This window comes from Perca flavescens, chromosome 20 (genome assembly GCF_004354835.1).
Source record: "Perca flavescens isolate YP-PL-M2 chromosome 20, PFLA_1.0, whole genome shotgun sequence".
Classification (NCBI taxonomy): Eukaryota; Metazoa; Chordata; class Actinopteri; order Perciformes; family Percidae; genus Perca; species Perca flavescens.
This window is the reverse complement of record NC_041350.1, coordinates 16,242,906-16,365,292: the sequence shown is the minus strand read 5'-3', so window position 1 is coordinate 16,365,292 and position 122,387 is coordinate 16,242,906. Positions and strand designations below refer to the sequence as shown.

General features: G+C 40.0%; 3 protein-coding genes across 4 annotated transcripts; 2 read left to right on the top strand and 1 right to left on the bottom strand.

Moving 5' to 3' along the window:
* Positions 1-32,939: 32,939 nt before the first annotated feature.
* On the top strand, positions 32,940-98,309 carry ltk (leukocyte receptor tyrosine kinase). Of its 2 annotated transcripts, none has more exons than XM_028565153.1 (29): positions 32,940-33,125; positions 49,773-49,859; positions 52,307-52,456; positions 52,779-53,007; positions 59,624-59,763; positions 61,486-61,623; positions 66,614-66,763; positions 67,470-67,570; positions 67,690-67,850; positions 68,272-68,366; positions 70,566-70,637; positions 71,025-71,199; positions 72,469-72,619; positions 72,795-72,923; positions 73,326-73,482; positions 76,137-76,322; positions 77,431-77,529; positions 79,998-80,159; positions 80,347-80,457; positions 88,720-88,906; positions 89,036-89,126; positions 89,694-89,758; positions 90,926-91,055; positions 91,136-91,233; positions 92,084-92,176; positions 92,440-92,541; positions 94,520-94,654; positions 94,984-95,074; positions 95,191-98,309. In XM_028565153.1, the coding sequence occupies exons 1-29, from the start codon at positions 33,074-33,076 to the stop codon at positions 96,229-96,231; spliced, it is 4,578 nt and encodes a 1,525-aa protein (XP_028420954.1). In that variant the 5' UTR covers positions 32,940-33,073; the 3' UTR covers positions 96,232-98,309. The 2 variants fall into 2 exon arrangements, with proteins under 2 accessions (XP_028420954.1, XP_028420955.1); XM_028565154.1 differs by lacking the exon at positions 32,940-33,125 and adding an exon at positions 33,773-33,851.
* Positions 98,310-98,398: 89 nt separating this feature from the next.
* On the bottom strand, positions 98,399-108,576 carry itpka (inositol-trisphosphate 3-kinase A). Its single transcript, XM_028565155.1, has 7 exons — positions 107,896-108,576; positions 103,180-103,276; positions 102,619-102,832; positions 101,276-101,480; positions 100,677-100,778; positions 99,756-99,827; positions 98,399-99,386 (listed from the first exon to the last, which is right to left on the bottom strand). Exons 1-7 carry the CDS (start codon positions 108,310-108,312, stop codon positions 99,132-99,134), a joined length of 1,362 nt encoding a protein of 453 aa, XP_028420956.1. The 5' UTR covers positions 108,313-108,576; the 3' UTR covers positions 98,399-99,131.
* A 4,351-nt stretch (positions 108,577-112,927) lies between these two features.
* Positions 112,928-120,362, top strand: ivd (isovaleryl-CoA dehydrogenase). Its single transcript, XM_028565742.1, has 12 exons — positions 112,928-113,260; positions 114,114-114,203; positions 114,414-114,465; positions 114,586-114,755; positions 114,864-114,957; positions 116,061-116,191; positions 116,381-116,477; positions 116,764-116,857; positions 117,575-117,656; positions 117,804-117,908; positions 118,811-118,883; positions 119,796-120,362. The coding sequence occupies exons 1-12, from the start codon at positions 113,129-113,131 to the stop codon at positions 119,927-119,929; spliced, it is 1,254 nt and encodes a 417-aa protein (XP_028421543.1). The 5' UTR covers positions 112,928-113,128; the 3' UTR covers positions 119,930-120,362.
* Positions 120,363-122,387: the final 2,025 nt, after the last annotated feature.

The following is a 122,387-nucleotide window of genomic DNA, read 5'->3' as shown; positions in this document are numbered from 1 at the left end:
TGGGATCTTATATCCCCTCTGTTTTGATTGCATTGGACAATTTATGAATGTGAACCTCGAACATAACAGGCCTTGTCCCACATTAAAGGAGAGGAAATTAAGTGGTTTGTGTGTTGACGTGTAAAAACAAGTTACTTAAACTGCAAAAACCCAAACATTTAATGAATAATTCCACATTCTGGAAACTAGTTTGTCTGTCCTGCTCATCAATCATGTCACTTCTTTTTTTCCTTGCAGTTTAAATTCCTTTCTCTTTCCTTTCCACCTCCATCTTTGCCCTTGAGGATCTTTCAGCCTGCCGATCTGTCCTGCGATTCTGCGATATATTGTAATTCATTACCTTTTTTCCAACCTCAAATTTTTCCCAATTTCAAATGATGTCCCCAAAAGGAAACTTTGTCAACATCTGTTCTAACATCTAAAAAGATACATTTCTGTTTGTTCATCTCACTTCAATTGTATTCCTGCAAAGTCAGACTGTCAAGCAGACAAACTGACCAACACATATATCATAAAAGATCGATACTTGACGTCTGTGTATCGATACAGTATTGCCACAGAAAATATTGCGATACTATGCTGTATCAATCTTTTCCCCCACCCCTACTGGAGATCAGTATTTCAAAAGTCTTAACATCCCACTGTGGATTCACTGTTTTACTCAGCCGTTTAAACGCAGAAAATTAAGAATCAATAGCCAATTATACCTCTGAGATTAAACCTTTAAATAAATATGGTGAATAATTGTGGTTGCTTCGTTTTTATTTTTGTTCATTTGCTGTAGATGTTTCGACAGCCTGTGTAATTACTTCTGTAATAAAAGCTTTTAAATTCTTCAAAATGCAGAGCCAATAAATGGACGGTAAAGTGAAAATCTAATTTAAAACTGTTCATCAATGGTTTTCCCACTAATTGACACACTATTGTAAAAACAAGACTTCTGAAAGCATGTTGGTGGATATCTGCCAAAATTAAGTATAAATATCAAATTAATACAAAAAATGATACAATCTTATTTTCAAAATGACAGGTACAAAATACGACAATAGAAAACTGTTAATCAAAGATGGTCATTTGGTGTCGGTCTGTATTTGGTCAGGATTTGTCTCTGCTTTGTGTCTCTAAAGTTAGTTTTGAGTTTTGGTTTGATTCGTCAAATGTTCCAGATAGCCATCTTTTGTTAATTTAATTTGGTTTACTAATTAGTGGTGGGAAAGCAGTGCGGGTCTGAAGTTGAACAGTAGTGGCTGTAATTTGATCAGTAAGTCTCAGGACCAGCTGATAGAAGACACTCTTTTGGGGATTCAGTTTCTGGGTTTGTAGTGCCTGAAATCTCAGACATGAGATAAGTCAAATCATAAAAAATGAATACACCAGGCCTGCTCCCAGAGGAGTTTGACCATGAACATAAAACAGATTAAAGGCTTCATCAAATATTCCACCAAGATTTAACAGTGTCATGGTTTGAAGTGACTGCAATGCAAAGAACGGCAGATGTTCATTCCTGCGGGAAAAATAAAGCACCATGACCAAGGGAGCGGCTAACAAGGTCTCTGATAATAATAAAAACACACATTTGAGCTGTTGAGCCCCAGGAGGTTATTAACAACAAATACTTCTGACGTAAGAGACTGAGACAGTGTGCCTTTTATTTATAATTTAATAAATGACAGCTGCACAAGTAATATTTTGTGTGTGTGTGTGTGTGTGTGTGTGTGTGTGTGTGTGTGAGAGAGAGAGAGAATTATAACACCCTTAACTGTATTCTTTTAGCTTTTGACGTCAAAAGAAGTGAGCTTTGAAGATGATATAGAATCACATGCAGAGCATCTTCAAAGGTACTAACAAAGCTAAGAGAGAAGGGGATTTTGTTAGACGGTCTCTTTTTGGCTCCTTTTATTTCTTGGTTCAGAGTTTTAACAAACATTCCTCTATCTCCAAGGTTTGTGATTTGCATTTTGGACAAATAGGTTACATTTTTATAATGGAAAAGTCCAAATAACAGATCCTCTTTGAAGACTTCGACAGCTTTGGAGTGAGATTATGCTCCTTCAGCATTGTAATTCTCTGGTTTCACCAGGAAGAGATGCTGTTTAGACAGCTGTCACTCTCTCTACTCCAACTTTCCAAAGTTGGAGACGTGCAGGGACTTAAGTGGACTGAATGAGTGTCACCAGGTCCTAATGCCATTAGGCGCTGTTGTAATTCACTGAAATTGATTATATTAGAGGGGAGACATGATGCTCTCACGATGTCCCACTAACAAAGCCTGCCTTCAGGCCACAGCTACTCTGATGTCAAAAACAAGAAGAAAGAAAAAGAGGCTAGAAATGCAAATGTGACTTTACAAAGCAGCTGGTGTGAAACCTTTTTTTTTTAAAGGGGTATGTGTGTTGCTAAAAATCCTAGCATACATGCATTTGACTGTGCTAATGCATGTTTATTTGTACGTGTAAATTAACTGCATTTATTTAAAGACATTACACAGAAGATTTAGTAATGGTATAGATTAATGCTTCCCACCAAGCCTCTCTGATTTCAGTGCTTGAAAAAGAACACACTGAATACATTAATCTTAATGTTGAGGGGCTGGTGCTGGTGCGTGTGAGTTACAAACTTCAATGCCTGTTGCCATTCATTAAAAAGTATTAAACTAGACAGAAAATGTTCATCAGTGTCTGCCTTCACGCGTATAATGCTTTATGTTCCAAATAAAGCTGATGTAGTGTGCGCTAACGCTAACACACCACAGACTCGCCGCCACTGTGTGTTTGAGTCAGGTTTGCTGCTTGCATCTCTTTTTTTCTTGTCCACTGCCTCCTTTCTTTGTAGTTCGGTGAGTATTAAATATTTAACGTCCAGCTAACGAGGGACTGTGCCTCTCGAGCCTGGCCGACCAGATTACTCTTTCAAAGGGCCGTCAAGCGATGAGAAGTGTGTGTGTGTGTGTGTGTGTGTGTGTGTGTGTGTGTGTGTGTGTGTGTGTGTGTGTGTGTGTGAGAGAGAGAGAGTGTGTGAGTGAGTGAGTGAGTGAGTGAGCAGAAGCGGAGGGAAAACAAAACAAAGCAGAGCATTTTACCGGAGCAATCTGGATATAAGTCTGGGGTTATGTACGTACCTTCAGTTTTCATTTTTTTTTTACTGTAGGCTATGAACCCAGATGTATTGTCAGTGTGTGGGCTGGAAATAATGCAACTTTATATGTTGCACATGTGCACCTGCAACCACAAATGACCACCTGACTCAGTTAGGCTCAGCTCTATGGAGCGTTTTAGCACCGTTCAGCTCATTTCAATGGACAGCTGTTTTCAGCACACTGTGTTACCTTCCCAGCACCAAACTGAACTTACATCCAGGTGGATAAAAACACAACTGCAAATGAATCCTAATATTGATTGATTCATAATTGCCGGATGTGTAAATAAACAATCGTTTGCTAACTTGCTTTATAACTTTATAAAGATGTTCATACGTCAGTGTTGTGTTTACAGCTTATTGTGCTTCTCCCAAGTGGCCAAAACAATCCTGCTTGTCAGCTTGTCTGCTTTGCCAATGCATGCTTATATAATTTCTGAGATCTCAACAAACAAAACAAAAACTTCTACAAAAAAATACCCTTGTAAAAGTTGTACTTTGTAGTCTGAACTGTGATGGATGTTTACAATGGACTGTTTGGGTTAAATTCCAGTCTGGGCGCCCAGATAGCTCAGTTAGTAGTGCAGGCGTCCATATATAGAGGGTTACTCCTCAACGCAGCGGGCCCGGGTTCAACTCCGTTCATGTCTACATCTGTTCTGTCAAAATAAAGGCCTAAAATGCCCAAAACATAATCTTTAAAGGGGTGATAGAATGCAAAAGATTTTACCCTGTCATAGTTGAATAACGACAGCTCGGTGGGTAAATAGGACATACATAGAAGCTCAAAATCCTATTGACACCCTTTTACTATGAAAATCTCATTTTTAAACTGCCGCTGAAAACGGGCGAATCTACAAATCAACAAAGCTAGTTGCTTACGTAAGCATCCCAAGATCTGTACCTTTGTCACGCCCATGGGTGTATTAAGAGAATGGTCACGCCCCAACATTTACATAGGCTACACAACTGACCTGAGATCAGGTAGTCTTCTCAATCTAGGTCAGGCAGATCTCTGCTATTCCATTACAAAATTCACTTCTGAAACTTTTTTATGCGAGAAATCAACTATGTTAAGCTCAAATATGTGCCGCTTTACGAAAATGGATGGCTAATTGCAAATTTTGTCCGACTGTGTGTCGGAGTTCAGCGGCCGGTGCTGCCTGTGTTGTTGCCTCGCCACCTGGCCTGCCTTCCTTCACAGACCCCAGCCTGCTGTGAGCTCGATTGAGCTCCGTTACGGCTGGCAGCCCACAGCACTCCATACCCGCGCAAAGTCACTCTTTTTTGGGCTAATGGACTACCAAACGCTGCTGCTCTGACAGAGCTCCATGGCCTGCAACTCCCCTCTTCCTGCTAGCTAAATGCCCGGTGTGTGTGAGTGACAGCACGGTCAGCGAGCTTGTTACGCCAGCAATCTCTTACCACAGGTTCCAGTTAATCTTTTAATGTGTGTAATTATAATGTGTTGAGTTATTTAAACGAACGATTGGGGAAATAAACGCCGCTTGTCCGCAAGTCTCATTGATAGAGCCTGCGGCTGGATGTAGCTAGCTTTATCAATGAGAGCTAGCGAGCCTCCTCTTAGAATTCCTCTGAAATTCACAAATATTCATTAACTTGAAATCGGACACCGTTGTTAGCTTTACAAAACATTTAGGTAGATGTTGTATAAGTGGCGTGACGAAATTCAAACTGTAAATATACTCGAATTGCGCCGAAAATGAAGCTAACTATTCGTGATTTGTAGCTACACATAGCTAGGATTGAAGGGACAGTCGCAGCTAACGAAACCCCTAATTTTCACAAATATTCATTAACTTGAAATCGGACACCGTTGTTAGCTTTATAAGACATTTAGGTAGATGTTGTATAAGTGGGGTGACGTGTGTAACATGTGGTAAAAGATTGCTGGTGTAACAAGCTCACTGACCGCACTCTCACACACGGGCCATTTAGCTAGCTAGCTGCAGGCCCTGGAGCTCTGTCAGGACAGCGGCGTTTGGTAGGCCATTAGCCCAAAAAACGATGACTTTGCGCGGGTATGGAGTGCTGTGGGCTGCCAACTGTGACGGAGCTCAATCGAGATCACAGAAGGCCGGGGTCTATGAAGGAAGGCAGGCCAGGCGGCGAGGCAACAACACAGGCAGCACCGGCACACACTCTTACCAAATTTGCAATCAGCCATCACTTTTTCGTAAAACGGCCCATATTTGAGCTTTATATAGTTGATTTCTCGCTTAAAAAGTCTCAGAAGTAAATTTAATAACGAAATAGCCCGACAAACAATGTATAACTTTGCAGTGTCTGAAATATGAGACCTGCTGTCGAGTCTCCCATGTGTTTCTATGTAGTTTGCTCAAACCAATCAGCGCGCAGCTCATTCTAAATATTCATGAGCATACCATATTTGGAAGAAAAGCTCTTGTTCCAAATAGAGCCATATTCAGAGGGTAGTTAAGAGCCTAATAAAATAGCATTCGGGCAATTTTCAGCCCAACCAATGTTACATACCCTATTAGGAGACCTTAAGGAACAGTGTAAAATACCCTATATAATCATTCTATCCCCCCTTTAAATTCCACAGTCCCTCCCCATGAATACGTTTAGTTAACCTGGAGGCAAATCTTCCTCCCACATTGGACTTCTTTCAAGCAGCATTTGTTGTTGTTGACAACAAATGCTGTTGTTGTCACATTTTGAGTCTCTCAAAATGTGACGAAAATCTTTTAAATTGACCTTTGTCGATCTGAAATGAAGACCGATTCAGCAACTGCATGGCCTATTTCTCGCTTAAAATGTTTTCAGAAACATGTTTCGGTGAACTATTTTCATAAAATACGAGATTGTATTCTGAACGAGCCGCCATGATGGTCTGGCTTTGAAATTCCAGAGAAGCCAGACCCACGTGACGCGTTCGTCCAATCAGCTGCCGGTTTTAATTGTTTGGCCGACAATACAGATTAGCGCCCCCCTGCTGTTATGGAGACGTATTACGTCTTGCGCACATGCAGAACGTACGCTCAAGTCGGCATCGCTTCGGTGTGTTCCGAGCCACTTTTTTGATCAACTTTGGGAGGCAGTCAGTCCGACTGCCTTTTCTGCCGAAGGTTGGCTGTCGGGTTGGTGTGTCAGAGCCTTAACCCTGAACTCTGAGATGGGAAACTCTGAGTTTTTGGTTCCAGAACAGCTGATTTGAGTTGGTTCAAACAACTCAGAGTAGGTTCACTCAGAGTTAAGCGTGTGCACCACCACTATAAAAAGGCAGCATGAATGGAGCCATGATACTATGTTTCACCATGGTAACAACCACAAACAAACTGGTCGGCGGAAATACTCACGCACACATACAGCGAGTTTGAGCATATATTTCGTTAAAAAAGCAACACAGTGGCTACTGCAAAAGAGAGAGAATTTGCATGGGAGAAAATTGCTGCTAGAGTTAATGAATAAGTACCAATATAGTGTATTAATATATTTAATCATAAGTATAATATCACTGGTGAAATGGTATTGAATCTATAAAAGTCCTAGTCCTACTAATCCCATTCTGAGGCTGCAGCACCATCATTAACAGAATTATGAATTATTATTATTTTTTTATTTCAAAGGGTTTACGTCATTCACCTGCAATACTGTGGAACTCCCTTTTAATGGCTCTTAATGGTTTGCATCCAGGGAACGCTACAAAAAAATTAGTCACACTCTTCTGACGGCTCTGCATACAGTGGTTTTTACTTATATCATCTTCCGACGTATGTTTAACTCTCTGCAAAGTAATAAAGCTTCTTCATCAACGGGATCCTCGACAAAAGGAAATGTCATGTTTTGAGAAACTACTGTAGAGAAGATCCTTTCTAAGGCTCATTTTCATCATGGTAAAAAGGCTGCTTTTAGTCACATGAAAGTGATGTGCCAAACATCCTGACCCCCAAAATCAAAAATGATGGCACCACAGACAACTCATCCCTATTTACACAAGAGCATTAAAAACACATTAACATGCATGTAACTGGAAAGGTGGAAATGTAAATTAAGCTTTTGCATTTCAGCCATTAACCTACAAACAGCAGTGCTGTAATTAAACAGGAGCTCAGAGTGAGTGATTGAGTCAGTCAGTAGGCTAATTAATTAGAGCACTTTGTGTGTGTGCGTGTGGATGTGCTTATAAACCCATTAAAACCATCAATACTGAAGCGATCACTTTGAACAACAGCTTTGAGTTAATCATTATGATGTGATCTCACATAAACACACACACACACACACATGCACTTTTGAACAGAGAGAGATATCGATTGTGTGAGTGTGTGCAGGATGTGCGGGGTGATCATACTTTAGGATTTAGTTGCCCCAGTTAATGGAGTCATGGAGGCAGACTTTTGGGAACATCCAATAGACACAGTTGACTAAGTGAGGGTTTTGTTCTTTCTCGTTAATTTTAACAACGTATGCAACCAACCTACTACATTTAATGGGAAGCTTCAACCAAAAAAAAAACAACCAAAACACACAATGGAAGGGAATGTTTTGTGGTAGTAGTGGAAAATTACATTTAAAAATCTTCTAGAACAATCATAGGCTACATAGGCTATACATAACTTAATTTTTACTGAAGAAAAATCCTTATTAACACTGTTAACAGCATGTTCTGTGGATTGTCCAGATCTTTCTTTCTCACAGCATGCACTTTCACTTGCCAAACCCAAGGGTAACTAATGACAAAATTAGCTGTTGCACTGCATTACAATAATTGCTGTAACAGAGCTGTTATTAATGTAATTAATTCCATCTGTGTGTTTCCTGCAGCAGAGGCCTACATTTTTATAGTATGGGTTGAACTCCCAAAACCCTGAATCCTACAATGTCAGTGATGCAAACAATAATACACAGCCATAGGGGGTAGGGTGGGGGTTGGATCCCCGATATTGTAAGCAATATCTACTGATTAGAAATAAATTGTCCACCAGCTAGTCGCTATTACGTTGTCTGCTGTTAGGTGCTTGGCAGGTATTGTACAGTTGGGTTTTAGAGCTTTTTATGCTGAAAACAGCTGCCTGTTGCAGCGGAAAGCAATGTGAGGTGAGAGTGAACTAAAACAGTAAAGTTGCGGGCCAGAAAACCTAAAAGATGCTACAAGAAGCTTTAAAACTCTGTAGCGCTAAGGGAAACTTCAGTCTCTGTGGGTTCATTGCTACAAGTGATCCCATTCACATGCAAGTAGATCTGATCTGTAGTTAATGTAAAAATATTCATTGTACTCATACTCTTAAATAATCCTTTTTTGAACGTTGACCCTCAACGTCCTTATCTTAAACTGGCCCCTTAAAGACACATAGCCTATACCAACCAAAACCTACTCACTCTGAGAGGTTTTCCTAATTTATCTGCCTTTTTGAGCACATTTGGTTCACATTTGCATTATGTCCCTGTTTAGCTGACAAACACTCGGCTGCTGCAGACAGCGTATGCTGCGGAGAAATCTGGAATTGAACTTCCTTCCCCCCCTGATCCAGCTGTCTAACTCGCACATGCTTTGATGTGATCCGTATGAGAATTTCATTTGGTGTTAATTTTGTAAAGCTCTCAAACCATTCAGGCTCAGATTGATAAGCTGTATTTTCTCCACTGTAATTTCTCCACCGCAGCTTTGTCTTTCTCTCCATTACATGTTAACATCCAGCTGGCAGCTCTGGTGACTGCATGTGCGTGTGCGTGTGTGCTGCTGCTGTGTTGACATTCCATATGTGCAGACCTCCATGACATTCCTGGCTGTGTAAGGACCGTATTATTTCCATCCTGTACAAAATCTTCACAGGTTTTCTCAGTGAAATGCTCATCACATCAGTCAGAATAAACAATTCTCAGAACAGATTCAAGTGTAATTTGGAGCTGCATGTTTTTTTCTGAACTGTGTATGTTGTGGATGGAAAATAGTGAATAGGATGGACATGTTAACAGACTGTCTGGGATTATCAGGGAAATCTGCTGCTTCTCTTTTTCCTCTCACACTCACATATGAGCATTTATAGTGTAGTGTTATAGTCTCTCATTGCCAGACCTATCTCCACAGAGCTGTGTCACAGCGATGGAGTATGGTCTGGGATAGGGGGAAAAACGTTCTGGCTTGTTTGTACTTTGTATTTCATTAAACAAGTCACAACCGTCCTCGGTGGCGCAAAGCCCGATAATGGAGAAAGCGCGAAGGAGGGACATTTCACGCGGAATGTTAGGCTTTATCCAAGCAATATACATCCATTGAGCCAGACAAGATCTGTTATAATCTTTTTGTTGTATTTTGAATTTCCTCAAACTCGGTTGTTCTGTCTACTGCTTTGGAAATATCTCAATAACGCATGAAAATGTATGTAGACATTTATGTTCCCGGATGATATATCCAACTGACTTTGATGATCCCCTGACCTTTCCTTTAAGCGCCACCATGAGGTTCATATTTGTGTTATTAAATGAAATATCTTTAAATGAAATATCTCTATAAGTCTTGGCATATATGTATCTATATACTGTATATTGACATTAGTGTTCTTCTCAAGATGAATTGAAATAACTTGATCCTCCGACTTTTCATGTAGCACCATCATCAGGTCAAAATGTTTAAGTATTTGCAGAACCATAGACTGTAAAAAAAATTGTGCAGAACTAATGACATTCCCATCACCCTCAGACGTGCTTTGTGTTTAGTGCTAATAAGGAAATGCTCACTGGCCAACATACTAAACTAAGATGGTGAACACTGTCAACATTAGAGCTGCTGAGCATTAGCTTATTAGCTTTGACATTCTTAGCATGTTTGCAGACTGACGTTAGCATTTAGCTCAAACAAACGTACAGCCTCAACAAGCCACAAGCATAGTCTTGTTTGATATCAGAGTATTTTCCCCTTATGTCCTAAATTTTTTTTATCTTGCCTTTTTTTTTTTTTAAACCTGGGTTCCTTGTTATCAGCCTTCAAAGTCTATAGGGATTTAATAACAGGCTATAGCTATATCCCAAGACTATAATCTAACCTGGATTGTGGTTATATTTGCGCTGTAACTACTCTGCTACCAAGGCGCTCCTATAGAACTATATTTGACTTGACCTAAAGCAGATTAGAATACCTGGTCATGTAAGGATAAGAGAACATAGTGATAAATGCATGTCCAAAAATGTTTGGCTTGAGTTCTTCTCAACAGGAATATCGAGGTATCGCTTTCACATTCTTCATTGGAGATTTTGCCAGATACAAAGGGATCATAAATCATCTCTGAGCAAGTGATCTCCAGACACTGAGTGGAGTGATGGACCTGCAAAAGAACTACACTGTGCTTATTTATTACTGTAAATGTGAAGTCCATGGGAGGAGACATCTGTAAGGAAATGGCGTTCAGGCTGTTCAAAACGTGCTGAACTTATTCCTAAAATCTGCTGCCTGTGGCTTCAGCTCAGAGAGTGAATTTGCTGTGGAATTTTACCAAGTGTCCCACTTCTTTTAATCTAGCCGTGAGAACTGAGTTTGTGGCTGTGACCTGATATATGATGCAGTGTCTAGTGTGTGTGTGTGTGTGTGTGTGTGTGTGTGTGTGTGTGTGTGTGTTGTGGTATATGTATGACCCACAAGTGTGTTTCTAGTCTTTCATTGCAGTTATTTCCCAACCTTAGAAAAGATTGGCGAATATAGCTGATTTAAAAAACAACAACAACATAGACGGAGCTGGCCAGTAGGCCTAACTAAAAAAATTACTTACAATTTGAAATCCAGTGATTACGTTACCGTTATTAAGCCCTGTAACAGGCCATTACTTTGATATTTGTGGGTTGGCTTGGTCTCCGTCATACTTGGAGTTAGATGCAGGGTTGATATCAGTTTCGTCTCTCTTTGTGGACAGACTGCTCTGGGACAATACCCATTGATGATCTCAGAACTCTGTATGTTACTTTATGAGTCAATAGTTTCCCCCCATGCAAATAACAGAAGAAAAGTCAAAACATATTTTTTCCCCCTAAGATTTTTACAGGAAACACTATGTGATCAACAGAGTGCTGAGGTCACAAATGTAGCTAGTCCAGGACGTGTTAGCAGAGGGCAGGAGGCGCATGGAAGCTGTTAGCTTCTACCAAAAGACGAGAAATGTGACTCCCTATAATTTAGAAGTTGTCTTAATTGTTTTTTGTATGTATGCTAACATTGGCAACTGGTATACCTACATTTAGGAATCCTCTGGTGTCACTTCCAAAGCTTCACTATTAAGAAAGGACTTGTAGTACAGTGGCTAACGTTAACCTAGCTGTTGATAGTCAGGAAATACCTCCTTTTCTTTTTTTGGAAATACCTCCAAAATGTCTGCTTAAACCATGATGTGTCGTTTTCTATGTATATGTGTTAAATACATAAAATGTGATGTGTGGAGACTTTGGAGTTGTTTAAAGGCACCTCTGAGCAAAGCTGAGTTGTTGAAGTAACGTGTAATGAATCATAAAAACCTTTGCTTTTGAGTAAATTGTTTTTTCAATGGATGATAGATTAAATATATATCCATATATATTAAGTTAAATGTAACACCGAAAATAAAACAAACATAGGAAAACAAATTGGTGTGATGCTAATCTGGTAGCATCTATTGTAACATTTGTTGTCAAAATAACTAATAAATTACTACAAAGATAACTGCACTGGACACATATTCCAGTGACCTGGTGTAACAATAGTTGTAACACCAGCTTCATTTGAGACTTTGTGAAAACTATCAAAACTCTAAAAAACCTTGTTTAATGTACTGAATAAAGGTGACTGAATCTGAACATAAACAATTCCATGATCATATTTTTGGTATGAAAAATAATTGTAGCAATATTGATCTTATATAATTAATAGTGTTAAATTACACCCAGTTTAAAATCAGTTCAAATGAACGTGTGGAACATGATGAAGCCATGGGGTACACAAAAAAATCTGGGAACTCCTGTTCCAATGCATTCCTCAACAAATGCTTCTAATGAACAAGTTTATTCTTGCTGTTAATGTTTCAGTTTTGCCAATTTCTAGACTAGATAGATAAGAAAGATGCACCAAAGGAAGATATAACTTTAGAAAAGAAGACAGTGTAACAGTTTATGATACAAATGTATGGTACAAATCAAAACAGATGAGAGAAGCTTTGTTCAGAATTTTCATGGAATGTAACATATTCACAAAAATAATAATGTAGGCTTATATGAGGAGTGAACGTGTGAACTTGTTTTGGCACGTTTTCTGAGCAAAATAAATCAATGTCTGGTGCGCTGTACTTTGGATTCTGCGGTCCATTTATTCACAGTTCTGTATACAGGCTTACTGTAATGTTCCACTCTGAGACAATAGTAAGGTTATGGCATTAACCTGTTTTTAAACCACTCATAACACGTACAGATGTGTTGTAAGTCTCAGAAAACTGAGCTCTCACTCAACAACAACAAGTCACCAGCAGGCCACACCTGCCCCCATTCACCTCTACTCCACCAACCACCAGCACTCACACTGACCAGAGAATGCATGTACTCTGCATTCTTGTGATTGGCAGAGAGATGGGAGGTGATAGACTGGCTCCGCTAATCCAGAACTCCCAACTGTACTAAATCAATTTGAAAAACATTGGGTACTGTACATATAGGATTATTGCTGAAGGCTGACTGTTTCATGTCTGCAAGTCATCTGTGTAAGCTTGAACACAAAAATTTGAACAAAATGTGAAAAGCAATATTCAAACCAGTTTAAACTCAGATTCCCAGCATCTGGGTTTAGTAAAAGCATAAATAGACCACATCAAATACAAACCGCAGCTGGCAGCTCAAAACAAAACAAACTCTTAAAACACATCTGTACTGTATGAAATGGTTTATAGGTCATAGAATATGTCACTAGTGTGGTTTTGGAGGGATTAATTGATATAGTATAAATTAAGGGAGATTAGATCTAGGGGAACAACTATAACACTGAATTTGCTTGGACAAATTATTGCTTGGCCTGCGGTATTGCTGCCCACAACGCACTTAATATGCTACTCAACTGTTTACTACTGACTTACGGGGTACTTGTAATTTAATTTGCAGCCAGGGTCAGTCTAGCAACTCTCCAATGGCTTGCAAACTGGAAAAACCAAATTCTGGTCAGGCCAATCACATTGTGTATAGAGTCGGTGGGCGGGCTTAACATAAGGATGGCAGAGTTGCGACGGTTCCACGTGAATTCCCTGCTACCTGAAAACAAAGAAGATGACTGCTGCTGCTGGTAAACAGCGGTCTTTCCAATCGGCTTTGGCCGCGACTCTGGAAGACTTGGAGTTAAGCGGTGAAGTTATTCTTAAAAAAGGAAGATGTGTTCGGAGTTTTGCCGACCGGATACAGCAAAAGTTTAATCTATCAACTAGCGTTGCTCTGGTTGGCTATGAGTGCAGAGGGAATTTGAAAGACAACCGTTAATCCATGGGACCTTGATTCGGAAAAAATATGAACAGGTTGAATGATTAAGAATGCAGCTTTGCAGTTACTCTGAGTTCTCTCAGTGATGCGTGGTTCAGTTGCACCCACCCAGCACGTTATGAGAGCCAATCTGCATAAGTGTGTGTGTGTGTGTGTGTGTGTGTGTGTGTGTGTGTGTGTGTGTGTGTGTGTGTGTGTGTGTGTGTGTGATTAAGTAAAACGTAACATTAAAGCACGTGTTGATTCACTCTTTCAGCCTTTATTCAGAGCTGTCATTATCATTTCCATTACCTCATCGCTACCTTTAATGGATAGAAAACAGTCAGCATTTCTGTAGTAGCTACACTGCACTCTTTTGGCTCCGCTGTTACAATACAAACTGTTGCATGCAAACACAAACATGTGTCAGTGTTGTATAGCCTAGACATATTTAGTTCTGTTTTTTTATAATGCAATGTATCTGAGGTTGTAACATTTAGACAACAGCATCAAAATTAGATTTGAAAAAGCATGCAATTTTATGTAAAAGTTGTTATGATTGATGCAAAGCATGTGCTGTGATCACCGACCCCATCACATGTAATTCCATCATTTCTGCTAGCGATGGTGTGTCTTTGCTTATCTGTCCGACCAGAGCTGGAGGAGAGCGGACAGGATTAGCAGGAGCGGTTTGTCCGAAAATACTGTTGCACACAGTATTGCAAGTTTACTCGCCCAACACCACTCCGGTTTTTGTTGTGGTCTTCAACTTTTGTTCAATTTGTGACCCGTTTCTGTGTTTGGTGGATTCTAGCTTCTTGCTCATTAGCAACCATTGTTTAAATAAGCAACTTGCACTTTCTGCCACAATTTACTTGACATTGTGCCCAGCAGCACTTTGCAGCCCAAAGATCATCTCCTCCACAGACATTCATCCACTGTAGGTAAGCACTCTTTCTTCTTTGTCATTTTTTTTTTTTTTTTGGCTATTAGGTTTCCATGGGAATTTCTCCCTCATACTGAAGTAAGTTTTGTGTCGCTAGTCAATCCCGTGCTATCTGGAATCCAACAATGCCTTGCGAAGTGATTCGCTCATCCTGTCGCACTGCTTTTAGTGGGCCTTTACTGCAACTCTCTGCAGGAAACAAAATGTCCAACTATCCTAACCGCCTTGTATGAATGAATAAACATGTAAATTGTACAGAAGAGGGCAAACACAAATTAAAGTCACACGTCATATTCAATATAATTTTACATCTTTCATTTCAGGAATACAGCTTACATATACAATACGTGTTCTTCACATCTGGACTCTGCTGCTCTTAACATGTTTATAATCTCTGTGTTAGTTTCAACAACAGTGGCCTAACCTGGAGTGCCTGGACATGACTTTCTTGGTCATAATTCTTCTTCCTTTTTGTGAACAGTGGCCTAATTGTTAACATTGTTTTCCAACTTGTTGTCATTAAAACACATTGCATGACTACAGTTTTAGGACTGCTAATAAATCCTCAGCGTCCCTTGTGAGGAAACATTGCAGCAGAGTTTTTTTCTTCTGGATATTGATGGTGTACATATTTTCTGTGGAAAGTGTTTTTATTTTGACTCTGTCTTGCATCACACTGCTGCACTGATACTAAACACAGTGGCTTGTCCCTAACCATATTTATATTGTATTTGTATTCACTGTCCCTGAGTTTTCAGGCATTTTGGCCCTTCCATATATCATAAAAAAAGATTTCCTTGTGTGGTCCCCTTTCAGAAATGGTTACTTGTTCTGAAACAAAATCACACACACTGTACTTTGGCACAGTGGGGCTTTGAGCTAAATGCTAATAATAGCATGCTAACATGCTCATACTGTAATTATAATGCTAACATGCTGATGCTTAGTATGTTACAGTAAAGTGGTAATTCGTTTGGTAATTAACAATAAACACAAATTTCACACAATTGCACTGTTGATGTAACTATAATGCTTACATCAAAAAGTACAATTACGTTATAATGGGAAACATTTGTTTCTCTAATTTGTTGTTGTTTTCAGCTGCCGGCATTGTGTGTGTGTGTATTCCTTGACCATGTGAAATAATAAAAAAAAAAGAACAATGTTTTTTATGCATTATAAATCCTGTCTGTGGTAGAAAAATATTTATGGCTTGTATGGCGCAGCTAAATTCACATTGGTGTGGTTAGAAGAACCTTAAATGAAGCAGTGAAGCGCCTGTGTGGCTTACCATTGATTTTTTTTTTTTAATGGAGCTGTTTGTTGCAAATTGCAGAGGCTCTAACAGGTCAGTGAGTTTATTTGACCTGTTTTTAATTATGCCAATTATGTCGAAGGCTGGCTGTGAACATCAGTGAGTTTCCTATTGACCATGAAGCACTTTGGAAATCCCTTCCTACAGGAAACAACAACATTCGAGTTAGCAACCTACACGCTGAAAATGGCAAGTTTTAACGAATATTTGGATCTTGCAATAAAGCAGGCCTGCTTGGTTCTTTCCATAGACAGTATATAATGGACCAATAGACCCCGTTGCTCTGGACGGAGACCAGTGAAGGCTATTAGAAGCACTTTTCTGGTGATGGCCAGCTTTACTGCGCAGCCTCCAACTGAGAGAATGTGACGTGAGCAACGTGTCTGAAAGTTGTAAGTCTTATGGTAGCTGTGCCAAGAGAAATCTCAATCATTCCCAATCTTACAGATACGGAGACTGTAGGTGTATGTAATGAGATAACATGGGCACAGGCTAATTATTGATCACTAACATGCTAGTTAACATTAGTAATTAAACCTAAACATCTCATGTAAGTCGAAACTGCCTGCGAGCTTCTCCTGTACTATACGGTAATTCCTCTACTATGCGACAGTAAGTCTCGTGGTTATGACATAATCGTTAGCTTATTTTTACAAAAACGTCTGCTACGGAGCCATAACGTGAGGTACAAGGTAATGTAGCCTTTTATACATTGTCGTGTTTCTTTGGCACTAAACAACGGACAAATAGAGTCTTTAAACGCTTCAGATGTAAAGTTATTCGCAGTCAAGTGACGTAAAAAAAAAATGGCGGTCAGCGGAATGCTAACAGGAGGTGATGGCCAGTTAGCAACAAAATGGCGCCATGATGGCTCGAGTTCTGAAACGAAGCTTAGCCCCTTGGTTCTTTCGGTGAATGATTGTAAAGATTTACAAATATGTTTATGGCATTTACTAACAGGGACGTGCTAGCATGTTTACCCACTAGCCCCTTTTTTTTTGACACAGCCATCGTCTGTCGGAGTTGGTTTGCCACATCTTTTAATTATTTTTTAAGATCAATTTTTTTAAGTTTATATTTTTTGAACAGACAAACACAACTGAACAAGAACAACCCTCTCCCACCCCCCACCCTCTGCGGTCTCGAGGAAAACAAACACAAAAAAATAAAGGGGTGAGCCAGCGCTGAGCTATCATTTTCTTGGTCGCGGTTGATCCAGCTAGCCAAATTTTCTTCTGTCTCCCAAGTAGGTGTAATTTAGAGTCACCATTAAGTAACAAAACAATTGGGTCAGTAGGAAGTCAACATCCTATCACATCAGATATTATTGATGTTGTTTTATTCCAAAACACATCTTTTAATTCTGAGAGCAGCATGCACCAGTGACACTGACTTGCCCAATGCACTGATCCGTTCCGCTACACCATGAGCATCTGTGATATTGGTTTAATACATTTCTGCAAGAACCACATATAGTTTGCAAATGGTCTGTGGTTAAAACGCGTCGAGTGTTCTCCTCCAGAGCTAAAGTATAGACAGGCTTCACCTCTAGGGCACCATCGATACAATTGTTTGTCTCGTTTTTTTAGTAAAAGTCTCATTACACAGTCGACAGACTAGAAGATATCTAGATGTCAAGGTTAAAACTGGGCTCAGGTTGTTTGATAACCTCAAATATGTAGACATCTAGTTTGCATATTAACAACAGAGAATTTTACAGAAGCTGTACAAGATCAGGGTAAGGATGAACACTTTTCAACCATAGTTAGTCTGTCTAGACATCTTGAGCTGCAAATAATCAAAATGTAATGCTCAGTGGGGGAGAGATGTTTTTTATTGACAAATAGGTGACTGTGAGGCTGTAAGCACAGCAGAAAATCACTGTCTCACACTCATATTTTTTCCTATTTTGATGTTTTTTACATGTTTTAAAAAATATCACCTGAGACGGGGGTAACAGCTGCGAAAATATCTTTCGGTTATAGTAGGAAATAATTGGATCATGATAATCTGGGCCGTGTAAACCTAGCTTCTGTTTTAATTCGTAAAGTTATGATCCATTACCACCTTTAACAAATGATGCTAAAACAAAAAAAGTTAAAAGTGTTGGAACCTAACAGTTATGATCAAGACTATTCTGTGAGGCCTGAAGCTTCCCCTGAGGCCAAAGAGCAGCCTGTAGGGAAGTCACCAGCCTGTGACCCCTCACTCCTAACAAAGGAGTCTCCAAAATGGAGATTGTACCTCCAAGACACATGTGTCAAACTCAAAGCCCGCGGGCCAAATCCGGCCCGTTGTAGATTTAGATCCGGCCCATATATCAATTTAAGTTCACAATAAATTTTGGCCCATCTAGTTGTGCACCAAACCAAAAACACAGGACAGTGTTTTGAATTTGGGCAGATTTGCCGACTCTGAGACTAAGAAATTCCCCCAGAAGAAGAAGAGAGAGAGTTTTCATATTCAGGCTGAGAAATAGGTTGTTGTTAAAAAAAAAATCATTGTTTTGCTTAATTTGCTAAATTCAATGATGGCTAAAGGAACTCTTTTGATGACTTTTGTAGGGCTTTATGTCAACAAAAATGCGACAAAAAGCGTAGAAATTTACAAAAAAGTTTGAACAAAAACAAATGAACTCTCCATGTCTGGCCCTTGGTGGGATTCTCTTTTTCCAGTGTGGCCCTCTGGGAAAATGAGTTTGACACCCCTGCTCCAAGACATGAGGAAAATGGCAGACTGGTGGAGGGCTTGAGAACTGCAACGACGAATTCTCACACCTTCGTTGAGTTCGGGATTTCTGATTGGCCGCGGCTCCTTGAACGCACCACTCGCCGCCAGCAGGTGGCGGAGGGGAGATAAAAGTAGCCGGAGGTCACAGCCCGGGGCTCTTCGTGGTTTCATTGCCGTAAGAAGACACATCGTTCAGCGCTGTTCGAGAATCAACATCGTATTATTCGCTGGTCGAGTGAGACGTTTGTATCGTTCGTGATACAAAAGGTTCCTGGTGAAGACGAAGCCCGTGTTACACCAAATCTGCAGAGGGGTAAATCAGCCCCGTCTCAAGGAAAAGAGAGTTTTCTTGCAAGTCAACTGGACCGTGTTTCCGCGCCACTGCCCTGGACGGTACGGGTCGTTAATCTCTGGCGAGAGTTAACTCAGTTTTGTTCACCGGAAAATCCGCCGGATAAGCAACGGACTGTACACCGAAAAGTAAGAGGCTTTTATAGTTCTGGGCAGATTTGAGAACTAGGGTGTTTATTAATGAGTAAAAGGTATTGCTATTTTGTTTACCATTAATGTGTGATCGGACCGCTGCGTCCTATGTGCTGTTGTGAAGAATATCACTGATCAAGATATTGTTGAAAGTTGTGTTGAACTGTAGCTGATAACTCCCGCCGAGGAGGAATAACTGTACAAGCTGAGTCAGCTGCACGCTCGTAGAGTGTGCCGGGGAATAAACGCTCTTTACCGTTAAACAAACCTCAGATTCTGCTATAACGCCACGTTAAGTAAGAATCTCGAGTAAAACGAAGAGAGCGGTTAGTCCCATTACCCCAGAGATCAAGGTTTTAAGTGTTTGTTTCCATAAATCGTGTTTTCCCTCCTTTCTCTCTCTCTCTCTCTTTCCCTCTTTTCACTCTCACACACACACACATACAAGCTAGCCACGTAGCTCCCGAGCTAACGCTGCTAGCTTAACCCAAGGGGGTAAGCTTCGCTTCAGAACGCGAACCTCCGATGGCGCCATTTTGTTGCTACGAAGAAATCACCTCTTGTTAGCATTACACTGACCGCCATTTTTTTTTTTACGTCACTTGACTGCGAATAACTTTACTGCGTTTAAAGACTAAGAAACACGACAATGTATAAAAGGCTCCATTACCTTGTATCTCACGTTATGGCTCCGTAGCAGACGCTTTTGTAAAAATAAGCTAACGATTGTGTCATAACCAAGTGACTTACTGTCGCATAGTAGAGGAATTACCGTATAGTACAGGAGAAGCTCGCAGGCAGTTTTGACTTACATTAGCTGTTTAGGTTTAATTACTAATGTTAACTAGCATGTTAGTTAGCAATAATTAGCCTGCTGCTAACGCTTGACTTAGCATAAACGTGCGCGTTGCCTAGCAACCCCCCCTTCGGCTTCTTCAGCCCCTCCTCGTGAACCCAGCACCACTATCGCCCTCTTGAGGCTAAATAGTTATGTGCAGCTCACCGGAGTAGCCATTTTAGTAGTTTTGTGTTAGACTACATTTCGACACCGCCCCCTCCACTTTCACTCACTCTCACACACACACACACACACACACACACACACACACACACACGCCACACAGACACAGAGGTGTCCATGCTACATGCTGTTTTGTTTTTGCTTTGTTTTTGATATTGTAAAAGGGTATAAAAATGTATTATTGAAGGATTGCTGATTGGCTACTGATAAATGTGACGTTAATAAATCTTATTATACTTAAATAGCAGTTGCTTGTGATTATTTGTGTACTTATTGTAATAATTGCTGGCTGGACGGGTCTGTGCTTGAAATCACCCCTTCCTTTGAATCCTTTTAAAGGAGTTTAACAGAAATGAGACTGTCCCACAGTTTGATTATTGGTCCCTGACTTACAGGGTGGTGCCCCGTTTTGATTGTTTGTCAATTTGATAAAGTTATTAATAACCATATTCATAACTTTATTAATATTGATAAAACATATTTGATAATTTGCTAATGATCAAATCTGTACCCTACGAGAGTATCCTACAAAAGGATCAAAATCTTATTGTCATAATTGTCAATACAGTGGTGGTTGAACCCCTATCCCCTACTGGGAGATTTATGACTGTTCTTCTATTAAACGGTTTAGGGCCAAAATACATTTCTGATCTGTTACTACATTATGACCCACCCAGACCTCTCAGGTCGTCTGGGACAGGTCTACTTGTTGTCCCCAGAGTCAGAACTAAACAGGGGGAAGCAGCATTCAGTTTTTATGCTCCACATATCTGGAACAAACTCCCAGAAACCTGTAGGTTTGCTGCAACTCTCAGTTCTTTTAAATCTAAGCTAAAGACCTATCTTTTTGATGTTGCTTTTCTTTAAATAATCTATTTTATTAACTTTAATTTCTTATACTGTACTGTAACTTTTATTCTTATACTGCACTATCAATTTTATTCTTGTCTTTTAATGTTTTTAATTTGTTTATTATTGTTTTTTAATTGTTTTCTAACTGCTCTTTAATGTTTTATGTAAAGCACTTTGAATTGCCCTGTTGCTGAAATGTGCTATATAAATAAAGCTGCCTTGCCTTGCCTTGCCTATTACTGAAGAGACTCACAGATGGGTTACACAGCACTCTGTCTGCGGCACCTCTGTTTCTCTCTTATTATTTGTCAGCTCCTTCATTATCCTACTTTATCTGAAGCATTCTGTCTTAAAGTGGGCCACTTGGAGCTTGAAGTGAAACCTGGTCTGAGATCAATAAAGCAGTTTTTTTGCACACTGGCTGCAGTCTATACATGCCCCTGCCCGAGCCCCTCAGATCAGTTAAACCCAGTAACTCTGTCTTAGGCAATTCAATGCCGACTCTGAGCCCTTTTCTGTTGTTGATGAGTGTCAGAAATTGAGAGGTTTCTTTATTTGTCTTTTATGACAACTGAATCTGAAGAGTGTGAGGCCACCACTTCACACCTGGTTTTGGCAGTGATCAAGGTGTTGGGAAGAATCCTGTAGTTACACTCTAGAAGCAGGCATGTGTGGAAGAAGGAATAATGTGTGTTACCAGCATTAAGTCATCCCCTCTTATTAAATCCTGTCTATACCCGTTTTCCCATCTCTCCTTATCCGGGTGACTGGGGCCTGTAATTGGCTCGGGTAACTCTACTCCAGAGACGGATTTGGCCTAAACAGACGACCTATACTCCTCATTTCATTAAACCATTTAAAATCACACTGTTGTGGCGAGGTCCTTGCTAGTGAAGAGGGTATAATGTTACTGTCAGCTGATTAGATTACATGTCTTTGATATAGGCATGCTTTATTTGTGAAAATTAGATTCAGCAAAGTTTGGCAAGATTCTGTTACTCTCACTTTTTATCATTTGGGTCAACTGAAACCTATTAGTGACATCTTTTCATTTTTGTTCTACATGTTTTACAGAGTTTTTCTACGGATCCCCTAAAGGGACATGCGGAATCTTTTTTTTCTGGTGCCCACAAGAAACTTTCTTGTGAGCCCGAGATACTTTCTGATGTGCAAAAGATGCGAAAGTATCTTGTGCTCAGGATAAACCAATCTGAATACCAGTCAGAATGGCTGCCAAGGAGGAGATATAATCATCTTCCTGAAAACGCAACGAAATGTATCTGATAGTGTCATGAACAAGCTTAAAGATGGTAAGGTTACTGTTAACATTAGGATGAGAAGTTATAAATTAAGTTTTAATTCCCCTTTGGGGGCTCTGTATCATTCAGATTAAAGTACACAATCTTATGTGCATGTTTCATTCAGTCTAAAGATTACCTCTTAGCAATGTAACTTTTTATCATGTTTTACTTTTTATGATTTGTTTTTAAATTGATGTTAAGTGTACTTTTATTAACATTGTTTTGTTAATCTCACAGGACAACAAAGTTCCCAGCTGAGACAATAACTATTTATATGAATTGGATTGATTTTGAATTTCATTAGAGAATTTTTTTTATCTCTACAGTGGCAGTGCTGCTCTATCTGGAATGTTATTATTGGAATATCAAAAGACACAATACCCAGGCCAATATGTAAAATATTTATATTGGATGTGGACGTACAGTAGATGTAAAGCACAGAGATGTAGGGTCAGCGCCAACGTGTGTACATTTTCTGTTATTATGTGGATTTCTGTAGAGGATTTTATTCTGGGAAAGACAATTTAATCTGCTGAGAACTGTGGTCTACTGAAAGTACAGGTAATAGCAAACCCACTCATGAACATGCTGCACTCCTTCATGATCCGTGCTAAATTAATTTACATCTGTGCCAAGACCTCTTCCTGTAATATTTAACAGAAATGGAAGTATGAGCTGAGCTTAACATTTGGCAGGATGGCAGACAGGAATATGTCTTTAACCTCCAGGACAGCATCTGTCTCGCAAATACACAGACAGTGAAGATATATCTTTTAGCTGATCCAAAAAGAAGCCCAGAGTAGTGTGTTTCTGACTGAACTTATTGTCTGGTTTCCTTCTGGAAATTGTATTATTTTTCAGTTTTGTCTTTTTTACATTTATAACTCTGGAGGGACTTGAGATAATATTCCCCACTGAGCTCAGATCACGAATAATTGTCAAAATATTGCAAAGATGCACAGACTGTGCACGTCTTTTTTAAAAATATTCCGTTATCCCCTAAAAGATTTCCCAGTTACACATGCTTACCACCCCACCACCATCCCAAATGACAAATCTGATAAATGTTTTACTCGTCAGCACTAGAAGTGGGGGCTGGGTACACCTATACAATAGTGTTTTCGAGCCCAGTAAGCTTATGTAGCTGGTTGAAGGCTTGTTACTGTGATGATGACGTCTGCTGATAGAGTGAAGAAATAGACTCAATGAGGAGCACTAACTTTGTTCTACAGCCGCCACACTGACAAGGCTGCCTGTCGATGTGTCTGCATACATTTCTGTTAATCAGCCTGGTGAGCGCAGACATCGGCTGATGCCAAAAATCTCAAACTGGCATTAATCGGACCGATTAATCGGTCTATTTCTATTCCAGACAGTCTTTTTTTTCTCTCTGTATTCTTATATCGTCTCTTGATTTGTTTCCACATTTCACTTGCTACATGTCTCCGGTCTGTTTTCTTTGGATTTCCCATCTGCTCTCCTTCATGTCAATTCAGGTAATGTTAATAAACGAATTACAGTATAACCCTCCTTTTAATATTTCAATTCATAACGCTGACTTCTATATTTTTTTTTATTAAATTCAGGACACTTTGTTTTTTTCTGTTCTTTTGATCATTTCATCATTTCCTCTAACATTGTCTACTCTGTTCCTTTCCAATGTTTATAGGCTACTTAATGCAGCCCTCCTTGACTTTCAGGCATTTTTTATTTGTTGGAGGGCATCACCTCATTGTTTGCTCTGCATCAAGGTCCTTGACAGTGCTTCCAACTGTTATAAAGTCTGCCTCAGGATTTGATCTTTTGCCAAAAGGAAGGAATTTATATTCAGTCAGAGATTTTACTATCATGCCAAGATCAGCAAAACAAACAGATTTTATTGAGAATTGTTGAAAAATATGTGTATTTACAAAATCTTTCTTCTTCTTCTCTCTCTTACACAGACATACAGTAAACACCTACTGTCCCAACTAATATCCCCATAAAAAAAATCACATATATATATATATATATATATATATATATATATATATATATATATATATATATATATATATATATATATACGCTGATCTCATTTGTCATTTTGGTCCATAAACCAACTCTGTTAGGTACTGTACAGGGAGACTACTTTACAGTAACTGCGACACACTTTCTGATTGACCCTGATAAGACTGTCTTACACACAGACAAACACACTGAAGATAGAGGAAACACCACCTGACAGACCCAGACAGCTTCGTATTTCACATTTATTAGATTAGACATCAAGAGCAAGTTATGTCCTGCCAACTGTGGTTAATACTGTATGTTTGCTGCTGCATGACAACATCTGTTAATAAATCTGTCTAATGAAGTCATTAAGAGAGGCTTAGCATATTGTAAACTTCTAAAGGGAGTAAATGAGATAAGTAAATATAAACAAAGAATCAAATGCAGCTTTAAAAGTCATTCTTATTAGATTGAGCGCCTTCATTTTGCCCCTCCATTACTTTTTATCCCATTTTTAGATACATAGCAAAACAGAAGTAACACAAATACAGTATCTGGATCACATCTAACAGAAAAAATGTCAAATGTTCTAAATATGCACACAGAGAGTACATTTATCATCCTACAGTTATCATCCTACAGTTAGTAGTAACATTTAGGCCGACTGTGTTCACCTCATGCCGTCAGCTGCACAAATGTTGTAGAGGATGTAAATAACTTCATGAATATTAGATGTTCAAGCAATCTGCATGATCAGCAACACAAGTGAAAAATATCTCTCAATGGTTCAAGTCAGATTTAATGTCTGGCACTTAAAGTGATGGTTTGGAGTAATTTCACCCTAGGTTCCTTTGCACCACAACCTCGAGCCAAACAACCCTTTTCAACTGGGTCGAACATTGGGAGAGTTAGCGTTATCAGCAGAATAGCTTAGTGCAGGCGCTAATGGATCCAAGAGTGTATCTTGTACATTACCCCACTAATAATGCCCGAAATGATACAAAACTTCTACACTAGTACAAATAGGTGCCTGCTGTCTTCTGCTCTCTGCTGCTACTGCTACTGGCAGTAAGACGAGTGCTTAAGCTTAAGGCTCTACAAATTACAACACTGAAAAGAGATACAACAAAAGTATTATTAACTTATTTTTTAAAAGTGCTGTAGTACAACTAGCAGGAGACAAGTTCTAATTGAGGTAAGTTTGGAGACACTACCTTATTTAATCATTAAATTAATAAATATTTCCAATCCATCGTTTTATGAGTACCCATAACATTTGTACTAGTGTAGAAGTTTTGTATCATTTTGGGCGTTATTAGTGGGGTAATGTAGAAGATACACTCTTGGATCCATTAGCGCCTGCACTAAGTATTCAGCTGATAACGCTAACTCTCCAAATGTTCGACCCAGGTGAAAAAAGTTTCTGGGGGCTTGTTTGGCTCAAGGTCATGGTGCAAAGGACCCTAGGGTGAAATTACTCCGAACCATCACTTTAAGTTCCATTTTAAGACAAGTCAAATTAACCAGCTATAGAGCCTACTGGAGCACACATTTATTCGGCTGCATCCCTGCAATCAAAGGATCAAGAGGTTCAAGTTGTTGCATTTGCAGGCATGTCTAAAGTAATCTTGAGCAAGACATCAAACCCTCAGCAGCTCCACAAAAGGTGTAAATGACCCAGAACTCTGACCTCCTTGCAGGAGAGGAAAAATTAAATGACGTTTGCTGAACGATAAACTGCCAAAATGGATACTCATGGTGAGTTTATACCTGTAACCATGCTTAAACAAAAGCAGACAATGTGATCAACAAAAAAAGCTTGTTTCAATCAGCGTGTTTGTTTCTTGGCAAGCAATAATTTCTTTCAAACCCATAAATGGTTGGAATCTTTCCAAAATGACAAGCCATGTTTTTAGACGTTTTGTCCAAGCAATGATCAATGGGGTAACAAGAAAAACATTGTTCTTCAGGCTAATTAAATGTGACTCACAGAAATGTTTGAAACCACATGCTTAGCGGTGGAAATGCAATTTTTGTCTCAAACAAACACATACTGACACAAAGTAACAGCAACACTTGAATCAACCCTTCACTGACAGAAATTGAACATTAAAAGAGCCTTTCAAAATTCTGTATTTGAAGTTATGAAACACATGACAGCTGTCAGATGGATGCATAATCCTCCTCTGATAAGAAAAAGACATATTTGTGGGCTTAATTTTTTTTTATTGAAGACACCTCTCTTTTGCACTTCTTTCACCATCTCGTCCTCCATCAACCCAACAAACCAGACTCTGTTCACGGAAGAAGAAATGTCATGTAATGAGACCTGAGACAAAGCCTTACTTCTGCAGGCGATTCAAAGTAATGAGGTTCTTCTAATTGAATTGCATGATTAGATTTGAGATCATCCTGAGAGATGGTATACATAGTCAAACAAAGGTCAGGGGAACGTGGTGAGAGAAAGACAACATCTAGCTGCCTTAACTCCAGCTCGGTCACTAGGTATAGTCAGAAACCCTGGACAGCCTGCATGAAGTTCGAGGAATATCATTAAATGCCCACATGAAATGAGTAATTTCAGGGACCTGAGCGAAAGACCTGCAGATTGGCCTCACAGTGTAACAAAATCTAGGATCTAGGATGTTGGATGAAGACCCTACAAAGCACAGTCATACAAAAAAAGTTCCAGACACTCTAAAAACACTTTAGCCTGTAGGGCAGCACAGTATAGGAGACCTCAAAAAAACACTCCAGGATGTTAAGCTCCAAAAACAACACATTTCCTGGCCACTAGAAGGGCAGCGGAAACAAGCTGTTGAAAACATTGACATATCACCACATTTTAAAGGTTTGTAGTGAGTATCGCTTAATGTTTGGAGACACACACCGTTCAAACTTGGCCCCTCCTCCACAGCCAGAGACAGAGAGAGCAGCGGTGGTCGAGCAAGCTAGACAGTGAAGCGCTGTAGTAGTCTGTTGTTTTTAGTAAAATAATGCATATTTTACTTTTAAGTTGATATGGCAAAAAAGTTATAGCTCTGTTTTGGTCTCCACCAACTACTTAAGGAAATATTTGTGGGGGGTTTTTGTGCTAAATGCTCCATTCTGTTCACCAGCTCTGTTAGTGTTGGGGTTTGGTTTTTGAAGCTTTTTTGATAAAAACATTTTCCTGCTGTTCCTGAAAATGGTGGCCCAATGGTTAGCACTATGGCCTCACAGCAAGAATGTTCTGGGTTCAAATCCAGGTTGTTCCAGGCCTTTCTGTGTGGAGTTTGTATGTTCTCCCCATGTTTGTGTGGGTTTCCTCCAGGTGCTCTGGTTCCCCACCATCAAAAAAACATCTACTAGCTTCTCCAATCAGTGCCCTTGATCAAGGCACTGGCTCAGATCTGGAGTTGGTCTCCGGGCGCTATAAATGGCTGCCCACTGCTCCCTTGAGGGATGGGTTAAATGCAGAGAATGAATTCCACTACATGTATGTGTATTTGACAATAAAGTCCTTTAACTTTTTCAAAAATAAACATAGATTAAAGATTTGGGACTTTCTCTTAATTTGTTGTCTCTCAAGTTGTGCTTTGGGTTTTTTGTCTGCTTCATGCCAGCAACCGTCATAGATCCATCATTATTATAAAAATATAGATTGTATAGCTGCTATAACTTTTTGATACACTGTTAGTGTTTGGCCTGTTAGTAACCCCAATGAATTTAGAGGCTGTGTTACTTTTGGTTTCCATGATACTGTCAGCATTACTTATTAGCTCTCCCACCCCTGCATAATCTTACATAATTGTGATCTGTTTGTTCATGTGCATTCCAGCTGATATTCACCTCCTCCTTGCCTCCCTGCTTTACTTCTGTTTAGCTTGTGAGTTCCTGTGTTTCCAACTTATGAAGTGCATATAGGTGTAAAGAACACCTGCAATAACCTGCAAGTTGCATTCTGGTCTATAGGCTATAGCTAGGAAAAACGTGTTGAATGGTAAATCAAGAAAGATGCTCCTGCTCTGTGGTTTTGTGGTGCTGAAACTGAAAAAGATAATACAGCTGATACAGTTAGTGAGTTAGAAATGGCGGAAACCCATTCTACTGTTGAAGCTATGCTGGAGTATAGTGATCTGTTTTCTCTGTTTCCCAATTCACCACAGCAAGAAGACAAACCTTAAAGGTCCCATTCACTTTATGAGGTTTATTAACATTAATATGTGTTCCCCCAACCTGCCTATGCTCCCCCAGTGGCTAGAAATGGCGATAGGTGTAAACCGAGCCCTGGGTATCCTGCTCTGCCTTTGAGAAAATGAAAGCTCAGATGGGCCAATCTGGAATCTTGCTCCTTATGAAGTCATAAGGAGCAAGGTTACCTCCCCTTTCTCTGCTTTGCCCACCCAGAGAATTTGGCCCACCCATGAGAGAGAGCCATCATGGCTTTCAAACGAGCAAAGTGGCAGTTGGTCAAGGCCACACCCCCACCCTCCACCTTGTCCCCTCCCTCTCTCCTCCTCAATAGCTACAGACACAGAAATGGCACATACTAAGGAAAGCTCATTGTGGGACTGGCTCTAGTGGCTGTAATTCTGCACGAAGTCTTAATTTCAGGAAAGAGACTTCAGATACAGTATTAAGGGACCACTAAGGCCTATATAAAATCATCCAAAGAGCACCATGTCATGGGACCTTTAACTCTAACAACAAGGTGGTACATTTTCAACAGCGTCAAAGTGATTGAGGTAATGATGAGACCAGGAAACAGGGCCACCTACAAGAAAAATAACAGGATGACATTTTAAATCTATTCCAGCTTTTCTTGAACTTGAATATGAACATCAGTATAATTGTAACTTGCATGCTTTACACAGCAGGGTTGGAACTTCACTGGCTTCCATTCACCAAAAATAGCTGTAAAATTATAATTGTTTTGCATAAGTGAAGAAAAGAAAGCCACAGGTAAAAACATAATTGTGTTCTCTGATTTGATTTGCTGCATGTGTTTCAGTTTCTAGTATGTTATTTTTTTTAGATGCAGCCCACTTATGTTATGTCTTCTTGGATTTCTGCAAAAACCCAAAATCTGACAACATTGTCTTGTATTCCACGTAGAAATCTATACTGGTTGTGATTCTGACAAAAGCACACGCCACACTGTTAAGCAGAGGTGGCAGTTTGTATATTTTCTTTGTACAGCTTTCAAAGTCTTGATAAAATGATACACTGGATGCTGAAAGGCAGCCACGTCTGTAATTCAAACATGGGGAATTCTCCTTCACAACATCAGATTAAGCAGAGGTGCAATTTGAAGTAATTCATTGGTCTTTTTATGCAAGAAATCAACTATGTAGAGAATTGAAAAAAAATGTATGGCTAATTGCAAATTTGGTACAACTGTGTCGGACTTGAGAAGTTCCACAGTCTGACGTGACAGCAGCCTGCCGACCCGCGGACAAGAGGCGTTTATTTCCCCAATTGTTTTTTAAATAACTCAAGTGAAGTTAAAATGCTCCACAAGAGATTGCGGGCGTAAGCTCGCTGACCGCGCTCCCTCTCACACACACCGGCCATTTAGCAGAAAGAGGGGAGGGAGAGCAGCGAGCTGCCGGGCGTGGAGCTCCGTCAGGGCAGCAGCATTTGGTAGTCAAGTAACGGGCTGCCGGCTGTGACAGAGCTCCAGCCCGCTCACAGCGGGGTCTGTGAAGAACAACAGGCCGGGTTCCACGTCAGACTGTGGAGCTCCTGAACTCTGACATAGTCTGACCAAATTTGCAATTAGCCATACATTTTCGTAAAACGACACATATTTGAGCTCTACATAGTTGATTTCTCGCATAAAAATGTCTCAGAAGTGAATGTAGTAATGAAATAGCAGATGAACAATGTATAACATTTCTGTACAGTGTGTGTGACTTGGTGTGCACCAGCATGGAGGGAAGGGGCTCTGTGTGTGTGTGTGTGTGTGTGTGTGTGTGTGTGTGTGTGTGTGTGTGTGTGTGTGTCCAACCAATCAATGTGCAGCTCATCTAAATATTCATGAGCATACCATATAAGGCAGAAAAGCTCTTGTTTCATCCAGGGCTTTTTGACAGGGTTGCATTAGGGCCCATAGAACAGTAGCTGGGCCATTTTCAGCCCAACCAATGTTACATACCCCATTAGGAGACCTTAAGGAACAGTGTGAAATACCCTATATAATAATTATATCACCCCTTTAATGTTCATGTACTTGTTCATTAAGGGATTCTTTGTAAGCTCCCATAAAGATCAAAGCGCTTTCCACCAAACGTGTAACTGTAGAACCTTTTGCCATAAATGGTTCATTCAATTCATTTAATTTTTTTGTATTTATAGTGTAAAATTATAACATCATAATCATAATAAATAAGTTATATCGAAAACACTTTACAGGTAGAGTAGGTCTAGTCCATATCCTAAAATTACCAACAATTCAAGAGCAAGCATTTGGCGCGACAGTGGCGAGGAAAAACGTCCTTTTAACAGGCAGAAACCTTGGAGAGAACCTGACTCTTTGTGGGTGGCCATCTGCCGCTGCTGGTTGGAACACAGAGACAGATATACAGAAATATTATTCATAATAATTATAGCAGTGGGCATGATGAACAATGACAATTATAGTAACAATAACAATAATAGAACTATGACTCGTAATAATAGTAGGAGCAGTGCGGGGCACATTATTATGGATCCTGCATAACTTCTAGGCAAGTCCCACCCTACGAAGCAGCTCGATTGGTTGGGGTTAGGCATTGAGCTTGAGTGGTTAAGGTTAGGATAGCCGATTTGTCAGGGGATAGGACCTGAACAAATCGGGTTACGTTACCTTGCGTAAGCATGGACGCCTGGCCAATAGTAGTGTGTGAATGCTATTGAAGGGTGGGTCTTGCCTAGAAGTTGCGTGGATTCCATAATAACGCGTGCAGGGTGTAGCAGGGTGTCGAGCAGGACCACAGCAGCAGCTGCAAACACGATTCAGGTGCCACCACAATCCAAGAAATGAATTCATTTGTTGAGGTAAATGTCTCTGACTGAAATAGGAAGGTATATCAAGTAAATCCCATATGGCTTTACTGGTGTAGATGTATAATGCTGTAGGATCAGATGTACATGAAGGTAAAGATGACTATAAGGGTCAAGAACTTGTCCATCAGAAAGTGGCTGCCAAAGCCTGATAAGAAGAAACATATATGGATTTTGAGCTCATACCTGACTCTGCAGGGAATACTGAATTATTAAAAGATGGTTTCACCTATTATTATTTTTTGCTGAATTGAACAGTTTACAGAGAAGAAAGACAGACAAGGTGGGAGTTTGAAAAACAAACAACAAAGCCAGTTTGAAAACCAGTCTTAAAAGCCTTTTAATGGGCGGAACACATGGAGTCATTATAGGTGCTCTACTTTCTGTTCATTTGAGGAGGTGTATTTGAATGAGCCTATAGCATCTGTTGTCTCTTCTTCTCCATTGCTCAACAAAATTAAACCTACCCGCCTGGATGAATTATATAGGCTCTTAAAGTCTTTGAGAAGATGACCTTTCAAAATCAAGTGCATTTCCTGGTGCTTTCATAGCCACAAAGACACATTACACCTTTGAAAGAAGAAGTTACTATTGTCCACAGTCACCTCTGCTGTCGTTCTGCAAATCTGCAGAGTGAAGCGCTTTGAAGAGTGACAAACACAAAGGTCCTCTTCAGTGGGCGGATGAAGTCTTGAATGATTGAAATACCACAAAGGCACGCATTTCATCAATAAACTTCACAAAAAGATTATTATATAGTTAAAAAGAATTAAGACGGCATAGTATAATTTAGTAAAATGTTTTTTGCATCACCATCTGCATTGTTCAAACATAAATATAGATCTCAGAAATCCACAGTTTTGCACGTTCACCGTAAGCGGAGGACTGCTTAGTTTACTCTGATCTTCGATCATCAAAGGTGGAAAACCTCTTCAACACAAAGGCAAAGTGGGTTTACGTGTCTGAGCAGTTTATTAGTTTATTATTTATATTACAAAATCTGAACATTATGGTCTTCATAGGATTTATTGCAGGACTGTTGTATTAGACTGCATTAGGTGTAGCTGGGTGTACCCTATAAACCTATATACTTGCAACTGATATATATGATGTATATCAAATAATTTAACACTCAAAAAGGGCCTGTCTAAATATTCTTTTACTTTTAAGTATACCTTTTACATATTTTGTTTATTTGGCAGGGTAATACTATTTGATCTGTAGAAAAAAACTCAGAATGAGCCCCAAAGCCTAGTTCATCTGTTGGCCCTGGCAACATGTTAAATGCACTATACAAAAATAGAATATTAAGTAGGGCCTCTGTTATTTTTACCTGAATAAAGAATCTGAATAGGTTCTTCCACCAAAGTATAATAACTATCTATGGTATCTGCTGTTTCTAGTAAGGATTTAAATGTTTTAACTTTATTCTTTATGGACAAGCTGCCACCTGCAGCTGGAGCACACAGATAAAACTCAGAAACTGAAGATAAAAGTGAAGAGTGAAGCCTGAGAAAATGAATGTCTTTAGGACCAAGAGCCTTTATGACTAACACAGAGATAGAGAGAGAGAGAGAGAGAGAGAGAGAGAGAGAGAGAGAGAGAGAGAGAGAGAGAGAGGGGGTGTCGTCACTAGGAGCTGCAGCAGCATCAGCATCACTGGAATGAGTAACTGCGCAACTTGGAGAAACAACTACAATACACTGTGCGAAGAGCGAGCGCGTGTGTGTCTCCGTTTTTGTGCTTCACGAGCCTCTTGGTTAATGTATTCATGAGGACATAAAGGTGCCAAAAACTACACGGACTCTCTGTGGACCTGCCGGAAAACGGGAGCCATGGATTATATAAAAAACTACAATACTTATCTCTCCATCGTCATTTTGATAAGTAAGTACCGTAATTAACTTTTAGCCTACCTCAATTAGTGTTTTTATGAAGCAAAACCAAATGTTTAACCAAACAACAACCTCTCCCTCTTCATTCCTTTATTAGGCTACTTTAAATGTTTTCTTTAAATGATTAAATTAAAAATTAAAACAATAGACAGGTCTAGGCTATATTCAAACGTAGCGCATATTTTTAACCAAATTTTCAGAAATGTAGTCTATGTGCATTTCCATCCACTAACATTAGGAGTTGGTTCATCGAGACAAGCACTAGACGGCGCTAATTCTCCTGACAGGGGCCATTAAATAGTTGCAGAAGAAGACGCAACGCGATGAAAACACAGCGCCAGTCAAACAAACCTAGGAAAAATAGAATATTGGCATTTATTTCGTGTATTAATTTGAAGTTTACAGTCTCCACTTATCTGATGTCTGCCGCCATTTTTCATATCTTCAATTAATCGGAAGTAGCCTAGGCTAGATCATGATTAATTGGCTAACTTTTTCGCATTTGGCTTTATCGATCCATTAACTTTTTCCAGAATTTTCGGCATTTTCTTTATGAGCAAATTTGAAAATGAGCATTAAAAACATTGTTTGGTTGATGCAAACCCACCTAGCATGTGTCAAATCAATTAGCTGCTCGTGTGGAAAAGGGATCACCAGTTGAGCATTCCAGTAATTAGCCAGAGTCTGTTGCAGTTTGATTTCATCTCTCGGAGTGCCTGTGAGTATAACCAGTATAACGTTACAGCAACTCCCTCTCTCTCTTTCTCATTTCCACGCACACATCCAGAGGTGTTTTCACATCCACTTTGAAAAACGGCATCAGTCCAGGTGTCATATTCTCTTGTGGCACACTTTAGTGAATGTGATTTACATTCATTTACACTGCAGCACTGCGCGACTACAAGACGGTTTGCAGGAACACGATATTGTAGTGTTAGTTTTAATGTTTATAGAAGCAAAAATAATAGAGAAAACTATAACATTTCTCTTCACAAGTTAATGTAGCAGTGAAGCAGCTAAATGGTCAGATGTAATTTTGTAATTATGTTTAAGCTTGTAGGCTAGACTAACTGAAAAAAAACTTACAAACTGTTGAAAAAGATATAATTATAAACAATTTCTTTTCAATTTGAAATCCCCCATCAGTCTTTCTTTTTTTGGTATAGAATCCAAATTACAGGCTTAACACCATATGACTGGAGTGAGTGTTTACGACCTGCAGAGGCTTGTCATGTGGGCATAGAAATTATGATGAGCTCACTTGGATTCACCAGAACTGACTTATTGGCATCACTGTGACTTCAGCTGGCTTTAAATGAAGAACATTTGTTCACCTTTTACATATTAGGGCCTGATGTGGATCATGCCTCATGCCAGGGCTTGTTTTTCAGGATACTGGTAAATGCACATGTAGTTTGTGCTGTTTCACACAGGGTTCTTTCCTCTAATTTGGCCCCAAATGCTTTGCACCCACGGTCTTGTATCTGCTGAATTTGTACTTCATGCCAGAGGCTTTCCTATTAAGATGGCAGTGAATTCATTATTTCACATATCTTCAAACAACACCACCTTTTCTTAAACTAAAGACAGGATAAGTGTGTCTCTCTTGGCTTGTGCCCTCTTTGGCTTCAACAGCCACAGATGCTGCACCAGTGTAAGTGGCTCTCACTGCAGTCAATGCCAGTGAAAGGAGAACACCCAGGGCAAGCTTTGCCAAAACTCACAGTCTTATGTCAGACCCCCCCCCCACTCCCCCACCCCCCCCCCCCCTCTGTTCCAGCATACAGCCTAGTTTAGCAGCAAGTGAGGTACGATTTTCTCATACATCTCCTTGAAATTATGTTTATAGGCTACTATTAATTTGCTTTACAGTAAGTGAAAAGTTTTTCTTATTAGCTGAATGAGGCAGTGCTTTTAATGAATTTCTTTAAAAGGTGCAAAATGTTCACACTGATTCTATCAGCAAAATTATGATATATCCACTGTAGCCATACCTATCTGCTGGTAGCAACTAAAGCATGATTAAGTGATTCTATAGTTAGGTTTAGGCTTGGTTAAGTTTGGGCAAAGAGTGTGGTCTAGGCTAAATATTGAAAAAGTTGACTGATTTGATGCACAAGAATTACTTTTCTGAAATATAGAACAAATGTGGCTAGAGTGAATAGAATGTGGCTCCTTTGTAGTTAATTTCAGCCTCTTGGAAATACGATAAAAACAAAAGTGGCAGAATTCTATCACTTTTCCATGCAGTCAGTGCTTGCTTGCTGTTGGTACTACAGTAAAAAAATTACATAAAGGCAATGCAATCACTTTGGCCTATTGTATACATTATGCAGCCTGATGTTGTACTGCAGAAACACTGGAGGTATTCATCACTGGTTCAGACTGTTAACTGTTCCCTTCGCCCCTCCTCTAACAGCTTTTGCAAATGCCAAGTAACATCTTTCAAAATGGCACAAAGGGGAGCACAGCCAAAATGCAGCTATGCCATTAGTAATTAAGAGAGAAAGAGAAGCCAATGCTGATTTTCCCCAAAAACAAGGATTGTAAATTATGCTTTTGTTATCTTGATAACATTTGAAATATGCAAAAAGATGGGGTACAAAAAGTCACATCCCAGCCTGTAATTCTGTCTATGTACCTTTTCAGTTTGCTACCCAGTTTCAAGTCAGACGAAATACATCCTTATATTTCAGTAGAGGCCCCAGTTTTGATTTGACTTTAGCTTTTAGTCTTATGGAAGATATTGGCTGACTGCAACAGAGATGGATTTAGGGGTACGTCAGACAGTACTTCATTACTAATTCATACTGAAACCAGCAGGCTCTTAGTTAATTACTGTGGACGTTTGACTGCAATGAAAATGTGCGCTTAAGAAGTCACACTGGCTCAGGTCATAACTGTAAATGATGTTGTTTTGATTGGTAATTTAAGAGCAGTGATGCTCAAACTTTGCATGTGTTGTGTTAAAAAAAACTAATCATTTGTGTTTATTTTGCACCTCTCCGTCACCATGTGTCTATGAATGTTAAAAAAAAAGACGAGTCTGATCAGCACTTAATTAGCAGAGTTTGAATCTCAGTGCAGGCAGTCGCTCAGCCCATCCCTTGGGTGATTCTATTTAAACCAGTGTAGACCTTCAGAGTTCATGCTTTGATATATTTCTAGACAAACTCACCTCTTAGATTTACGTTCTGCTTAATTCCATTTAAGTCTGATTTAATCCTGTTGGTAGAATTTAGTTATGACATTTTACGTATTAAGAGGCATAAACGGTAAAGTGCACAACTTCTTCTTGTTTTTTTAAAAAAAAAATTTTAGATTAAAAGAAATGATGATGTCAGATGTCTGGCTGGATCCCTCAGTTCAGCCTTTCCTCAGCGGTGCAAACTTTATCCCTTTTGCATCCATGAATTTTTCTTTTCCCTGCAAACGTGTCATATTCGTGGTGTACCTCCTCTCAGAATTTCTCTGGCAGGCTTTGGGGACAGACTTCATCTTGTGATACTCTTTATTTTTGCTTGAGCTCTTTGTGTTGATTGTTTCCCACCTTCTGAACCAGCAACAGTCGGTTACACAAAGAGTGTTTCCTCCATCCTTGTAATAATGTTGTTGGATTAGAGTCTCATATCTGTTGCTCAGGTGTAGTTGGAGTATAATTGTTTATCAACAGTCTGCAAAAAGAGAGAGATAGCAGATCAAAGCTGTGCCTCAAGGGTGTCACTCTGCTGCCTGGATAACAGACAAGTGAGCAGCCAGCTCTGCGTCTCTCACGTTCAAGGGCAACCATGCGACCCCATGGGTCGAGGAAAGGCCAGTCAGATGTTGTTTAAAGTTTTTTTTTTTTTTTTTCCTCATCAAAAACAGTAGCGAAAGAAAGCGATAGATGGATATAAATAGACAAGGGAGACACAGTCAGGGAGCAACATTTAGAGATAAAACATGACATCAAGCTGATTGTTGGCAAGAGTGAAATGTTAGACTTAGCATGAAACGTTGAAGCTGCAGTTTAGATAATCAACAGCCGAGACAGCGACTAACCGACTCCTATAATAATCTGCGTCTGTCTATCAGGGAAATAAGAAACAGAGGGAGTCTTCTGGTGCTCTTATAGCAAATCTTCGCACAAACAGACAAACAACATTTTGTTACCAGGAAGTATTTTGATATATTTGACCTTGTGCTTTAAATTTTCTCCATTTTGCTGGAAACATTGCTTTAGCACACTATCAAAAGAGAATTGGTCTTAAATCGCTGGGCAGCAAATATTCGTTTTGGTCCACCAGAGCACAGCGAGTGAGTCATACAGGAGATTTCGGTGGCTTTGGTTGGCCACAGACATAGCTTATGAGTGAAGTATGTCTGCACATATTTCATAGACACTGCTGTTTGATCTGTGTGAAGGAAGGTCCGCACAGTGTCACACCAGCGCATTCAGACTGAGTGGGAATTGGACTTTGTGGTTAGAGATGAGAAGGACGGCTTCAGTCCCTTCAGTTCCCCTCGTCCTCAGAATGTTAATCAGACACGTGTCAGTACAGACACTGCTAGTTGGTACTGTAGAAGGCTGATTTTAACCATATCCTGTAAACGTTGAGCTACATTTACAGTGTCTGGAGAATTTGAGGCCTTGGAAAACCTTTAATGTTACAAAGATCGTGCATATGACCTTTTTCTGATCTTCCATCACCATAGTTAATAGATTTTTAATCCCTAAGGGGCAGCACAACAAGCTGTAAACATACTGGCTTATTAGCAGCTTTTAAGTTGATACTGTGATTGAGTTAGCCAACAGTGAGCTCTATTTGGGTGTCTGTTAACTCCTGAGGGAAATCGCGGAATCTACACATGAAAATGGAATTCTGTTATAAACGCGGAATTGCACAGAATTTGCATATATTTTGTTGACTTATTAAACGATTATTTAAAATTTTTATTTATTAATTATTTTAAAAGCTCATCTCAAGAACAAAGCTAAATCTACAGGGAGGGAAAATCCCTTCAGTTTACCACTGAGGCAACAACAAAATCAATAGATGCAAGGAGGGAGTTTGTGGAAGATTTTGTTGCAATGTGTGCTGAAGCTGACATACCGCTAGAGAAAATGAAGAGGATACATCCGTTTCTTGTTAAACGTTGCAAGCAGGGAGGCGCGCTTCCAGAAAACGCCAGCAGGCAGACCCACCTGCCGCGGGTCTTTGACCAGCACATGCAAAAAGTGCTGCAAGAGATCCGTGGAGAGAAAATCTTCGTTGTCGACGAAACCTCTGACAACCAAGATCGCAGTGTCCTCAACATTGTTATAGGTAAGCATCCAATTAGCTTTTATTTAGGTTATTTAGGTTAGCTTTTATATTTTGCTTTGCTGAATATATTAACAGTTTAAATAAAAAAGCTGAATTGTGAGTTTGTGTCACTGAGTTTTTAAAGGTCAATACTGCTTAGAAGTGAAAAGAAAACAAGCAAATCCGAAAACCCCAAAATGGCTAAAAATAAAATAACACGGAATTTGAAAAAAAATAGGCCCCTACTAATGTAAGTCAAAACTGCCTGCGAGCTTCTCCTGTACCGTACGGTAATTCTTCTACTATGCAACAGTAAGTCGCGTGGTTATGACACAATGTTAGTCTATTTTTTGCAAAAACGTCATAACGTTAGATAGAAGGTAATGGAGCCTTTTATACATTGTCGTGTTTCTTTAGAAATAAACAATGGACTAATAAAGTCTTTAAACGCTTCAGATGTGAAGTTATTTGCTGTCAAAGTGACGTCAAAATGAATGGCAGTCAATGGAATGCTAACGGGGGGTGATGGCTTGTTAGCATCAAAATGGCGCCATAGGAGCTACGTGTTGTGAGTAGAGGCTTGGCTTTATCTGACTTTCGTGGGTGCTAGTCAGGTAGTGTACAGTGTGATTTAAGAGCTCTTTCGCTGAAAACAGCTGTCTGCTGCGCTTATGAGAGCAGTAAGAGTGAACCAAAACAAAAAGTGAGGACTGATAACAGAGCCAGGCTAGCTGTTTCCCTCAGTTTCCAGTCTTTGTGCTAAGCTAAGTTAGCTGGCTGCTGGCTGTAGCTACATATTTAGCATAGAGACATGAGAGGGCTATTCATTTTCTCATGTAATTCATGGCAAGAAAGTGAATAAGCATATTTCCCAAAATGTCAACCTTTTTTTTAAGGCTTGGTTTTGTTTCTCTTCTGCTTCTTGGAACTATCATAAGGTAATGCTACTTCTCCAGCCAGACAGCATTCAATGTCATTATTTGTACAAGAGGATCCATGTCAGGAAAACATTTTTAAGCGGTTCAACAAACCACCCTGTGGCTGTTCTAAAAACGTGATTTACTGAGTTATCTGGACAGATTTACTGTGTCAAACTTAGAACGGGTCTTTGTTGTTGTAGTTTCAGGTTACTCCAGATAACTCGGTAAACCCACATCTTGCAACAGACCACTGATTTACTCCAATATAAGCATTAAATTGTATCGTTGCTAATGTAAAAAGCATTACATAGCATCAGAACGTACAGTATTATTATGTAACCTGTCAATCAATATGAAAGTGATACTAGTCTTGAATTTGTTCATTTTTATGTGGATTGTGGATTTTACTATTAGCTTGAGCAAAATGCAAATTGCTACAGGTATGAACAGCGGCAGTTTATTTAGACTCTAGTTGTAGCAGTAAAGGTTTGACCCTCCAGAGCTTGACATTTACAAACACACTCTTTCATGACTTCATACAAGAATGTATACTACACGTGAAAAATTCAGTGCATAAACACATCACATTAATGTAATGAAAGCTTTTCACCATCAAGCTTTTAGTCTCCTCAAAATCGCATGTTCTGTTTCTACCTTGTTCCAGGTCACCTTGAATTAAAATGCTTATTGGCTTATGTGTATGATGCATTTTATCTTCATATCCTTAAATGGCTGTCACAGAAAACAGACATGGTGTGTCTGAAAGTCTGGGTATCGTTCATCTGAGAACAAACTGCATACCGGTACGATATACCAGCTAACTGAAGCCATGCTGCAACCAATTAAATCATAAATTGAGTTATCAGACTTAATTCTTTTGGAAATACCGAAAGCCTGATTCACTGCTCATGAATGGGTCTTCAGAAGTGTGTCTAGATGCAGACCGACATTCAAGGGTCTCAGCGAAGATATGCACATTTTGACATGGACGTGCACAGTCGTCGTCTAGTTACAACACACGATGTTTGATTACATAAATGTGAAATTTTACTGGCTGTTTTTTATTTTTGGATGTCACATTAGGAAAGCCCCTTACCAATAAAAGTGCAAAATTACTCCCATCTGAAAGTCTATTTCTAAGAACAAGGGAGTGTTTTGCGAACAAACCATGTTTTGAAATGTTTGACGTATATTTATTATCCCTATATAGTAACTTGCTTTTCTACTGCGTTTCTTGGGCTACTCCATTTATCACCAATTTACTTTATATTGTTTTTCTGTATTTTGTAGTTGAGTTAGATCCAGTGAACTGATTCATGTTTTGTTAGTTCAAAGCTGGGGCTCTGAAGTGCTTTAAGTTTTAAAGTTGTTGCATTTCTTCACTTGAAGAATTATTACATACTTTTATATAAAGTTCTGCACTTTTCTTAACCAGCCTGTCTTTGTGTGGGTTGTAAATGTAGGAGTTCAAAAACAGCATTTGTTCTTTTGTTCAAGGCCTAAAATGACCTAGCCTGGGAACCAGACAAATCTGTGATTGTATTTGCTCTGGCCTACAGTGGCTACAGACGTATTGATGCTACACCTTCACAGCTCATCTCTGCACGCTGCTGTCTGTTTACATTTGTCCGTCGCTCAGCGCTATGCACGTTTCATTGCTCTGATTGGTTGATATCTATCCAATCGCATCTAAAGGCCTTTTTGTATACGTATATTGATAACGCCCCTTTGAAAATTGAAAATGAACTTGTAGGTTCCAGACTAACTTGCATTGGTGATTTGGTCTCAGTATGGTTATGTTTACCTGACAGGGACCCAGTGGTGGAATGTAACTTAAGTACATTTACTCAAGTAGCCTACTCTACTAAAATCCAATTTTGAGGTACTTGTTCTTTACTTGAGTACATTCTGTTACTTTTCAGAGGTAAAGGATTTATCCTACTACATTTATCTAAAAGCTGTAGTTACTTACTTTCCATGTTCAGATTTCAGCTTCAAAATATGATTCATTATTAATTAAACTACATAACAGTATATCACTATGAGTGGGGTCATTTTGCCTACTTACTTTACTTTAAGATACTTTGAGTAAGATTTTGAATGCAGGACTTTACCTTGTAGTTGAGTAATTTTATACTGTGGTATTACTACTTTTACGTGAGCAGAAGATCTTAATACTTCCTCTACCTAGCGGCTGTGAAACTTTGTGTGTTTTGGATGGATGGGACACAAAGCATGTGACTCGGCCAAAGAAGACACACAGTTTGTTTCCAGTTTTTACTCTGTACGGTCTATTTTTTGTAATGGTAATATATAACAGATTGGAAGGCACTGATAAAAAGAGGATAGTGGCATCCCATCAGAAAATGGTAATGTGTTTTGAAAAGCAATGACCCATGATGACATGTTTTGCTGCTAGTGTCAAACTAGAGAGCTATTCTGTTTGAATGTTTACGGCTGTGTGAGTTGTTCATTACACCATGCTAGCCGTGGGGTTGGCAATGTTGTTTTGTGAGTTAAAAAAAAAAAAAAAAAGTCACAATGGACATTTTTTCAGTAGGAATTGAAACATTTTGTTGTCTTTAACTAGAGTGTGTGAGCTGCTCTTTGGTATTATCTGATGAGTGTAATGAAGGGTATGATATACATAGGAGTTTGGCTTGCTAAGTCTGTTTCTATAATAATCAGTTTTTTCACTCATTCATTAAGGATAGTTGTAGTATGGGCTTACCTCGCAGGTCGTAGTAGGGCTGCACGATTATGGCCAAAATGATAATCACGATTATTTTGATCAATATTGAGATCACGATTAAGTATCACGATTATTTGTTGATTTGAACCAAAACTAATTTTGACACATAGGCTAATTATAACTGCTTTTACATCCATATTGTGCTACATTCCTGCTAATACATTCCTGCTAATACATCCATATTGTGCTACATTCCTCTTCCTTTATTGAAGGATACTGTGAAGGAGTATGCCATTTCAGCTGTTGTGCGACCGCTTTACACACGTGCACGTTTGCCGTTAAAGATACAGGCAATGCAATTTTCTGTTCACGTTAACGGCGCATGTGGTGCCCGGTATCTACCGGACGAAATAGCAACGTGCTACAGTAAAGTTTTAGTAGAAACACACAGGTTGTCTAAAGGTTCAATAAAAGCCAAGTGATTTAATAACTGAACAGGGCTGTAGTAAGTCTGGTCTCAAGACGTTTTTCTGTTGTCCCGGAATCGTCTTGGACTCGTTTGGTATTTGGACAGACTTGTCTCGGACTAGGCCATTGGACTCGCCAAATATTATAGTTGGTCTCGACCAAGTCCAGCACTATATGCTTTGGTTCTAAAGTAACTTCCTCCTTCAAAACAAAACCATTGATGAAGCGCGCTCGTTCAGAAAACAGATATTAGTTTAATTCAAAATCTATCTAAACAGGCATCGAGATTAGTCACCTGGCAGCATCATATACCTCAATCATCAGGCATCCATTATTTTCATTTTGGTCGCAGACACAATGTCAGTGTCGGTCTTCACTTGGACTTCAACCTCTTTGGACTCAGTCTTGACTCAGTCTCGACTAGTCCTAGTCTTGGACTTGTCTTAGACTCGACAAAGGTGGACTTGACTACAGTCATGACTGTGAACATAAGTCATAACCCTGAGCAAAGGCCAATTATTTGCTTCAATTTCCAGTGCTAATGAAAGCTTACAGTAATTGTTTTCAAGTTGCCTAAATGTAGAAAGTTCATAGTCATACTGGTATAAATGGTTTCCAAATATTTGTGTTTGAGTCTGGAGCTTAAAAGATGAGGATTTGGGAGGTTATAGCAGTGTTTGCTTCTTTTGGACGGGCCTCTGAGCGCAGACGAGCATAAATGTCTTTTGCAGTTTGTGACGGGCAGTTGAGGGATGGAATATAAAATGCAACAAGAATGTGTTTAAAGCTAAGGTTTAAGGTTAAGTTAAGCTTTAAATGGCTACACATTGCATTTGAAAAAATAAACCCTGAACTGAAATGATGACTCTAATGTTTTTACAGTTAAAGCTCCCTCATATGTTGTTTCTGACTGATAATGTATCAAACACCAGTAAAACAAGCTGTTCGCCTCTGGAAGAATGATTATTTTATGTCTGACCTTACCAAAAAAAAATCTGAATTGATTGTCTAAGGCACAGTTTCTCAACTGTGGCCCTATTCGATCCTCAAAGCATCATGACTATCGTTGACATTACTATTTTATGTTTAAGACATAAAGGGAGATCTGTGCTACACATGTTATACATGAAATGGCAATAAATAAATTTCCCTCTTTTTTTATTTTTCTCAAACATCCGTATATTACAAATCTTCCAGGACCCTCTCTGCTTATGTGACCTTGAGTGACCCCACATGAGATCCCCACCCCAAGATTGAGAAACTCAAGGGTGCACAATCACTGCTGTCCTGCGCTTTGTATGCCCATCATCCACCCCAACAACCTCCATGGATAAATGTAGCGCTTTATTAATACTAAAAAAACGTTTCCTATGAACATAATCCAGGCAGCGATTATGTTTGTCACCACAGGGTACTTGGTAAAATTAGTATAATCTAATTGAAGCTACCTAGCGAGTTTCAGGAGCAGGACCACACCTCAACCGCGCCGCAGACCGCAAGTGGAAGAACTACAAGCAAGTTCAAACCTCACACCCCAATCAGAGATTTTTCATTAATAAATCCTTTAAAGTGATGGTTCAGAGTAATTTCACCCTAGGCTGTTTTGCACCTTGACCTCGAGCCAAACAACCCCCTATAAGCTTTTTTCCCCTTGTTAGAACGTTGGTCGAGTTAGCATTATCAGCTGGTTAGCTTAGTGCAGGCGCTAATGGATCCACATTTGTATCTCGTAAAGTACCCCACTAATAATGCCCGGATACCAAACGTCTACAGTAGTACAAATAGTTTCTGTACTTATAAAACAAGGCATTAGAAAGTTTGTAACTACACCAGAAGTATATTTAAATAACACTTGCCTGATGGATACTCCTCTTGGCTGCTATTGTGCAAGATCCTGCACAGAGCACACCGTCTATTGCTTTTAAACCACAGCCGGGATATATACAACTGTGTGGCATCTTGTCCTATCGCCTCACGCTGCAGTAGCTGCTTCTGCTGTTCAAATTCTATATATCTATATATATATATATATATATATATATATATATATATATATATATATATATATATATATATATAAAAAAATTAGGGCTGAGCAAGTTAACGCGTTATCTCATTAATTAATTAACGCCAACAATTATTTTATCCTGCATTAACACTGTTTTTATTATTTCTTTTATTATTGTAAAAGTCTGTTGCTCACAGGCTTTTATTTTGTAAAAGTTTGTGCTGACTGCTGCCGCGCTTACAGGAAATGGGAAAAGCGGATAAACAAACCAACAAACATGGAGAAGGGTACAGAACTTTTACATGGCCATTTTCATTTTAAAGTTCTTCCAGACGGTGCAGTCGACAGAACCAAAGATATTTGGAACCACTGCAAAGTTGAATTTTCTTATCTCCGGAGTACTTCCAGTCTGAAATATCACCTACGTGCAATACACACCGTTGATACCAGCAAATCATTCAACGAAACAAACAGTGGCGCAAGGCTTTGGCAGACTACGTTAGATGCAGCATGTGGGAGAAGTATAGATAAACAAGGCAAGAGAAGCTAACAAATACCATAGCGAAGTGGATAGCTACAGACTGCAGGCTGATTAGTGTTGTGGAGGACGTCGGTCTGAGAAACATTCTGAGAATTGCAACAACTGACGGCAGGTATGAGATTCCCTCAAGACGCACCATCACAAGAAGAATACACAAGTTGTTATGAAAGGGAGAGGACTGCAAAAGCGACACCTTTACAACGTGTTTCTCTCACTGGGGACTACTGGAGATCGCTGGATAACCATAATTACATCGGAGTTACACTGCATTATATTGATGAACAGTGGGCGCTGCATTCACATGCTCTGACTGTAATGAAAACAGAGGAGAGACATTATGCTAAAACGTTTGTGCTTCACCTCGCTCTAACAGGGACATTTGGTACTTGTAGAAGTACTGGTTATGCTACTTCCTGATAACATTAATGCCCTGGCAGTGGCACTAAGCTTTAATTTTGTATTTGCTTTGATTACATTGTTTAAGTTAAGATTTACACTAAATATTTTATTTAACTGCTACTGTATAAACAAAATGCTGATGTTAAGTGTTTGCAGAACAAACGTTATGGTACTTTCATTCATATGGCAGAACATTTAAAATAAAATTGCGCTATACACTAATTTTGAATTAATTATTGGATTTTGCGTATAACTGCGATTAATCAGGGAAATCATGTGATTAATTACGATTAAAAAATGTTATTGTTGCACAGTGCTCTCTCTCTCTCTCTCTCTCTCTCTCTCTCTCTCTCTCTCTCTCTCTCTCTCTCTCTCTCTCTCTCTCTCTCTCTCTCTCTCTATACAATGAGCTTCCCTGAAAACAATTTGTGAATGATTCACTGCATTTAGGTGCACCATCCACTCATTGCCTCTCCTCTGACATCAGCTCTGGTAAATGGCAGCGATGGATGGAAGTGCCAGCTGTAATTCTACACTCAGTTTAACGTTACTTCACTGTCACTGTTGCACCATCTGTCTCCCAAGAAAACACTGCCCTCATCCTTTGTAACTAGTTGTTGTTCATTAAGAAGCTTCCCCAGCCAGTTTTTAGACATCTCACTGACAAATATTTGCAAACTTCTGCTTAGGATTTGGTTTAGTGACAGCGTTGGGTGTTGTGTGTTCTTGTGTGCTTCATTGCTGTCTGTATTTGTTCCTTTTGTCAATGACTCCTCTTCTCAGCCTGTATCCGTCTTCACACTTCACACAGCAAAGTTGTTATTGGATATTTTAGATCATGACTCTCTCTGTAGTCACTTGAGCCATCATGTCTCTTACCGGTGGGAAATAAGGGATTTGAGGAGCTCAGAACTTTGTTAAGCGGGCGTAGAGCGATAAAGGTTCACATCTTAGCAGATGATGACTCAACATACCTACATATAACAACATGGAGATGGATTATTGGCCTTTTAGGCCTGGTTTGCACTTGTTTTTAAAAGATGTTTTGGTGATCCGAACAAAAAAGGACAGTAGATTCCTCTTCACTAAACGTGACAAAAATAGACTTGAAGTGTAAAAAAAGTACAGGGGTCATCAGTGTGGATTGATTACATTTAATAAATTGGAAGTGTATCTGTTCTGTGAGACGCACGAGTGACGGACAGAAAACGCTCCTAGTGGGGATTGGCCTTTAGACTTCAATATTGCACTTATACATTTGTTAAAAATGTTTTGTCTTAGGGAGTACTTCTGCATATGTGAAAAATTTTCACAGTCTTTTGTGGCTCCAGATGGAGCTGTTTGAAGTCTGATAAATAATCTGAAATGATGAAGACCAAAAGCTTGAAAATGAAACAAATTTCTATGTGTGGAGATGGAAAAAAAGTGAGGTTACCAGACCTAAGTAGTCTGCTCTCCATCTCTACTTGAGGCTAGCGGCTCGAGGCTACATTAGCTGCTACTAGCATAACACACCTGAATCTTCAACTAAACTTTCGTCAGTCAAGTTGCATTGTGGGTAATGTAGGCAAAATTAAACTAAATACCCTGAGGGGAAAACTGTGGGAGATAGCGGGAGCATGGACAGAGGAGAGGAGACGTATTACGAGTGGTCAGGTCTATCAGTGTAAAAGTGACCCCAGCTATCTTGCTGCCTTTTCTGTCAGAGAACAACATCAGACGCACGACTTTCCTGAGCCTTTCCGGGTCTGCAATTGCCACCACAAAACTCCAACCTTGAAATTAACTACAACCAGCAGCAGCTTTCAGCTCAGGAAACTGTTTGGACCTCAATACATCCTTTGTCTTTATAAACTACTTAGTCTTAAACTAAGACTGATCTGAACCTGTTCTTATTGACTTGCCTGTACAAAATAAAGGTGAAATAAAATAAGTAAATAAAAAGACAGCCTGTGCTGTACAGAACTGACAGCATTCAAAGTCACACTCTGTTTAAAGCCGCAAACAGCAGCCAGCGTCCTGGATTCTCATCAAAGCAGGAAAAAAATTGAGACCATTAATTCCTTCTTTTTCATTACATCATGTATTAGATTAGATTTTGATTAGAATCCAAACTTGACATGACAAAGAGGGAATGAGTTTGAGGCAATGAAAGTAACTTTAATGGGGGGGTTTGTGTGCGCTATTTTATGTTAATAATAGAATGTTAATGTTTATTTGGCTGAATCCCCCTCTTTAAGGACTATTAAAATTTTCCGGTTTCTGTTTTCAGAAATCTATCCATAGCTGCTTTTCTTCCATAATTACAGATGAATAGCTAGTCTGCCTTCAAATACATGACCCCCTCAACCTTTATCATTATCATCACTAACTGCTTTTTATAGACTGTCTTCTTAATATCTCAATTTGTCCTGCTTGACCTGTGTGACCTTGCCTTACAGGCCCTAGAGAACAGTAAAGTCGCTGTTCAGAGGCCATTAAATAGGATACGTTGCGATGACCCACTGGGACATGATCATCTCCCTCAGTGTCTACTGTTCATGCTAGTTAGTATGTTCAAACGTCATGTCATGTGTAAAGTGCCCTCCCTCTCAGTCATCCTCCAGAACAACACCATGTCTGTGGGTCGTTTTTGAGTGTTTGGTCAGTCTGCAGCGGCCCTATTTCTGGATCAACTCTTTGGTCCATACATCCATCAGCTATATTATTAGCTTGTATTGTTCAGGGTTATGTGGACTAAAGCTATTCCCAGCATGCACTGGGCTGAGGCAACCAAGGGTGTAGGTTTGGTTTTAGTTTTAAATAAATAGATAAGCCTAGTATGTTAATGCTATTCCCTTCATATCGTTACATTTATGTCACATTGACATTTTAACCAATCTCACAAATAATGCACTATCTATAATTCATTTGGTCCTTGTACTTATCACAGCAATAGTAGTCGAACAAAAGAATTACAAATGCAATGCACAGTAAATTACTGAATCATTAATGCAACAAACCAAATTTAAATGACATTTACTTTCATACTTAGATACCTATTACTTAATGATAGGTAGAAAACTGTCCTCTCCTGCCTCATCTTGATTATTGTTCAATTTGAGTGGCTTTTTTTAGAAGAACAGTATAATTAATTGTCAACTGTAAATCAAAATATGGATTAAATGTTTTTTCCCTGACAAATATCCAGAGGTGGTTCAGTTTCTGCAGATCATTTTCTCAGGCTCCATACTGCCCAGACCAATTAAAGGGTTAGGCAAGGGTATCCTTGAAATAAACTAGATTGTATAATGTGTTGTCTGATACCTTTGGGGGGAGTCACTGTCCCACCTCCACATATCTGGTTAATCGATGCATGAAGTGGGCGTGAATATCGGACTAAGCGTCGTTTGGAAAGTTAAAGAAATTGACATATGTACGTAGGTGTGTGCGGTAGAAGCTTTTAGATGCTGTTGGACCATCTGACCTAGGTTAGAGCATACTGATGCCTTAAGGGAAACCTGAGAGGTAAAACCTGGGGTAAAAGAAGTCTATAAAGTACTGTTCATTAAGCTTATTGCTGTGAGCACATGGCAATAACTGACCTATACCAGGGTGAGGAAGTATCAGGATTTTTATCAACTCATCTGGATTCATACATTTGGACAGAAGTATGACACTATGAGTAAATAAAACTGTTACAAAAAAAAGGGGTACAAAAATAGTATTCATGAAAGAAACGGAGAGATATGTCTGTCCCCGATTCCCAGTGGAAATTGAGCTCTTGCCCGTGGACCACATCCATGAGCAAATTGGCCAAATCTGCAATTATTTTTTTATCCTTTCATCTGGAAATTATCTTCATTATCTATAACAAGAAAACAACCTCTGTACACATTGGCTCTTGAGAAGTGGCTTTTCTAAACTGCAAAAGCAAATCTTTATCTGTGGGAGTTTAAATGATCAGAAATCCTGCAGAATATCTGATCAGATCATTTGTGTTTCATAAGCCACAGTAAGTAAGGTTAAGTATAAAGGCTCTCATGATGAATGGCATCAAATGATCCAGAGCCCAGAACTGGTAAATTCATCAACAGCTAATGCAGAGAGGTTGGTCAGTAGTACAGGGTTACATAGCCATGTCTTCCTCAGATACATCCACATTGGAATCGGGTTGCTCTGGAGCTCCACCCAAGTGCCTATTTGTTTCTGCAACGGTTTTCAAAATGCATTGTATAGCAGCTTGGAGTACTGTATGCATGTATGACTCGCCCTCATAAGCAAAACAAGTACCATAACCACTCTCTGTCTGTATGTCTGTCTGTCTGTCTGTCTGTCTCTCCTCAGTTAGCAGTACCTGCCATGCTCTTTTGGACAGATTTCTGGAGGAGAACCTCTCAGATCAGCTGTTTCCTCATGATCTGGACAGCCAAAGTAAGAGACAAAAAGAAAACCTCATTAATCGCAATGATTACCTGCATGAATGTAAGTAGTCATGAATCTGAGTTGGCTTGACTGGAAAGCAAAATTAAGAAAGGAAGCGCTATTTTTCAGTGCACATAGAACACCGCAACACTTAAAATATTAAAAAGGTCAGGAATTTATTGCAATTGTCCCCCCAAGAAACTTGTTAGGAAGCTAAACTCTTTTTAATGTGGACACAACGGTTATGTTTATGTTTTGTTATGACTCTGTGTTATAGATCTTTTATTTAATCAATTTTGTCCTGATCTGCTGGTTTGAGAATCTTAAGGTGAGTAAGACAATGCCACAGAGAGTGGTGAACACCTGCTTTCAGATTACAGTGGTGTCCACTAATGGTCTCTGTGCTCTGTACAACAGTCACCTGGTCAGAAAGGCCACCTCCGTCTTGGCCAACCCATCCCACCCTTTGCACCAGGAGTTCCAACTTCTGCCCTATGAGCCGAGGTATAGGGTCCCTAGGCCCAGGAGCTCCAGGGCATTGGGATTGGGATCTCTCGGGACACAAATCTCGCTGGAGTGGGCAGTTTTAACGGGGGCTGCTATTTGTTTGGCAGTTGAGTTCAAATATCAACAATCTTTGCGCAGAATCACTTACTGCACCTTTTTAAATACAGGGAAACAAAACAAAATAAAACAACGTGCGCAAAACAAACCACAGCCAACTACACATTCTAAACTAAGTGAAATAAATAAATTAATACAATGCCTTTATTGCACTGGAATAACTAATTATTACACTATGAATGTAATTATGCACTAAAACGTAATTTCGCTACTTATAACAGGTATGCATATTATTAATTATAGATAGTTTTCCTGCGGGAGAGGAGAAGACAAAAAATCAATGGTCACTCTATTGACAATCATTCTCATGCCGTGCGGGCGGGACCCAACAGACAAGCTGCAGGAACGGGCAGGAGCAGAACACACACACTGCGGGAGCAGGTGGTAATGGTCAGAAATCCACCAGGAGCAGGCAGGAGCGGGATTAAGAAAACAGTCCTGCGCAGGGCTCTACTCCAGAGCTCAGGGCTCCTTTATTCCTAAAGCATGTGCTGTCATTAACCATGAACTATATACCACCTTTTATTGTTGCCCTTGTACATTTGACTTGATTTGACTGCTCTTTTTTCTTTTTTGTTTTTACTCTTGCACTTTGCGATCTTGATGTTAGTTTTTTCATTATTTTTTGAGTTTTTGTTGTTGTACAGGACGTTTCTCCCATGTTTTTTTTGTTTTGCTCCGGGGTCAGTACAGATTTATCAAATTGAATTGAAGAGAAACCGAACACTACTCATGATGAAGTTCGGGTGACTCAAGCTAATGCTCTGTTAGATAGTGAAATTAAAAGAACAAAGTAGCACACAAGCAGCATGCTGACACCAGGAATTTTTTTTAGGTCATTTCTGATCAAAGGAAGCTTATTTCAGTTGATTTATGACAGAAAAAAAATGAAAGTGGCTTCCAATGGCATAACGATTTAATAATATGCCTCGTATTTCCTTCCTTTTCTTATGGCTGTTTGCCATATTAGCTGTCGTGGCAGTTTCCTTTCCAACCGTCACATGACGTCTCAAAGCTTTTTTTCATCCTGTTCATCAACCCCAGCCCCCCGCCCCAACACAGACAGACGCACAATCACTTAAAATGTACAAAGGGCATATCTGTTTGGCTGTCAAGCAGATTTGGGATTTCAATTAAATTTAGAAGAAATTTGGGCCATGAGCCAATGAAGTGATTAGTCCGTGGTGGTTATGATCCTGGTCTGACTCCACGACCCCATTATTTAACATTGTCAAATAGGCAGCTTTATTTATATAGGGTATTTTTGAACAACTTTTCTGTTTTTTTATGAACTACAGTGACTACTATAATAAAAGGCATCACTATGTGTATTTTGATGCAGTTCTGTCCAGAAAATGTAAACATTTTTAGTTATTCAAATGGGACAATTAGAGGTTTTTGTAGTCTTGGTAAATGGTGTATTTACTTTTTTAAAGATTTCATATGCTTTAAAGTCTGTCTTCAAAGTTTTGTTGATTAGTTGGTTTTGAAAATTCAATAGTCATATAATCATGTTTTTGTGTGTATATTTGGTCAAAATACTATTTCAAATTTGTCAAAATATGAAAAAAAGGAATAGACAAGTAGAATATACAGAAAGCATTTTGGCAGCTTTAGATTAGACTTTTCATTCTTTCTTTCCTCTTCAAACATTTGTTGTGTGTGTAAAACTTTGAAAAGAAGACAAAATCCCACTTTTATTAACCATTAACCACTGTGATTTTCTTCAAAACTTCTTGTACAGTAGTGTTTAGTAAGCCCCCCACATTGTTGAATATTTACCTAAACAAACGCAAAGTTACAAGCTACACTACCGTCTTTCTTTCTTTCAGTTACCTCCTGTGATTTTGAGTCACTGTGCCACTGGACTTTATCAAATCACAGCGACCAAAGGGACTGGTCAGTGGTGTTGCCACAGCAACCAGAAAGCGCTCAGGCAGGGATGATGCCCATGGCTGATCACTCAGTGGGAAGCTCTGATGGTAAGAGTGCAGAGACTCTCTGGGAAGAAACTAAAGTGGTGCTTCAGGATACTACTCATGTCTTTTTCTTCTATGAAACATATTCAGAGGTTAGAAAAAGAAAAAAAAAAAGGATCTTCAGACTTACTTGAGCTCTTTTGAATCAGTGCATCTCTCTGACATTTATTTTGATTTTGTACTTGATATGTCCTAATGGCTCGTCTGAGATTTGTACTAATGTTAAAGCATTTGTTAAATGATTTACAGGAGTGACCGTATTATGAGGCTGCTATAAAACTGTCATGGGTGGAATTTCAATTTTTACTCTGTTTCATCACTCTAGGGCACTTCCTTCTCCTAAGCTTCTTCCCTGCCGCTGAGGCTTCTGGGAGATGCGAGTACCACTTAACCAGCCCGGTCTTACCCGGAAATGAGAGGCACTGCATCTTGCAGGTGGCTCTGTTTGAGTCCGATCCAGCGGTGGGGAACCTCACGCTCCTGATCAAGCCAGTCCACTCAAGTTCAGTTGTTCACTCTGAGGTTCTCAACCACAGGAGACGTGATGACCGCAGGTACTCATACACCCTTGGAACAGGCTCTCCATGCCTCCGCGAGTGCCGTTTGTGCAGAATAGATATTTATTATTTAGCATACAATGTCCATTTAATTAGTGTCACAAAGCAAAACCATCCATCTTTACTGATTGAAGTGCTTGTCAAGTTGAGGTCCAGCCTATGAAATAAAGAAATGGGAGCTTAGATTCACTCCAATGAATGGTGAAACAGGCCTCAGACAGAGCAAGGGCACAGAAACTAATACAGTTTACTCCTGTGGTTCTAAAGGTAAATAAAGAAAATGTTTTTTAGCTGTCATGTGGGACAAACTGTAGACTTGTGGCCGTGTGGGGACAGCAGTCCCCTGTGTATTGTTTGGGAAATGGGGACAGGTATTTCCTATTGATCTAATGCTGAAGTATAGCTCTCTTTAGAGCAGCTAAAAGCATTCATGTGTCCAGATGCAGACCCTGGAAATGAATTTATATATAATTGGTTAGGACAGAAGAGGGATGGATGGGCATATGCAATAAGTTTGTACATTGGCTTTGTTACTGTCTGTGCAGTAATGGACTGAGCAATTCCATTATGAGACACACACAGGCAGTGGTTTCATTTACTCAGCCCACTATTCATCACATGCTAACCTGTAGATGGAACTTCTAGACGCACTTTCCATTTAAAGCACAGTTCCCAGTGCCATGTTTAACCTGTACTGACTGTTTTCAGAAATAAGCAACTGTCCAAATTGAACCTTTTACCTGCAAAATAGAGGCTTACTTGCCATTGAAGTGGCCCCTAGATTGTACTCATTATCCTCATTTGACTGTGTATTCACAACAGTAAACCATTACCACTCAACTAAAACGGTTTGTTTAAAGCGGTGACCGCATTGGGTGTTTCTTTAGAAATGGACTCTTAGACTAGGTCTGTTGTGTAGGACTAGATGTTAATATCCCTAAATTATTCGTACTTGAGGCACCGATGAGACTCCGTGGGATGGTCAATTGAGTGATGGCACCCTTTGGGTTGTCAAGTGGGCGCCCTCCTTCTTAGGTGTTTCGCTGATAGGCCCACGACACCTCCAGAGGGTTCAGCAGTGAGTCCCAGCGTCCCAGGTTCACTCCCTAGATGCCATCAACTCACTTGAAAGCCCAGGCGGAGTCCTTTCTTTTCATTCACAGCCACTGGCTCCCCTTTTCAGCAGCCTTGGAGAGGTTTTTGATTGCCTGTCGATGGGCCTTTCCTCGCACTCCCATCTCCCTGAGTAGCCTAGATGTTGAGGTGGCTACGAACCCTCTGCAACCTACTTCCACTGGGTGTACCTTCGCATTCCAGCCCTGTTGTTGCGCATCGGCTGCAAGTTCTGCGTACCTCAGCCTTTTCCGTTCATAGGCCTCCTCCACTGCACCCTCCCAGGGCAAGGTGAGCTCGATGATGTTGACAAGCTTCATTGAGGCTGACCACAGAACAAGGTCTTGTCGCAGGTCGGTAGCTGCAATCTCGGCTGGGAAGCAGAGTTTCTTATCCAGGTCTGCCAGCAGCTTCCAGTCGCGTGCTCTGCTCAGCCTCCCAGTGTCTGGTCTTACGGTAGTGAGGCTGCCTTTACTCTCACCCTCCCGGACAAATGGTGTTGGCTGCCACCGAGATGACGGGGGAGGAAGGGCATTCACACCTGTCTGTCGGCTTTCCAGCACTGCTGCAAGACACTTTAGCACCTGGTTGTGCCGCCAGGTGTAACGGCCTTGGGTGAGACTGGTCTTACATCCCACTAAGATGTGCTTCAGTGTTGCTGGACTTGGACATAGAGGGCATGTGGGGTCTTCGGGCATACCACTGGCTTAGGTTTGCAGGAGAAGGCAGGACATCGTAGACAGCCCTGATGGTAAAGCTTGCCCTGAATGCCTCCATCTCCCACAATTCACTCCAGGAGATCTTCCTCTTCTCCACTCCTTTCCATGCCATCCACTGCCCTTGCTTTGCCTGTGCCACAGCTTGAGCACACCTTCTTGCTTCCTCCTCCCGACGTACCTCCTGGACCACCAGCTTGCGTCTTTGAAATGGAGAAGACTTACGCCACACTGGTGTACTGGCACCCAGGCCAAAACCACTCCTCCCCTCCTGCACTCGAACCACGATGTCTTTGTGTCTGAGTGCTGCTTTTGCCTGCTCAGTTGCAGCCAATGGAGTCCATTTCCTCCCAGTAGCCAGGATGGGAGCAGCTTGGGCTACAAATGGATCGCTCGAATCCAGTAGCATCATCTCCAGTCTGACTTTGGCGCACTTGTACTCCTCTGCCAGGCTGGAAATGGGCAGATGTAACATCCCTTTGCCATAGAGCCCAATGCTGCTGAGGCACCTGGGAAGGCCAAGCCACTTCCTTACATATGAACTAACCAGTCTCTCCAGCTTTTCCACCTTTGAGAGCGGGACTTCATAGAGGGTTTGCGGCCACAGGACACGTGGGAGTAGTCCATACTGCATGCACCAGAGCTTCAGCTTGCCAGGAAGCAGGGTTCTGTTGATGTTCTCCAGGCCGCTGGTTACCTCCCTCCTGAGCTGCTCTACTTGCTCTTTGTCTTTAAGGGAGGCATCATACCACCGACCTAGGCTCTTCACAGGCTTCTCGGAGACCGTTGGAATGGGTTCCTCGCCAATATGGAAGCGGTGCTCTGACAGTTTCCCCTTGACAATGGAGATGCTTCTGGACTTGCTCGGCTTGATCTTAATGCGGGGCCGCTCAATGTTTTCCTGTAGCTTTCTTAGTAGCCGTACAGTGCAAACCTTGGTCGTGGTTAAAGTTTTGAGGTCGTCCATGAAGGTTCTGAGCGTTGGCAGCCTCAGCCCAGGTCTTATTCGCTGTCCGCCAACCGTCCATCGTGAGGCCCGGATAATGACCTCCATGGCCATAGTAAAGGCCAACGGAGAGATGGTACAGCCGGCCATGATTCCCACCTCCAGGTGTTGCCATTCTGTCGTGTACTCTGCTGTTGTCACGCAGAGTTGGACATCCTCAAAGTAGGCCTTAACAAGGGTTGTGAGAGCTGCTGGAACCCTGAAGTAGTCAAAGGCTGTCCACAGGAGGGTGTGAGGTACTGAACCAAAAGCGTTCGCGAGATACAGGAATACCAGGTGAAGATCTGTTCCCTCCTTTTTGGCGACCTGGATCTGATGCCAGATGACACTAGCGTGTTCTACACAACCAGAAAAGCCTGAGATGCCTGCTTTCTGAATTGACGTGTCAATCAGGTTGTTTCTTTGCAGGTATTCTGCCAATCTGTGAGCGACCACACTGAAGAAGATTTTTCCCTCGACGTTTAGAAGGCTGATCTGGCGGAACTGCCCAATCACTGATGAGCCCTTTTCCTTGGGAATAAGAATCCCTCCGGCTCTCCGCCAAGACGTTGGTATTTCCTTCTTTTGGGGTAGACTGATATCCAGTTTGTGCTCTGGTGGATTGGCTGGTGGCATGTCAGGAGGGAGCGTAACTTCTTCCTGGTGTCTATCATCTGTGCAGGAATTGTTTAGATGTTCTTCCAGGTCGGCCTTTGATACCAAGAGACTTCCACTCTTCTCCTTTGTGAAGAGACTCTTCACAAATTTAAAGGGATCTTTATAAAAGCGTGATCTTGTTCGCTCCTTCCTTCTGTGCTTCCTCAGAAGGTTTTCAGCTCTCCTCAGTGTTACAAGCCTGCTCTAAATCTCTTCCTGCAGCAGGTTTATGCCCCCCTTCTCTTCCTCTGAGGCCTTCCTCCATTGCTTCTTCAGCTATCTCCTCTCCTTGACTAGGCGGTCTATTTCTGTCTGCCTTCTCGATTTTGTGGGGATTGACGGAGTAGCTTTTTTACCTTCAACCACTCTGAATTGTTCCACCCCATAGGCATATATAAGATCGCCCATTCTTTCCAACTTCTTCATGGTTGTGCCTCTGATCCCTTCCAGTATGTTGCAGAGATCAGTGTTGACCTCCTTCCACAGCGTTTTGTCGCAGGCCTTTGGCCACCTGACCAAGGGCCTTCGCCCCTGGATCTTCTTCTCTGCTGTTGGACGTGATGGGTTGGGTTCGGGTTGCTTCCCTGTGCCTTGTCCTTCAAGGATTTGTAATGTGTGAAGTAAAGCTCTATTGAATAGTGGCAATATTGTGCCGTAAAAAGTCATGTTTTATGAGAAAGGAAATATATTCAATAAGTTTGCTAGGCCTTCATAGTGACAAATAAGAATTGTTTAAACAAAGTGCTTGTTTACAATAAAATGCCACACAAACAAACTTTGGCCTGGAAGGTGTGTGTTTCGTAATTTGTTTCAATGGATGTGAAGGAAACGCCATGGAAGTTGTCCAAACTTCTAGAAGCAGATGTTAAATGTTCTCCTTTTAAGATCTAAACATGGACAATTATTTTAATACTGGTTGTTTCTGCTAAGGCATGCTTCACCAACATATCATGATATAACATAATTATTGTGATAAACCTCATGTTTGGAAAACTGAAACTTTTTTAATGCAGTACCTTTAAATGTGTCATACAAACCAACAACACATAACGGAAGTAGTGAATTCCTACAGCTGATTTTAAGTATGTTTATTGAGCACCAAACATACAAAGAGTACACAATGTGAAACAGTACTTTATACTAATATGCAAAAGTGCTCACATTTTTCTTTTTCCCCCCTCCAACTCCCCCTCACCTCCCCACAGTACACTATCCCTGACCCCTACAAGGGGTCCCACACCCTGATGCCCCCCGCTCTTAGATAACAAACACAATACAAAAAAAAAAAATATATATATATACAAAAAAAAAATATATATATATATATATATATATATATATATATATATATATATATATATATATAAAATAAATAAATAAATAAATAAATAAATTAAAAAAAAAAAAAAAAAAATGCATTGGTGGTTAGTTACACTGTAAATCCAGAGGACATAAACATTTCACTCATCAGGCATGATATCTAGGGAGTCTATGATGACTTGGGGTTCCAAGTTTTATCAGATCTCCTCAAAGAGCCTCTAAGGGAGAACCTTAGCCTCAAGTTTTAGATTGTGTAGGACTTCCTTAATCCATCTGTCATATGATGGGGGTAAGGCCTGCTTCCAGGTAAGTAAGATCAGTCGCCTAGCAAGCAGGGTACAGAAGGCCAAAGAATGTTGTGCTTCAGCTGTTAGGGTACTGCCATGTAATAAACCAAAAAGGGCAGACAAAGGATTTGGGTTTGTTACACAATGGTAGGCTGTGTGAAGAGTGTCAAATATTTTAGACCAAAAGTCTGCTAGCTTTGAACATGACCAAAACATGTGAATGAAGTCTGCAGGAGATTGGTTGCACCTATTACAGACATCTGCAACATTGGGGTAGAACTTAGACAATCTGGTTAGTATAGTAAATCCTATGTATCAGTTTACATTGAATCAGTCCGTGCCGTGCGCAGATGGAAGAGTTGTGGACTAACTTCAGAATCTGGTTCCATTGGTCTTCCTCAATATGCCCCAAATCCTGCTCCCATAAATCTCTGGTTTTTTGGGGGAAATTAGAGAAAGTGGAATCACGGGCTTTAAAGATATAAGAAATAGCCCCTCTCTGAGTGGGGTTTACTTTGAGAAGCGTGTCTACCAAAGTCTCTGGGGGGAGATTTGGAAAGTCAGGGTAATCTTTTTGTACAAAATGCCTAATTTGAAAAAAGCGAAAAAGGTGAGCAGAGGGAAGTTGAAATTTGGCTGACAGGTCAGTGAAAGACATGAAGGTGCCATTGTCATAGAGGTCTTTGATAGCCGTGATACCTCTGTCACTCCAGAGTTGAAAGGCAGAATCCATAATAGATGGTTTGAAACTATGATTGTGGGCTACAGGGGCAAGGATAGAGGGATGCTTCAGGCCAAAATGCTTTCTTTCTTTAAGCGATTGAATGACTACAGGGTTAACGCTAATGTCATGAAAGTTGGGAGCATAACCATGACTGTTATGAGGTTTTAGAGGAGGAAAATTCTAATTGGACCCAGGCTGGCTGATCGGCCGCAGATTCAACTGTCCAGTATAGGAGTTTTTGAATGTTAGCAGCCCAGTAGTATTGTAGAAAATTGGGGAGGGCTAGCCCCCCAGACCTTTTAGGGAGTTGCAATATGTTTTTCCGCATGCGCACTGGTTTATTACCCCAAAGAAAATGAGAGATTAATTTATCGACTTTGACAAAAAACTTCTTTGAGATAAGTACAGGGATATGTTGGAATAGGTAGAGAAACTTCGGGAGGATGGTCATTTTGATTAGGTTGACCCTACCTGCTAAGGAGAGGGGCAGAGTAGACCATCTGTTGAAGTCTTCCTCGACTTTTTTAAGCAAAGGGTCAAAATTGCTAAGTGTTTGCCAGGGACCCAGTGATGAAGATACCCAAATATTTGAAGCCTTGGTCTACCCATTTAAAGGGGGCTACATGGTTTGGCAGTTTACCTACTAGGCTGTTGATTGCAAATGACTCACTTTTCCCAAAATTTAGTTTATACCCTGACAGTTGGCCAAATTGTTTTAAGATTTCTAAAATTATGGGGAGAGAAGTAGCAGGGTTGGATACATACCTACAGCTGATTTTAAAAGACATGTCTCTGTCATTGGTTGATGCAGGGCTGAGTGGGAGGTTCTGGAGACTGTGATTGGTCAGGTGGACGAGCCCTTTCAGGTGATCCTGCTCTACACTTCCTGTTTGGGAGAAGATGGAGCCACGGTGGCTCTGGACTCTCTGGAGCTCATAGACTGTGCATCAGGTGAGTGCATCGTGTTCTATAGAGCTGTGACTTACTGATTGCTCAAACCAAACACTATAGTAGTTCTTTCCTCTGATAAGCACCTTTGACTAAACGGAGAAAACAGAGGGAGCCAGCTGTACAGTTTGTTTAAACTGGAAACCTGTTGACCTTTCACAGTGACACCACATTTTTATTTTTTTATTTTCCACGACCACTGAAAAGAGAGATACTAAAAGGTTTTCTCTTTGCAGTTTAGTTAATTATTAAGATTTCAGTATGCAAGCTTTTTAATATCTAAATTAAAACAAAGAATTACAGTGACATATAATCAGTGATGCCACGTAATGCGTTACTTGTAACGCGTTACTCTAATCTGACCACTTTTTTCAGTAACGAGTAATCTAACGCATTACTATTTCCAAACCAGTAATCAGATTAAAGTTACTTATCCAAGTCACTGTGCATTACTATTCTTGTCATTTTCCTTAGTAAAAATATATATTTTTGCTTTCTTCTTGCGTCTCGGGGATTGAAGTCACGTATGCGACAAGTCACGTTTTCAGCATGAGGACAGATCATGTGTACCACGCAGCGACACAAACGTAAACAACAATGGAGGGAGGAGAGAGTTGCGCGCTTTCTAGCTGGAAATACAGTCACTATTTAGAGTTTGTGCCAGCTAAAGACGGCAATATTAAGGTTGGTTGTACACTCTGTGCTGGAGGCGACAAAGTGCTATCTAGCTACAAAAACACTACGTCAAATTTGAAGAAACATTTGGAGTCGCAGCACTGCAGTCAAACTTACAGAGCAAGTCCCAGCAGGTGGAGCGAAGCAGAGAGCAGGAGGTCCCCCACCACCCAAACAGCAAAAGCTGGACTTTGGTGCAAAACCAGTAAGTGGGGGAGAGTTGAAGAAGTTGGTCGGGCAGTAGGCCTATGTTGTAGCGGAAATGCTGCCCTTAAACACGGTTGACTCGCTCTCTTTCGTGCCATAATAAACCAGATCCTACTACTGGCAATGCTGAGCTGCCTCACAGTAAACCAGTTGTCATTTTTATGTTGAGGTGCTGAATGTAACTAATAAAGTAACTTGTAATCAAGTAATCTGTAAAGTAACTAAGTTACTTTTAAAATCAAGAAGTCTGTAAAGTTACTTTTTCAAAGTAACTGTGGCAACACTGCATATAATACACATTGTTTTTTCCTTTTTATAATTACAAATAATTCAATGAAAACCTCATGTTAAATGACAATTATTTATTCATTTCAATGTTTCATACTCCAAGTCCTGCGATCAGGCAGCTATAGAAGTAGGCTTATTCGACTTCTCGCAGAGTCAGATGTGGTGGACTATTTCTTGGCTGAGAGCGATTGCCAGGCAACCAGCAGGGACTCCAGGAATCTCTTGTTCCTGGGCCAAGAGAGAGTCAAGCACATAACCCCCTGTAAAACAAAGTGTAATATTTTTACACCGTGTTAATTATTGAGCTGAAGAGGTAGTTAGATTTTGTTCAGCCAGGCTAGCTGTTGCCTTGATCCCAGTCTTTGTGCTAAGCTAAGCTTACTGGCTGCTGGCTGTAGCTTATATTTAATGGACAGATATGTACTATATTTACTGTAACACTCGAAGTGTATTTATCAGCATTAAATGACTTCTAAATGTTGCATTATATTAGACTTAGTTCTCCATGATGTAGAGGATGTGTAGTAAAATCTTTGTGTGGTTGCTGTGATGCAGAACACCAGGTCATCGGGCTGGATGCGGCTTGTGGGGAATCTTTCCACTGTGAAAACTCAGGAGACTGCATTGACCAGAACCAAGTGTGCAACTTCCACACCGACTGTCCTTTAGGAGAGGACGAGGGCTTCATCTGTGGTGAGATTTTGTTTTCTTTTACTAATAATATCACAGTGTGCAGAAAAGGATGCTGTTTTGAGGGTAATTGGGGCCTTCCATTTCTATTTGTACCCCTTGAAAATCCACTTATGCAGTTGGCTGTAGAGATTTCCCCTTGTATGATGATGAATCTGCACTAGAGCTGGGTGATATGGAGAAAATCAAATGTCACAATATTTTCGACCAAATATTGTGGCGATATTACTAAGTGACTAAGTGGGTTAAAGCTATAGTGCGTAGTTTCTGCCGCCCCCATGAGGAATTCCAAGAAATGACAACAAAACTGTTGGCATATCCACATGATACAGCCTTCCGTGATCGCGCACACGCCCCAACCCCTCCTCCACGCAGTTGCTATGCAAGGAGGACACGGAGGACTAAAAAAACATGATGGACTCTTCAGAAGAGGTAATTATCTTCACTTGAGCTTCTGCGTGGGAAAGTTACTGGACGACACAATCATCTGAACATGGCCATACTGAGAAATACAGAGAGTTATGTGGAGCTGATAGTCTTAATTAGCTTTGTAGCAACTCATTTGGCAATGGCTTGAATCTGACGTTTATTAATATCAAAAAGCTTTAAGTCAAATAATAGAACAGCTAGAACAGTTTGGTAAATTCAGAAAATCACTTTAGCCTTTAAAACCAGGAAAAGACAACACTTCATATAATAATATATATATGATACTATGATATCTAAAATTTAAGACAATATCTAGCCTCATACAGTACAGGCCAAAAGTTTGGACACACCTTCTCATTCAATGCGTTTCCTTTATTTTCATAACTATTTACATTGTAGATTCTCACTGAAGGCATCAAAACTATGAATGAACACATATGGAATTATGTACAAAAAAAGTGTGAAATAACTGAAAACATGTCTTATATTCTAGTTTCTTCAAAGTAGCCACCCTTTGCTCTGATTACTGCTTTGCACACTCTTGGCATTCCCTTAATGAGCTTTAAGAGGTAGTCACCTGAAATGGTTTTCCAACAGTCTTGAAGGAGTTCCCAGAGATGCTTAGCACTGGTTGGCCCTTTTGCCTTCACTCCGCGGTCCAGCTCACCCCAAACCATCTCGATTGGGTTCAGGTCCGGTGACTGTGGAGGCCAGGTCATCTGGCGCAGCACTCCATCACTCTCTTTCTTGGTCAAATAGCCCTTACACAGCCTGGAGGTGTGTTTGGGGTCATTGTCCTGTTAAAAAATAAATGATGGTCCAACTAAACGCAAACCCGATGGGATGGCATGTCGTTGCAGGATGCTGTGGTAGCCATGCTGGTTCAGTATGCCTTCAATTTTGAATAAATCCCCAACAGTGTCACCAGCAAAGCACCCCCCACCATCACACCTCCTCCTCCATGCTTCACGGTGGGAACCAGGCATGTAGAATCCATCCGTTCACCTTTTCTGCATCGCACAAAGACACGGCGGTTGGAACCAAAGATCTCAAATTTGGACTCATCAGACCAAAGCACAGATTTCCACTGGTCTAATGTCCATTCCTTGTGTTTCTTGGCCCAAACAAATCTCTTCTGCTTGTTGCCTCTCCTTAGCAGTGGTTTCCTAGCAGCTGGACCATGAAGGCCTGATTTGCGCATGCTCCTCTTAACAGTTGTAAGAGATGTGTCTGCTGCTAGAACTCTGTGTAGCATTCATCTGGTCTCTAATCTGAGCTGCTGTTAACTTGCAATTTCTGAGGCTGGTGACTCGGATGAACTTATCCTCAGCAGCAGAGGTGACTCTTGGTCTTCCTTTCCTGGGGCGGTCCTCATGTGAGCCAGTTTCGTTGTAGCGCTTGATGGTTTTTGCGACTGCACTTGGGGACACATTCAAAGTTTTCGCAATTTGTTAAAGTAATGATGGCCACTCGTTTCTCTTTACTTAGCTGATTGGTTCTTTTTCATAATATGAATTCTAACAGTTGTCCAATAGGGCTGTCGGCTGTATATCAATCTGACTTCTGCACAACACAACTGATGGTCCCAACCCCATTAATAAGGGAAAAAATTCCACTAATTAACCCTGACAAGGCACACCTGTGAAGTGAAAACCATTTCAGGTGACTACGTCATGAAGCTCATTGAGAGAACACAAGGGTTTGCAGCACTATCAAAAAAGCAAAGGGTGGCTAATTTGAGGAATCTAAAATATAATCTAAAAAATATTTTAAGTTATTTCACACTTTTTTGTTAAGTATATAATTCCATATGTGTTCATTCATAGTTTTGATGCCTTCAGTGAGAATCTACTATGTAAATAGTCATGAAAATAAAGGAAACCCATTGAATGAGAAGGTGTGTCCAAACTTTTGGCCTGTACTGTATATTGATATAATATTGATATATTGCCCAGCCCTAATCTGCACCATTTAACTGATTCTGAGAGTGGAAGTGTGAAAAAATGAAAAGCAACTGATGTGTCTGTGTGAGTGCCTTAGTTTTTGTGATAGTGGGTGGCGAGTTAAGTGAGGCCAGCATACAGAACGGTGTCTTAAAGCAGAATATGAGTCTACTGGCAGGCTATAATCCATTTGCATTATCTGTATTCAACTTTAAATCCATAATAAATTGTTAATCCTTTGACCGGAGGTACTAGATTATTTCACACATTATATTTAAAATGCAGGGAGTAACTATTATAAGGACATTTAAAGTGCAAAGCCTGAGTACAGCTCCTGTCCTCAGAAAACTTACAAGATGGTTTTATTACCTGGAACTTCTTTTATTGATATGTTTTTCTTTTTTAAGTTATCATCTTGAAATCATGCCTTAAAAATTTCTGAACATAAAATATTATGAAATATTAATAATAATAATACACCCATTGCAAATTTATTAGTGTTTTGAAATCCCAGATTTAAAAAATGTGCTGCAGAAGTGTTTTCAGAGAGTAGATTAATACCTTTCATTTCCTCCGACTTCACGGTCTGAAATATAACAAGCTTCCTTTATATCTTTGAAAACATCAGTCAACACTTTACCACACTGAGAATCAAAAGGCCTCGCTTTAGTCAGTAATTAAATCAATGGTATTGGGCTATTTAGAGTTCTTAAGTTGTGGATTCCCAGGGGAGTGGAGCTGGGTCACAGTGGTTGTATCATTTTTTTGAATGACCCACCAGTAAAATCGATCCTGCATGAGTGTTAAAAAATACTCTGTTCAAGGGACACTTCAACATATTATAAATGGCTTTTTTTGTCATCTTACTTGAGATCAGATCAAGAGTAGATGGATTTCAATTTGTATCTTTGTGTCCATGATAAAGATTGTGATGTGTTTAGTTAAGACAACGGAGGAACAGGTCTAGCTCTGTAAAATGTGCCTCCCAACATCGGTCTTATATACATGTACATTGTGTGATTTAAGGAATAGTTTTGGGGAATGTGCTAATTTGCTTTCTTCATGAGAATGTTAAAGATTTTCTTTGGTACCGATTTTCTTTGCTCAATCTTGTGTCTGTGCGTTTAGAACAGAGCCTGAGTCATGTAAGCTATCTTAAAAGCATAAAACAGCGGGCAGTAGCTTGGTACTTAATACAAAATAATGGAACACCTTAAAAAAAACTCACTATTTATCGTGTTACATTTTGTTAGTATGTACACAAACAAAAATGCAAATACTACAACTCTTGTTTTACAAATGGAGTTATGTGATGTAACATTTAGCAACAACTGCCAGGTGCTGTAACTGCCACCGACAGTAGGCAGTAATACTGACTGAAACTGTCGTTTGTCTAGAAAGAATTACAGAAATTACTTCCCCCTAAAACCATAAATTATCATTTTTACATTTCTGTTTGTTTTCAGATTTGAAAATTAAGATACAACATATCAATTACTGAGCTTTAGATATGTTAGATAGATGTTTAACTTAGCTAGGCTAATCCGATCCCATCCATACTTATTACACAGACGAGATAGGTGTCTATATTCTCATCTCACTCATGGAAATTAAGTAAATAAGCATACTTCCCAAAATGTTGAACTATTTGTTAAAGGTCCCATGACATGGTGCTCTTTGGATGCTTTTATATCGACCTTAGTGGTCCCCTAATACTGTATCTGAAGTCTCTTTCCCGAAATTCAGCCTTGGTGCAGAATTGCAGCCACTAGAGCCAGTCCCACAATGAGCTTTCCCTTAGTATGTGCCATGTCTGTAGCTATTGAGGAGGAGAGAGGCCCAAATTCTCTGGGCGGGCAAAACAGAGAAGGGGGAGGTAACCTTGCTCCTTATGACCTCATAAGGAACAAGATTCCAGTTAGGCCCATCTGAGCTTTAATTTTCTCAAAGGCAGAGCAGGATACCCAGGGCTCGGTTTACACCTGTGGCCATTTCTAGCCACTGAGGGACCATAGGCAGGCTGGGGGAATGCATATTAATGTTAAAAAACCTCATAAAGTGAAATGTTCATGCCATGGGACTTTAAACATGTGTAGACATGTAGAAAATTAGATAAGGAGGTTTGAGCTAAATTTTTTTCCAACAGCTACTTGCAGTGTCTCAAAAGTCCTGTCTTTATAGTGATGTTATACTGTCATAGTGACTAGCCTGCCTAAGGCATTTTTGTTTAATTTTACTTTTACGGTGGCTAATTTATTTCCCAACTTTTTTTCGGCTGGATGCAAAGAGATGGAATAGTTATTGATCGTCTCGTGTAACTCTAAGACGCCAAACAAGCCTATTTCCTAGCCTGGGAGAGGTCAGGACACTCTACCTGCAGATACAGTATAACATAATGGAGTACAGATAGTATGTGGAGAGTGAAGGAAACCTGCCCAAGTACACAGACTAATGCACATGAAAATACAGTATGGCACCCCTTGAAGTATATTATTTGTGCTTAGCTGATTTCTCCAAAATGAAATTCTTGCTTTGAAAAAAGAGGAATCAGGGAAAGTATGGACTTTTTAGAAGCTTTGATCTCTGTTTTAGTTTAATATTATAATCTTCCTTCTTCCCAGGTGCTCTTCCGTTTGGCTCTCACTGTTCATTTGAACAGGATGCATGTGGGTGGTCCGTGTCCAACCAGCACTTGGCCTGGAGAAGAGTCGCTGGAGACAAACTTCTGGAGAAAGAAGACATGCAGGGTGTCACTCTGCAGAGTACACCAGGTGTGTGTGTGTGTGTGTGTGTGTGTGTGTGTGTGTGTGTGTGTGTGTGTGTGTGTGTGTGTGTGTGTGTGTGTGTGTGTGTGTGTGTGTGTGTGTGTGTGTGTGTGTGTGTGTGTGTGTGTGTGTGTGTGTGTGTGTGTGTGTGTGTGAAATAATCTTGTCCTTTTCTGATGAATTGCTAAGATGTGGAGAGTTGGAAGCTAAAAGCTAAAAAATGTCTTGTCACTACATAACTTATTTTGCTTAGTCTCAAAACTCATCGTTTTGTTTTGTCTCAAACTGGCTTTTAATTAGGGGTCGGGAGAAATAATCGATACAGCGTAGAATCGCGATATTTTCCGTGGCAATACTGTATTGATACACAGACAGAGGTATCGATCTCTTTTTATAAACTTGGCACAAAAAGTAAGGAAATTTGTGTTTGGTAGATTATTTCTCTGTGGTAACAATGCTTTTTGGCAATAGATTGTATACCGTTGGAAAGCCTGTTTAGTTCCCTTTCAAATGGGGCCCCATTTGAAGGAACATGCATTTGTGGGATGAGCAGCAGCGCTGATTATGTGGGTTGCGCCCATGAGCAATTTGCCAAATCTTATGATGATGATACAACAAAAACTTTTTAAACTATTACTGTATCAGACATCAAACAGTTTGTTTCATGAGCTGGTTAGCGTTCTGCTGTGTGACATTAATTGTGCGCCGCCAGGGCACTTTCTGTTCCTGCAGGTCAGAGAGAGTAATTCCCTTCGAGAGGCGTCCATTCAGAGCTCCTCTTTCCCTCCCCCCGTCTCTACTACTGTCTGCCAGGTCAGTTATTTAGACGGATACAATAATTTAATCATTTTGTTGATATATTTTTGTTCCCTTCTCCTTGTGAGGCTGCTTTTTGGCAACAAAAGATTTTTGCTTACTTTTTTTCTGTAAAGATGCGTTTCTCTCTGTACCTGTATGGGGACTTTAATGGTTCATTGCTGGTGGCTATAGAGGAGAATGGGTCCGCCACCACACCACTGGTCTGGGAGAGAAATGATCAGTGGGCAGATGACTGGGAAGATGTTGCCCTGCAGCTGACTGGCCTTAATCATGGGTGCGTAAAATTAAAATGAAAGGGTTGAGTAGCAGAAGATTATGTAACACTGACATGCTACAAAAAAAGAACAGGCATGGTCCCTTGTGAAGCATAACATAGGTTACCTCTATCATTCAACTGTACCAGTCTGTTTTTCCTCACCTCTTCTTCCTTGTCATTGAAAAACAGACCGTATTTCACATCATGTTTTGTTATATTTAGATTAACTTTATTTTTCATCTCAAAACAAAATGAGTGCTTTAGTTTGACTATAAGTGAAGAACATTGCTGCCGTCATCGCAATAATTTGTAATCATTTTTGAAAATTTGACTTATTCTTCACTAGAAGCTGTTGTACACCGATTGGGATTTCATTTCTGTTGCCTTTAACATATAGACAAAAACTCTAATTCTCTAAATAAACATGTGCTTGCTCCAGGTTCCACGTGAAGGTGACAGCTGTGTGGGGAAAAGGCTCCAATGCTGATGTCGCTCTCGATGACATTGCAATTGGAGCTGCCTGCTTCAACACAGGTAAGCTGTTGCTAACATGTAGAGGATGGATACCCGACCGTTCGGACAGATATTTAGAAAGGATGTTTGGGTCAGGCTCGGTCACATCAGCACGATAAGGCATTGAACATTTTAAATTTAAACAGCTTATTATGTTGGTAGCCAGTGGGCCTGTTTCACTTGATGCAAAGGTTCGTTTTTTTGATTAAAATACATTTAAAATATTACCCTAACATCCATCTTCCTGTGTGCAGAAATTTGTTTATGTAGCTGTGACGTGCACTTGTTGCCCCGTGTGCGCTGATGCGCTCATCTGTTGACATTTCCGAATGCCTTCCTACAGTTGCTTAATAAAAGTGGGCTTTCCACACAAACAAAACTTACATGTGTCATTAGTAAGAGAACAAAATTAGATTTTAACTGTGTCGGGCTTGGACATAAATATCTTAATGCCTGTCAGGCTCGGGTCGGGTTCGGTTACTGCTCTGTCAGACGTGGGCCGGGCTCGGAGAGCAAAATGCGGCCCGATCAGCTCTCTACTAACATTCCATCAAAAAATGCTACGGACCATAATAAAAACGGCACCATGTAATTATGGCTCAGCATATTTGTGGCAATAATTATGTAAAACCAAGTTATAGTAGTACATATAGTAAGTTATGTTTAGTTTAAGTCACAAGCCTCCATCACCAGGGGGAGTAAACATGTAAGTTACTGGTCACACTAGTTTCTTTCACAAAGGGAGTCTATGTAACATTTAAATAAAGAAATGTTCCTTTTGCTGCACAAATGGAAGGTTGAATTCATTAAACATAAAATGTAGATTTGGCTGCTAAAGATATACTTGGTGTATATATTTGACCAGTGGTTACTGTTATTTAAAGTTGGGAGCTTTTATCTAGATATTTGTCTGTTGTTGATTAGCCCCGTGTCACTGTCTTACTCTAGATGTAGTTTTTGTTGGACTCATGCCAATAAAGCAAATTGAATTGAATGTAGATGCGAAACATAACTTTGTTTGGCTTATTAAACTATAAGGCTAACAATGCCCAATAAGGCTATCTGTCTTATAAATGTTACCTTATGTCTTTCTTTATTACTTTCAACGGCTGCTGCCATGACTGACAGCTGAAGTCACGAGGACCCACGAGATCTCGCGAATTCACATAGAATAGATTCTCCATCTCCACAGTATGGAGAGGATTGCTGCAGCCATGGAGCGTGGGCCTCCAAACGCACCACCTGCTCCTGTTGTGCCCCTTCCTCCTCCCCCCACTCCATCTCCGTCCACCCGCTCCACCAGGAGCTTATTGCCACTCCCGGACCAGATCCCGCCGGAGTGTCCAATCCCACCGTAGTTCAACATCACATCTCCTTAAGTCTTCTAATATTTCCTCATTTATGTCATCAACCCATCCATGATTCATGGAAATGTTGTGTAAAACACAACAAGCCACAAAGAATGCTGCAACTTTTTGAGGACTGTACTGTAAAGTGCCTCCTGATCTATCCAAACACCTGAAGATTTTAAGTAATATTTTTCCTTGTAATTATGTATGGTTTGCAAAAATGGGAACGGCTGCGTCCGGGTAGATGAGAGAAGCAAAGTGTATGCGCATTGTGCGCACGCTACATTATGGCCAAGCATGCGCCCCTAAAATAGCATCTGAATAACGCGCCACTGACTTTAGACTAGCGCCACTGACTTTAGACCAGGTTTTTCCTGGTCAGTGGCGGAATTGTTTTCTGAAACTGCAAAATAGCACCAGGGAACGTTTGCGCCTGAACACGCCTCCTCTTTTTGCAGAACTGCCCTCGGGAGCGTAAATACATTCCCTAATTTACCGACGTGCGTCTGTGGAGGGAAAAGTCCGCTGTGCGTCAGGGGTGCAAAATAGGAATGATACATGCGTCGGTGTACAAAGGCAATAATTGCGCTGAGTGCAAGATAGGTCCCATTTGACTTTAATGGAAACCTATTGACTCCGCCGCCGTTCCGCAACTGGTGGAATTTGCCATTGAGAAATATATTCTGTTTTTTTGCTCAGGAATGAGTCTCAGGAAATGTGTCCATGTTCTTCCAATATACCCGTCCCTGAATTTTTTTCATTTCCTTTGATCCTTATTGCTTTGTGTCTGAATATAATTTATGCTTCAGTGATATGCGGCTGTTTGACTGTGACTCATTGTCTCTCTCCCCACCTTCCTGCCTCTCCCCAGATCTGAACTCTCTCCTGCCAATGGCGGACTTAGAGGATTTCTTAAGCCCCCTTCCAGAGCCTTCATTCTCAGGTACCGTTATACCATGGGAATTTACAAAGCCTACCTCTTCTACTATGTCATTTTTAATCCATTCTGCATGCAGTTTACATACCAGGTGGTGGATTGTACACACGCAATTTCTCTTGATGCTTAAAGCTTTAGTATACCATATAAACGGACCAGAAACTTTTACTGCATTCAGCGCTCATGTACCAGATGGTGAATACAATTTCCAGGGACTCTTTTAGAGTTTTATGTGTGTTTCTCTTCTCCAATGTCCAACTAAATCTTAGTCTTACATATTTCTTTGCATTTTTTTCTCGTGTTTTTGTTATTATATATTTTTACATTTAATGACTGAATGACCTACCAACCCATGTCGGTGTTTTTCTCTTTTTTTTGTCTTCATTTTTCTAGAGGTTTCTTTGATGACATGGTGGTTTAACTCATGCGGTGCCAGTGGCCCCCACGGCCCGACCCAAGCCCAGTGTGACAGTACCTACAGGAACAAAAATGTCAGTGTCACTGTAGGGAGGGAAGACCCCTTGAAAGGAGTCCAAATGTGGAGGGTACCTGCTACAAACCGATATCTGTAAGTGATGGGGGGGATGGCTTTAATGCTCATCTCAGCTTTAAGGTGGAAATCCAGAGGCTGGTCCTTTTTTATTTGTTCAACTGTAAGTCTGGTAATATTCAATATTTTTCTTATTGTCAAATCCCATGAGAAGACAAAAACTCACAGTGAATCCTACTAAAAAATGCTGTTTTGCTTGTGTAGTCAAAGCCTGATAATAGCGTATTACTCTGCCAATGACCTTTACTGTTTTCCACAAACTATTAAAACCACACAAATGAGCCACAAAGCTGCACTGGGTGACATGTTCTCTTTATTACGGTGAAGTCGATCCACATATGCTGGCCTGCTGACGTAAATACTCACTAGTGCACAAAATCTGCAGCTGAAAGGTCCTCAGGAAATGCAATGTACTTCTGTCTGAGTAACCTTCTGCTAAAATCTGCAGTGTCCCGGTGGTATAGGACATTAAAATGTGTTTGTGACCCGTTAAAAAAAAAAAAAAAAAAAAAAAAAAAAAAAAGATTTATCCATTAACAACTAATGTGCTTGCATGTGTGAGCCACAGACAGGGCAGGGAAGTCAGAAAATATTTTATATAGTGTGGGTGTGGGTGTGGGTGTGTTATAATGGACTAATGCATTGTCAGTTTTGGTCTTTTCATAGCAGTTTTTGAACATAACAAAAATATAGCCAGTCTTATCCTGTAAGAGCAGTGATTCCCATTATGCACAATGTCAGAGAGTTCCACGGTGTTTTACATTTTTTCTGAATTTCATCCATACTTCATTTCTACGAGCTTAGTCATAGAAAAGACAAGCTGGGCTTGGCGACCATTTAGTGGTGTGTCCGCGTGCTTGGGATTTAAATTGTTCTGGCCATTCTCAGTGTAATTGATTGTTGTCCTGCCAGATCATACTTCAGGGAATTTGATTGTCTTTGCATAGACCGTCATGGGAACTCATTATCACGCCAGCAACATGAAATGAGGCAACAGAAAAGTGGCAGGATTAATCGTACAGGATATATAGGGTGTTGAATTACTTTGGCTACATTAAACACTGCTATACTTTATGCCAATATCAACACAGAGTGTCTGCTTGTAAGAGGACATCTTTATAGAACAGCATGTGACTGTGTCTCCTTATGTGTGTGTTATACCATGGCATCTATTGCTGGATTGCAACCTATCCATCTAGTGTGTAATATACTGTGGAGACTGACCCAGAAAGCAATTTCTTTCAGTCACAGTATTTAAACCCCTTGTGGTGCAATGATCTCCCTCAGGATTTCTGCTTATGGGGCTGCAGGAGGGAAAGGAGCCAAAAACCACAACAAACGCAACCACGGTGTCTTCATATCTGCCATATTTCCTCTGGAGAAAGGAGATGTACTTTACATCTTGGTAGGCCACCAGGGAGAGGATGCTTGCCCGGGGGTGAGTAGGGTAATTCGAGGACCAACTGGAAGGATTTATTGAAGTGTGTGCTGTTTCACTGGGATAGGAGAGGAGAGACAAGAAAGTGACCTAGATCAAAAAAAACTTGCCTGCTGGATTGTGAAGACGGCTTCTTTCTCTAAAACTCAAATCTCGCTCTTCCCCTGCGGTGTAGAGAAATCCCCACACCCAGAGGATCTGCCTGGGAGAGTCGTCGGTGATTGAAGACAACCTCAGAGGAGAGTCTGGTGCGGAGTGGGCTGGGGGAGGAGGCGGAGGAGGGGGAGCCACCTACGTCTTTAAGGTGACAGAAGATGCTTGTGTTTTTTCAGTAGTGTGTGTCCTTTATGTGGGTTTGTTTGATACCTTATACAAAATGTCTGTAGGCATATTGAAACAATTCACTATAGTCCCACACTCTAATCCACAGGTTTAAATATAGATTGGACCTACACTTAAAGTTTGAAAGCTATTTTATTATAGAATTGGCACAAGAACATTTTTCACTCGTCCCTTCTATTATGATCTTCCATCGGTAATAAACGGGAGTTTCCCATGTTCAATTTGCTTTCCTGCTGAGACTGATGCTTTGTCAAAACTCCCTTTAGATTTGCAGTGAAATTGAGATGAAAATGTACGCATGTGCACCATCGAGCATGTACATAGTTGAAATTGCTTCCAATTTCCGTTGAATCTGTCTTGACAGATGGAGGACGGTGAGCTGGTTCCCTTGTTGATTGCGGCTGGCGGAGGAGGAAATGCCTACCTGGAGGACCCAGAGTCCAGTCTGGACCAGATACCACTGGAGCAGTATGAAAACAGCACCATAGCTGCCAGTACCAACGGTCAAACTGGTGCTGCAGGTATTATATTATAGGTCATACTATTTATTACAAGTGCGGATGTACTGTTTATCTATAGTGGCAGGCAGTCACTTTCAGTTTTATTATCAGGTTTTGAGATATCCGATTTGAGATTAGTCCCTCCACCAAAATACATCACAGCATTGAAAAAAAAAAAAAATCTCTTTCCAGAATCATGATGATCCACAGAACATGCAGTAAACAGTCCTCATTCCTTGAATCAATGCAGTTCCAGTGAAAACTTTAGACAGTAAAGGCTGTAAGTAATTTGGAGTAACAAGAACACAGGGCTTTTTAGAGAAAAAGGTATATTACAAAGGTGATGACAAATTTATAATGTGATGACAGAATGTTTTTTTTTTCTCTTCTCATTTGTAAACCCCTTGAAATCATTGCGACTTGATAAAAGTTCCCAGGTTGAGTGCAGCAGTTTGATATAAAAGCTGAAGATGAAACACTTCTCAACTGGTTCAACTGTTTAACTGACACATTATGGTATATGGACAATACAAAAGAAAGAACACAATTAAACATTACACAGTATATGCAGTATCAGTTATATATAAAATATTCCTGATGACCTTAAGGTTTGGCTGCAGACTCGGGTATATATATACTTTACGATCACAGAGAGGTTAAGTGTCCTAGTTAAGAATGTGCTCCTGTTTTTCTCATGTTCTGAAGTGCTATGAGCCAGATGACAACAGGTTCATTTCTCTAAAAGGTAGCGTTAAAACCTCTTTATAGAGACGTGTTGGTTGAAGGCTACGAGAGGATTTGTTTTGTTCTGTGTACACACACACACACACTCGAAGCAGCACACGTTGGCAGGCATGCATCCTCTCACACTGCAGGGTGTGTTTGGCCTGTGGATAATGGGGATCTGTCTGGATTGCCTTTTTTAGTTTCCTCACATGCTGAATGAAGACATTTATGGCAGGGAGGTCTCTCTTTGCTCCTGGAAATGCCTACTCGAACGTTCTCAGTAAATCCCCTCTGACCGACAGTCTCAACATAAACCATCTATCAGCTCATCTTATTGAAACCTCTGTGGGTTTGTTTAGATAAAGATCTGAGTGTCAGGGGAAATATGTAGCTCTTAGTAGTGTGTTGTGTGTGTTGCGTGTGAGTGTGATATGTGTGGTGAACTGTGTCTGGCTACCTTGAAACAAAATGTGATATGGCTGAGGAACTGCTGCTGGACATGTGATTTTCTGCTCATCAGCGTAGATTAGAGGCTATGATCAGCTGGTGGTTGGACCTGTCGACTCGTTACATGATTATTTATTGCTGAAGGGTCTCGGTCTCCATCACTGCACTGTGGCAAAAGTTAAAATCCCACTATAAATAACTATAAAAAAACAAAGACCTGTGTTCTTGTGTATATTTGGGAGACTGAATGACTTGACCCTCTCATGTCCGCCCACCAGCTACCTGTGAACAAAAACAAAGAAACACAACAACACTACAAAAACTGGTGGACATAACAAGCTCTCTGCTGTCTCCTCTTGTTTCTATGCTGTGTATCTCTAATGTTTCATTCAAATCTCCAGCAGGTCTTCCCACAAACTTAGTCTCAAAGACTGAGCTCATTCCTTGGAAAATCTTCCCTTCTTAAGGCGTATAGTCCCTAACTCACAGAGCAGACTCAAATAACAGCAGGGGAATTCAATGAGAGAGAGTAGTCTGATTTGGGGGTCCAACCAGCTCTCTCTCATTGAATTTCCCTGTTATTTGCTTAGTCAGATCAAGGGCCTCTAGTAACAGCTGACTAGAGCCAATGCAGCTTGCTATATGCCAGAAGAGGCTGGCGATGATCAGCCACTGTGGCTCGGGAGGAGCACAAGTCTATTAAAAAAAATTCTCAAGGGATAACAACAAGGTATCTTGGCTTGTGTTGGCATCTACAAATGTATAGGAGTGTGCTATCTCTACTTTACCAGCCAGCTAGTTGCTCAAGTAACAAAGGAAGAATCTACTTTATTTCCCCAACGTGTTCATTATAAACGCCTTCATCTGTGTCAAGAATAAAAATGTGTAAAAACACACAGCCTATATACTCTACAAGAAGGCTGAATCTTAGCTTGACACATAGATCGCCAGCCTCCAAAGAACTTCAAAATAAAAGTAAACAATAATATGAAACAAACGACAAAAAAAGCATCTCACATTCAGAAAAACGCCATCACAAAAATAGCAAATATTTAAAACTGATAATACAGTTACAACCTACAAAACCTTTAATAAATAACTTTATGACAGATTTGCATTACAAACTAGCATGGAGTTTGAAAGACCTACAATAGGTTTACCAGGAAGGAAGGGTCTAACAAAAGACACTATCCATTTGTTTAAAGGGAAGCGTTTTTGGTGCTTGACCCACACTAGACACTAAAAGTTGGCATATTTTGGCCTCTGCTGCATCTGTTTTGACAATTTTTTTTAAATGTGTGTTTGATAGTCCCCCAACTGTATGGAAATGCAATGCCTTACTCTGTCTAACATTGCAACATTTTTTATCCTTTCTCCTTCGCTCTAATCATAGGTCACCCCCCCTTTCAAAATATGAAAGTAGTATGGTATAACAAATTTATATGTAATGATGATAAAATACTGTTTAATGTTGTGCTTGTTTTGTGTTTGTGTCTCTGAAGGTGGAGGTGGAGGCTGGAACGAAAGTCCCAGTCCTTACGTGAGGGCGGGAAAGTCTCTGTTGGAGGGTGGTGAAGGGGGGTCCTCATGTCCCCTGGCCCTGTCCAAGCTCAGCTGGTCCACCTTTGGGGGATTTGGAGGTGGAGGTGGGGCCTGCACAGCTGGAGGCGGCGGAGGAGGTTACAGAGGTAACAGTATTGTTTTAGCTACCATGGAACAACATTGCTTTACCATTTCTAACCCCTGCACTAAAAACCCAAATTACGGTCATGTCCATTCTTCTCTGTCTTGCTCCCTCTTGTCATTTCATCCCAGACGTGCTACTAAACTCCTTAAAGGCGAATATTTATCATTTGTGTGACATAACTGTAAAAAAGGACAAACAAGACGGTTGATTTGTGCTTCAGTCTGAAGCATGTTTATGCCTGTCTAGTTGCACTTGACAGTGGACTCCAACAGTGTCACTGTCACATTCATGTACAATTTTGAAATGTTGTGAGTATTGTCGAGGACCACCACGCAGTGCAATTTGATAATGTGTTGCCCTGGTAACATACATAGTCTATATCCACAACGTTCCACTTCCAGGATTGCTCCGTTGCCGCTGGAAATTCCCAATTTCGTCCGGATTTCCATTACCTTTGCTTTCTTTGTGATGGAATTTTAAACTCCGGTGGATTTATGAGGACTATGGTTAACTGCTCCTCAGATCTCTGCAGGGTAAATCGAGACCGCTAGCTAGACTATCTGTCCAATCTGAGTTTTCTGTAGCACGGCTAAAACAACTTTTGAACGTACACATTCCACCAAAACAATTTCCTTCCCGAGGCTATTTTGCAGCAGCACTGTGGCTCCGCTCAGGGCTTGGCACCGCCCAAGACGATTGTGATTGGTTTAGAGAAATGCCAATAAATCAGAGCACCTTTTTCTCCCATCACAGAATGCTGTGTGGACTAGCCAGACCCTCCCCCGCAGCGCTGTGGAGGAACATCTGGCAAAGCGAGACTACATACATAGTACATTTTGTGTTTGTTAATTTTTATGTTTTTGTCCTTAAGTGACAGAACAGTTTGTGAGAACCAACAGAATGGAGGAGGTTATATGGTAATATCCAAATAATCTCCCAATCTTTCGGCTTTCTGTCACCGAGGTAAAATTGAAGGTTCCTGTGCATCATGGTGGTTTTTTTTTTGTCATGAGAAAAATGACAAGCATAAATGAATTGGGTCAAAATGGTTTGACATTATTTTTAAATACTGACTGATAGGTGAGTACACAACATACCTTTTGTGACAGGAGGTGACGCTGCACTGACCGATGAGATCACAGCCGACGGTCAGAGTGGAATCTCATTCATTCATCCGATGGGAGAGATTTTCCTTCAGCCTTTGGCAGGTATGACTGACATCATATGCTAATCTTATGAAGATAGTGATGCTGATAAATCTGATAATGACTCTGTCAGATTGGAGTAGTGAAAAAAGAGGTGGCATAAAGAAAGTAGAGGAGAGAAAAGAGAGTTAATACCATTCCCTGATGTAGACTGTGAGATGCTGTTAAGTATAAAAAAGAAAGAGAGCAAATGACCTATAATACCTCCACTGGTGAAGACAGTGACATATAGTTGAGTAATTAAGTAGATATTGAATTAGGATTTTTTGGTTAATCTAGAATAAAACCGAATATAACTGAGCAAGTAGAGTCAAGTAGAGTAGAAGAGAGGGCAACCGCTAATGAATGAATGAATGCTCTGGAAAAGGTGAGTAAGTGGACATTGAGTGAATATATTTTTTTGTCAAACTAGATATAAATAATGAAGGATGGAGTAATTGTAGAGTGAAATAGAGCAGAGAGCACAAATAGAGTGAAGTAAACAGTAATAGAATAGCAAGCAAAGAATGGAAACACCATCTACTGATTGGTGAAATCTGCGGAAAAAGCTAGTAAGTGTACATTGAGTTAAGAGCGTTTTGTCAACATTGAGTAGATTAGAATATGTTGTAGTAGAAGAGAACAGAGAGCTAACTTTTTCCTCTAATGAAGACCGTGAGATGTGATTAAAAGCCCCGCAAAAAGGTAGTACTTTAAGTGTACACGAGTTGAGTGTTTTGTGAAACTACAATAGAGTAGAAAAGAACCGAACAGAAAACAAACTCAGTCGGCTGATAAGGACAATCACTGGGATGCAGTTTAAAGTCTCTGAAAAAGCTAGTAAGTTGACCTTAAGATGTGTGTTCGCTGCTGCTAATGTGTAGCAGATGATTTAAGGCCAGATCCACAAGAAGTCTGACTGAAAACGTTATAATGATGAATGTAACACAAATGTTGGGCAGGAGGAAGGTGAAGTGATTTTTCAGTGTGAAGCAACAGCTCATTAGAGAAAAGCTCAAAATGGGGTCAAGTCTTTACAAATACCATAATAGACGTAGAAGTTTCTGGGTTGGCATTAATATGTTTAACAAAACAAAGTGCAACTACCTTTTTAGTGTGTGTGTGTGTGTGTGTGTGTGTGTGTGTGTGTGTGTGTGTGTGTGTGTGTGTGTCAGGACAGACTCACATGTGCCTGGATATACTGTATGTTGTGGTGTTTTTTGTGAGACTACCATCTGATTCTCATTATTTAGCGGGAGGAAGAGGAAGGCAGTTGACTAATTTACAGCCTCATGTAGCTTGTTGCCTTCGGCCCGGACACACAGCCCTCAATTTTCATGTGAAAGACGCTGTTGTTTCTGCTGCTTGTGCTGCCAGCAATGCTTTCAAACAAAGTGGCAGCCTCTGAAGTGTTCAAACATGAAACGCATCCAAAGCAAGATCTTAACAAAGAGATTCACTTCAATGGTTATTATTGCTTTTTTTCAGTGTTCCTGTAATTTAGTTATATCATCTTTAAAGGGACAGTTCACCCCAAAATCAAAAATACATATTTTTCCTCTTACCTGTAGTGTTATTTATGAATCTAGATTGTTTTGGTCTGAGTTGCCCAGTGTTGGAATTCGGTAGAAAGATAATAGTTCCTACATGAAACTGCTCGCAAAGTAACTGAGTCATGATTTCTCAAAAGAGACATTGCTGTTGAGTTTCTCAAATGTATTTTGTTGGCGCTTTGACTGGGCAACTCACACCAAAATAATCTAGATTGGTAAATAGCACTACAGGTAAGAGGGGAAATATGTATTTTTGATTTTGGGGTAAACCGTTAAGTGAAGGATGAGGTTTAATATGACACATATTTTCCTTTTTATATTAATAATTTGTATCAAGAAACCATAGAGCACGGTTAGGTCACAGATTAGAGTTTTTTAATAATGGAAACAATTTATTACAAGCTCAATACCAGGTTTAACACAAATACAGACTTAATTGATCACATATACTACATGTAATGTGTTTAGAGATTAAAGTGTTATATAAAATACTTGAATTTTTTATAAAAGGCTAACTAATATTCTTAAATGCCTGGGCACTGTAGTTTTTGGTGAACGATGCCCAAAACAGGAGTATTTTCAGCCACGGATTCGGTGCTCTAGAAAGTTTTTACGGCAATGGGATGATGTTTGTGTAATTGACTCAAAATAAACTACAGCGCCCATGTTCATTGTACATTTTCAATATAGCTCTGTGACACAGAGGAATAAGCTATAAAGCATCTGGCTTTGGTTGCACTGACAATACTTTTAATTCAATGCTGGGTTTAATATTTTCATAAGATTTGCTGAAAAAAGAAACTTATAGCATATCACCTGACCTTGTTGTTGGAGTATCCTGCGAACGTAATGATTTCCCTCTTTCACAAATTGTTTATGTCTGGTGTTTGCGTTTCCTTGCATCCATTTGTTTATGTGCGTGTACATTGTTCCCTGTAGCCATGGAAAGTCACGGCGAGTGTGAGATCAAGGTGCAGCTGAACTGCAGCCACTGTCAAACGCAGAGCTGCAAACTAGATGAAGATACTTCACTCATCCTCTGTCTCTGCGATGACGATGAAGTCCTGGCCAGCAACAACGTCACATGTGTCGGCACCATAGGTACGTAATTACCCCCAACCAACACTACGTGTCCTCTTGGATAATAGCCACAATGTGTTAACGGCTGCTTTTAATGTCAAACGATAAAGCCCTCAAAATTCTTACCAATCTGAACACATAAACCATCTAAACAAAATCACTTTTTGAAGTTTATTAACCAAGCCTCTTATCCCCTGTCTCCCGGCAGCTCTTCAAGGCCCGGCTCTGCACGGCCAGATGTCAGTATCTTTGATCCTGGCAGTCGTGGTCTCCACCATCGCGAGCGGTATCGCACTGATCTGCACCGGCGTCATCCTCAGTAAGAGAATCCTCCAGTTCTGTGTGCAGTCTGTGCCGTCCGCCTTTCACCGGCTGTGAGCACAGCTGGATATACAGATGTATCCAGGTGTTGCTGACAACAAACAGGAACACCTTTTGATAATAGTTGGTTTGAATGCCCTCCCCTGGCTGTGCACCAGATGATTAAAAGAAGGAAGATAGGGCTCTGAATTAAATGTTGCTGACACAATATGAAGTGAGCACATATGGACACTTTTATTACAAGCACTTATTTCAGGTGACTCTCCTTTTGCTTTTTGTGTGTAAATATGACTTTTTGTTTGTGTGCCAAAGAGTGTGAAACAAGATTATACAGCAGATGAGAAGTGAGATAATGCAAGTGATATGTTGTATTTATTGCTTACAGTACGATTGTTTTCACGGAAGCCGGAAAGAGTAGAGATGTACTGTAGCATCTGTATGACTATATTTTGAAAATACATCATTAGCTATAAAAAGGACAAGCAGAACGTTTTGACATTTAAATAGGAAGTTCTCCTCAGCTGGAGATGTGTACTGATGAGTGAGATCAGACAGCAGTAAATGTCAGGCGTTATGCTTGTGAAAAAAAACAACTGAAGAAACAATGATTATAAGACATGAAGATTACATAACAATATGGGATAATAGAGAACTGTGATAGAAGCTAAACCGTTATCTTATCCCTGGGGCATTAGGATATAGCAAAAAGACTAGAGCTGTGATTACAAAAATCACTAATGAAGAGTATTTGGTTTTGAATGTAGAGATGACCAGATTGGTTTGATTTTTTTATTTGTTTGATTTTTGTAATCTGGGACAATCTGACAGTCAGACATGCTGTAAAATGCTTTACTGTTGATTCTTGCACAAATCAACTGCTTAAAATAGGAATAATTAAGGAATTAACAATTAACCAGTTTTCATTTTACTACTCAGTGGCAATAACACTCTAGGAAAGAGAAAGAAAGACAACTGAGGAATTAAAAGATGACCACAGTCTAATATGTAAGATGAATTATGATTATAACATCACCTAATGCTACTAATATTGCATTAGTATTTATCTTGGTCTCAAAAGCTGCTATGCAATGTATAATGTTTAATGTTGACTTCTATACTAAATCTAGCTTGATTAACCGCAGACACTTTAAATATATGCACAGTTTGTATGCAGTTGTAACAACAACATATGCAGTCATTCTGCAATAATATAGGACAGCGAGGGATTATACAGCTTTTACACTTTTTTTTACACCTTTGTCACCTTTTTGACAACCATCTGCTGCAGATAATTAGGAAGGGAATCCTGACATTTCGGTCGACCCACTAATCCTCCACAAAGGGCTGTTTAAGGTGTTTGAACACAGTAGATTCTCCCTCTCTCTCGTCCTCTCGATAACCTCACTGAAAGTGCTGAATATTAAGTAAAACTCAACAGTGGAAGAGTCTTTCTTTTCCACATTCAGTTTTGGTGTTAGGGCCTCTGGAGAAATCAGCACAGCATTGACTTCCTTTAAAATATCAACCACATTTTCTGTTCTCTGGGCTTGTACGCGGGCTGACGAGACAACTAGGCATGGCAAAAGCAGTTTGGGGTTTTGACTGAACTAATACATGCAATAAACCTCCTGTAAGGAAAGTGATAAATAAAAATAAAGCTGATGAATTAAAGGAGCAATATGGAGATTATTTTTCCTCATTGACAGTGAGACCTGAGCAAGGTAATTTCAGTTTTTCAACTCAAAGCAAACCAACCCAAAAGCAAAAGTTCTTGACAACTTTGGGCCAACGACAAGACAGACATTTTGTATTAATATAGAGGAAGATTAGTAATGATTCGAGTGAGACCCGTTCTGGTGAACTTAAATCTAACACCACAGCAGATGTCTAAGGATTCTCTTAATCGTATTGACTCTTTTAATCTCACGCAGTCTGTCACTGGCCCAACACACGAAAAAGGACATACTTTGGACCTAGTGCTGTCATATGGTTTAGGTGTTGCCATTAGTGAAATATGCGACACGTGTATTTCAGATCATCTGCCGGTCTTATTTACTGTGGTTGTCCCCAGCTCGGACGTTTCTACTGTTGCTCCTGCACACTGTGTGCGTGCAATTAACCTGCCTTTCTGCTGCTTTTAAAGGCTCAGTGTTGTACAGTCTCGAAGATTGTAATCTTAATGTTGAGGAACTCCCCAACCTCTTTGACTATATTTGTACTGAGATATTGAACACTGTTGCTCCACTGAGAAAGAAACGCAGTAAAGCCACTTTCAGAACCGTGGCTGAATGATACTACCCGCCAGTGGCGCAAAAAGTGGGTATGCGCTATATGCGGCGCATAGGGCGTTTGGGGGCGTCAAAGCGATGGTAAAAAAAAAAAAAAAGTTACTAATATTTATTTTGGTGTTTTCTATATGTAGCTGCTTTTGTGCGTTTCTAAATCATTTCTGCATTTCCTCAATGTTATTATATAACATTGTAAAGGACTAACAGGCTTGAGTAGGCGCCCTGTCTCATAAGATTCCCGTTTATATATGTCAATGGGCGCTCCCTACTATGGCCACGCCAAGACCCGGGCTATTGAAGGGCGGGTCCGGTCTTGGCGTGGCCATAGTAGGATTCGTAATATCGCGAGTGGGGGTGCCGTGAGCGCTGAGCGAACAGGTACAGTAGTGAGTTGTCTGTGGAAAAAGATGGATAAAGCAAAAAAGCTGTCGGGGGCTAAAAATAGAAAAAGAGGGAAAAGGAGATGGCATGTCAAGGGATGCAACAGTAGTTAAATACGTGGATGGTGAAAGGCAACAGGTAGGATTTAAAGTGGGACGTCTGTGCTTGGAGGCTTGTAAATATTCATGTTAACAGACTAGCTAGCGTTTGCTAACACTGGGAATGTAGCAGCCAAATGGGGGTTTACAGCTAGCTTAGAATATGCAGAATTGAGGTTGCTGAGCTGAAAACTGGAAAATATAAGGTAGCATGTACAATAAATGACAAGAATCTGGAAAACATAACTAATGCTATAACTTTGCTTTACCATGGAATCATTAATATATTTTGTTACCATTAGCTGTCAGACATACAGGCTAGGCCTATACATCTGTACATCTGTTGGGTGATATGGAAGCTGTAATTACAGGGTCACCTCTCTCTCTCTCTCTCTCTCTCACTATTTAAAGGTCTCTTTGTACTTTTTAAAATCCCAAAAAAACAGCAGCAAAACCTTATTGCATAATAGTTGTCTTATCTAATGCCATCACTAGGCTGATTTAAGAATTGAATTGAGGCTGCTGTATTTCAGTGAGTTCATTTCATTCAGGTGTGAGGATGGTGGATCAGGAAAGACAGGGGAAGGCAACGGGTAGGTCTAACATTAGGTGGAAGTGTAGGGGCAGGCACTTGATACCAACAGATTAATTTCTTAATATTATGGAAAAACTAATACATGTTTGTTTGACAATATGTCTTAGTGGAGAAGAGCACAGGCAAGGAGTGAATGAGACAGACATGAGGTCGGCGATGGCTAGAGATGAGCCCAGTGATGACATCAGGTAGGAGTTCTGTTAGTTAGACCACACAAAACTAAATGTCCACTATGGTTTGAAGTTCTGTTGACCAACCTATTCACTGTGTTCTTTTTGGGGAAAAAATAGTGCAGACAGAGATGGAAAATATAACAGTTAGCCTATGTCTGACAGCGGGGACGTAGTAAACATATCAGAACGGGGGGCACACTTATTTATTTATATGTTTTTTTTGGGCGCCAAAATTGTTGTTGCATACCCCTCTGACACTGGGTAGTTGCGCCCCTGCTACCCGCTCTCTCAGACGTGCCTGCAGAAAAGCTGAGAGAAAGTGGAAAAAGGATAAACTCAAAGTGTCATTAGAAATTTTACAGGACACATTAATACTAGGGAGCAGTTAAATCTGCTAAAACAATTTTTTTATCTCACCTGGTTGCTAGTAACACCCAGAGGCCTCAGGTTCTTTTTAAAGTGTTTAACTCTATTTTCAACCCTTGCGAAACTGACTGTGCTGTGCCATCCACATTGTGTGAAAACTTCCTGAAACACTTCATTGATAAAATTCCTGGTCTGAGTTTTTTATACACTGCTTTTACCAGTGACCCCTCTGTCCCTCCTTTATGTCCAGCTGTCTTCTAGCAGTTTGAGCCAGTTTCATTCCACCTTCTCTCTGACATAGTTAAGCAGCTTCGTCCTGCAAACGGCCTGCTGGACAGTCTCCCTGTATGCTCAAAGATGTTTTTAACACTGTTGGGTCGAGTATTTTATCCTTTGGTTAATAAATCTCTCAGCTCAGGGTGTGTTCCAGCTGCTTTTAAACATGCTGTTGTGCAACCACTTTAAAAAAAAAAAGAAGAATCTGGATCCTTCAGTTTTCTCTAATGTTAGACCTATTTCCAAACTTACCTTTCCATCAAAAGTCTCGGAAAGGGTTGTTTTTAATCAACTTCAATCATTTTTAGATGATTTTACTATTTATGACAAGTTCCAGTCTGGTTTTAAGTACTGAAACTGCCCTTCTAAGATATTTTATCGACCTTCTCTTAGCGGTTGACTCAGGAAACTCAGCTGTTTTAGTGCTGTCAACCACTCTATTCTTTTATCCCGCCTCAAACAAAGTGGTGGCATTACGGGCATAGCCCTCAAGTGGTTTGAATCTTACTTGACAGATAGGAGTTTAGCTGTCCACCTTGGTAATTGCTCTTCATCTTCTGCCCCTCTTTCTTGTGGGGTCCCCCAAGGTTCCATTTTGGGACCCATGCTCTTTTCTCTGAACATGCTGCCCTTGGGGTCCATTTAAAAAAAAAAAAAAAAAAAAAAAAAAAAAAAAAACATAACATTTCGTCCCATTGTTTTGCAGATGATGTACTAAATCTGTTTGCCTGTAAAAAACAGTGATAAGGACACACTTCTGCCTTTGCTTAACTGCTTGAGAGATCTCAAAATATGGTTGGATCTGAATTTTCTCTGTCTCAATAACAATAAGACTGAAATTGTTGTGTTTGGTCGTGCTGAACATGTTTGTGCCTGTGTAGATGCTCTTGGTACTTTAGGTTCCCATATTCGTCCTTTTACCAAGAATCTGGGTGTGATTTTTGACAGTGCTTTTAAATTTGACAACCCGATTAGTTCTGTTATTAAAACCACTTTCTTCCAGCTGAGACTTTTGGCTAAGGTCAAGTCCTACCTGCTACGCAAAGACTTCGAAAGAGTCATACATTCATTTATTACTGATAAGTTGAATATTAAGTCTGCATGCTTTCAAAGAAATCTTATGCAATATATCACATAGGGTTATTATGTGTGTGAAACTCAAATGCCGACTGTTGATGTGAGGGCCCCGTGTGGTGATATATATGGGAAACATCTGGGTATGACACCATGACAGGATCGGAGGCCATGAGAACTAATATTCTCCAGGTGTAATTATTACGTTTCGTGCGAAGGAGAGCTGAATAACAACATATGTCCTCTTCACCTGTGACCTTTGGAAGGGCCTACCCGACAGTTATGATTATGTGATTGACAACTGGTTCTCTAGATGTGAGGCCAAACGGTATAAAGGAGTATGTTCACTTAGTGTTCAGTGAGAAACTGATCTGTGCATGCATCCCACTCGAGTGTGTATGTTATAGGTCCGAATAAAGCTGCATCTAATCTCAAGACATCCAAATCGGCCATCTGTGAAGTCTCCTCACTCCATTTCCAGATATCAATTACGTCTTGATTAGTCTACTGTAACTCTTTATATGTTGGATTGGATCAGTCATCCGTTCGTTGGTTACAGTTAGTCCAGAACGCAGCACCTCAACTTTTAACCGGGACCAAAAGGCGTGACCAGATTACACCAGTTTTGGCAACGCTCCACTGACTTCCTGTCTATTTCAGGAATGATTTTAAAATTGTATTGCTTGTTTTTAATATTTTAAATAGGTTGTGGCCTTCTTATTTATTGGAGCTTTTACATGTCCACACACCTGTCAAAGCACTGAGGTCTTCCAATCAGATGCTCCTCGATGTGCCCAGATTCAGATTAAAAAATAAAGGTGACTGAGCCTTTGCAGTAGCTGCTCCAAACCTCTGGAATAGTTTACCTATTCATATAAGAACAGTTGCTAAGACCCACTACTATTCGTTGGCTTTCAATTCAAGTTGAGCTTTGACACCTTGTCCTTTTTTTCTACTGTTGGTTATTTTGTATTGTGTATCGTTTGTGTATATTATCATTTTGGGTTTTTTGAGCTTGTTAAGAACTTTGGTCAACTATGGTTGTTTATAAATGTGCTATATAAATAAAATTGAGCTGAACTGAACTGCAATCTGACACAGGTTATAATGTATCCCTGTCCAAAATTCCTTGACCTTATCACAGGACCATAGGACATGAAGTAATTGGCCGTCCTCTGTTTTACATTTCCAACAATTTGTTGTCTTTCAAACCAAGTCTAAACAATCTGGAGGGCTTCCTATAGAAGTGATGCATAATCTCTAACTGAATGAGGTGCACCCTTACATCATGTGACATAGTTTTAATATTCATATTAATTCTGTCCCACTCCTCATCATACAGTGTAATAATCAGATCCCTTTCCCATGTCTTCTTGAGGGCTGACCAGGCTCCATCCCCCAGGTTCTGATGATCATCTTTAATCATCAGTATGTTCTTCGCTCTAGCTAACACTTTTGTATTGTGTAGCAAAATTAAATCTGCGGCCTCTAGAAAGAGATTGAACAACTTTTTTTAAATTGGGTAGATTAGCTCCACATCACTTGATGATGATAATAATTTCTAGTGGTAGACCCTCAGATGATATGTACTAGTATTAGATGCTAATGTAAATGTGTGAAATTCACATTGGAAGCAATGTTGTTGTTTTTTACAACAGTAGAATACCAGATTAATGAATGTTGAGAATATTTTGATAAATTGGTTCTTCCTGCTGATTTAGACAAGTTAAAACATTTATAGGGGAGCACCATCCTTTCAGGAGATTTAAGGAAATGGGCATCAATGTTTATATGGCACTCATACAAAATGGGAAATACATTGACAACAAGTGGAAGTAGGGTTAAGATCAAAGTTTATTTATAGAGCACGATTCCGACACAAGGCAATTCAAACTGCCTGCCACCAAATATTATCAGATAAATGGCATTTTCAAAAATAATTAAATAAATTCACAACATTCTGAGAAAACAAATAAAAATATGTGAATATGAGTATTAGTATGTGAAACAAAAATACAACAAAGTTTGAGTTTGGTTAGCTGTAGTTCTACATATAGTAAATGCACTCAGTGTAATCAGACGGATATTAATGGCAGATAAGATGGTTGTTTTGCTAATTACTATCAGTCATCAACAAACCGCTCTCTAGTGTAACACCATGATATTGTACTTCTAAACTTAGCAAGCAAAGTGCAAACTGAACTGACTTCTGTGCACAACCTTTTTATGAAAAATTGAGCAATTTAGTCTGACTTCCTCACTAACTGCTAACTGTAATTGTGTGAGTCTGCAAGTGAATAAGTCAAATACTAAAACAAACGCATGACATTTGTGCACTTAATTGTTGCAAAAAGCACACCAACACACACCCGTCAGGTTAACAGTGTCTCTCCACCTGAGCTCTCCCCCATGCAGGGAGGTAGTCTGTTCCCTGGGCACCCCATCTGCTCCTCCTTCTCCCCATTCTCCTCCTCAACCCCACCCCTCATCACAACCCCCCGAGTCCCTAGCATCTGCACCGGGCGATGGCTCGACGGCACCTCTTACCTGCACGCAACGCCCCCCCTCCCTGGCAGACTACCAACCTGCATTAGGGATGTGGGCTGCCTCCACGGCGGGTGAGTCCAAACTCACTGGCACAGACTAGGAGCAGTGACCAAGGAGTGGACATCCTGCAAAACATTGTGTTTTTGTGTGGAAGGATTGATCTTCTTAAAGGGGAACATTGATTTCCCCACATCAAAGTGGCTGTCTGTGAACCAACTATTTTCCCCACTGGCCCTAAGAATGTTGTTTTTCCATTGATAAGCATCGACAACTCAGATGCGGCTTGACCCCTCCTTGTGTTACTGCTCCTACATTTAGCAGATAGTCAGGAAGTTGCTACTACAACTTACGTGCAAGTGTGGGGTCCAGTTAGGGTTGTGATTTATTTATTTTTGTTTGTTTGTTTTTTTAAACTCTCTTAGACTTTGAAGTAAAAGACACTTGTCTTGTCTCTGTCTTTAGTGTGGTACCGCAGGAAAAACGACTTGTACGCAGTGAGGGGGCGTCTGCAGAGTCCAGAGTACAAGCTGAGCAAGATCCGCTCCTCCACCATCATGACCGACTACAACCCCAACTATTGTTTTGCAGGGAAGGCCGCCTCACTCAACGAACTGAAGGAAGTACCGCGCAAAAACATAACACTTCTCAGGTACAGCACACACCTGGACACAATGTCAAAATATCAGTTTGAGGTTCTGCCCATACTTACAGTACACATATTGTCTTTTTACTGATGTTTTCACGTCAGTTGTTGTATTTTCCACCTGTTTTTTTTCAGGGCTCTTGGCCATGGTGCATTTGGTGAAGTCTATGAAGGACAAGTTCTGGGGATTAGCAGTGATAACGGCCCCATGCAGGTGGCCATAAAGGTCAGAGACAAGTTGCACCTAAATGTCAGAAGATGGCTCCGCACGAGGAGTTATGCTCATTACATTTAATCAACTCAACAACATCCCACAGGGGTGCTCCTACCTCTTTGATCTAAAGGTCACAAGCACATGAAGAATTTGAAAAGAGTTTTTCTAATGCGTTTATTTAGAAATTTAAGAATTATTTGCTTTACTGACTCCATAATTTGATATATGATATGGTTTGTTGTGTAAAAAAATCTGTACAATGACTAGAATAGATGTTTATGCCATTTGCACAAGTACAGGGCCATACAAGTACATTGGAATTGAATGCATTTAATGCAAAAATGAAATCACATACTGCTAAATTGTCATGACTGCACAGAATGATTATTGACTGTAAAAAAGAAGTCAGTCAATTCCCTCAGATCACTTGGCTTAAAAACTACAATGTTAAAAAATGAAAAAAGCTGAGTGAGCTCCACATGGGTTTTCTTTTCAATGGTCTGCTGATTAGCTCTGATATCTTTTCTCTTGACAATGGCACACACTCAAACTGCTTCTCCGATTCTTTCTGCTCTACAGACTCTTCCAGAAATCTGCTCCGAACAGGATGAAATGGATTTCCTGATGGAGGCCCTGATTATGAGGTGCACCATATTGCGGTTCAGACATTGAGTCACCCAATGCATCCTTTAGCACACGTGTGAAGCAGCAGTGTGCTCACATCATCAGACAGCTGCTGGCTTCTGAGTTAGAGGAGATAACAGCTGGAGCCAGATGTGAAACTCTACTCACTAGAAATCAAACCACTACTATAATGTAGCACAGATGTTGACCTCTTTTATAATTAGCTGGTTGTTTCAGCTTAATTATGTGAGAGGCCGTTTAGTCAAGGACAATCGTGTCTGTGAGTCTATTTTATATTATATATATTATATTCTTGGTAAAATAACTTTAATACAGCTAACTTAATTTTAGTTTATGATCTGTGTGATGTTAATTAGTAAGCATCAGTAATACATCTCCTTCCCAAACATCTGTTGTGCATTTTCGCTTTATTTTTGGTCCAAAAGTTTCAATTGTGAAAAAGATAGCACCCTGACAGGTGAGATACTGATGAAACCTGTCAGCAAAAATCCCTTCATCTAAAAGTCCCTTTTTGAACTATTCGAGAAAATATGTCAAACTTGGCATATACCAAATCAGGATTTTCACTGTTTTACTCAAAACTTAATCTGTGCTGACAAGTCTGTCCCTGTGCACTCTGACATTTTCACTTACATACATTTTAAGGATTTTAGGGTCACATTTCTCTTAACTAGGTGCCGAAGATTTGTTCATTTTATTGTTTATTTATTGTAACATTTTAGAGCCCCAGACATTTAGACTACATTAACTACATTCCATGTAGCATTATTCCAATAGCAACACTATTAAAAATGTTCAATATCCAATTATGCCCCAGCTAATGACACAACAGTTTCTAGGTGTGCAGCAGTCAGAAATAAGTAAGATTAAGAGTTTTTTTGCTGCAATTAGAGTTTTTAAAAAGGGCCTTTAGCACAGTCTTGAAATGTACTGTACTAAGGAATGCAAAATTTAGTTGTTGTATAGTTTTTGCAGGACAAAACTCTCAAACAACTTTTGATCAAACCTCTTCTCCCATCTACATTGTCATGTGTTTTTCTTTCTCTTGCTCAGTTGTATCAAGCATGTCTATACACAAACACACAGCACATTTAATATGATTAACACACAGAAGTGCAGGCCTGCTGTGCTAACGCAAGTTTTGTTATCACGGTTTGTCCTTGCAGCAAATTCAGCCACGACAACATTGTGCGCTGCATCGGCGTCAGTTTGAACATCCTGCCACGTTTCATCCTGCTAGAGCTGATGACAGGAGGAGACATGAAGAGCTTCCTGAGACAGAACAGGCCACGAGCTGTAAGTCTGCACTGCACTTTTGTGGGTGGGTGGGTGGGTGGGTAGGTGTGGTATATTAAACTAAATTGTGCTGTATCCAGGGCCAGACCTCTTCTCTCACCATGCGGGAGCTGTTGCAGATGGCCCGAGACATCGCCTTCGGCTGTCACTACCTGGAGGAGAACCACTTCATACACAGGTTCAGATCCACACCCAGTTATTACTGCTAAGAGCTCAGTTTAAACTACACCAAAATGAGATGTTTTAGGCACTGCCCCTTCTACTGCAACAAAAACACTTGAATGAGTATAATGGCATTAGCCCTCACTATTTTTGTTAAAGCTTTAGTGCGTAACTTCTTAATAATAATGAACGTTCTTCACATTCAAGCCATTGCCAAATGAATTGCTACAAAGCTTATTAAAACCTTTCAACTCTCTCTGTATTTCTCAGCATGGCTAAGATTGTGGTGTCCGGTGACTTTCCCTCGCAGAAGCTCGAGTGACAATAATTACCTCTTCTGAAGAGTCCAACTTATTATATAGTCCTCCGTTTCTATTTGCAACTTCGCGGAGGAGGGGTTGGGGCGCGTGCGCGATCACGAAAGGCTGTATCATGTGGACTTGCCGACATTGTTGTTGTCATTACTTAGAATTCCTCATGGGGGCGGCAGAAACTACGCACTATAGCTTTAAATCCAGGAATTTATTGTTAACAGGATTAAAAATCAAGACAAAAATGGTGATGATAATTTCCTCATGTATACACAATTAGTTACAGACTGTTCCATTATCAGCCACACATTTGATAGATTTTCTGAACTCTTTGTGTTACAAGTGAACTTTGTTAACATTCTCTTGCAGCAGGAAACTCAGCACCTTTTTAGGTGAATCAAGGTCAAAATTGGTTGTACCCATCTTTATATCAATTTCCTTTAACAAATTTTTTTTTTCAATAACTTAGTTTGTATACAGTAAATGAATATGGTGGGTTAGGGAGTTAAATGCCATTATGAAGCTACATTTAGTAACAGAGCCTGTATTTTTCAGAGACATTGCTGCTAGAAATTGCCTGCTTTCCTGCCCTGGACCAGACCGAGTGGCCAAAATTGGAGACTTTGGCATGGCACGAGATATATACAGGTCTGTATGCTGAATTTTCACACACTTCATGGCAGTCCACGTAGCAAAGCCCACACAATGACTTACGATAATGGTAGCAGGAGTCCGGGCAGCATTAGGTTGATGTGGTGAATGGTGAACCATTTGAAAAGCTATCTGATTATCCTCCGTGGGGCCGGATTCAAAAGTTACTCACAGAGTTCATGGCCTTGTGGTGTTTACCTTCCCTTCTAAACTGATGATAAATGGACATTCCTAAATCCGATTTATTTTTTCTTCCTCAGAGCAAGTTATTACAGGAAAGGTGGTCGTGCTATGCTGCCAGTCAAATGGATGCCACCGGAGGCCTTCATGGAGGGAATCTTCACCTGCAAGACTGATACATGGTATGAACACTAAACACAATATAAACAGCAGCAAGTTTCAGGAACTTGCACAGACATTTTGGGGGGCAGCTGCTCAAGCAAAAAAAGGGCACTTTTTAAAACAACAAGATCACTTTGAATGCAATTTAATACATATTTTACGATCATATCAGTCAAAGAATGACAAAATACCAGTATTTTTTATTTATTCATTAAGTAGCTACATTAATTTATTGATGTTTATGTCACATTTTTGTCAGTTATCCCAGCTATATATAACATTTTGAAATCACTTTAGAATCAGTGACATAATGAAGCCCGCTATAACCTTTTTATTAGACAAAAACATCTACATACTGTTTTGTTTTTTTTGTGTGTAAATTTTATTTATGCACATTTTCAGGATAACAATATAAGGACAATCACATACAAAAGGCAATGTAACACAAAAACCCATCGAAAAGAAGAAAAAAAACCAACTCACTTAGTACAAGGAAAAGAAATGTGTACATGTACATGTCAATTTATAAGACCAGATGCCGCAAACTGCCCACTCATAGAGAGATGGTCAGAAATAGTCCAGGAGGCCAGAAGGGATCAAGGCTGGCCCACAGCAGTTGGAATATCACAGTCCCAGAGTGTGGATATAAGACAAGAACAATACAATGTGTTGCAGGCACACACAAAAAGAAAAAGTCCAGTTTGTGGTTTTCCCCTTCTGATGTGCTCTATGAAAGGGCCCCATATCTTGAATATATTAAATTAAATTCTTATATATTTTGAATTTAGCGTGGAATTTAGACAGCGAAAACCAAATTTCTTCAAGGTGTAAACAACAAACCATATCATTTAGCCACTTTTTGACACAAGGAGGAGAAAACCAAAAACCTAGTGAGCTTAGAGCAGGACCAGAAAAGATGCCCGAGAGCCGACTTACATTTATCACAGGTGGCAGAAATAGAGGGGACGATTCTATTCAGTTTAGTTTTGGAAAAGTGCAACCGGTGACAGGTTTTAAAGTGCTCATATTATGCTTTTTGGCTTTTTCCCTTTCCTTTATTTAGTTATATATCTTTGGCATTGGAGCAATCCCAGAAATAAAACATTGTTGATATAGACTAGTTTCCTTTTTACTCGGTTTGAGACCTCTTATTGAAGAGTATGTTACTTTAACCTGACACAAATGTGTAGGTCTTTAATACATGTTGAATATCATGTGTTCATGCCAAATGTGGTGCTAGACATTGCGCATTAGTAAAAAAAAATAATAATCTGGACAATAAACAACTAATGCCAGATGTTGAATATCTCAGCACCTAATTGCAGCAAGACAGCACAGCATCTGTATTCGAGAGACAGAGCAATCTCAACAAATGCTGTGAGAAGCAGTGTCCAAACCACTTTTCCCATGACAAAGTAAGTCAGATATTTAGTATGGAATTAGGCAATACAATTTCAGTTTGATGGCTGGAAGAAATTATATTTTAAAGATCAAGTTTTATAAAAGTCTTTGTATATATGCAACCAGAATTTGTATGTGGAGACAGCTGATTTAATCAGCTGTCCATGAAACTCAATTTACAATTTGACCACAGAGAACTATAGTTGTTAGGAAAAGGAGTCATTTTCCAGCAGAACAAATAAAAAACAAGAGTGCTGGCTTGTGTAGCTTTCCCTTTCAGAACTCAAAGCCAAGTGTGGGAAAATGCTTCTTAACTTTTGCAGAAACTAAAGATATATACCTATCTGTCCAAAATAAACATGTAGAAACCGAAAAAGTTGAAAGAAATTAGATAATCTTTAATAATGTGATATCTATATTTATTATCATTAATACATTGTATAACTATGCATCTAATTTGGTTTCTATAAATGTTAAAACAGAAGCTTCCTGGCAGTGCTTTCAGAATGATTCTGGTGTCCTCAGTGTGAGGAACATGAGCAGGGTTCAGCCAAGGCAAGGTTCAACTCAGTTGTTGATCTGTCTCTCCCCCTGCAGGTCATTTGGGGTGCTGCTGTGGGAGATCATCTCTCTGGGTTACATGCCGTATCCCTGTAAAACCAACCAAGAGGTGCTGGAGTTTGTCACCAGTGGAGGCCGGATGGATCCTCCCAAGAGCTGTCCGGGGCCTGTGTGAGTACTGACAGGAAATGCATCAAAAGAGATGAGCCTGGACGTAAAGTTGAAGCAGTGCACAGCTAGGATGATTTTAGGGATGACTTTATGGCACAGATTCTGCCTGGTCTACCGCCTTTGACGTGGAATTAATTGAACTTTCTGGTAGTTTTTTTCCATTTCTTTTCTCTCTTAAAAATAATATATAAACTGTCGGGATTGTTATGTTATCATAATACCATTTGTCTAATAGTATTACATTTACTTATTTTATAAGATGATTCATTTGACACGTACAGTAGCTTAAACAATATATCTGTAATTTGTGTCGGTTCCTATGTACGTAGCTATCGGATCATGACCCAGTGCTGGCAGCACTGTCCCGAGCACCGGCCTAACTTCTCTACTATCCTGGAGAGAATTAACTACTGCTCTCAGGTATGCTCTATATCACAACTGACTTTATACATACAATTAGTTAAATAAATATAATATTGATTTACTCTAATCTTTATTCTGTTTTTTTTTTATTTCCTTTCCCCTTCATTACTCAGGACCCAGATGTGATCAACACACCCCTACCATTTGAATACACCCCCACCGCAGAGGACGATGGTGGCACCATAAACCGTGCCTCTGACCACACCTCCACCAGCCTCACTCCACTCCTGGTGTCCCATGCTGTTTCCCAGGCTTCCTCCCCCCAGCTGGATCACTCCTCTATGGGCCTGGGTCCAACCCCTCTTTGCCCACAGCCTACCAAACCCTCTCTACTCCTCCAGAGGACCCAACCTGTCCACCATGAAGTGACATCATGCCGTGAGGCTCTGGAGCCGTCCTGGGCTGAGCCTGTTCCTGCTCCTGGTTTTTCAGCAGGAGGCCACTGGCTCCATCCTGAGACTCCTCATCACCAACCTTGCTCCAGAAACGGCTCCTCCTCAGGGAGCCAGAGGCTGAAGAACAAGACAAAGAACCTGTGGAACCCCACGTACGGTTCCTGGGTTTTGGAAAATTTCCGGGGGAAAAAAACACTTGCCCACACTCAGTCCGTGCCACTCTCAAGCTCTGCTTCCTCCACCTCCAACACACAGGCTCCTCAGACCTGCAACCCAGCCTTGGAGAACAACGAGGCTGGGTGCGACAGCACCAACAGCGTCCACCTTAGCCCTTCCCCAACTCCATCTTCGTCCTCCCAGGCTCAAGCTGCCTCAAGCACGTCCTCCCATAAGACCCCAACAGGTGGCACCATAAAAGCTGGTGTGGAGCTGGCTAAGCTCCAGAGTTTTCCCTGTGGCAACGTCAACTATGCCTACGATGAGCAAAGCTACGAGGCAGAGAGCCTGTCCCCGGTTTTGCCCAAAGCCGCAGAAGCCACCACAAACACCAGCTCTGCCCCCAGTGTCTCCTCAGGGACAAGCTTGGGTCTGGCATTAGGCCTCCATACCAACTCATCTTGTATGCCGAAGCTGCTGCTGAAGCGCCACGCCAGCTACGGACACGAGGACGTGAGGAGACACACCAAAGCTGAGAAACCCACACGTGACCGAGACTCAGGCTTTTCACTGTCTGAAGACCTCAGCGTTACCCCTATCTAAGAAACGGCGTACTGTAACAGGGATTTTGATTGATATAAAATTGAAATGTCACCTGGAACCCCTTTCCTCACAACCTTAGACTGGAGTTCTGTATTTCCAGAAGAAAAAGCATGAGGGCTCCGTCACGGTCTGAGAGCCACAAAATCAAATTGTTAGCGTTTAATGCTGGAAAAGACAAACACTCCTCCACGCTGTAATGTAGAGAGCCACCGCTCTTTTTTTGTACCTCTGGTACACTGGTAGCTGAAACACTGAAGCTGAAACGCAGCCCTGCGCTTTTTCAATGACTACATACTACTGTAGTGCTGTAGTTGGACTCCTTTTCTACCTATTTGTTTTTATCATGAAAGCTTTGGCAGTAGTATATGTTTTATTATAGTAAACAATGTTAGAATTTGTAGTAATAAGTGTACAGTGTACCATAACAAGCCAAATATATTGAGCCATTGGGAAGAGAATCTCCAAGCATGTGTTTTTGTTTTAGAGTTATTCATTTCAAAAGTTTGATAATCAGAAAACAATTTTATTTATAAGTGTATGCATACTTTAGGGACTTACGGTACACGGTACACTTCTGTGATTCTGATTTGTTTTCACCCTAAATAATGTGAAAACACATCCGCCTAATATACTGCGATAACTTTGATGTTTTCTCTTAACACATGGTCTACTTACTTGGTGTTTCCAACGCTTCCCCAGCAGATGGAGTTTGCTCAGTTGTCATGGAGATGGATCAGAGAAGTATGGAATTTAGGTCATGTGATAAACAAGCGGCGGTACACACGAGATCATAAACCTAAAACTCCTGGCCAGTGACTTTGACCTCTTCCCAGTTGATGCTGCTGGTTTGGTCAGATGTTCAAAGACAGCCAGGGACAGAGTCACTACTGGTTTCCTGGAAACCTCACACTGAAGACAAGACTCCAGAAAGTCGCTGCTCCTGGCCGAGAAATACTTTTCTGTGGTGAGCTAAGCTAAACGGCTGCTGGCTGTAGCTTCCAATTTACTGTACAGACATTACTGTTATCGATTTCCTCATCTAACTCTCTGCAAGAAACTATTCCCTTAAGGAGTTAAATAGTTTTTAGTGTGCACTGACTCCTCGTTACTAAAAACACTTTCTGTATGTTCTGTAAGTAAGTGGCGCTTGTGCTGAGACTTTTTTTTTTTTTTTTTTTTTTTTTAAGCCAGATGACATAAATCTTGATTTGGCTTTGCATATTTTTGACAATTCTCTTTCCCTTTGTCTCGATATTTACTTGGATTTCAGGAGGTCTCATACGTGTGTAGAATTTGATTACCATGCAGCTGTGAAAATATTTGCTATTTTTGTACTCTCCTCTCTGTACACTGGACTAACCCATTGCATTTGTAGCCATTTTATCTTTTATTTGTATTTTGTTATGCTAGTGATGGATCTGTATTTGTAGTTGATCACTGCCATTCAATACCTCTGCACTGCATCTACTGTACTGATGTAGTGCTGGTAGTACCTATGTTTACTCAGCAGGGTGAGGTATTCAGCCTTGATATACCAAACATGCTGCTGCAGGTATCTCAGTTCATACAATTAATCAATGATTCAATTGTTAAAATCTCTATTCAGTATTTATGTTTTTAGATTATTCATATTTAATCAATTTGGTAGGTTTATCCAACGTGTCTTTATTTTGAGCCTAAACGTGTCGATAGTTTATTTTTTAGTATGTTGAATGAATGGTTACATTTATATAAGGGTTCTGTATATGTTTTTTATGCTCAGGCCGGTTGATATTAGTGAATTCTATCTTGGTTGCTTAACAGTCTACTTGAAAAGAATTTCTTTTAGAAAAGGCAATTTCAATTGTTTTCTAAAGACTCCTTTTAAGCGAGAGATTTGTGCCATTTAGAAAAATTGTGTTTTCATGGCCTGGTGCATTTTATTTTACACTCATTGAAAAGTTCTTGTTTTTGTATTCGTTATGTAGCTGAGGGTGTTATGCCTCAACCCCAAAAATGCAAAGGCATTCTATGCAATATACTGTCATTCACACTTTCCTCTAACCTAACTGTGCCCCTAATAAATCAACATATATTGATCTTTTTTGTGTGAGTTTGATCAGAAACACAGAGTGAACTAACATATTAAAATACCACAATAGTGTTTTACTATCGAAAACAAAAAAAATAACAGTATTTGCCTTTTTTTTAATTCCATATACATTTTCAATTATCTCTGACCAACACCAAAAAAAAGTGTTATAACAAAGAAATGAAAATAATTACAAGTTTGATTACAGGAATAAAATCATTGAAAGAAATATAAATTGATATACAATAAATGAGTTTGTCAGAACAGTGACAGATAATACACACTAACCATTATGCTGCAGAACTATATTCACAATGTGTTATGTGTTGTAGTCATATGACTGTGAGGTCTGTGAGTTTCACTGCACAGAATTTCTCCTTTAATATTACACTTACAGGTTTAACTGAGGGTTAGATGTTAATAAGGAGGTGTGCGGACTTGAGATTGCTCACCTTTAATTTCATGAGCATTTCCTTTACATGTAACACCTCGTCCCTGAAACTGAAATGCAGAATCCCTACACTTTCACTTCTGTTCCTTTTGTAGGAAGTTGAATTAGTGTCAGATCATTCTCAATCGTTCAGTAACTAGTGACAAATCCTCTGCTCCTCTCTGTTCAGTGTCTATCGTTCCTTTCCTGTCAGTGGCTTTATAAAGCTCCTCTTGGGCTACACAAAGTGTTCTTTCTTGTATTATTTCTGCACTCCTTTTAACATTTATCACCAAGCACCCAAAGCAAATCAACATATATGAAACCTCCCTAAGTGTGTCTCTGTGGTGTCCATTATAATAGTTTGACCTCCTCTCATGCATCTACAAGTCAAAGTCACTAACCATCTGTTTCTGTAGTTTGGCTATTTTCTTGGGTATCTTCACCCATCCCTTCACTGCTTACAGACTCCAGAGTGTGGATGAGGTTTTCCAGCCCCCACAGGTAGCCATCCTCCCGGTTGCCTTCCTGCCAGGGAATGTCATGGTTTAATGTCTGGCCCTCTGGTAACGCCGTGGTCTTGCCAAAGTCAATGATCCAGACCTGTGCCTTTCTCGTGTGGTCATGGATAAAGAGGAGCGAGCTGCCAATGACCTATGGAAAAACAGAAAGGGTTACATATTAGCTTTTGCTTTTCCTCTTTCTGCTTCTATTCATTCATCCCTGCATACATACAGATGGGTGACAAAACACAACAAAAAATATGTTTTGATTAGAAAAAAAAAAGTCCATACATTGAGTCAAACTAAAACAGTGTGGCTAAAAGTGAAGGATAATCAGTTGAAATAGTTAGCAGAAGTTATTTTTGACTGTGTTAGACAGCACTATCCACCACATCATTAAAATCCAAGTACATCTTTTGGAGAAATGGTGTTTCAGATGAAGCTCCTGCTGCAGCACTTTATTTAAGCGCTTTGTTTTTTCTTCCTGTAATGTGTCACTTGTGTTTGGATCAGTCATCACCTCGTGTTGCTTGAAGAACTCTGACTTCTTCAGGGCCTGCTGGATCTCCGTCAGTCTGCTCAGGTAAGACTTCTGTTTCAAGAAAAAAAACGGGCGATTTGTGAAATACTAACGTTACCTGAATCCCATGATTTAATTTCAAATCTATTCTAATCTGAATCCATTAATTAGAAGCTATAGTTGTAACATATAAGGGTGTGGAGACTGTGTATATTTGTGAACCGCCCACCCTAATAGAAAACTCAAACAGTATTATTTGCAGTGAATGTTTGCTATGTGCAGGTCAAACACTTGGGAGGCTGTTTTCATTCATCACCAGACCTTTTCCCAATGTGAAGACCGAGTATACAAATTATTTATATTTGTCCAAACACTGAACACAGATGTGAGAGCTTACTCAAGCGGTGTGTTTGTAGTCTGTGTCGTCTTTCAGGTAATGCATGCCTTGTGTACACACTAAAGTATGTTTTGTGCGCTTCCATACATGCATAAATATACAGCCTTCATTAGCCTCTCACAGACTCACTCACTGGTACTAATTTATTTATAAGCCCATCCTTGGTCTGCTCCCCTCCTATTGTTGTGGGTATATCTTCCAAAAACCTAGTAAGTATGGTTTGCCCTCAAATGAAAATGAAATCCTCTTACTGTCCGTCCCTAGGGTTCACACTGAAATTATTTATTTTGTGAAGGGTTTGGAGGCTAATTTAGTTGGAGCTTGTAATTGCTATCCCTAGCTAGATCCTGATACTGTGCCTCTTGTTGTGTTTTTAATGTTTGCATGTATGTTTTCCAGGGCTCCTTTGGAAAACAGATTTTGTAATCTCAATGGGACCTGGTTAAATAAAGGTTTAATAATAATAATAATAATAATAATAATAATAATAAAACCGCATATATGTGTAACTGATTGAAACGTACTATGATGTCAACGTTCCCTCCGACAAAGTCCTTGAACACCTGGATGACATCCTGCTTCGATCTGGTTTTCTTGAAGTTAGTCCGACACGTACCGTCACATTTCTAAAAGAGAGGAAAAGTTACACAATAAAATGACATGCCATAAATTAGTTTAGTTCAATTATTTTTGGCCGCTTCAGGACAAGCTGTAAACCAAACCTCAGCGGATGAAGATGATATGGCGAACGTGTTAGCCTTTTTACACATCCAGCAGACAAGATTAGCAACATAAGTATTTATTTCAAGTTTGTTTCTAGCCACCTGATCAATGTAAGTCCAATATTTACTATATATCTATTTAGCTCGGTTTAGTCCCTACCAAGTCTTCGTATTGCACATAGTCATTTGTCCCATGGTTAATGTAAAGATATCAGGTAGAGCAGCTTTAATTCATCCCTGTAATTGTTTGCTAAATGCCTCTGCTCCTGTGCTTTTTTTCACATAATTAAACGCATGCTGGTCATGTTTTCCATTCTACTTTTTAGTGTCTTGTTTAACTGTATAAATGAATTAATGAACATATAATGATATGTTAATAGTGTCCATATCACTTTGTCTACCTTTATCCCTTCTATCCTGAAGCCCAGGGTGTTGGTGGAGCTCATTGTCTCCCTCCACTGCATGTAGCGAGGCTTGGTGACGCCTTGTTGGGAATGCTCCTGGGGAGTCGGCCCTCCGCTGTCCACCTCCACCATTTTTTTGTACAGGTCTTCCCGCGGCTTGGGTCGTTCCCGCGCCCGAACAAGCTCCTCCTCCAAGTACGTCCTGAAACCGCAGGAGGAAAAACACCTTCAGGTGCAGGCAAAAGTGTTCTCTGCATGTAAGTAAATAGTAAAGTTTGTTTACTTTCAGGGTTTGTCTTGCATTCACACCCTTCGTTCTTAAGATGCATAGCTTACTTACAAAGGACTTATTGTTTAGTTTGCTGCACTAAAAGCCCAAGAGAGTTCCTTTCTAATGGAGTTGACTCATGCAGAAAAGGTGACCAGCATCATACCGTATAAGTATTAAATTCTGCTGATGAACAGTACTTCAGCACATTCACATTTGTCGTATTTATACCAGAAAGTTATGTGCAAACAGATGTGGATTTCAGTTTCAGTTTGTGAGCTACACTTCCTCTGTGCTGAAGAGGGAAGCTGAGAGGAGACTCCAGCGTGCAGCATTCAACTGTGTGAAAGTCTGAGTGTGTTAGTGCAAGTTAGCGGTTTTGCAACTTTGTGGTTTTGAGTGTTTTTGACGAAGGGGAGTCTCCAGGGACACCCTGAGTGTGTGTGTGTGTGTGTGTGTGTGTGTGTGTGTGTGTGTGTGTGTGTGTGTGTGTGGCCACAGAAATTCAGACACACACACTTAATAGACAAAAAAAAAAAAAAAAGGATTGTTCAAGTATGTGTTGTCATGCATGTGTCTGTAACTTTAGTGCACAAATGTATGTTGAAGCAGAAATAAAGTTTTCAGAGACCTGCACTCCTGTGCTTGCACGGGCATGTGCATGTATACATTCATGTGTGCATTCATGCATGTTTGTGTATATGTGTTTGTGCTTGTGCTCATAATACAGTGAGACACTCCGCCCGCTGTGGCAGGAAGCCAAGCATATAGCCTGCAGTTACAACAGGTGTTCCCTTGTAGAGCAAAAATGCTTTTGGCGGCATGTACTGTTACCAGTCTGAATGTGTCTCAATCCATTTCAACAGAACATGAGCATTAAATATTAGCATACACATAAATTACGAAGATAAACAAGGAAATTGTCTGACATTATCATTTCAAATTAGTGTAGCAGAAATAAACTACAAAGACTGTGTGACACAGTTATATGTATGAAAAAATGGGGTTATAATGATAAAGAAATGGCAAAATATCTATTATTAGTAATTAAATGAATACCTTACTTCCTTACCTCACTCCCATCTTGCAGTCCATGACATTGGGAAGGTCAAAGTTCACCAGCAGGTCAGTCATACGAAGGAAAGACTCTCCATCTTTTTCCACAGTGCCGTGGTATCCGGGCACAAACGGGAGCAGCGCGTCATCCCTCAGCTTCTCGAAACACTGCATCTCGTTTTCCGAAAACTTCTTCAGGATGTTGCCCTCATCTGCAGCTTTGAAGTTACCTGAGATGAGATGAAGACCGATGCTTTGGATTTCAGGCATTCACAAACAGGACGGGTGAAAAAAAACGGTCTAGACATTAAACGATACATGCCCTGATTTTGTTACCCTGTCCAGAAATGTGCCTGTATGTAGCACGGCCAAGTTAATACTTTTGAATTCAATGTTTGTGGGGAGATAGCGTTTAAATGAAACTAACAGATCTAATATCAATCATCCATGACAGTAGTGTTTTTAATCCCTGTCAGTGTGGTGACGGTGCCTGACCTCTTCCTCTCCCTTTTTCTTAATCCATAAAGCTGCCAAAAAAGTTCAACAGCAACTCAACAATGATCTGAACAGGTCATACCTTTATGCCCGGCTAGCTGAACCCAGTTCAGTTTTCTCCTCGGCGTAACACTGAAGGGCCAGTTGACGATTGTCTTCAACTTCCACCATGGCTTGCTCTGAAGAAGACGTGCAAGAAGACACACAGAAGTGAGTATAATAGAACAGAACAGAAATGTTGTTAGGTTTTTGGGTCTATCTGTGTGTTCTTTGTTCACACACATGATCTGACAACAGGACAAAGTGCTGACCTTGGTCCACCCTAAACTGTCTGAATAGAAATCTGATCAAATAAGCAATTCTACCAAGTCAATCTGATGCCAGATTTACATTGCATGAAACCTCCAATCTAGGTCAGTTAAATGCCATTTCTGTGGAAACTCATATCTGCACTCAACATCTCTATTCAGCATCTCCAGCTTGGTGGTGTGATGGCTTCAATTCAAAGAGAAAATATATACTCTCTAACATCAGTTTACAGCTAAAGACATTTTCTGGTTATTTGGCTTTTATATTCAAGTAAGATTTAGAATGTCACACTGAGTAAAGCATGGATGATTTGTCATCTTTGGTCATATTGCCATATCTTATTGCTAAATCTGAAGGTTTAACACCAAATAATCAAGGGTGACACTGCCCTTGCTGCTGGCCTCTCAACTCCCATTCGCTTGTTAGCAATGTCTGACATTTTTTGGTGTCATATGAGTGTTTGTACTGAAGACCCATAAAAAAAGACGACTGATGGATGATTATCTTTTTTTTGGCAGAGATGTTCAGTATTTCATGGTTGTTTGTTAGAGGACACTTCTCATACTACCCTCGCCTTTTTCTCTTTCTCTGTCTCTCACTACACACACACACACACACACACACACACACACACACACACACAACAAACAAACACAGAAAAACACAGTGACAGCTTGCGTATTTCACAGAGACACAGTAGTGCTTCACACTTGTGGAGAACTGCCTGTTTTAGTCCCTCCCCAGAAAACTGACCATATCTCAAATAAGACAGACTTTAACACTGACAGGATCATATTTCTATATGATACTTTCAAATAAACAAACTTCCAGGCATTGGAAAAGAAATATAGTACATGTTCATAGATTTTATCTTTAGGCTTTGGAAAGGTCATTTTTTTATTTGTGATCTGATTGAAACAGGATATGAAACGAGGACTCTCGTGTTAGTAACACACAAAGCTCTGCAGCAGCCAGCCAAGTCTCTCTTAAATGTCAGATGATATGCTTCACTTAGTGTGGTGCTGCTTGTTTACTGATAATATTGCATTGTGAAGGTGTTAGACTTCCACCAACGAGCATTTGTTTTATTGCTGCAAGTCTCAAACTGTATTGGCTTGTCAGTTAACGCATGCAGATAATAACGAGTTACTTACTCGTGAATATTTTTAGCATGTTAGCGGTTGATTACATTGTGATTGAAATAAAGTGGAGTCAAATCAAATCATGTTTATTTGTCACACAATCAGACACAGTGCAACATGTAGTGAAAATCTTTTGTGCCTATGTATATTATCAAAAAGACTAAATAGAATAGAATTCTATAGAAGTCAGGAGTCTAATGTCTTATCCACAGTTTGAGAGGGAATGGAAATTTAGATCTGAACTCTGAGTTTGGATGTAAACATAACGACCCTGCAGCTCTCTCATAATATTTATATTGTACACATATTCTGACTTTGAAACTTCATGTTATTCACACAACTCTGTCCCAGCCAGTTTGTACTGATAACACTGGGAATAATACTGAGAATACTACCAGAGGTGGAAGAAGTATTCAGATACTTTACTTGGTCAAATATTGCATAAATTTACCTCTTTGAGCCTTGAACTGCTAAACAACTTATAGCTGAAAGTTGAGAATGGGCCCCAACTACACACTATTTATTTTATGAAGCATCACAAGCCAAAAAAGGTTGGGAAACACTGATTTAACCCATAAAATATATGAGCTTATTATGTTTTCATAATGTAAAATCTTAATTGTAATACTAACTGGTAACCACAGCTGTCAGGGAATAAAAAGTACAATATTTTCCTTAAATGCAGTGAAGCAGAAATAAAAAATGGCAGAAAATAGTAAATGTGTAAATGTGCATAGTTACTTTTTTCCACCACTAATTAATACAAAGATATTAACAGAGTTTGATTCACTCTCACATATTAAAAGGAACCTATTTCTATTCTATTCTATCAGCCTAATGTTTGCTTTCCGTAGTGTGTAAGACAAACTGACACAACACCATGCCGATGCGAACAGTCAGAGTAGTCATTAGCAACACTGCAAACACAAACTACTGAAAGCAAAGTTCTACAGTTTCCAACAATGCATTTTACTGAGGAGAACAACAATGAGCGATGTGACTCACTCATGCCTTCCATGTTATGCTGCATTGTCATCTTCAGGTGCTAATGTGTTTTAAACCGCTGCATGATGATCACATTTTTCCTGTTTCAATGATGAGCCTGTTTGTCCACCTGTCTGTCTGCTCTCTCGTCTGCTGCTTTTCCATTAAAAAGCACTTTGCTGTGCACTATTAGGAATTTATCTATACGGTACATGCATTAAATTGTGAACTATCAAAATCTAATTACTGTCTGATACACAAGTGTTTTTTTTTTACTTCCTGAAGTGGTTCTCTGTTAAATGTCAAAGGCCAAGGCTTAAACTTGCTAGTGACCACAGAAAAACATGATTTCACAATGTAAGCCTGTGCTGTGCTGTGCTGTGTGTGACTGTGTGTGCGGGGGCTGATGTGTGGGCTGAAGGGGCAGAAGCTATTTTCAGAGGTGACACAGCCAACATATTTCCATTTTGAAGTATTGATGTCTTAAAGAGCAAAAAGAGCTAGAATGGACTTTTATTGGGGAAAGCCTTCATATTGAGCCTCCCTTGCCTGGACGTTACTTTACTCCCTCTTACAAACATGCACACGAACAGACAGGCTTAACCGGCAATGTGTATTCAGTCTGTTTAAAATAATGTGACAGCTACAGACCTTGTATGGAGAAGGCAAAGTGATGTGGTGGCAACACACAGATACACACACACCCAATGAAAGTATGAACCTTAGATTAATGTGGTGACAGGGTAGACAAAAGCCAGATTATGTTATTAATGCAGAAACCAAGAGGTGACTCACTACGCTCACACTTCCCGACAAATCCCATGAAGAGTTGACGATCAAGTAAAACCTGCAAATGCAAGAGACTTGTCGGCCACAAGTAAAAGCTTTATCAGCCAAGAACGTCAAACAAATGTCCACCCTCAGCATCTATTTAACTAAAGGCCAATCCTTCAAAACTAGTCTGTGTGCTGAAGGAAGGACGCACAGTGATAAAGGTCAGGGCTTACAGTTACAAAACATGATCTGAAATTAACACATGAATTTGTATTTTATTAATGCGCATAACATGTGCATAAGTTATCCACTTAATAGCCTTGCAAAACATTGCTTAGTGATATAAAAGATTCCACTTAGAATACTAAGAAAATAAGCAAGCCATGGTGGAAGTTGAAGCCAATCATCACCAATTTGTGGCCTTTAAGATCATTTGCAGTAAACACAATGAGCTTCTTCATGTTGGTTTGGGTTCATACAGTTCCTTGGATCATTAAAGTGATGTGAAAGGCTTTGATGAGCCATTAAACATACGGAGGGCTAATGTGATTCAATAGGGACAATCAAATTTTCTCAAAGATTATCCTGCGCTCTCTGACAGGGATCTCGAGGTTGTTTAATCATACGTGATCTTTAACAACAACAAGACCGGTTTGACCGGTGCATCTGACAACTGACATTTCCCAGATCAAAACAAATAAGTGCAGAACAGATACAAAAACTATTTCTGAAATGCAAAAGTGACTTTCCCTCAACAACAAATTGATTGATTGGTGGTCCTCTGTGAGGAAGTAGTTTGCTGACTGCTGTTTATGTGCTGCTGTGCTTCACTGTTTCTTGTTTTCAAAACATCAGCTCTTCATACTGTAACTGGGTAATTATAGTGATGCAGATTTGAAAAGATACACAGGGGTTCAAAGATGGCAAATTGAAATGTTTTGTCAGTAAACATCCGCTCCTGCATCATCAGGCAAATAAATCTCATTACACTTATACATTTATTACATTATTACACAACCTGTTTACATTACACTTTATTCATATTCATTATTGTGCAGCTGTCTACCACATATTTTATTTTAAATACATTATATTGTATTCCTATATTTCAACTTCTGCACTAATGTATGTATTGTATGCCTCTATTTTAGGTTTGTTGTCTTATTTCTATTTACTTTTGGTAGTCTGACCTTTCTTTTACAATATGTGTACATAGAACAATAAAACAACAAATAAAACAATAAATCAATGTCTTAGATTCTCATTTTAATTGTGTGATTTTCTTTTCTATACATATTTGTAAGAGCATTGTTGGAAGGAGATTGAGAATTGTTGCGCACATGACAATAAAGAACTTGAAATTGTCCCAGGATGCTCCATCTAGGAAGATATTTGCTGTAGCTGATTTAGTCATGCATTATGGTAATGTATACAGGGAGGCAACATTTTGTTCGGAATTATTTTATACACTGAAACGGGACATAACATAAACTACAGTGACACGATTTGCTGGTAAACCTGCCAGTGACCCACTTTAATGGCCCTCTTCAAGTCATGACTAGATCTGTATCTCTTTGCCGTTTACTCACCTCTCCACTGTCCACCAGATGCTCTAAAGTGATGATGCCTTTGCTTTTGCTTTCGTTGTCGCTGAGTAAATCATCCTCGGACTCCACGGCAGAGGACCCTGTGGAGGAGATCGAGGAGTTGGACAGTTTCCTGCGCAGGGTACCGTCCACAGCATCATCCCAGTCCTCCTGCTGCATCTCCCGCGAGGAGCCGCCTCCCTCCGGGGTGATGGTGACCTGCGGTAGCTGGCGCGCATCCATCACAGTCGGTGCTCCGGTTGCGGACGACGGGGCGAATTGAGCGGCATTCTGAATGAGATCATTACAAATGTGGGATGCCTTCCCGGCTGTTCTTCGCTCCAATCTCGGCCCCTCGTTTAATCCAGTCCCAGAGAGCACGGACTCCTTGGAGCTCTTTCTCCTGCACTCTTTGGGCATTGGAGACCTAAATCCGTCGTGAGAGCGCACGAGGAGAGGCGCAAAGCCGAATCACTTTAACCTTCAAATCTGGTCATTTCACTTTGAGAAAGTCTGTGTATTCAGTCGATCCTCTGCGGTACTTCCTCGTTGTTTGTTGATCGAGTTTTCACACGTTAAAAAGCCTCTGCCAGCCTCCCTCCTCTGTGCGTACTGTTGGAAAGGGGAACCCCTCTCTGGCTGTGGCTTGGCTCGCGCTTCTACACGCACGCGCCGGCGCACGCACTTACACAACTGTAGGCTACAAGGCTTATTATCTTCCGCATTGCCTTTCTAGCTTCCTGACTGACAAAATAAACCAGCTGACATGTTCAGTTTTGTAGGTACAGCCTTAATTTACTCTCTGCGCTGATATACGACACCAACCTGCCCCTAAACTTTACGGGAACTATACCTTTAAATCAAAATGCCAATCGGCCACACATAATATGCAAAAAGAGATAACAATGTTTTAGTTGCTGTATCGAAATATTTCTTCTGAAAGACACGCACACCTGCATAAACCTCCCTTTAAAGCTTCAACGTTCAAAACTTCAAATTGTGGTTTATTACACAAAACGTGTCATTGGGGGGGGTTACTGGTTTAGCGGTTTTACCGCTGACAGCTCTTGATCTCTTGACAAGAAACAGCATGAAATAATTCGCCTATAAGAATTTACTTTAAAGTGAGGAAGAGGACGGACGACTTGACTGGAGTGTTTTTTGCAAAGGCAAGGAAGGAGTAAAGGCATAGAGAGAAGACAAGAAAACATAAAGGTCACAAAATAGGCTAATGATTAATATAGGTATATAAATGATCTTAGTATCTAATCTTATACAAATCTACTATGAAATCAGTCAAGTAAAGACCTAACTATTCGACAATGTTTTAAATCCTTGGTGGTCCAAGCATGTCCTGTACTATACAATAAAAAAAGTTTGCTCTCATATGCCTGAACTCTCATTTTGTTTCTGTAACTTCCAAATTTACTCAATGTGGAAATCACCAGGAGATTATAACCAGTTTCTATTCTTTCTTTTACTTTTCGGTTCCCAAATAAAAATAAATACAAACAGGAACAATCTGCACTCACACAAAAAGACTTAATAGCCCAAAATCAAAAACAGAATCACAAAAAATACCAGCAGCTCACAATTGATTGATTAACAGCCATACAGAATGTCATTTATATCATTTCTAATTTGAGAAAGTAGTGGCTTTCAGTAAAGGAAAAGTTCCACATTCTAAATATATATGGCATACATACAAATATTTTCTATCATCAAAATGATACATAGAGAAATTTGGTCTTTCTTTCCTTGACTGACCAAAATGTGATCTCCTCCTCAAGTCTCAGCTGAAAGTTGTCCCTCCTGTGTTTGTTCGTGTTCTGGCGTTCACCACCCTCCATCCTATCTTTTTCACATTTAACTCACTTGCATGCACACACACACGCAGGCCCACATAAATACACACAATGCATGAGCATTTTTATCTCTTCACTATCTTCATCCAAGCCCTGTGTTTGTTGTAGTTCCCCTTCCCTTTCCTTGTCTCTCTGGCCTCTTCCTTCGCTCTGTGGTATAGGCTAAGGTTGCCACTTCCTGACAAACTCTTTCTCCAGAGTCTCAGGTCAGATGACATACAGTGAAGAAAATAAGTATTTGAACACCCTGCTATTTTGCAAGTTCTCCCACTTGGAAATCATGGCGGGGTCTGAAATTGTCATCGTAGGTGCATGTCCACTGTGAGAGACATAATCTAAAAAAAAAATCCAGAAATCACAATATATGATTTTTTTAACTATTTATTTGTATGATACAGCTGCAAATAAGTATTTGAACACCTGTCTATCAGCTAGAATTCTGACCCTGAAAGACCTGTTAGTCTGCCTTAAAAATGTCCACCTCCACTCCATTTATTATCCTAAATTAGATGCACCTGTTTGAGGTCGTTAGCTGCATAAAGACACCTGTCCACCCCATACAATCAGTAAGAATCCATCTACTAACATGGTCAAGACCAAAGAGCTGTCCAAAGACACTAGAGACAAAATTGTACACCTCCACAAGGCTGGAAAGGGCTACGGGGAAATTGCCAAGCAGCTTGGTGAAAAAAGGTCCACTGTTGGAGCAATCATTAGAAAATGGAAGAAGCTAAACATGACTGTCAATCTCCCTCGGACTGGGGCTCCATGCAAGATCTCACCTCGTGGGGTCTCAATGATCCTAAGAAAGGTGAGAAATTAGCCCAGAACTACACGGGAGGAGCTGGTCAATGACCTGAAAAGAGCTGGGACCACCGTTTCCAAGGTTACTGTTGGTAATACACTAAGACGTCATGGTTTGAAATCATGTATGGCACGGAAGGTTCCCCTGCTTAAACCAGCACATGTCAAGGCCCGTCTTAAGTTTGCCAATGACCATTTGGATGATCCAGAGGAGTCATGGGAGAAAGTCATGTGGTCAGATGAGACCAAAATAGAACTTTTTGGTCATAATTCCACTAACCGTGTTTGGAGGAAGAAGAATGATGAGTACCATCCCAAGAACACCATCCCTACTGTGAAGCATGGGGGTGGTAGCATCATGCTTTGGGGGTGTTTTTCTGCACATGGGACAGGGCGACTGCACTGTATTAAGGAGAGGATGACCGGGGCCATGTATCGCGAGATTTTGGGGAACAACCTCCTTCCCTCAGTTAGAGCATTGAAGATGGGTCGAGGCTGGGTCTTCCAACATGACAATGACCCGAAGCACACAGCCAGGATAACCAAGGAGTGGCTCTGTAAGAAGCATATCAAGGTTCTGGCGTGGCCTAGCCAGTCTCCCGACCTAAAGCCAATAGAGAATCTTTGGAGGGAGCTCAAACTCCGTGTTTCTCAGCGACAGCCCAGAAACCTGACTGATCTAGAGAAGATCTGTGTGGAGGAGTGGGCCAAAATCCCTCCTGCAGTGTGTGCAAACCTGGTGAAAAACTACAGGAAACGTTTGACCTCTGTACTTGTAAACAAAGGCTACTGTAACAAATATTAACAATGATTTTCTCAGGTGTTCAAATACTTATTTGCAGCTGTATCATACAAATAAATAGTTTAAAAATCATACATTGTGATTTCTGGATTTTTTTGGGGGATTATGTCTCTCACAATGGACATGCACCTACGATGACAATTTCAGAACCCTCCATGATTTCTAAGTGGGAGAACTTGCAAAATAGCAGGGTGTTCAAATACTTATTTTCCTCACTGTATACAACAACATATACAAATAAACAGATTAAAGGATTGATGGATCAGTAAGGATAGCCCAATGCATCTGACCTAAATATAAGCAAATAAAGAGATTCCTATTCCCAATGACAGACAGATTAAAAGTAGAAGAATAAAAACACTGATAAGCTACACCAGCCTGATAAAAGCGGATATGCTTTGTAACACATGAGGTAAAATAAGAAATTATGTCTTCCGTTTGTGCCATAAAGCTAATTTTTCACAGCACTAAGGCGAGGCTGGATCACCAACAGGCAATGCAGCCCTGGGGCCTCAAAACTCAAGGGGCTCCCAATGCTCAGAGCTACTCTGTGAACATGTGTGTGCTAATTTAATTATAAATCATTTTGTAAAAACAAAAAAGAAAACTCAAGTTTTAAAGCCTTAATTTGTTAGGTTTTGTACTTGCATAATTCCAAAATCTATTTGAACAAATTGGCACACATCAAATCTGGGGCCAGGTAGTATTAAACGCATAGAAACAAAACTGCACACATTGCAGTGGGAAGAACGAAGGTCCAGGAGATCATTGAGGTTATTCGTGACATGCACTAAGAGACACAAAATACAGTATATCCTAATTTAATCAACTTTTGAAGAGAAACTGGTGTGGTTATTTATTTTAACTGCCAGTTGCCTGATCTACTAATATACATCCTAGCCCAGTAGGTGGCGACAATGCGTCAATAAACTGGTTTGCCAAGAACCAGCAAGCAGAAAGGAAAGAGTTCATGTCCATGTGGATGGATGACGTTTATGGTAATCCCAAAACAGACATATGGGCTACTCTATAAAATATATTAAAAAACTATTCAGATTACATCATGTACAGACAGCAGTCAGGTTTGTGTAGATCCCAGCTCACAGGGGAATCGAGGGGAGTTAAATGGCGGATTCTTTATAGCTAAATAAACTCTGAGACAGGACAGAATTGTGTATGTAGGCTAGCTTTCAATAAAAGTGTAGCTAAAAACTGTAATAAGGAGAAATAGCATCACTGTTTAGCAAAAGCTTTAAATTAAGGAAACAAAGGACGTCACCTATATCGTGGTAACCCAAAGAATATCGTATCAAGATTGAAATTATGGCACACAGGGTTAGGCTACATAAAATAATGCACTCAATGGGGAAACATCCTACAGGGTTATGTGAATGTGGCTAAGAATAAACCAAAGAAGGACCTGAAGAAGTGCGGGGTTGGAGTATTAAATTATTTAGCATTGAAGAAGGAAAATATAAAGCCTTGTTTTTGTTTTGTTTTAAGAAAGTGGATTAATGAAGAGTTTTATTAATTAAGTTCAAGTTTAGTTTTTTTGTTTTGTTTCATTTGGGAAATAGGGAACTCTGGTCCACCCTCTGGGTGGCGGTAATGCTCCACGCTGGTTGCCACCCGCCATTTAAACAAAACGAAGAAGAAGACGTTTGTAGTACAGCAAAATAGTAGCGAGTGAGACCTCTCAAACTTGTCTCTGCTGAGGGGCAGCTATCCCAAGGTCAGAGCGTGTCGTCTTTTGGTAAGCAAGACCATGTTGGCCGTCAGAAACGCTCTCCGCCTCGGCTCCAGGTTGTCCTTCCCCGCGGTGGCTAGGAGAGGATGCGCCGGAGCTTCCATCCCGGTGGACGATGTGGTGAACGGACTCACAGACGACCAGATACAGGTTATCTAACGAGCAGGACAAAGTTCCCTTATCTGCGCAGTCATCAGCTGGCAGTAAAAACAAACAGGCCTAAAGTCTAATTAAACAAAGATAAAGTATAGTATGGTTTAATACATTTTACGGACAAAAGAATACGTTATTTAGGACGCTGTGCATGTTGTTATGACATAACGAGACCTTGATATTAGCCGACCCAGCTAAGCTAACCACCTAGTAAACAGTTGTTTCGCTATTGACAGCCAAAGTTACCTAGTGTCAGTCTAGATTAATTAATTACTAAACAAGTGGCACTAATGGCTTCACAATGGGGCCGCTTTTTAAGCGTAACCAGCTGGATTTACCACAATTAACCCTGCTAGCTACAACGCTGCCAGCTAACTTCAGGTCATTATAATAGAACGTCAGTTAAGGGGAGAAAGGCTCATTCAACATTGACATCATTTCTACTCCAGATGTAGCTATCAACTAAACGCAAGGTGACAGCTGGTCAATTACTTTGGACCAACTGAGAGAGCCTGGACACTGGGAGGAGGACAGGGGTGGGGTTTATATAAAGGATTTGATTGGGTGAAAGTGTATGTCCTCTAATTCTGGGTACTATGAAATTAAATATGCCTGTAAAGTCAGTTAACAGATTTCTGCATTATTATAAAATATATTAGCACATTCACCTGTAACTCAAACAGCACACTTCTATATCTGTATCTATATCTCAGTCTGCCATGCAGTCAAATGAAGGCAGAACATGGTAACTAATGCCTGTTTGCTCATTTTTCAGTGCTTTTAATAAAATAATGACATATATGAGTGGGTTATTTTAAAGTATGTTGTTTGTGTCATGTCTTTTGCACAGCTCAGGCAGACAATTCGTAAATTCTGTGCAGAAAAGCTTGCACCTCAAGCTGACGAGATCGACAAGACAAATGAATTTCCAGGAATGCGGGTGAGTTGAAAAGTTCCATTGTGCACCGTACCCGTAGTTCCCTGATTGAGTTAAATAGTTCAGAAAGTGGTAGCAGTGTTGTGAATATGATCCACACCCCTGCTGTGCTGTGTCTCATATGGGAGTTGTGTATTTTCCGCATGTACATTTGCCATCAAACCTAGAGCAGGATTTCTGTTGTGGTTACATTTTGTGTCGTCTCTCCACCAGGATTATTGGAAAGACATGGGGGAGATGGGACTCCTTGGAATCACTGCTCCAGGTAAGACAGCTGGAGAAAAACAGTCATTCTATATTTAGAAGTAGTTGCATTACAGCTACTTATAGGAAGCTGGTCTTCTTGTTTATTTATTTTTTATTAACTCTCTACGTCTCTTTTCAGTGGAGTATGGGGGCACAGGATTGGGCTACCTCGATCATGTCATTGTGATGGAGGAAATGTCACGAGTGTCAGCAGCCATTGGTCTCAGTTATGGTGCCCACTCTAACCTCTGTGTCAACCAGATGGTACGCCACGGCAACAAGAAACAGAAGGAAAAGTACTTGCCAAAGGTCAGGACGAAAATACTTTAAAAAAATAACTGTTTAAAACACACACAAAACTACAAACTAAGATTGAATTAATAAAAAAAAATTCATCACGGTCTTTCCTATTGCCAGTTATTGACCGGAGAGCATGTAGGAGCCCTGGCCATGAGTGAGCCCAACGCCGGCTCTGATGTTGTAGCTATGAAACTCAAAGCTAAGAAGCAAGGTAGGACATCCCGTGCATTAATGTTACTTTAAGTCAAGGTACTCTTACTCAGCAGGGTAGCATGTGTGTGCTGTATGGCCAGACTTTAGTCAACATGGCAGCAAGGTGAAAACTTAAAACCTGTTAACCCTTCAGTCCTGCAAGACCACAGACCTATCCTCGGACAGACAGTGTATCCTGTGTATATGTTAACGCCATCTCATGTCACATCACCTCTCTGACAAGCTAAATAGCCTGATAAGAGTAAACTATTTAGGCTGTTTTTTGGAGCTTTATTTCCTCAGCTAATACACTATCATAAAGTGTAGTGTCTGCATGCTGTGATGAAGAGCAGCGTTCAGCCACTTCCCTACATTTTATCTCAATTAGAGACCAGAGTCATAAACAAGGCTCTGTGTCTGTCAGTCGGTCTGAATGAGATACTACCACATCAGCAGAGCAATAACGTAATGCACAGCAGACTATTGGAGCAGGTGGATTTTTTTTCTTAAAATATTATGATTTAATTCTCATTAAATTACGACTTTATTCTCATAATATTATGACTTTTCTTTCCTCAAAATATTACAACTATTCTACAAATCTCAGAGATCACAAATGGGATACGTCATATTCTGAATGTGCAGAATTATTTTAACGAGCAAAGATCTTGCTGAAACACAAAATAGCTACTAAAGTCCAGGGGTTTATAAATTATTTGAAATTAATTAATTCATTTAAATTTGATCCTGTGTTTTCCTTTACATGAATAAATACATTTCCACCATAAATTGATGCAGAAAAGCAGAAATATTTCACGAGAATGCAGGAAATAAAGTTGAATGCTCAAAACGTGATTTATTTTAATGATAGTGTATGATTTGTTTTGGTTTAACCAGAGGGACTGAGATGTTTCCAGGATGACAGAAATTGTTGAGATGCAGCCCAAAATCGTTCATGATAAAATAACAATTAACTAACCACAATCACAGTTGTGCACTCCCACCATCTCTCTTTTAACCTTTGAATATCATTTTAAGATGTGACCATGGATCCAGAGAAATGGTTTTAAAATTTGTTTTAGTTCCACTTCATTTCTATTTTGACTTTGTATTTTTCTGCAGGCGACTACTATGTTCTGAATGGCGGCAAGTTCTGGATCACAAATGGGCCAGATGCCGATGTCCTTATTGTTTATGCAAAGACAGATCCCGAGGCCCATCAAAGAGGCATCACAGCTTTCGTTGTTGAAAAGGTAAATCCAGTTAAATAGAGACCTGTTCTTCTCGGTCTCAGGATTTACTTGTGGCTCGGGATGTGGTGTTTTTACATGTTTTGGTCTGTTCTGAGTATTGCATTTGAATTAATATAATACCAAATTATGCAAAAGTAGCATGAATCATAGCAACTAAAATAAGTTTTTGCACATGTGTGTGTTTTGTAGGGAATGCCTGGATTCTCCACGGCGCAGAAGCTAGACAAACTGGGCATGAGGGGCTCCAGTACCTGCGAGCTTATCTTTGAAGACTGTAAAATACCAGGTGTGTGCATTAGAGGGTGACACGGGAATCAACTGTCGCTCCCATCCCATCCCAAGCCCACGAAAATACTCCCATCATTACCAACAGTTTCAACAGTGAAATTGACTCCCGTACCACGGGACTCCCACCGCAAAACCGTGACCAGCTGGAGTCCTGGAAAATTGTCACCCTCTAATGTGCATATACGTGGACTTGTGTAAAACAGGACACTCCATAGATCATTTGTTCTTGGCTCATTTCTTTGAGCCAAATCTGATCATCTGATTGAGATTTTCTTTTTTTGTAGAGGAGAACGTACTTGGTCCGTTGAACAAAGGTGTTTATGTGATGATGAGCGGCTTAGATCTGGAGAGGCTGGTGCTTTCATCAGGCCCTATTGGGTAAGTTCATATCAGAAATAAGCTTGAATTAAACAGTTTTGCATGGTGCTCAGTGCTGTAGTGCACTTACTCACTCATATTTATTACCCTGAATAATTGCTTATTAATCTGACCTTTGGTTTTGAATATAAGATGCGATAAGATAAGCCGAATAAGCCGATGGTTTATGAGAAATAAAGCATTGTTGCTTTGTTCCAAGTGCTTATCAAATACAGTGTTACATATTGGCAACAGAAAAGCAGTTTTAAAGATGTTCACACAAACCTGATGGACAGCATGATTGCTGGACAAACTCACACCGCTGGCATTCAAATAATGATCAACTTAGAAGACTAAATCCAGGGAAACTACATGACAGATATCAAAATGAATGTTCACTTTTTTGGGGGGTTTCCGCAGGGTCTTAAAAAGTCTAACATTTCAAAAATCAAAAAGTCTTAAATTTGCTGAAGTATTGTGTTTTAGGTCGTTTTAGGTTAGGATTTTAAACGGCTCTTAATTTTCCTACGTCCATGTAACGCTACCTCTAATGCTCATTGAATAATGAAAATGGTCTTAAAAAGACTTATATTTGACTTGGTGAAACCTGCAGAAACCCTGTTTTTTGTTTTTGGCACCCTGCAATTTCCATTATGTGAGCCGTTAAATATAAATGTCCTATTATATGAGACTTGTTTAAAATGTTCAGCAGTCTTAAACATTAGCATTACTTTTCAGCATCATGCAGGCTGTCTTGGACTACGCTGTTCCCTACCTGCACGTCAGAGAAGCTTTCGGACAAAAGATTGGACACTTTCAGGTTTGACCTTCAGTCTTCACTTTATACAAGTAGTGTTTGATGTATGTTTTGTAAAATGTAATACCTTTTGGTGTGAAGCTGGCAACTTAAAACTGTAAGTTGACTTGAGTGAAATTACCATAATGCTTTATGTTAATCTGTTTGCAGCTAATGCAAGGCAAGATGGCTGACATGTACACCAGGCTGAGCTCCTGTCGGCAGTATGTGTACAACGTCGCCCGGGCTTGTGACAAAGGACACTGCAGTGCGATGGTGAGAGCTTTTTTATTTTATTTTTTATCTACTCCTGTTGCACCCTTTTTAGACAAAAGATTATTTTTTTTATTTTTTTTTTTTCTCCATTTGGACCATATATCAACGCATGTGTGTGAATTTCAGATTTTGCCCAAGCATGCACTTGGAATCAAGGATGAACCGGTCAGAATTTGGTGGTCAAAGGTCAAGGTCACTGTGACCTCATAAAACACGCTTTGGCCATAACTCAAGAATTCTTATGCTAATTATTACAAAATACACCTTTTACCTCCCTTTGCATACCTTTTTATTAAATTCCTCCAAAGCCTTCACTACATATATTATATAAGTGTGGACAGTCATGATGTAAACTGCAAATTGACTGGTTGGCGGAGGCATAAAACCGCAAGCCAGTAATTCTAGGTATTTTTAATATTGCATTGATGCATTGAATTAAAATCTCTATTTTTTTAATTATCTAAATTGATCTCCTTGAACGGTGTTAAATACATCTTTGAAATGGCGTGTTTAATGGGTTTAATGCCAATCCACTGCATACCATTCGCAAAATTTTGAGCTAGCTCTTCCGAGCTGTCAAAACTGTTTGTAATTTCAGAAAATGATTTGAAGAGTTTCGGGAAAAGAAATCTTATCAGTGACCTATCAAATTTCATAGTGCCAGATGGTAGTTATGTATGTGTTTGACTTTTCATATGTGGTAAAGTATTGTTAAATTAATTCTATTTTGCATTAAAGTTAAAATGCCTCAAACTTAACATGATGGAACCCTATGAAGAATGAAAGATGTTTAATTCTCTTGTCACTCCCTAAGCCAGCGTCCTATTTTACTCTTTCTTAAATTGTAATCCACCCCCCACTGCTGTACACAGTGGCTGTGTTGACTTTTGTTGTCGTTGCAGGACTGTGCTGGAGTGATCCTGTATGCTGCGGAGAATGCCACTCAGGTTGCTTTGGATGGCATTCAGTGTTTGGGTAAGTGCCAAGAAACGGAGTGGCTCAAATGAAAACCTTAAAATAAAATATATACAGTACTGTCAATTGGGAATTAAGTTATTTCAGTCAGGAAGAGAATCTATTTTATTGAAAAGAAAGCATTGCTGATGTAACATAGAAATTAGATTCTGATCATTCTGATGGGTTTATTAACCTCCTAAGGATGGGGTCTAGTTGCTGGTGTGAAGGTGGTTTGATGTTGAAATCATTGAGGAGGTGCAGCTAAATGGCAAGCTGACCAGTGAATGGCTGCAGTGACGATAAGAGAGAGGAGGCTTACTCGACTGCATAGTGTGAACATGGAGGAAGTTACCTCTTTGATTTTAAACTTGTGTGTGTGTGATGAATTGAGGTATAGAGGAGAAAGAATGGAGCGGTCTTCCTGATTGAACTCCTTTTTCATAAGCTTCATTTTAATGAGAATGTTTAACAGTCATGAAGTGCTTTCCAGAATGTGCCTCTTTGTGTTCATGTGATATTGCCGGTTGCCATTTTCACCTCATGCCTCAAGCTTTGATGAAACTGAGTGCACATGTAATATTATCGCCTTGTTTTTCCCACTGAAGGCTTTAATTGTATAGTATTTTGTACACAGAATGGCGTCATTATGCAAACAAATGACCATGTCAAGTTAATCAAGTGTGAATGTTTTTTTTCCTCATATTTTATACTGCATCATATATCATACATCATATACTATGTACTACAACTATACTTCAGGTGCAAAATACATATTGGTGGACTTATCAGCATGAAATGCAAGTTTTATCAGTAGCAACTGACAAAGACAATTTAGTGCACATTTTATTTCTGCAGTATGTGCATTTAACTCTAAAGCAACCCGCTGCGTTACTGCACACCAACTTGAATCTATGTGCCACTTGTCAACAGGTGGGAATGGCTACATCAACGACTACCCCATGGGGCGATTCTTGCGTGATGCAAAGCTGTATGAAATCGGCGCAGGCACAAGTGAAATTCGCCGGCTCATTATTGGACGAGCCTTCAACGCCCTGTACAAATAATCCAAACTGAGAAATGGCAATCGCTAAAGACAAAGTACAAAGTGGTTTGCTGTGGATGAACACAATTACTCACACCCAGGGCCTTACAATTTCAATAATTGTTGATGCTGTTAGGATGTTGGATTACCACACGTTTCAGAATCATTGTCATACTGTATTTAAATTCATTTACAAAGCATAATATGGGCTAATTCATGATTTCAATGCCAAGTGATTACTGTTTCTGATCAATAAGGGGGGAAAAAAACAGCTAATGTCAGAGTATTCTGTTGTAGAGAATTAGCATTAGAAAACTGTCCACTGTCTGCACAGTCTGACTGGAGAAACCCTCCTAAAGATCTTCTCCAAATGACAAATTGTAGATGTACAGTATGAAAAAAATAACATAGTTTTGTTTTTCATGAATAAAATAAATGTTTTATCTATTTCTGGACTTGAGTTTGTGTCAATTTTACTGAAGGATTGCATTTAGAAAAACGTAAAGAAAACCTACATGTGTCTGTGATCACTGTGCAGCCGCTGAACAGAACTCCTTGTTACTAGAAAAACCAACGGGGAGACACTAGTTCAGACAATGAGCAAACTATCCCAGTGCTTTTGAATAATACATGTTTCAGGATGGATTTTCCCTTTTACAGGAAACAAAGACATTACTATCTCTAACACAGTGGTGACGGGAATGACATGTTAGTAAGAAATCAGATTAAAATATTTTGTAAGAATATATCCTAAAAATCATTGATGAATGACTGTACTGTAGAAAATGACATAAAAGAGAGTTTAAAACCAATAACCCAGCCTTTAACATATGGCATGATCACAGACACTTTATGGAATTGGTTGAGAAAGGGAGTTTAATATTTAGGGAAACTTTCAGCTGTGGAAAATTATACTACACTATAGAAACAGCAGTACAATCAGCAGAATGTGCTGCAGTAACAACAGTGAAAGTGGTAATTATGCTCAGTGTTTTTATCATTATTGACGCATTACATTTAGGAAGTACTTTTATGTTGTTTGCCAGGATGTAGATAACTACTCTTTAGGTAGTTTAATCTGTAAAAATCCATTTATTATAATAAAATCCAGTTTTTAACCTGATCACATTTTGTATGTAAAATCGTAATATGCTAAGAAAGTAACTATAGCTATCAGGAGATAATATTGAAATTAAATTAAATATTTCCTTGTGAAATCAGATTTAGTTTTTTTGCCAAGTAGGTTTTCACATGCAAGGAATTTGCTTTGGTGTAATGGTGCATAGACAAGGAACATTTTTATTTATTTTTTTAATTGAAAGATATGTACAATGTAACCGTTTAAAATGAAAGCTAGGCAGGATGCGCAGATCACATGGTTCAAAGAAGTATAAACTAGCAAAAAAGTAAAGTACAGGTACCTCAAAATTATTTTAGCAGTTTTTAGTTAAATGGCTGCGGATGAACCTAAAATATTGATTTTACAATCTGAAGAGAACAAGCAAGTACACAGTTAAAGCAAGAGACCACATATGAACTGACTAATGTCATTTAAAAAAAATCTATTTATATAGTTCTGATGAGGGGGCTGCAAAGCTATAAACAAAAATGCATGTGTGTAAAGTGAATTTCCTCCTTTTTACTTCCTCTCTTTGAAATGGACTTAAAGCGAAATACCATGTATCTGTTAACCCTTATGAAGACCTGTGATGTTCTCACAGACAATCAATCAAACTATCTCCACCAGTTGCCTGTCCTGAAAGTGGCAGGTGGCCCATTCTCCTTTCAAAAGCAAAATGACAAGATGAAGGATGATGGTTTACTTCAGAGATGATGGAGCATCTGTGGCACACAGCAGTCAGTTTTGTAGACAACTGGTTTCTTAAATCTCTTATCAGATTGTTCTATCCAGTAAATGGCTTTGCTGATATAATTGTACTGTTTTTTTTTTTTTAAACAGGCCTGGTTTGTTATCAGATTAGGTCTCTATCCTTATAATGAAGCATGCTGGGGGTGGCGGTAGCTCAGTCCGTAGGGACTTGGCTTGGGAAACGGAGGGTCGCCGGAGTGTAGACTCGTGCCTTGCTCAAAGGCCAACTGCTCGGGGCGCCTGTCTATGGGCAACCCCCGCATCTCTCCATTAGTGCATGTATAGGTCCTGGGAATGTGTGTGTATTTCAGGCCTGTGTGTAATGTGTGTAACTAACAAAGAGTGAAGAAATGTAAAGTATGTCTTCTTCTCAATAAAGAGTTTATAAGTTGTCAATTTTTAATGGGTTAATCAATCATTTTGCTTTGCAGATCAGTAATAAGTGATTCCAATGCAAACTTCTGGGCTTCCAGGTTATGAGCCCAGATGTTTGTGACGGAAGCTGCTGTGTAACTTCTGTCAGTGGAGTGTGCTTTGTCCTTTTAGCTGTATGGCTCTTTATGAAGCAGGAAGGACTCCTCCCTTCAGGGGAGACAAACTAATTGCCTTA

What these genes read in the sequence shown, in the direction of transcription:
- ltk (XM_028565153.1), top strand. Translation starts at nt 33,074, where the DNA reads ATGGATTATATAAAAAACTACAATACTTATCTCTCCATCGTCATTTTG. An exon ending in CTCCATCGTCATTTTGATAA is followed by an intron (nt 33,126 to 49,772) that starts GTAAGTACCGTA and finishes GTCTCTCCTCAG; the next exon opens with TTAGCAGTACCTGCCATGCT. An exon ending in CTCAGTGGGAAGCTCTGATG is followed by an intron (nt 52,457 to 52,778) that starts GTAAGAGTGCAG and finishes TCATCACTCTAG; the next exon opens with GGCACTTCCTTCTCCTAAGC.
- itpka (XM_028565155.1), bottom strand. Translation starts at nt 108,312, where the DNA reads ATGCCCAAAGAGTGCAGGAGAAAGAGCTCCAAGGAGTCCGTGCTCTCT. An exon ending in GACTGCAAGATGGGAGTGAG is followed by an intron (nt 101,481 to 102,618) that starts GTAAGGAAGTAA and finishes CTGCGGTTTCAG; the next exon opens with GACGTACTTGGAGGAGGAGC. An exon ending in AGTTCTTCAAGCAACACGAG is followed by an intron (nt 99,387 to 99,755) that starts GTGATGACTGAT and finishes GTTTTTCCATAG; the next exon opens with GTCATTGGCAGCTCGCTCCT.
- ivd (XM_028565742.1), top strand. Translation starts at nt 113,129, where the DNA reads ATGTTGGCCGTCAGAAACGCTCTCCGCCTCGGCTCCAGGTTGTCCTTC. An exon ending in TGAAGACTGTAAAATACCAG is followed by an intron (nt 116,478 to 116,763) that starts GTGTGTGCATTA and finishes CTTTTTTTGTAG; the next exon opens with AGGAGAACGTACTTGGTCCG. An exon ending in GGATGGCATTCAGTGTTTGG is followed by an intron (nt 118,884 to 119,795) that starts GTAAGTGCCAAG and finishes ACTTGTCAACAG; the next exon opens with GTGGGAATGGCTACATCAAC.